A 121,896-nucleotide genomic window follows, 5' to 3' on the forward strand; every position below is an offset into this window, starting at 1 on the left:
TGATGGCCACAAGGGTGCAATGTTGTGTACTTTTGGGAGTATGGTGATTGTGGCAAATCCAGATACCCTCTGAGTCTGGGAGACCCCATAGGTGTGGAGTTTGTTGTAGTCTCCAGCCTTGACAAAGAGGGCATCTGTTACAAAGAATAAAGAACAATACAGCACAGGAACAGGCCCTTCGGCCCTCCAAGCCTGCGCTGCTCATGCGCCCAACTAGACCATTCGTTTGTATCCCTCTATTCCCAGTCTGTTCATGTGGCTATCTAGATAACTCTTAAGTGATCCCAGCATGTCCGCCTCAACCACCTTGCTTGGCAGTGCATTCCAGGCTCCCACCACCCTCTGTGTAAAATACGTCCACCTGACATCTGTGTTGAACCTTGAACTTGTGTTGCAGAGTGAAGGAAGGTGTATGAGCATCAGGAGCCATTGCTGCAGAGACTACCCAGAATGGAGGATCTACCACCTGGACTCTCAGGGTAGGATGTTACAACCTCGCTTGAGCAAGACCAGAAATTTCCACCTGCGGAAATTGTGACCCCTTGTGTTCGTCACCTCTGACCTGGGAAAAAGCTTCCCACTGTTCACCCTATCTATGCCCTTCATAATTTTATACACCTCTATCAGGTTGCCCCTCATCCTCCATCTTTCCAGGGAGAACAACCCCAGTTTACCCAATGTCTCCTCATAGCTAAGACCCTCTATACCAAGCAACATCCTGGTAAAGCTTTTCTGTACTCTCTCCAAAACCTCCACGTCCTTCTGGTAATGTGGCGACCAGGACTGGACACAGTATTCCAAATGTGGCCTAACCAATGTTCTATATAGCTGCAACATCATATGCTAACTTTTATACTCTATGTCCTGTCCAATAAAGGCAAGCATGCCATATGCCTTCTTCACCACCCTCTCCACCTGTGCTGCCATCTTTAAGGATCTGTGGACTTGCACAGCCAAGTCCCTCTGTGTGTCTATACTCCTGATGGTTCTGCCATTTATTGTATAGCTCCTCCCTGCATTAGATGTACCAAAATGCATCACTTCGCATTTATCTGGATTAAATTCCATCTGCCATTTCTCCGCTCAATTTTCCAGCCTATCTATATCCTGCTGTATTCTCTGACAACATTCATCACTGTCTGCAACTTCAGCAATCTTTGTGTCATCCGCAAACTTACTGATCACCCCAGCTACATCTTGTTCTAAATTATTTATATATATCACAAACAACAGCGGTCCCAGTACAGAGCCCTGCGGTTACCATCGTGATACAGCTGTACACAGCTGACTAAAATGCCACAGAGGTGTGTGGTTGAATCCTGAAATGTCCAAGTAGCGAAGAAATTCAGTTACCTTGGCTGACATGGCCTTGTTTTGAATGGAATGAGGTATGAACTCCTCATTAATTAGGGTGTAGTTACTGTGATTATATCCCAAGAGAGTTGCAGTCTTCTTTGACACCAACGCCAGAATTTTACCACCCCACCCACCACAGTTTCGGAGCGGCCGAGGGGCGGACAACGGAAATGTCCGTTGACTCAGGCAGAAATTTCTGGTCTTGCTCGAGCGAGGTTGTAACATCCTACCCTGATAGTCCAGGTAGTAGATCCTCCATTCTGGGTAGTCTCTGCAGCAATGGCTCCTGATGCTCATATACCTTCCTTCACTCTGCATGCTGCTGCCGCAGTGCATCAATGGCCTATATTTTTGATGACGCAAGTCCCAACACCAATGCACCTTTCCTGCTGTGTAGGTGATTTCGGAGCAGGCTAGTTCAATGCCTGGGCAATACCAGTTGTATTCACAGGGGGGGGCTCACCCCTCCCTCTCCACCCTCCTTTTGAACTCCTGCAATTTTTCATTATACTGTGAGACCTTTCTGCCATTTCAAACAATTCAAATAAAAGTTTACATGCTTTCCTCACCTGTTGACTCACTTTTGTTACTCTTCACGCCCCGCTTGGAGTGTGATTGCTGAGGGATCCCAATTCCTGCCCACCTCCCAGAAAATTGCAAGCTGGTGTTAGTTTCAAAAGCTTTAGTATGATGCTGTAGTGTGTCTAGCTTGGGCCCTTTATTGCAATCTCAACAGGTTTAATTGAAGCTTTGAGCACCAATCTGGTTTGTCCCCCATATCGTTTCGCACAGCATGCAAAATGGAGGACACCAGAAGCAGACAGGATTTCTGGCCATGCCTCTTGGCCATCCCACCTCCGTCCCATCCCAAATTGGAAAGGAAAATTCCAGCCTATGATCTATCTGCAACTGGCCTGGTTTTTCCCTACTGTGAACTTTCCCAATTTGCTGCCATAAACAAGCTATCTGAGTGGCCTTTTCTCCAAATGATCAATGTACAGCAAAACCAGCATTGGCTACAGAAATGATCCCTTGTAGCATCCAAAGCTACTGTGTCAACAGCTACTTTTGGCAATTCCACTGTTTCAAAATCAACTCTTTAATTACTTTCTCATTCTGTGTCTTTCGACCTTGTAAAATAATCTCTGCACTAAATGCTTCTCTAAAGTCTAGACATGGATGGCCTGATTTTAACTTAATATGTCTTGGGGAAGCTGTGTTGCATTTACTTTCCTCTTAGTGCTCAGATCTTACCTGCTGCCATATTTCCTGTAATCTTCCAAAGGACAGCCAAGAGTTCATTCATTTAATTCATTACAATTTGCTGATCAGAGCTATGTTTTAGAAAAGTGACCTAAGTAATTTCAAGGAACACCAGGATGGAGTACCATCCACCATGCACTTTGAGATACAATGAAGCGGAAAAGGCTTGAGCAGGTAGGCTGTTTATGCCGTCTCTCTGTCACTTCTGCCTAACAGATGGTAGGATATTAAGAGAACTCCCATGAAAATTGCTGACATTTTGAAAGATTCTCCCGTGCCCTTTACTTGATCAATCTCCCCCAAACGATTTGTTGAAATTGTCACCTAATTTCTTTGAAATTAACCTTATTGAATCGGAGATCAGTTAAATTTAATTATCCTACAGAGGCTATTTCCCAGGGACAGCACAAAATGTATTAAGCCATGAATGTATTCAACTTGCCAGCTGAGGCTGCATAGGAATTGATGCACCCAAGTTGCATTGGGTTGATTGAGGTTCCCATTGAATAACTTTACTGCTATCATGCAGCCTTCTTATCTCTTCAGAGAGTGAAGTATTTTCCTTCTCGTGATAACCTAATGGTCTTTAGCATACCCTAGTGTTAGCTTAACTTATTTCATGATGCAACTATTTCCTCAGAATAGTTCTTTGTGTATTTTTCTACACCCCACAGAACAACTCTTCTTTTAACCTCCAAAATGATTGCATGATCTCATTTTCTATCCACCTTTTCTGAACGTAATATTCTCCTGAATATTAAGTTAATTACACATTCTCTGGCGTGAACTTTTCATATTCCTTTTTTATTCATTCATGGGACATGGGGCGTTGCTGGCTGGCCAGCATTTATTGATGTGGAGATGCTGGCATTGGACTGGGGTAAACACAGTAAGGAGTCTCACAACACCAGGTTGAAGTCCAACAGGTTTATTTGGTTGCAAACCCACTAGCTTTCAGAGCACTGCTCCTTCGTCAGGTGAGTGGGGAGTTCTCCCCACTGGTGTTGAGACTTCTTACGGCATTTATTGCCCAACCCGAGTTGCCTTTATTCAGAGGGAAATTGAGAGTCAACCACATCATGGTGACTCTGGAGTCACATGTAGGCCAGACTGGGTAAGGATGGCAGATTTCCTTCTGTAAAGGACATTAGTGAATCAGATGGGTTTTTCCCACAATCGACAATGGTTTCATCAGTTGATTCTTAATTCCAGATTCTTTAAATTGAATTTAAAGTCACCATCTGCCATGTCAGAATTTGAACCCAGATCCCCAGAACATTTTCCGAGTTTCTGGATTAATAATCGAGCCACTGGCCATCATTCCCCTATTGCATCATAGATCCCTACTACATAGCCTTCTTATCAATTGGCTTTCTTTCCTGATGTAGAGTGTCTACCATTTCTTGGTGTCTCTCTCACCTGCTGACCACCCTACATCTGAATCTTACTTGGCCCATTCCTGTTCTCCCCTCTGATTTAAATGATTCTCAATTTCATCCTGAATCTTACTCTTAATTCCCTTTATCTCTACTTAGTTTAGGTACAACTCATTTACCTTGTACTTAACCTAATTCATTATGTTTTGAAAATGTTTTCCCCAAAAGAGTGCTTCATTCTTACGTCTTGTTTTAAAATGGATGGTTACATGATTGATCTTGCAGTAGATACAAGAGTGAAATATTGGTGGAATTTTCCCATCCCATCTGCCATAGGAATCATAACAGGTGGGACATGGACATGCAAAGGCCCATTGACCTCGAGCGGAATCTTCCAACATTGGGCGAGTGCAGCCAGAAAATCCCGCCCATATTGTTTACATGATTTTGCTTTTGGCCTCCCAAAGTTATATGTCACATCAAATGTAGCCATATGGAAATCTCTGTCCTCAGCAAAGTGTCTTAACTTCAGAAGAACCTCCAAGATTTTTTTTTGCTTCATACCTTTTCCGAACTTACAGCTTCACTGGAGTGAACTTGCCAGTTTGTTCTACTTGAGTACTGTTATCCACGTTACCTGGATCTGGGTCGAGACCCAAATGCTTTCATAGCGTCCAACAGCTATAGAGAAAGGAGACTTGGTCCCAGAGGTGATTCTGTATTACACAGTTTATTTACTTTAGAAAGTTGTAACAAAATTAGGTTTTATAATAATGTTAATAAAAAGGGTTATTGCGCTTTCAACTAGTCCTTTTTCTTTCACTGTTCCTAGGCACGGTTTTTGGGGAATGCAGATATTGTGTACACGGGTAGGCATATCTGGACCTTCTCTATTCCTGTTAAAACAATCACGATGGTTATGCATAAATCCATGAATCTGATTTTTTTTTGGCTAATGGAAGCCACATGTTGACAAACACCCTTTGAGGAGTGATAAAGAGTGACATTTCTTACTCACACCTAAGTTTTCTTAAAAGTTTAAAAAAAAGGTAATTTAAAATTGAGTAAATGAAAGCATAGAACACGTAGCATCATTTGAATTGAGCAGGAAATGGTGGAATTCAAGAATTACATTTTTTTAGTTGATTCCTTTAAAAATGCAAATTTGTTTGAAGACAGTTAATTTTACTTTGGAATCTGGTGTACTGTTTTCTGATCACAAGTGTATAAACCTATACTGTTGATCAGCTGCTGTTCAATTATGTGATTAATTTCTTAATTAATTTTTATGGTTGTTCAAAAGCTTAATTTTCAATACACTGGAGATGACAGATTTCATTCTACTGACAACTGTTAGCAGTGACTAGGTAAAGAACATTAACATTTATCCTGACGCTACAGATGTGCAAGATTGTTGTTGTGCATCAACCTGGAAGTACCATTACTGACAACCTGTCATCATCTAGTGATGAATCAGTGACATGAAACACTTGACAAGATGTTCATGTAGCCACTTGTTGTTTCTGAATGACATGGCAATATCTATAAATTGCTTATTGCTAAAAATATTGGAAAAATAGGTAATCTAATGTAAATTTTGTTATTTGATGTGCTGTTTTTAATGATGTGAATTTGGAGCATCTTTGACTTATTTCAAAGCATTGCAACTTTTAACTTAATGATGTGCGAAATAATTTCTCCTAAATTTTGGCTACCCCTCTGTAAAATGTTTCTTTGGGTTCCGAGCTGGCTTTGAGCAACTATTTCTATAGTAGTGTGGCCACAATAAGTGAACTGAATAATTTCTGCTTACCTCATTTGTGACATGTAACCTGATACATACTACACGGAGCAGCATAGTGGTTAGCACTGATGCCTCATAACGCCAAGGACCCAGGTTTGATTCCCGGCTTGGATCATTGTCTGTGTGGAGTTTGTCCATTCTCCCCATGTCTGCATGGGTTTCGTCTGGGTGTTCTGGTTTCCTCCCACAGTCTGAAAGACATGCTGGTTAGGTTCATTGATGACTAGGGGAATTTCACAGTAACTTCATTGCAGTGTTAACGTAAGTCTTATTTGTGACTAATAAATAAGCTTTAACTTTGAAGAACTTCATTTCATAGATAATAAGTGAACATATAAACCAGTGGTAAATCAATTTTCATTTAATCTAACTGCTTCCCTCAAAAAAAAATGAAAAAAGAAGTAATAAATCACACCCTTGTCCTTTTTGTGGGTTCATTTAATTGATTTTGGTTAGTCCTTTTTCTCCAGCCATTTTCCATCATAAGACCTAAAGGCCGACTTTATTAGCTTCCAGCTCCAGGCCAAGAGTTGCCTCTCATCATTTTTTTGTTCAAAATCTGATTGGCTCCCTTAAGTGTTTTTCTTTTTTCTCTTCACTCTGACCCCTCAAAGCAGAGGGTCAATATCTCTGACACATTTCCATGCAGAGATTTTCTGCAGCCCTGTAAATGAAACTGATTACCACCTCTCACAGGAGTTACGTTCTCTACAGGCATCACATGTCGTGAACAGAATAATCTTTGCCTCACTGGCTGTGAATACTGGTTGACTACTTGCAACAAGATGATGAACCACTTAATGTCTCTGCCATCCTTGGATGAGATAATAGGTCGTGTTGTATCGGTTGAAATATGCTGTGAGTTGTGACATTCCTGAAATAGGCTCCAATATACACTTATCAATGCCTGCAGCATGAGACCCTGGCTTGCTAAATCTGTGCAAATTCACATTGATTTTAAAAAATAACACATTTCTAAAGTTGTTTCCAGGAGAAAAAATAAGCAGAAATTTTGAAGTGTAACGGGGAGGTTTCACAGTATTGAAGAATGGTTTATTGCAAGGCAAGGAGACTCACAACAGTGGACCCATGTTGCCACAGGCCCCTTCCAAACCATCTGTCCTCCACCGCTTTCCTATCCAAGAGCTTATCTTTCCCCAATCGTTCCCTTTTAAACTCTCAGATGTTCCCACTGCCAGCTAATTTTATGTACCTACCTTACAATGTGTCCTCCTTAATATTAATGAACTACTTGTGGGAGGAATGAAATTTCTTGATCTGTGCACCAGTGTACACTAGTAGCATTGATGTGAAAATGTTAGTGAGCTCTTAGTGAGTTTGCTGATGAATATTGGATGTTTTGGATACTTGCAAAATCTAGCTGAGCAACGAAGCGAGTGTTATTGAAGCCAGTTTCAGTCAGGCAGATTGTTACAGCACATAAGGGGGCCATTCAGCCCATCATGACTGCACTGGCCCTCCAAATGAGCATTATGACTTAATGCCATCCTCCTGCCTTTTCAATTCAAATATTCATCAAATGCCACCTTGAAAGCCTCAATTGAATTTGCCGCCACTACATCTCCAACCAGTGCATTCCAGAACTACTCACGGCATGATAAAACCTTTTCTCACATCACTTTTACTTCTTTTGCAAATCATTTTAAATCTGTATCCTCTCATTCTTTACCCTTTGGTGAACAGAGCAGTTTCTCTCCGTCTACTCTGTCCAACCCACTCATGATTTTGAACATCTCTATCAAATCTCCTCTTAGCTGCCTCTTCTCCAAGGACAACAGTTCCAACCTCTTCAACCTATCCTCATAACTGAAGTTCTTCATCCCTGGAACCATTCTTGTAAATCTCTTCGGCACTTTCTCCAACGTGTTCACATCCTTCATATAGGTACCCAGAACTGTACACAATATCTTGTATAAGCATAACCTCCTTTCTCTTCTACTCTATGCCCCTATTAATGAAGTCCAGGATGCTATATGCTTTATTAACTACTTTCTCCATTTTCCTGCCCCCTTCAATGACTTATGTACGTACATGCCCAGATCCCTCTGCCCCCCCCTTAAGAATTTTAACCTTCAGTTTTTATTGTCTCTCCATGTTCTTCCTATAAATCTGCAAGTGACAGATTTTGAAGGGCCTCCATCACCACCTTAAAGAGGAATAAAGAAGGAAAGGTTTGTATTTAATTAGCATCTTTTATCACCTCAGGACATTCAAAGCTCTTCACAGCTGAGCAAGTACTTTTGCAGTGTGCTCACTGTTAAGAAAATGCAGCAACAAATTTGTTCACAGAAGAATGCCACACGGAACAATGTGATAGTGACCAGACACTGTTGTTAGACTGGTTGATTGACAGATAAGTAATGCCCAAGATAATGAAGAAAATTTCCCTGTATTTAAAATTGTGCCGTGGCATCTTTTATATCAAACTGAGAGCAGAGGGGAGTGATTGAAAGGGGAAGGAGGGACAATGGTCTAGTGGTATTATCCCTTGCTTATTAATCCAGAAACTCAGCCAATGTCCTGGGGACCCGGGTTTGAATCCCGCCATGACAGATGGTGAAATGTGAATTCAATGAAAAATATCTGGAATTAAGGATCTACTGATGGCCACGAAACCATTGTCACTTGTCAGAAAAACCCATCTGCTTCACTAATGTCCTTTAGGGATGGAAATCTGCTATTCTTACCCAATCTGACCTACATGTGATTCCAGAGCCACAGCAATATGGTTGACTCCCACCCGCCCTCCAAAGGCAATTAGGGATGGGCAATAAATACTGGCTGGCCAGCGATGCCCATATCCCATGAATGAATAAAAAATCCCCCTTCCCATGCCACATGATTAAAAAGTTTCAATTCCCCTTCCCATGCCACATGGAGCTTACTTGCTGCCACCTCACTGGGCCTCACCACCCGACCTCCCATAAAATTCCTCATTTCCCCAGTACCACTTTCCTCACAATTTATCCCTGCTCTTATGCAACACCCATACATGCCAGGCATTATCGTCATCTGACCCAACCAGCAGCCTGTTACCGTCATCCCTATTTGATCCCTTGGATAAACCCCCTCACGCCTGCCATGAATGAGCAAATATGGTTACGTGACAGAGCTACAGATCCTTTGAAGACAAAGCCCTCAAGCTCATAAAGGAGGAACAGGTGAGGAGCCTCCACGTTTGCATCCAGCTGCCTAAACTCATTTAGGTTCTGTGTGTCTCAGTGTTTGGCCTTTGCCATGCATGTATGCCATGTCCTTTTCCTTACAGGAAAGTCACTCAAGCAGCCCATAACAAGCCATGATACCAGTTCCAAAGAGATGTTGGAAGGTGACACAGATGATGTGTTATGGCTGTCACATCACAGTGCAGAGATACACATGTCAGTGGATGTTCTTCGCAGGCAAGTGTCTGGGTTCCTACCTGGTGAGCACCACACTGCTGCTGATCCACATTTGCCAGGAACAAGGAATATCCCAGGGATCGAGAAGTCGGAGGTTTGCTGGATCCAGGGCACAACTCTGACTCAGCCAGCTGCTGTGCCTCTGGCATCATTAGTCCGTCAGCTGCTGAAGATGTAAAGGCAGAGCCAGAAATACCAGGAAGGGGTGTCATGAACAGACCTGTGACTGCAAGGCTGATTGGAGGAGTCCCAAAGCCCTTTCTCGCAGGAAATTCTACTAGCAATGTGAGACATTCAGGCCAACACTGCAAGGGCAGTAACAGAAGAGTTAACAATGAATCAACATAAATACACCTATTTACATGACTAAAAATGCACAATTTATTATTACTGATCATTTTCATGATGATTAATAATAGCACAAGTGGAACATGGTACTCCAGTTTTTAGTTATTGGTATTTAAAAGTGCTTAACACTCTTTATAGTCAAGAACACTAAACTTTGCCAAATCTTGACATGAGTAATTACATGTTTTCAAAATTTTGAATTAAATTTTTGTTGTTGTTTTAGAAATTGTGCATATTTTGGGAATTACCAAAAAAAAATTATTTTTCCTTCCATAGTGAGCCATATCTGGCTCATGAGCCAGGGGTCGCTGACTCTGGATAGGTTGGTGGGAGGGGAAAGGCAATAGCTTCTCCGGTCATTTTAAACTCGCTGGAGATGTCTGCAGATGGAACCATCCAAATTTCTAACTAAAGAGCCAAGTGCAGATGGGTTGAATTAAAGTGAATGGAGAAGTAACGACAATTACGATTTGAAGTGGGAACCTTTGCATCCAGGTTGTAAATAACCTTGCCATTTAGGATTTCAAGGCATACTTGTTAAGGGCAATCATAATTCACTTGTCCCTGTGGCATTCATAACATATGGGTCTTTCACTTTTGTTAAGAATTTGCCATAATTCATTGTTCCTGGTGAGAGCTGTGGACCTAAACTAACAATGCATCGTGGTCATTTTTCATCTGGAAAAGACACCACTACATTGAAATATTAAAGCTCATTTCTGTTATTTGTAAAAAAAAGTGCAGAAATATAATAAATAGAACACTTAGAGGCTGGGCAATGATCTGGATAGTTTAGTTGAAACCAAAGGATAAATTATCATCCGACCTAATGTTATCCCCCTCAGTTTGCTGAAGTTGCATTTCAAGCAATGCACCATAGCCATTCATCATTTTTATGGACAGTTTAGAAAATGTTGCAATTACAGCAGGTTCCACTCTCATAAAACACCACGGCATCACTTTACAACCTTCCAGACTTTAAAATTGTACTCAAAAATTTCCTATCACAACTGCTTTCCTTTTTTGTACCACATTAAGTGCTGATAATGATTCTACTGTTGCCATTTGCAGTTCCTCTAGACCCCTTTTTGTTTCTTTATTTGTCCTATTAGTAAGCTCGCTATTCCTGCCCCCCCCCGCCAACCCAACTAACCCCTGCCTTTTGTCCATCACCCATTTTGCCACTTAACCCCCATGAAGTGGGAAAATAAATTAGTGAGACTTTTTTAAATCAATACACGTTAAAGCACCGACAGAACAAGCAGAATGCAGTTAAGTGACTTTAAAATAAGATAACAAAAGCAATTTACACATTTGAGATGCAGTGACTGATTCAAATAAGTGATTATGATTGTAAAACATAAATGCTGATATTTTAAATGTATTATTGATTTTAAGTAATATTGTTCACGTTGGTGTAAAGTGTTTTATCGCAAGGCATTTTGGCAGTGGTCGTTAGGGCAAAGTCATATTTCAAGAGAATTTTTGGACTTTGAAAATAGGCAAGATTTATCAGCTAAAGTTTCAGATGGGAGAACAGGTAGAACATCTTATCGTGCATTGTGAATAGGGCAATTCATAATCCAGATGAGATGGGCTGGTGCCCAGATGTGGTGTCACAAATTTGTCTGGTTGGACAGTAAACTCTGAGGGAACCTGTGAGAATGAGAATTTGAACTCAGGGCTGAGTGTCTTAGGTTTCTAGGCAACCAGGGTGTGCGGGTCAGCCGAATTCAGGAGTCAGCTTCTGGATTTCACGGACTAACAAAATACCATTGTGTTGAGGAGTAGAATGCAACTGGATAGAGTATTTGTCTTATTATTGTTGATTTATGACTCTTGAAGATGATTGATTTGAAGTTATTGTAAGGTGGGAATGATTGATAAGAAAAACCTACAATTGATCTGTTTTTCGATTGTGTTGTCACATTTGTCAGAGAGGTTTTGTTGCTCTATGCCAAAGCTGCTTAACCCTTTGATGATTTCCTGGCGGCTGCTGGTTTAATGAAGTTTTGTCTTTTATACAGAGACACTGACTTTGTTAGTTTTGTATTGTCTGAGATTTCTTGACAATAATGATAACCTCGATTACCCCACAACACCCTATCGTGCTACAAACACTGCCTTGTGTTCTTTTTTTCCTCCACACCATTCTGTAGTTGCTTAAAATCTGTTGCAACTCTAACTTTTTCCATCTGTGAAAAGTCATCAACCACAAACACTATCTCTGAACAGGGTGTTCCATGCCTTCTGTGGAGATGGCCCTACATTGGCTGGCCCTTTTCTATGCATTCACCCGTTGTCAGGATATGCATGGTGAGGTTCGCTGTCCGCAAGACTGGAACATCCCACCAGCAAGAAAGGCCAGAAAATTTCAACCTCAGTTCCCCTTTCTATAGATACTGCCTGATTTGCTGAGGATTTACAGCATTTTCTGTTTTTAATCCTTGTTTCTCCAGAATTCTGCACAATTCTGCTATTTGTAGCCTTATACACTTTATTGATGAACATACTTTAAGTCACGTAAAGTGCTGAAATTCAATCTCTGTCCCTCTACTTTTTCTCCTCCTCTAAGATTCTAGGTGGATCTTCCTACTTTGGACAGGTTTTTAGCCAACTAACTTTGTTACTCACTGTCAAATTTTGTTTGACAGTTCCTCCTGTGAAGGGCCTTGAGATGTGTTCCTACATTGAAGGTCATATAGAAATTACATATGACTGCGAGATCCACATACTAAAAGAGAGCTGATTTAGCTTTGTGTATTCCAATGTAATTCCCCTGTCTTTACAGGTTGGAGTGAATTTATATAGAATCAGGCTGAGACTACAACCTGTGAGATGATGGTGCAAGATTTGATTGCACAGTGCCAATATTTTGGTTGGTAGATGGGTGTCCTTCTGAGTCCAAAATGGCATTCACCTTGTGAACACATTTCTGGTCTGACAGCACCAGATAACATGATGGTAAAAGGAGTAATGCAGGTGCAGGGATGATGTACTGGAAGAATATAGAGTTGATAGTCAGTTAGCATAAAACACAAATTTGATATCAGCCTCTGCATCTTCAACCAGAACATTTCATGTCTTACCTCGCATAGGTGAACATATATGTAAGAACTGAAAGATTCCTCCCACCAATATTATCTAAAGGGATAAAAGCAAAATACTGCGGAACATTAATGTTTCAGGTTCAATTCACTCTTCTCCAGATCCATTGCCAACCTCTCTGAAGGCACAGCGAGAATGTTGCTAAAGCAGATCAGCAGACTTCCTTCTGATGCACACCTTGCTTTGCAGGAATCACACATAAATTCTAATTGTACTACAATTGAAAGAGATTCCCCTCCTCAAATAACCAGCTGGGTTGTGACCAAATACAATGCTTCATGCAGGTCAGTGCCCTCTATCCTGGCAACATTATCCTGATTGATTCACTGCAGCAAAATAGAAAATGACTTCTGTAAGATAAGGGCTATCTGTTGACCACATGGCTCATGACTGACTTTGATGTATCTGATAATCAGTAACAAAGGGAAAGTAAGAGGGTGAGCATGTTACTGTTGGGGAGTTTCTAGTTGCCAATCACAAACAGCTTTGCAGGAAATGTGACATGTTAGTTGTTGCCTCCCATCCTCCATTTTTCTCCACTGGTCACGAGGCTCTCACTCAGGATAGTGAGGTTATCCAGCATGCACTATGCCATAACACATCATGACGACCACTGTATAAAGTACAGGAGGGCAACATCACTGTGGTTCAGGCAGCATAAGTGATTTTTAAAGGTAAAGTTGCCATAGTCCCAGGTGACCATAGGCTGCTCTTCCTTTTGAATGGGAGAGCTGACTGACGGTGATTTAAACTGATGATCATCACACTTCAGGCGAGCGAGTTGAGAAGGTGGGCCTTAATGAATAACACCCCTGTGGTCTGCTAGATCAAATCGCATGTGGCAGCAAAGTTTTTATGATGTCTATTATGATGACCTGGCCACCATGTGGAAATAGCACAAAGTAAGCATTCTACAGCAACTTCATCAATCAAACAATTCAATGTTACATACAAAAGTCAACTAATCACCCTTGTCTTTTCCTTACCACTTCTGTTGCAAGTACCTTTACCTATCCAGTGCTTCAATATAGTGCCACCTTTGTGGTGACAGCATGGCTGGTAGAACATTGTTGACTTCCAGTGAGTGAGGTGAAGATAACCTTTGCAGGAAGTCCAGGAGCAACTCTGGCCCGAGAGGCCTGATTTCAGACTGCACCATCCTGGCATGTCAATGGCAGCCCAGCATGGCTGCTGATTGGCAACGTCAAGGATATTTACGAAATGACAATGCTGGTGATGTGAATGCTGTCAAGCTGCCATTGCCAGTCCCACAGGGTTTTACCTCAGCAATCCCAGCAATGTTTTGAAAGACAAATTCTGGACTGCTTAATCCCGAAAAGCTACTTTGCTAACTTGAATCTGCAGCCATGATAACAGCAGGTAGAACTTCAATGGCAACAAGCTGGACTTGATGACATCAGTCAGGCTTCCATGGCAGCAGCCAGACATTGATATATCAGCCCTCAAATGCTGCATCATGTTTGCGTCCATAAGCATTCTTCATAGAATTGGCCCCCATCTCCACGTTCAAAGCATGGGCTCAAAGCTCTACACAAAGCCCTGTGTCAAGTTGGTGCTGGTCTCCTCCATGCTCCTTCATTGTGACCACAGATATTTTGCCAATGTACAAATATTTCAGTGGGCATACCCATTAGCCTTCTTCTGTAGGTCATCCCACTGAATACTTTATATGAGTTCTCTAAGGCAGAACCCATGTGTAACTGATCCTCTGCTGATTTGAAACCTGTGCTATTCTTTCCCACTGCCCTGCCTGCATGGTGCTTCCAACCAATGTCTCACCATATGCTGATTTCACCTGTATGCTATCCTTTAAAATTTTGTGCTGTGTCAGTGTTGTATGATCATCACTGTCTTCCAAAACCTGCAACCTGTGAGTCTGGTGTACCTGAAAGGTGAAAGGCACACAAGTAGTGTAATGGTGAGAGGAAGAGAGGGAAAGGCAGAAATGCATGCTTAGACCATCTGTAACCTGTAAACTGAAAGCAATTGTGGGATGAGAAGGAAATTGGATGTGAGAAGGATTATGTAAGAGCATACCATCATCTTCAATGTTTTCAACCCCACTGCTGCTTATGTCCTCAGTCATGGTCTCTGCACTGATCGTGAGCACTGTCTCCTCTGTGGAGGTAAGGACATGCCTGTCACCTGCCAATTAAGTGTTGCTGTCTGTGGTTTTTTTAAAAATATAATTCAAGGGATGAGGGCTACGCCAGCTAGCTAAGCATTATTTGCCCATCCCTAATTGCCTTTCAGAAGGTGAACTGCTTTTCTTAAACCACTGCAGTCCATGTGGTTTAGGTACTCCACACTGCCTTAGGGAGGGAGTTCCAGAATTTTGGCCCATCAATAATGAAGGAACAGTGATATATTTCTAAGTCTGGATATTGAGTGACTTGGAAGATAACTTCCAGGTGGCGGTGTCCCGTGTGTCTGTTGTCCTTGTCCTTTGAGATGGTAGTGGTCATGGATTTGAAAGGTGCTGCCTAAGAAGCCTTAGTGAGTTCCTGCACTGTATCTTGTAGATGGTACACACAGCTGCTCCTGTGCAATGATAGTAAAGGGGGGAGGGGGTGAATGTTTGTGGATGGGGTGTTAATCAAACAGGCTACTTGCACCTGCAATGTGTCAAGTATTGTAGGAGGTACACTCACTCTGGCAAGTGAAGAGTATTCTATCACACTCCTGCCTGGTGGAACTGTAGGCTGACAGGTCTCTGGATTCAGATGGTCTTAGAAGAGGTGGCTAATAAAGTAGTAGATATATTGATGTTAATTTTCTAAAACTCTCTAGATTCTGGAATGGTTCCATCAAACTGGGAAGTAGCAAATGTAACTCCTCTATTCAAGAACTGAGGGAGGCAGAAAGCGGGAAACTGTAGGCTGGTTAGATTGACGTCAGTCATGAGGAAGGTACTAGAATTTATCATTAAGGCATCATTATAGCTGGGCACTTAGAAAAACTCAAGGTAATTGGTTTTGTGAAAGAAAATTTATTCAAGATCTTTGAAGGAGTAACATGCACTAAATAGTTGAATTTCCTGAAGACATTTGATAACATGTCACATCAAAGATGATTGCGAAAATAAAAGCTCATGATGTAAGGGATAACAAATTATCCTGGATAGAAGACTGGCTAGTAGCAAACAGACAGTATGCATAATTGGGTCTTCTTCTGATTGGCAGGATGTAAAGAGTGGAGTTCTGCAGAGTTCGTGCTGGGGTCTCAAATTTTTGCAATTTACATCAGTGACTTAGGTGAGAGTAGCAAAGGTCTGGTCACTGAATTTGCAGATGACATAGAGATAGATAGGAAAATGTATTGTGAAGAGGAGATAAAGAGGTTGCATAGGGATAGGGATAGGTTGTGAGTGGGCAAAATACTGACAGTTGGAGTATAATGAGTATAATGTGGGAAAATGTAAGGTTGTTCATTTTGGCTGGAAGAATAAAAATTTGATTTTGCTTTTTTTTTGGCTTGATTTGTTATTGTCACATGTATGAGTATACAGTGAAAAGTATAGTCTCTTGTGCACTGCCAGACAAAGCATGTCATTGATAGGACAGGAAACGAGAGAGTGCAGAATGTATTGTTACAGTCATAGCTAGGGTGTAGAGAAAGATCAACTTAACACAAGGTAAATCCATTCAAAAGTCTGATGGCAGCAGGGAAGAAATTGTTCTTGAGTTGGTTGGTATCTTTTTCTCGACGGAAGAAGGTGGAAGAAAAACGTCCGGGGTGCATGGGGTCATTAATTATGCTGGCTGCTTTGCCGAGGCAGCGGGAAGTGTAGACAGAATCAATGGATGGGAGGCTGGTTTGCCTGATGGATTGGGCTACATTCACGACCTTTTGTAACATCTTGCTGTCTTGGGCAGAGCAGGTATTACTTGAATGAATAAGGATTGAGAATTCCAAGATTTGCCTTTTGAACTACTATCATTGGAAATGTGCTAATGCATAAACATTCTCATAGCTATCTTTATTCTGGTAACTTGTCTGGGTACCCAAGCAAGAAAAATTTGCGTAAATCAGACCATCCATACGAAGGACTTGTAAAGTATTGCCAGCCTCCTTTTCGTTGAAATATTGACCAGACTGTAACATGAATTCCTTCTAGCATGCAGAAGAAAGCCAGCAATAACTGATTTCAGTGTGTTAACCAATCTTTGCGCACAACTGTTGTAATGAGGAATTTCAATCAATAAAATAATACAGATCAGATGCATTTTGTACAGTGACTCACTGATGTTTTATTTCCTGAAATAAATGACGACAAAACCCAATGGTTTTTAACTTCAGTATAATCATGACGATAACACCAGGAGCTAATTTATTTTCACCTCTCAATGGCTGAAACATGAGATTATACAAATCATTGCTTATTACAGTAGCGATTTCAAAAAATGCATTTGGCTTCATAAATCCATTTATATTTAAGAACATTTGAGTCAGTCTTTCTCTGATCTAATCAAAGTATCTCTCTGTAGAAATTCTGGATGCAGATATGGGCTTCCTTTGCATATGTATGGCTTCATTTTGTTGCAGCAGCCAGCAAGGATGCGAAAATTGAATTCTGATTTTGTACCAGCACAGCTGGCTTGTCAAATTCTACAGCCTGAAAAAGAATAACCGAATATTGTAATTATCTTATCAGCAATCTCACAAATACAGACTAATGAAAATCAGTAGGTAGTATAGTCATGCTGCCAATAATAATGTCACAGCCAGAGTTGTGCATTTTTAGCATTGTAGCAAAGACAGACTTTGACTATCCAATGGGGCAGGGAAAACACAACTACCATCACATCATATTGCTGTTCTTAGTTAGAAGTTAGTCTTTATACTTACTAATATTTTATACTCTTCATATAAGTAGCTCCATCAGTGTGTTCTAATGGTGATTCCATTTATATTGTGCCTTTTGCTATCTAAAGGAATAACGACTTTGATTTATACACACCATTGTGATGGAGATATAGGATGGAACAATTTTAAACTTTGCAAATGAGTTTTATCGAATTTAATGTCAAAATGGTCTCTGTTTAATGGTCTCTGTCTAATGGTCAAATGATTAAACACAATGATACATCAGCTTCAACTGTTCAGATGCTGGGTTGTGTGTTGGTACTGGCAGCAGAAACATACTGATAGTGTCCAAAAACATGTAGGGAATTTGTGCAATGTTCGGCAGGGCATTCGTTTACCTTTCCATTATCCATAACTAGAATTCTGTCACATTCCAGAACTGTGTTTATTCGATGTGCAATTGTCAGCATTGTGCAGTGTTTAAACACTTCCCTGATGGTCTGTTGGATTAATGAATCAGTTTCTGAATCAATGGATGCTGTAGCTTCATCTAAAACGATAATCTAATGGAGAAATTAATCACAGAGAATTTCTTCAGAGAAAATAATTGCATTTGTATAATACTTCTTCAATTACTCGAGAATTAACAAAAAATATTATGATACCACTGGACAGGAAGGTCCCAAAATAGAACATGACTCAAAAGACTGTAACTTTTAATTTTTATTAGAAAGTGTGGGTGAACAGGATTGCTAACAACAAAAGAAAATGATTAAACATGAAAAGTGTGACTACAATTCCATCACTCCCACTTATCTTCACAAATTACATAGACTTCAAGGAGAAGACTTTTTTGTTTCGGTCTTCACGGAGGAGGACGTGAATAATTTGCTGGGTGTTAGCGATGGAAAGATGGTAGGAGTGGAGGGCCTGAATGACATTATTGTTACTAGTGAGGCGGTGCTCGACAGACTGGAGGGACTGATTGTGGACAAGTCCCCAGGACTGGATGGAATGCATCCTAGGGTTCTGAAAGAAATGGCGGAGGTGATAGTGGATGCCTTGGTGATTATTTTCCAAACGTCACTGGATTCCGGGGAAGTGCTGGAAGATTGGAAAACGGCTAACGTTACGCCGTTGTTTAAGAAGGGTGGCAGGCAAAAGGCGGGGAATTATAGGCCAGTTAGTTTAACGTCTGTTGTGGGAAAAATGTTAGAATCCGTGATCAAGGAGAAAATAGTGAGGCATCTTGAGGAGAATTATTTGGTAGAGCAGACGCAGCACGGTTTCGTTAAGGGGAAGTCGCGTCTGACGAATTTATTGTAGTTCTATGAGGATGTGTCTAGGGCGGTGGATAGAGGAGAGCCAGTGGATGTGGTGTTTCTTGATTTCCAGAAGGCGTTTGACAAGGTGCCTCACAAGAGGTTATTACAGAAGGTCAGGGGGCATGGAGTTGGGGGTAGGGTGTTAGCGTGGATAGAGGATTGGCTGTCAAATAGGAGGCAGAGAGTGGGGGTCAATGGGTGCTATTCGAATTGGCGGTTGGTGACTAGTGGAGTGCCCCAGGGGTTGGTGCTGGGGCCTCACCTATTTACCATTTATATAGATGATCTGGAGGAGGGAACCGAGTGTATGGTGTCGAAATTTGCTGATGACACCAAGATTGGTGGAACGGCAAATTGTGCGGAGGGTGTGGAGAGTCTGCAGAAGGATCTAGATAGGCTGGGCGAATGGGCCAGGAACTGGCAAATGTGAGGTTGTCCACTTTGGTAGGAATAATGGTAGGAAGGACTATTACTTACATGGCAAAAAACTGCAGCATGCGACGGTGCAGAGGGACCTCGGGGTCCTTGTGCATGAGTCGCAAAAACCCAGCCTGCAGGTGCAGCAGGTGGTCAGGAAGGCAAATGGGATGCTGGCCTTCATAGCGAGGGGGATTGAATATAAAAGTAGGGAGGTCTTGCTGCAGCTGTATAGGGCATTGGTGAGGCCGCAGCTGGAGTACTGTGTGCAGTTTTGGTCGCCGCACTTACGCAAGGATATTTTGGCCTTGGAGGGAGTGCAGAGGAGGTTTACTAGGCTGATTCCGGAGTTGAGGGGGTTGAACTATGAGGAGAGACTGAATAAACTAGGCTTGTACTTGTTAGAGTTTAGAAGAATGAGGGGAGATCTCATTGAGACATATAAGATGATGAATGGGATGGATAGGATAGAGGTGGAGAGGCTCTTCCCGCTCAGAAAGGACAGTAGGACTAGAGGGCACAGCCTCAAGATAAAGGGGGGGGGGGGCGGTTTAGAACGGAGTTGAGGAAGAACTTCTTCACTCAAAGGGTGGTGAATCTCTGGAATTCTCTGCCCGTTGAAGTGGTGGAGGCTGCCTCGCTCAATATTTTTAAGACGCGGGTTGATGGGTTTTTGATAAGAGAGGGGATTAAGGGTTATGGGGAGAGGGTGGGAATGTGGAACTGAGCCACGACAGATCAACCATGATCTTATTGAATGGCGGGGCAGGCTCGAGGGGCTAGATGGCCTACTCCTGCTCCTATTTCTTATATTCTTAAGACAGGTTATAAAGTATTTATTTTGCTATAATGGCCCATAACTTCTTGGCCCAATAATAAACCCCGAGAGTCTAGGAACTTCCCATGTAAAAGTTTACCTGGCAACTGCCTAGAAGTGCTAATTTCCCTTGAACAATTATGCTGGGCTGGGAGCCACCACTAATTCTGCCAGCTTTACCCTGATAGTTACTCTGAAAGAGTTAGAAAAAAATAACTTGCAACCCCAGAGCAATTATTTAAACAGACCCAGCCTCTCATGGGACATCCTTCACACATACACCGCCACCCGCCTCCCCCCCCCCCCCCCCCCCACAGCAGATTCCCCCTTACCACCCCCTTCTCAGCCCAGCCTGACCCAACTCAACACTTTGGCTGGACCAGACCACACCTCCTCCAGAGCACTCCCCTCCTTGATGCAACCACCCCCCTGATAAAAGCCCCACCCCACAGACCCAACTCAACCTACCTGACAACCACCCCCCCTCCTAGTTTGGCCCAACCTGATCCGACCAGCCCCTCCACTCACCTCCCAGTCTCTCTTCCTCCCCTCCCTCCCAGTCTCTCGCCCTCCTCTCCCTCCCATTTTCTTGCCCCACCTCCCTTTACCTTTAACTCCATAAACTCCCTAAGCACAATAGAAACATAGTTAAAATGAAACCAAAAATTCCCATATATGCAAACACCTTTGTTTAACATGAATCTAACCTGAGTTTTACCCTCAAACAGAAACATGAATTCACACTCACTTAAATCTATACCTTGGGGTAATTGTTCTGCTTCCATCACCATGAGAATTATCATGGGCAGGGTGAAAAATTTAATGGACCTTTTATAAATCCATTGATCTGGGGCGGGAATTCCCAGTCTCAGGGCAAGTGTGGTCTGAAAATTCCACCCCTCATTTCTATCATCCAACAAAGTGAGTCTGGAGCCTGACAAGAATGAGTTATTTTGATGTAGTAATATAGGCAAACAACGCAGTTAACTATCCAGGTTGTACATGGTGTGGAAGAAAAATTAAAGATCACAATGTTTATTGAAAATTGGAATGAGTATGATAACAAATATTCACATTTTATCTGTTCAATATACCTACCTGTCCACCGATTTTTGTAATATGTTACAAGAACTTGGTTTCAATACTTGAAAACACACAATTTGCTTAGTTTAATTTTACAAATTAGTTTATTTACATAATAACAGTGACCTTAGTTCAGTAAATACAGTAGAAAGGCCATTTAGATCCAAAATGGTAACTGTTTCGCTCCACAGATGCTGTCAGACCTGCTGAGTTTATCCAACATTTCCTGTTTACATTTCAACAAGTGCTTCATTTGACATGAGGAAGCAGTTCTGACATTCGTAATAAGATTTTCAGAGAGGAATATCCTTTTTCAGTTGTTTTTGTTTTATCTTTACAGGGTTCAAACCATCCGCGCTGCATATGTTGGTGCTTTATTTATTGTTCTGGATCAGATACCAATTACTTCAAATCAATGCCCTCAGAAAAATGCAATTTCTAGATTAAGGTCTGACAGCATCTGTGACAAGATATTAGAACTAACATTTTTAGTTTGGATGATAGGTTTGAAAGGTTGGCTGTCTTCTCTCTCAACGGATGCTGTCAGACCTGCTGAGATTTTCCAGCATTTTCTGTTTTTGTTTCAGATTCCAGATCTGCAGTAATTTGCTTTTATTCCAGATTAATGTAACTGGTTTCAGTAACTGTCCATTTTAAGATATTTTTGAGAACATCTGTTTAGTCCTTTAACACATTTCATCCTTTTGTTAAAATCTAACTTCAAGCTTCTTTTTCTTACCTTTGAATTTCTCAGAAGCACTCTTGCCATGCAAAGTAGCTGACGTTCTCCAACAGAAAAATTTTCCCCGTTTTCAATTACTTCTGACTCCAGTTTCTTTGGAAGCTTTGAAATCTTCAAAATAGAATCATTTTTTCACAATGAACAGATAACAATTGGTTTCCTTCTTCCATAAAAGTGCGAAAACAATCTTTACGCACTCTGTGCACATGAGAATGTAATCAATGCCTTTAGAGTCATAGAAACAGGCCCGTCGATCCAACTTGTCCATGCCGCCCTTTTTTTAAACCCTGAAGCTAGTCCCAATTGCCTGAATTTGGCCCATATCCTTCCATACCCATCTTACCCATGTAACTGTCTAAGTGCTTTTTAAAAAAACAACATTGTATCCTACCTCTGGCAACCTGTTCCAGACACTCACCACCCTCTGTGTGAAAAAATTGCCCCTCTGGATACTTTTGTATCTCTCCCTCTCACCTTAAACCTTTGTTCTCTAGTTTTAGACTCCCCTACCTTTGGGAAAAGATATTGACTATCTAGCTGATCTATGCTCTTCATTATTTTATAGACCTCTGTAAGATCATCCCTCAGTCTTCTACGGTCCAGAAAAAATCCAGTCTCTTCTTATAACTCAAACCATCAAGTTCCGGTGGCACCTAGTAAATCTTTTCTGCACTCTTTCATGTTTAATGATATCCTTTCTATAATAGGGTGGCCAGAACTGTACACAGTATTTCTAAGTGCGGCCTTACCAATGTCTTGCACAACTTCAACAAGACATCCCAACTCCTGTTTTCAATGTTCTGACCAATGAAACCAAGCATGCTGAATGCCTTCTTTCACCACTTTATCCACCTGTGACTCCACTTTCAAGGAGCTATGAACTTGTATCCTGAGGCCTCTTTGTTCTGTAACTCTCCCCAGCGCCCTACCATTAACTGAGTAAGTCCTGCCCTTGTTCAATCTACCAAAATGCATCACCTCACATTTATCTAAATTAAACTCCATCTGCCATTTGTCAGCCCACCGACCCAATTGATCAAGATCCCATAGCAACCAAGATAACCTTCTTCATTGTCCATGATGCCACCAATCTTGGTGACTTCTGCAAACTTACTAACCATGCTTCCTATATTCTCATCCAGATCATTAATATAAATGACAAATAACAATGGACCCAGCACTGATCCCTGAGGGACACCACTGGCCACAGGCCTCCAGTTTGAAAAACAACCCTCTACAACCACCTTCTGGGCTTCTGTCAACAAACCAATTTTGTTTCCATTTAGCTACCTTACCCTGGATCCTATGAGATTTAACCTTCTGCAACAACCTGCCATGCGGTACCTTGTCAACTGTTGATTATTAGAATTTTGGTGATTTAGATGGTAGAATAAAAGTTTTATAATCTTAGGGCTGAATTTTCACAGCACTTTTTTTATTGATTAGTGTCACAAGTAAGCTTACATTAACACTACAATCAAGTTACTGGGAAAATCCCCTAATCGCCACACTCCAGCACCTGTTTGGCTACAGTGAGGGAGAATTTAGCATGGCCAATGCACCTAACCAGCACGTCTTTTGGACTGTGGGAAGAAACCAGAGTACCTGGAGGAAACCCATGCAGACATGGCGAGGATGTGCAGACTCCCCACAGTCAGTGACCCAAGCTAGGAATCGAACCTGGTGTTATGCCACTGTGCTGCCCATCTTTGGGATTGGGCTGGGAGGTAAGAGAGCCAACTGTATGGCAGAGGAAATTGTCAGAAGCGAGTGCTGCCATGGCATTGTGGGGGGTGGGCAGTGGGAGGGGGGCAATTTTGACATGCCCTGCCCATCAGGTATTAATCCACCTAAGTGGTCAATTGAGGGTCATTTCTGTCCTCATACAATCATTTTTCCCAAGCCAGGAAGGCTCACCACTACTTGGGAAGACCATTGAGTAAACTCTGCAAACTTCCACTGAGTTCTGGAGGGTGGAAAATAGATTGCCCTCCTTCATGGGCAATCCACAAATCATGATTGGCTTCCCTATTGCCCTCCCCCATGGCAGCAGTGCTTTTGTGCACAGCCCTGAGGAGGTGTCTTAATTGACTGACAGCAGCAAAATGCTGGTCTTCAAAAAGCAATTCAGCCCTTTGTGTTATATATTTATATATTTCATAATTGTTATTTATAAAGTGGGGCTCAACACATATATAGTTTGACAGCAATGCAACTTGCACGCTGTTAATGTTTTGTTGACTTGACCTTATTGGTAATCTTTCTGTAACATGGATAATGGCACACTCCTGGAGTTGTGTTGACCAAAGCTAATTGATTTTAGCCTGAGTGCTGGTAGTCACTTGCAGTTTTGGGACATCTATTGAGTTCTCTTGCAGTTTGGTCTAAAATCAATACGTTCCTTCGAAGGAGGTATTATTCTTTCAAGGCTCATTCTTTCTGAAGGATGAAGCATTTATTTTGGTACAAAGAAAGCAAAGTAAAGGGATAGGAAAGTGAGTATTTCATCACAAAGTGAATTAAAAGCATAATCCTGTGCAAATTGCTCTGATTGTCACCAGATTATAAAATAACATCTGACAAACTATTTGAACTGAAGTTAATACTGGAGGAAATATTGGCTAAGACCCAAAAGTGAGCTCTGGGAATGTGAAATTTATGCTGCCTGCTCATTGCAGTGTGTAGCTAGCATTAAGTGGCCTGTAGAATGACTGTTTTCTGACCAGGCAATGCCAAATCCTGAGAGACTCAGAAGAGTTGAAGCTAACCTGAACTTCTTAAAGGAAACGTGCAGCTTTTCAAGGAGAGGTGCATTTTGGCTCAAGGACGTGATTCATTGCATAAATAGAATCATAGAATCCCTACAGTGCAAAAGGAGGCCATTCAGCCCATCTACCCTGCATCGACAACAATCTCTACCTAGGTCTTGTCCCTGTAACCCCACATATTTACCTTACTAATCTCCCTGACATTAAGGGGCAATTTAGCATGGCCAATCCATCTAACTTACACATCTTTGGACTGTGGGAGGAAACTGGAGCACCTGGAAGAAACTCACACAGACACAGGGAGAACATGCAAACTCCACACAGACAGTGACCCAAGACCAGAATTGAACCCGGGTCCCTGATGCTGTGAGGCAGCAGTGCTAACCAAAATGGCTTTGACCTATAAAGCGACAAAAGTAGCGCAACATAGTAGACATCAACCTTCTCCAGTACAGTACTGGTGGCCTTGGTGCAGGAGATCAACATAAGGAGAGATACTCTGCCCACAGATATCCAGAGACTCTCTGGACAAACCCAGATCACTCAAACATACAGATCACTGTTTGGGCAGTGCAGCCCTAAGGACATGGGTAATATACCAAAAAAAGTTCAACGATTTCATAAGGTATCAAGGTCAGTTATTGTATCTTCAACATTTCAACATAAACTTCACCCACTGCTTATGGCGCCACATCCTCATCTCTCACTCAACAATTTCCATCAGTCACATCTCATAGCTAACATTCATAACTTCCTCTCTCCACACACACATACCACTGCAGCCCACTTGAATGGCAGTCCATCCACCATCAATACACTGCAGAACTTTACCAAGGCTCCTTTGACAGCATGTTCCAAACCCACCTTGAAGGATAGGCATGGGAGCCCCACCATCTGGAAGTTCCCCTCCAAGCCACTCATCATCCTGGCTTGAAACTATACTGTCTATGCTATATTTGGAACTTCAGTGTTACATGGTCAAAATCCTGGAAATCCCTTCCCAGCAGCATGGTGGGTATATTGACACAATATGGACTGCAGCAATTCAAACAGATGGTTCACCACCATCTTCTTAAGGGTAATTAGGGATGGGAAATAAATACTGGCTGAGCCAGTGATGCCCATATCCTATGTAAGAATTAACAAAGAAAGACCTCGCATCTCTATCTCCCCAGTTGCAGATACTGTTCAATCATGACAGGCAAATCAACTGAATGGGCTGTAGACTGACACTTTCCTCTCTCCTGCAGTACAGCCAAAAGCAGCATCTGCTAACTAACCAGGATAGGCATAGCTGTGTGTCCTCATCTCAATAGAAGAGTTAGTGTTAGCCATTACTAGGCAGCATGGCTGAATCTCTGGTCAAAGATAGGCCAAAAGTATCAAAGAAGATGGTATGCTCTTACTTAATCCTCCCTCTCACATTCCATTTCCCTCCCAGCAGACAACCTCTTCTGTGTTCCAAGTTGCAAATGGTCTAAGCTTGTATCTCATGCTGTCCCCCTTCCTCTTTCCACAAGCCCACATTGTGCCTTTCTCCTTTCAGTGGCTTGGGAAGGTGAATTGCAAGAGGAAGAATAGAGTGTACTGAGCTGTAATGTTCTATGTTCTATAATGAGACACCATCATTTCAGGCCATCAGCTCTATACTAAAATTGTGTCGACTTTAAAGGGTAACTTAGAGGTGAAATAGTGAGTCATTGAATTCAAGTATTCGGCAGCCAAGGAAAACAACTGCACAGGTATCAGCTCACCAGAGAGTGAGATTGCACACACATTCTGCTGCAGGTGCTCTGATGAAGACCTTGATGTAGTGGAGTATAGGAAAATGCGGGTGGGTTTGCACACCACAAATGCTTGGAGCATTGACATGACTGCCAGAAAGTCACTGTCAAAGAACATGGAAGAGGCTGGCACCAACTTGGCACTGGGCTTTGTGTAGAACTTGGAGCCCATTCTTTCCAGTATAAAAGTACATATTCAATTGTGTGAAGTTGAGAGTGGATAGTTACTGGGGCATTCAGACTGATAAAGTCACCACAAGGATTAAATTGGTATTACACATCACCACCTCCCTAGTTTGTAGATTTCTGCCACATTGAAATCCTTAATGAAATGTTGCCTGATATGGCCCACAGTAGAAGTGTCCTTGTACAGTGCGAACCCCATTTTACACCCAAAGCACACAATCAAGCTGAATTATTTGACCAGTGTACTGGATCTGCTAGCTAAAACATGGCTGAGCACATCTGGAATTCTTGATGAAATAATCTACAAAGCAACAACTGCTGTGATTATGGAAAACAGTTTTTGTGCTGCTAAACATTACAACATTAGACTGTTGTTAAAAGCGTAAAGCAAGTAATTATCTATTGTCAACAAAAGACCACAGGAGTTTCATCACTTGATTTATTAATATTAATGAGCATAGTGTTTTTGTCTTTGAATTGTTTTAAGCATACCATATCTTTCATTCGGGTCCTTTCGAGAGCCTCCCAAATTGCATCCTCTTTGTAATTCCCAAAAGGGTCTAAGTTGTACCTTTGGAAGAGTACAGAATTCAATCCATTGGAGATAAATTCAAGTCAATATTTGTATAAAAGAGTATGGAATTGAAGTAAGGTGCTATTATTTTAAAGAAGGCAGTTGCTAGGATATCAGCATGTTAAAGACTCCAGAATTGAAAACAAAATAGTGCAAGATTTAAAGTAAAATATTCATACAAAACAATTTGACAGAATATGGGTCATGCTATTGATTACTCATCCTGTCACTTCAGCCAATGAAATACACTATCTAGCTCTGTGAGGAGACACTATTAGGTTTCATATAAAGCCAGTAGATAATATTGTTGAAATACCTGCAATTTTTTTCAAATTTATTCCGTGTTCTCTGATTATAATAAATTCCTATTTATGAATTTGAATCGTGACAATAACGTATGAATATTATAACATTTCTAGTTGTGTTACTAAAAGGGAAGGAGATGAATGACACAGCATTCTGAAGCTAGTTGTTTAACTCTTCCACTTGGGGTTATGTGGTGCTTACTACTTGGATACTGAAACCTTCCTCTGATTAATAAAATCCTGATGCCCTATAATGATGCAAATGTGTCACATATAACTTCATGCGAATTGTCCACTGGAAAAGTAATAAGTTTCATTATTAGTAATTACTTTTGTTGATTAGATTATGGCTGCATGACAACCGCTTTTTTGACGAATGATACTTTTTGACTTTCCCTGTTATTTCTACTTTCTTGTTCTTAAATTGTACTGTGTGCACCGCAATGGTAGGTACATTGGTAACAGCTCACGTGAAGGTACCAAATGTAAGTTATAAATTTTCCTACAAGATGGGACAAGAACAAAAATCCTGCACTCCAATTGCTTGTGCTCTTCAGGGTGGCCGGTTCTAAGTGGCATGGCTAGAAACTTGGGAATGTATGTCTGCACATTCCAGGGAAATGCAGTGCATAGGAAAGGCTCCAAAAGACGAAATGTGGAGCAAATTGAAAATAAAACAATACTGTAACATGTGATTAAAATCTGCTAATTGTGAAATGTATGAAGAGTTCTTACCTCACTGTACCAACAAACAGAACTGGGTCCTGTGGAATGACTGAGAGTTTACTCCGCAGATCTTCCAAAGCAATAGTGCAAACATCGACGTTGTCAATCAGGATGGTCCCTGTGACCGGTTCAACTAGTCTGAACAATGCAACACCCAGTGATGACTTGCCTGCAACAGGAAACTGCCAATATTTCAGAAGTTTGTTTATATGTTATTGAGGTGATACAAATGTAGGCTCCATTTTTTCATCCACACATACCCCTTAGTGATATCATTTGAAAATGCAACATTACTTTCTACAAGCTCCCTTATCCATACCACTCTGATGTCTGTACTTTTCTATGCCACCACCTATCTGCCTGCTCATATTCTACCCTCTGTAAACTTGTGGTCATCCAAATCTTTACTGTTTATATTATAGCACTTCAAATCACCCGCCGACCTGCGCTCACCAATCTACATTGCCTCATGGTCAAGCAGATCTCAATTTTAAATCCTTGCTTTCATAACCACATGATTTCATCCCTCTCTACTTCTGGAATCTCCATCTGAGATATTTGCGCTCATTTCATTCTGGCCTCTTATGCATCCCTGATTTTAATTATTCCACCATTTGATAGCTGTGCCCTCAGCTGCCTAAGCTTGGATATCTCTCCTTAAACTTTTCAGCCACTCTTCCTCTCTTTCCTTCTTTATGACATTCCTTCAAACCCCTCTATTTTGTCAGTGGTTCTAATATCTCCTCTACGGCTCTGTGTCAATCTTTGCTTGCTAACGGTCTTGTGAAATAGCTCGGGATATTTTACTACATTAAAGAAAGATGCTATCAAAATGCTAGTTTTTGTTACTGTAACCAGGATTTCAGAAATACCGTAATAGGAAGAAAGAAAGAACTCAGATTTATGTAGTGCCCTTCACAACCCCATAGCATCTCAATTGCTTTACTGCTAATTAAGTACTTCCGGAGTGCAGTCACTGTTATAATATCGGAAGTGTAGCAATCAGTATGCTCACAAAAAGATTTCATACACAGTAATGCGATAATGACCAGATGTTTCCTTTCAGAGACATAAGGGATAAATATTGACCAGACATTGGGATAACTTTCCTGAGCCTCTATGAAATAAAGCTACGGAATCTTTAACATCCATTTGAGAAAGCAAATTTTTAGCATATTGTAAACTGTACCTTTCTGAATTGGAACTGACAGTGATTAGTTCATCTGAACTTTTATTCTAGGAATCTTCTTTAATCTCATGCTTCTGTTGTAGAGCTTATGATGGATATGGGTGATAGACTTGGAACAATCTATGCTTGCTGTAAATATACTCCAAGCTGAAAGCATGGGACCACAAAATTATACCTTCAGTTAATTAACACAGATATATGGGATGCCCAAGGCAGCTTTGGGCAGCAAACCCCTGTACCAAGTTTCTCTTTATCAATAAATATCTTTTGTTCTTAACAAAGTCTGAAGTCTCTTGAAGATGCCCAGAGAGTGCCACGACATAACACATCCACCAAGTAGACAAAACCAAGTCATATTAATTATCTAGAAAGCCCTGAAAATAATCAGAGTTTGCAAATTTTAGGATTCACATCAGTGATTGGGCACTCTTTCCTTTTAAAAAACTGTTTTGGATTTGTAAGAATGAGAGTTTTGGCAAGCTAGAGACACGGTCGCTAGGAGCTAGATATCTCTGCTCTGAAAATATTCAGGCAGATTCAACTCGGAAAAGGGGACGGGTAGGATTGTTACATTCCATTACAGCATGAAAACATAAGAATAATGGAAGGAATGCTGTAAATCTCTTTGAGTACAGCTAAGCAATAGGAACTGAAATTTGAATATATTACAGAGTCTTGAACAGTGTAAAGAAAAATGGGACACAAATGTGACAATAAATGAGAGAAAAAACTGCAGGCATATCAGGATAATAATAGAAAATTTTAACTAAAATCTAACTTTCAATAATTAGCATAATGATAAGGAGTGGGGCTTTTACAACATGTTCAAAGCTGTATTAAGGATCAAGATAGACAAGCAATGAAGTCATGCTGGATCTTTTTCCAGTAAAAAAAAGTGGGCCATTTAAGCAAAGTAAGTTTTTGTAAACACCCATTGGAAACAGTGACGATAAAATAATTATTCACTACTGTTTCCCACATAAACTCTGACTAGACAATGCCGGTATTCTGTTATCTCATTTTTGATATATTCTATTGTCGTAACCAAAAGTAGTTTTTTAAATGTCTTACCAGAGCCAGTTCTTCCGACAATTCCAATTTTCTCCTGACCTTGAATATTTAAATGTAGTCCTTTGAGGACTATTGGAGTGTTTTCTCTGTATTTCATATGATAATTCTCAAATGTTATTGCACCATGAGCAGGCCATTCCTTGGAAACAGTTGAATTTTTAACATGAAATGGGGCTTCTGAAGCAGACATCTGATGGAAATATATAATTGTAAATAAAGGTGAAACAAAAGTACTTCAGTCAATTGCGGCTCAGAACGTATGTGTGTCTTTTGCTGCTCACCAGAATATATTCCATTATCCGTTCTACAGACGTGAATCTGGCTTCTGCTTCAGTTCCCATTCTTATGCACATTTGTAATAGTCCTGCCAGCTATAAGCAATGAACATTTTAAATTTAATACTGTGTGTATATTAAAATGGCTTATAACAGTAAGCGACAGCTAACGAAGAATAATCAAGGAACAAAGGCACTTTACAGCCTCCTGGACTCAGCACTGTGCTCACTAATTTCAGACCACATTCTCTGCATAATTTATGTTTACGTTTTCGTTGCAAGTTTCAGTTTTACTCTTGACTTTTCTCTTGTTTTTGTTGTACGTTATTCTGCCATTCCCACCTCCTCTAGACAGATCTTTTTGTTCAAAAATAGAAAATGCTGGAAAATCTCAGCAGATCTGACAGTATCTGTGCAGAGAGAATAGAGCCAACGTTTTGAGTCAGGATGACCCTTCGACAGAGTTCATTTGCTTATCACACTGCCACTCCTATTGGTCTTGTACCAACAATCCTTTTGTCATCTATTCAATCCTGTCTTCTATCCTATCACTAAAAAGGGAAATTAGGAGAGCCAGAAGGGGTCATGAGAAGGCCTTGGCGGGTAAGATTAAGGAGAAGGGATAGAACCTATAAAAGGTGAAGGGGGAAAGGTCTGTGTGGAACCAGAAGAAATGGCAGAGGTGCTTAATGAGTACTTTGCCTCAGTATTCACGATGGAAACTGATCTGGGAGATTTTGCTACAGGTTTGCAGCAGATGGAAAAGGTTGAGTATGTGGATATTAAGGAGGAGGATGTGTTAGAACTTTTGAATTCTATCAAGATAGACAAGTCGCCGGGACCAGATGGGATGTACCCCAGGTTACTGCGGGAGGTGAGGGAGGTGATTGCAGAGCCCCTGGCGATGATCTTTGCGTTGTTGATGGAGACGGGAGAGGTTCCGGAGGATTGGAGGATTGCGGATGTAGTTCCTATTTTCAAGAAAGGGAACAGGGATAGCCTGGGAAATTACCGACCGGTGAGTCTGACCTCAGTGGTTGGAAAGCTGATGGAGAGGCTTCTGAGGGACAGGATTTATGAGCATTTGGAGAGGTTTAGCATGATCAGAAATAGTCAGCATGGTTTTGTCAAAGGCAGGTCGTGCCTTATGAGCCGAGTTGAGTTCTTCAGAAATGTGACTGAACACATTGATGAAGGAAGAGCAGTGGACATGGTGTACATGGACTTCAGCAAGGCGTTTGATAAGGTCCCCCATGCAAGACTTCTTGAGAAGGTGAGAGGGCATGGGATCCAAGGGGCTTTGGCCTTGTGGATCCAGAACTGGCTTGCCTGCAGAAGGCAGAGAGTGGTTGTGGGTGGGTCTTTTTCTGCATGGAGGTCGGTCACCAGTGGAGTGCCCCAGGGATCTGTTCTAGGACCCTTGCTGTTTGTCATTTTCACAAATGACCTAGATGAGGAAGTGGAGGGATGGGTTAGTAAGTTTGCTGATGACACAAAGGTTTGTGGTATTGTGGATAGTCTGGAAGGATGTCAGAAGTTGCAGCAGGACATAAATAGGTTGCAAGACTAGGCGGAGAAGTGGCAGATGGACTTCAACGCGGATAAATGTGTAGTGGTCCATTTTGGAAGGACCAATGGGATGAATGAGTACACTATCAAGGGCAGGAGTCTTAGTAGTGTTGAAGAGCAGAAGGATCTTGGGGTCCGGGTCCACAGGACTCTTAAATCGGCCTCGCAGGTGGACGATGTGGTTAAGAAGGCGTATGATGTACTGGCCTTCATTAATCGAGGGATTGAGTTTAGGAGTCGGGAGGTAATGCTGCAACTTTATAAGTCCCTTGTTAGGCCCCACTTGGAGTACTGTGCGCAGTTCTGGTCGCCTCACTATAGGAAGGACGTAGAAGCTATTGAAAGGGTGCAAAGGAGATTTACAAGGATGTTGCCTGGATTGGGAGGCATGCCTTATGAAGATAGGTTGAGGGAGCTGGGACTCTTCTCCCTGGAGAGGTGTAGGTTGAGAGGCAACCTGATAGAGGTTTATAAAATGTTGAGAGGAATAGATAGGGTGGATTCTCAGAGGCTATTTCCCCGGGTTGAAATGGTCACTACGAGAGGACACAGGTTTAAGGTGCAGGGAAGCAAGTACAGAGGTGATGTTAGGGGTAAGTTTTTCACTCAGAGGGTGGTGAGTGAATGGAATCGGCTGCCGTCAGTGGTGGTGGAGGCGAACTCGCGGGGGTCTTTTAAAAGACTTCTGGATGAGTATATGGGATTTAATGGGATTGGGGGTTATAGATAGGTCTATGGATTGGTAGGTATTGATGTGATCAGCGCAACTTGTGGGCCGAAGGGCCTGTTTGTGCTGTAGTGTTCTATGTTCTATGTTCTATCACAGACCTTTTCTTTTGTTCTCATTCCACTCTCCTCCGTTTCACTTGTTTGAAACCTGTCACATTTTCCCAATGAAAAATCATTGACCTGAAATGTTGGCTGGGATTTTCATTTGCTTGTAGGACATGATTTGAAAATTGCGTTGCTGGGGTGAGACATAGCATATTACGATTTCCGGAAAGCAATGCAGTTTTCAAAGGGGCTGAGAGGGTTGGGAATGGGGAACCAGTTCACCTTCAATTAATATCCACTGAATACCTTGGGGAATCTGTTAACAAATCAGAAAGGGCAAGAAAGGAGTTTTACAAGGTAGAAATCGCCAACCTCAAATTGTCTGTTGTACCTTAATAAACAGCTGCCAGAAGTTATGGTGAATAATTTTGGAAGCTGGGGTAGTCTTCTTACAGAACATGTGCTTTACCATCCTTTTTTTAATTCATTCATGGGAAATGGGCATCGCTATCTGGCCAGCACTTATTGCCTATCTCTAATTGCCCTTGGAGGACAGTTGAGATTCAGCCACATTGCTGTGCCTCTGGAGTGACACGTTGGCCAGACCAGGTAAGGACATTAGAAAACCAGATTGGTTTTTCTGGTGAATTGACAATGGTTTCATAGTCATTAATAGATTCTTAATTCCAGATATTTTTTACTGAATTCAAATTCCACTATTTGCTGTGGTGAGATTTGAACCCAGGTCCCCAGAACATTAGTTGAGTTTCTGGATTAATATTCTCATAATCCTCTTCTTATGATTTTATGTCATTATTTTGCCCTTATTCAGAATTTTAAGTATTATTAGAGGTCAAATGTAGTACCAACATGGAATCCGAGACCGGGATCTGGGAATTTTGGCTAGCCTGCCAGACCGCTGTGCCAGATCCTACCACAGCCTGAACCTCCAAAATTGAATGCAAAACATTTGGCAGATTGGCACTCTTTTCCAAGGACAAGCAGGCTTCGGAACTTCTCGCAGTCAAGAGGAGGCAGGTACTGAACAGAAAGATTACCAGCTTATTTCTTTTGAACGGTATAAGGGCCAGAACAGAAGGCAATCTATTTGGAGAATGCATCTTTATCATCATGTTCGCCATGGCATACAGTATTTTAAATATGAGGCCTTTACAGTGCAATTTACATTACACAATAATGCACAGATTGCACTACCTAGTATGATTTGTTAAATTTAGCACCTATGTGATCAAAATATTCATCCTGTTTGTGTCCACATTTAGGAATAGTATGAATGTTTTTAATGCAAAACTCACATTGATTTTGACACACAGAAGCATTTTTAACCAAATTGAGAAACTAAAATGACGTTGCTATTTTGCTGTTTTCCTGGAAATCTGGCGAAGGAAAAATAGTTTTATTATTGCTGACTCTCACAAGTTCATTGTTTAAGTTGCAAACAGAACTTAGACATTGCGCTCAAAACCTTTTGAGAACAATGGGATAGTTGTGCAAAAGGTGCACTATTTAATTGCAGGAAATATGTCTGTTTTGGAGGAAATATATCAGTTTTGGTAAAATTAGTTTAGTTTCTTAAATCTAGACAAAGATAACTTGAATTTACATGGTACCTTTCATAAGCTTGGCATGTTTCCTACATTACAACTATTAAGAGCACCTTACAGCTGTGTCGAGAAATTAAGCAACCCAGTCCAGTCTCTAGACCCCTTGTAACCTTTGGGGCCAATCATTTTTCAAGATCTTCAGCTAGTATCATTTACCACTGACTGCAAAATGCAGTCCAATGTTATGTTACAATAACATCCATTCAATAAGATAAATATAGAATATGAAAAGCATATCCAATTCTGTTGATCAATCAAGTGAAACAATTTAACTCCATTGAAGACTCCCAGAGTCACAGGATTATCTTTTTTTTTATTCATTCGTGTGACAGGGATGTTGCTGGCCAGCCAGCACTTATTGCCCCTCCCTAGTTACCCAAGGGCAGTTAAGAGTCAACCACATTGCGGTGGCTCTGGAGTCATTTGTTGGCCAGACCAGGTAAGGATGGCAGATTTCCCTCCCTAAAGGACATTAGTGAACCAGACGGGTTTTTCCAACAATCGACAATGGTTTTGTGGTCATCAGTAGATCCTTAACTCCAGATATTTTTCATTGAATTCAAATTCCACCATTTGCTGTGGTGGGATTCGAACCAAAGTCCCCAGAATATTTGCTGAGTTTCTGGATTAGTAGTCTAGTGATAATACCAGTAGACCATTGCCTCCTCCCTAATCTGATTAGAACCTCACCAGTCACTTTTCCTGCTCTTTCTATTCTGGGCATTCTTCCTTATTTGGCTGCATGCAACCAATTATAAATTTATAAATGTAGCAGTTATAAATTTAAGATTTTTACTGGTCTAGTCTTCCTCCCTTTTTTATGAATGGGGTATGATTTTTAGTAATTAGTTCTTCCAGAACAATATTTATCGTGGACTGTTAATAGTATGGCAAGGATTTAAAAAGAAAATCTCCTCCTATAATCCAGGTGGTATCTTTATCTTCAATCTTATCTTGTTGACAGAAATACCTTTTTCACTGATTAGCAAAAGCTCAAATGTATAGAAGTTGATTTTTAACGTAATTCTATTACATCCGTGTTATCTCCAAAACCCTTGTGCTCTACTTCAGGAGATCACTTAGGATAAACAAAAAGAGAAAAAAAATGGAATTAGTTTCCTCACCTGAACAACATATGACAAAGCAAGGCCCTTATTTGATGCAGAAATTGAGTCAGGACTCAGGATGACAAAGAGAGCCACAGTAAAAATCAAGAGAACTGAGAACAAATCAATTCTCACACTGAGCCACCGCATGGAACCGTTAAACAGTAGAAAATGGCCAGAATTTTTATCACTTAAGTCTTTAAATCTGTAAAAAGAATAAAGCACACTATCTCTGACAATTTAAGATTGGAAAACAGTGTTACGGCTGTAGAAAATTGATCATCTTCACAATGGTGAGCGTGATATCATTGAAATAAAAAGCTTCACTTACCGCTCAATAAATTCTCCTGTTTTATTATAGGCATGAATTGTGCCTATGCCTTGAACAGTTGAGGCAATATGAGAGAACCAGGGTGATCTGCTAATATTGTCTATTCTCTTCAGTTCTCGGATGCCTTTTTGAAAAAGTCTGCATTGAAATCAACATTTAGGATTTATTTTATTTATAGATTCTCTCCCTGGCTCTAAATGACTTTCATTTACTTCATTATTCCCCACAATAAGAACCAAAAGGACATATAGATCTGTTCTGTCAATGGAACCACATGGTAGACATTGGTCGGAATAATTCTGAGAGTGGAAATTTGTGCACTTTCAGAGCATGGCTTAAAAGATTACAACAGCGGGTGCTTAGCAATCTGATGATGTCACCCTGGTGGCAAGTGCATCTCATACATACGTTGGAGCCATCCTCATCCACAAACTGCCAGTTTTTAAGCACATTCTTGCTTTCCTCAAGCCATGTGTGTTGAATAAGCCAATAACCGTAAACAAAAATCGGAAAATCTTCCTCCTATTTAGAGACCTTTGATCAGGCATGCACGCAGGTACTGAAGCATATTTGGCTGCTGAATCATGTGTGTTGTTATTTGAAAGGGAACATGGAGTAGAAAACTCAAAGACTGGCACAATCTCAAACTAATCTCCAGTCGCCCATTTGGACTTAGTTTGGCTCACATCAAATTTCTAAATGGTGTGTCTTGGCTCAGCGCCTCATCATCAAGATTTCACTGAACTGTGGGGAAAGCTGCAGCCTAACACAGCATGAATGTCAACTAGTTTGCTGAGTTCTTGCAGTTAAAGTTTGTGGTCGATATAAAACTTGGCAAAGTGGTAGTGATGAGTATTGTTCAGGATGACAAAGGCAGGATGGTGAAATGGGCAGAAGCATAACCGATGAAATCCAATGAGAAATAGTTGGAAGTCATGCACTTTGTGAGCACTAATGTGGAAAGAAAGCATACCATATGCAACACAATTCCGAATAAGTCAGGAGACTTTGGTGCCCATATGTACAACCGTAAATATTGCAGGGCAAGTTGATAAAGTGATTATAATAACACATAGGTTACTTGGGTTTATAAGTAAAGGAATTGAATAGGAAATCTTAGGGATCGTGACAGACATTTTTAAATTATTGTTTAGCCTTCAGTATGTGAGTCTGCAGAAGGATCTAGATAGGCTGGGCGAATGGGCCAGGAAATGGCAAATGGAATTTAATGTTGGCAAGTGTGAGGTGGTCCACTTTGGTAGGAAGAATGGTAGGAAGGACTATTACTTACGGGGCGAAAAACTGCAGCAGGCGACAGTGCAGAGGGACCTCGGGGTCCTTGTGCATGAGTCGCAAAAACCCAGCCTGCAGGTGCAGCAGGTGGTCAGGAAGGCGAATGGGATGCTGGCCTTCATAGCGAGGGGGATTGAATATAAAAGTAGGGAGGTCTTGCTGCAGCTGTATAGGGCATTGGTGAGGCCGCAGCTGGAGTACTGTGTGCAGTTTTGGGCGCCGCACCTGCGCAAGGATATTTTGGCCTTGGAGGGAGTGCAGAGGAGGTTTACTAGGCTGATACCGGAGTTGAGGGAGTTGAGCTATGAGGAGAGGCTGAATAAACTAGGCTTGTACTCGTTAGAGTTTAGAAGAATGAGGGGAGATCTCATTGAGACGTATAAGATGATGAATGGGATGGATAGGATAGAGGTGGAAAGACTCTTCCCGCTCAAAAAAGACAGTAGGACTAGGGGGCACAGCCTCAAGATAAAGGGGGGGCAGTTCAGAACGGAGTTGAGGAGGAACTTCTTCACTCAAAGGGTGGTGAATCTCTGGAATTCTCTGCCCGTTGAAGTGGTGGAGGCTGCCTCGCTAAATATTTTTAAGAAGCGGGTTGATGGGTTTTTGATAAGAGAGGGGATTAAGGGTTATGGGGAGAGGGCGGGAAAGTGGAACTGAGCCACGACAGATCAGCCATGATCTTATTGAATGGCGGGGCAGGCTCGAAGGGCCAGATGGCCTACTCCTGCTCCTATTTCTTATGTTCTTATGTTCTTATGTGGCCAATTCTGGGCACCATACTTCAGGAAATACGTAAAGGCCTTAAAAGGGTTTACAGAGGAGATTTAGGATGAGTTGGGACTGTCCTCTTTGTGACAGAGAAGGCTAGGGGGAAACACAATAGAGATTTTCAAGGTTTTGAGAGGTTTTGGTAGAGTAGTTGAGAAAAAGTTATTTTGCCTGGTGAGTCAGTCAATAACTAGAGGCCACAAATTGAAATTCATTGGTTAAAGATAGAGACCAGAAACATGGAGAAATGCTTTCACTTAGTCTTTGGGATATGGAATTTTTAGCCTGAAGAGGTGATGGCAGCTGATTCCATGAATAATTTTAAAAGAGTCTTTGACAGTTAGGATGAGGAATGTGCAGGATTGTGGATACAAAGTAGGGATGTCAGGCCAAGCACAACCCCGCTGGAGTGAAGAGGAGGCAATTGAGGCCCTTCAGAGGTGTGGACACCATAGGATGTTCCCTGGGCATTTCCACCTTGGCCATTGGGCATTGGACAGTGTCAAGCAGAGGGGGGGTGGGCCTAATGGAGTTGGATCCTCTGAGGGTGATTGGCAGGGGTGAGGTTCCCCTCAAAGAGTCGGCATAGGCAAAATCCATTAAGTGGCCTCATTCTGTGCTGTCAGCTTCTAAGATTCTATCTTCATTTTATTTTAAAATTATGTCAAAAAAACACAGGGGTGATTTTCCCATCCCGTTGTGTTGCTTTTGTAGTGCAGAGGGCTGGGAGACTCAAGTAGAGGCTATTTCATGGACTTCATGCTGGCTGCCACAGCTTCTGCAGTTCTCTGAGATCTGGATTTCCAGTGCCATCAGCTCTGCAGTAGAGATTGACGTGGAGCTGTATAATTTAAATAAATACTATTTTGAATGCAATTCAAAGGTTATTAGCGGGCCCAGGACTGATATCTCTGGGCCAACTAGCCTCTCTCCCCCTCCCTGCCAGGAGTGTTTCACTCTAGCGAGGTTTAGAATGACTCCCCATTCTAAATGGGGAGTTGGCGACCCGACCCCACTGGAGTGAAAGGCGGGGGTGGGGGGGGGGGGGCAGTGCAATTGAGGCCCCCCAGAGGTTCGGACATGAGGAGATGTTCTCTGGGCACCTTGGGCATCAGGCAGTGCCAAGAGGGGGGTGGGCCTAATGGGAGCAGGGCCTGATGGAGTTGGTCCAGGTCAGGGCTGCAGGTGGGGGGTTGCAGATGGGGGGGAGCGGAGTGGAGCTGTGGAGGGTGTGGATGGGAGATTGAGGTGGGACGGTGGGCGTGAAGGGGTCGAGACTGGCCTGGACATGTTCGGGGAGGGGGTATGTGGGGGAGTTGCACAGCCAGGGATGTGGGGGTCATGAGGCTGGCCAGCGATCAAGTGATCTCAGTGTTGACACATGCGCAGTAGCCTGCTCAGTACCATGCTGCCAGCCTCTCCAGAGGGAATAGGCCCCACTCCTGATTTTTATAGTGATACACACTAATTCACTCTGCCGTGCACTGAGTGTGGGAGATTCATTTTGAAACTCCTGCTGAAAAAAACAGCGTGATTTACTCTAGTTCTTCCTTGAATTTGACACTTAGAATTATATCGGGAGAATCCCACCCATGTATTTAGTCTTCTTGTATAATTTAGGAAAAGGGGGACAGAACATTTCAAGAAGACCTACAATTTGACAAATCATTAAAGAACACCATACTGGGCTGTTTGTTGTAAATCAACATTCCCCGAATCTGATTACAATATCCAGTTACAATTTGTTTCTGTTGATCATTAAAAGCACGGTCCAAAGAAAGTCCCACCTTATCAATTTGCACTTAGAAAATTAGGAAAACTTACAAGATAACCTTGCACTGCAGACCTATCAGTACAGTTTTTAGTGCATTGATTTATTTTAATGCACTAATGACTTAAAAAAAACCTAAAGGAATTTGATGTAAATATATTAATCAGAGCGTTAAAAATATCCCACAAAAGAATTTCAATATCTTCATATCTCCAAGTCTGAATGTTAAAAATTAAAGTATTAACAGGGCTAGGGATTTTTGGAAGCATATAAGTGGGTGACTGAGGGCCAAAAGCATCGTGATAGACTTCCATTAACAGTTAAACCACTGATCAAATTAAAATATTCTGATTGTAATGTGTGCATGTTTATCAAGAGCTTGAATTCTTCATTTAGTTGATGTTTAGATTTAGTTAGAAGGCATATCTCAAAAATACAGCAGTTATTTCCTTGAAATCCTACACTGAGGATGCAGGTTTGAATTATTTTAACAGATATTAGGCCTGTTTCTCAGCTGACTTGCTAAGAATTGCACCTTAGGCTGTGCTTTATGTGCAGAGAGTATCATTCAATCATTTTGTGCATGGTTGTCATTAAGGTGTCAAGGCTTACTTAAATAGGAGGAAATGGCGCTTCTTGGATTTTTGCTTAGTTGAGAATGTGCCAGTGTTCCTAAGAGTTTATCTTAAATGTCGTCTGGAGAAAAGGAGTAGTCCCACTATTTTGGTAACCATTAACAGTTACACATACAGAAGGCAGTTTTCCGACAGTCATCAATTTATTATATACTATATAGAGTAAGGACAAAGAAAGCTGAATGAACTCAGAAGATCTGCCAGCTTCTGTGGAGTGAGAAACGGTTACGTTTCAATACAGTATGACTCTTCTTCAGAACTAAAGAGGGTTAGGAATGTGACAGATCATATAGTTGGAGAGAGGGGAGGAAGAGGTGCAGCAGAATAGAAGATTAGGCATAGGTCAGAGCTAAGGAGTAATTCAGTTCTGTAGAAGAGTCACGTGGACCCAAAATGTTAATGCTGTTCCTCTCTCCGTAGATGCTGCCTGACCTGATGTGTTTATTCAGCATTTTCTGCTTTAATTTCAGATTTCCAAAATGGCCTTTTTTTTTGCTTTTATTTGAGTGAATCAATTTATTATCTTAATTTTCATTGGCCGTATTTTCCAGTTGTTCATGCTGGTGGGATCTTCTAGTTTCCACTGACAGTGCACCCCTGCTACAGGTTTCCTGATGGCATGTGGTAGGGTCGATGAGAAACCCTATTGAGGCGGGACCCGGCGATCCTGCCGCTGGCCAACAGCACGCCACCTCCATGATGCCATGGGGAAGCCAGAGAATCCAGCCCAACGTGCGAACTTTTAATTTAGGTTTTTTAAAAACATTTTTTGTAGTTTTTTCGGGACTAATCGTGCTGAGTCAGGGATCAGCGCTTTGATGGCTGGCCGGCCCTCATGCTGTATAACGCATCCTAAATGGCTTGTGTTGAGTAATTGGCTGGGATGAATGCAGCATCGCTCTGAGAGGCAGCTTCGTCTTTTGCGGAACTGCTTCCATTCCCTCTCTGTTGGTGCTCCCTCAGCTGATCAAGTGATTTATGTGAGAGAAGACTGCTGGGCAGCAAGGAGATCAATCAAGTGCTCTATTATGGCTACATCTATTCTAATTTCAGCAAAGTGTCAATCTAGACAAAACCGACTACTGTACACTGAAGATCAGAATGCTGTCATGAGATCTTTTATGTTCACCTGGAAGTGCAGATTGATCTTAGTTTAACACTTCATCCAAAGGAGTGCACTGAAGACAATGCAGCACCCCTTCAATACTGTGTTAAAATGCCAAACCAGATTATGTGCTCCATTCTTTGGACTTCATTTGACTCAGGTGAGTGCATGTGATTACTGAACCAAGGCTAATGCTGGGTTATAAAGTCATCATAATGAGCTGGCATTACAAATATCACAAACAATTTTCCCTGATCAAAAATGCATACAATTAAATATAGTTTCTCTAGCACGTTCACAGGACCAAATAATTCATGGTTTAATAGAGATGCTCAGATACTTCCAGCAGAAAGTGACATAAAAACAGAAAAATCCTAGAAATATACAGCAGACAAGGTGCCAGTTCCTGAAAGAAGAAAAAAGTGAGTTAAAATTTCAAATGTAGGATCTTTATCCAAGTATTTAAAAGGGACGATTTTCCAAGCAAGGACTCAAGATGCTGACCTTTCTTTTCAAATTTTGATGAGCCAACAGTGTATTTCCAGCATTTGCAGCTTTTATTTTAATCTTTTAAGTCTCGATAAACATTAGCCATGTGTAGCCTCAATTTGTCATTTAAATCTTCCAAATGTGATCTTGAATTTTAAATTTGCCATCTGGAATTTTTTACATGTTGATCCCAGTGGGGAATATTTCATGATTTTATGATCTTAGCACAGAGCTTCACTTCTGGAGACTGTATGCTGGGAATTCTAACATAAAACTGAATTCAATCTCCAATACATTAGCAAAAATCCCCAAATCCTTTGAACTAGAAATAGCATTGAACTCATGCAAAATGGCAAATAAACAGCCCTATGCTTTTGCTCCCAAAATGTGTTCATAAAGGCATTAAAGAAAAACGTAACAAACATAACACTAACCTGAAAATGAGAGCTAAAATTATCATTAAAATAGCCACCGGAACGAGAAGATACGGAAACACTGCAATCACGGTCGCTAATATGAATAGTACTATCAATATCTGCTGAAGAAAGTTCTCAGCATGAAAAGGTAGCCTCACGTCTATTTCATCCATGTCTTTGGAAAAACGGTTAATTATCCTTCCAATTGGGGTGACGTCAAAGAACTTCATTGGACAGTGTATAATCTTTTTTAAAAGAAGAAGAAAACAAATTAAATGTAATTTCCAAATTAAATGGTTATGACTCAAGTGATTATAAAAATGAGGGTTATGTTGGTTTTTTTTAACAACTCTTGCAAGATTATTGGTTGTGCGATATAAATAGGTTTTGACTGTCCATTCACCAGGACTACTCATGTAAGTGATTGATGTACATGTAAGAACCAAGCATTTCTCAGATATCCTTGCTGCCTAGTTAAAACCAGGCAGAAAATGAAAGCATGGGCTGGGTTGTTGTTTCACCCAACGGCTCATGAATTTCAAGGTGCCAGTATTTGGCAGTTGACATCCAACGCAACCTTTGACACCCAGGCCAGTTATAGCCAGGGTGTGTGCTTGTTGTCCCTTGGAGGATAGCTGGTGGGCACCCAAGGTTGGAGTGCTGATAGCAAGGCTTCCAACACTGACATTGGCAGTCCTGCTACGGGAAGTGGATTCTCTCTATGCAGGTGGGAAAGAGAGAGAGATGAAAGTGCTCTGGGACCATTTCTGGGACATCAATCACATTCCCATCCACATGGAGAATCCATGTCTGCAACAGCAGGGTGCTGATGACGGGCTCTACTGATCTCTTCCTATTTTTCCTTGTGAGTGCAGTGGAGGGTAACTCGTGGAGGGACCCAGGTGCCTTCTTTATGAGATGTGTCAGAAACCTGTGTGCTGGAGAAGTGAAGCCGCTTCTGAGGAGTAAGGGGCTGTCACACAGCACCTCAGGTCTCAAGGAGGTTGGGGCTTGCGAGTTTAAAAGTCCAATCCATACAGATATTGCCAGACTGAGCAGCTATGGGACTCAGTCAGAACAGTGAGATCCTTAATGGGACCTTGAGTGATTGAACAAAGAATTCCCCTATATGACACGGGCTGACTGGAAAAACACTGATTCAATTGATACTGGTTGATGTGTTCGTTCACTTTACTCTTCTTGGCTGGCGACCCTCTTTCATCAAATCTGCAGCTGTGACTGAGAGGCATGAGAGGAATTATGCTTGGGCCACTTTCAGTCTTGAAAGAGCAAAATCCCAACTGAGACTGATAACCCTAATGAGTAGGAGAAGTTCATAGAGGTTTGCCAACAGTTGTGGGTCATTGACTGAACCATGGGTAACCTGAGGTCAGCCCCTTGCCATGGGCATGAACACCCCTACCCCCAGATGCTTTGCAAGAACCCCTGTACACCTCGGTACAACTTCATAGCGGTGACTTACCACCTTGTTCCCCTTCGACGTTCCTGCGTGACTTCTGTTTGAAGGGACAGGAGCATCCTGTGAGGCTATTGACTTGGCCTCCAAGTCTGTGAATAAGATGCTAATGAGGCTATTTGAACATTTATGGGTTTCTGCCTACTCTGATTGGGACCCAACTGGGGCCGTGTAGTGGACTGGGAGCATCAGAACGTGTTTGGCGACTGGTGCAAAACCCATTTTTCAGCTGACGTTCAACTCTCTGGCCCATCCTGAATTTCACCATGAGCTAACTGGCCCAGAGATCTCTGCACCACCCCACATTTAAAACATTAGCATCCAATTCATGGTCCTCACAACAGAGGCAAACAAGATCCAAGCTGACAAGACAAGATATTGGCTGAAAATCTCCTGTTTTGCCCGCCATGGGATTCAAGCAGGCGAGACAGGAAATTTGGTGGACCCAGTCAAAGGTCCGTTAAGCTTGGGTTGGAATTTCTGGTCTTGGGACGTGCACGGCTGAGAATCCCACGCAATCTTGGGCTTGACCCTGAGCATGACAAGGTTCAGATTTGCTTTAAATTTTCATATTTGCTTGTTAGGTGTCAAGCCTCCAGGTGAGAAACATATTCAACAGCTCAAATGAATTATAAATCTGAGTTCAAGTGAGACATTAAAAATAATTTATACGTTGTCAGTTACAAAATTATAGTAGGAACAACATGCACCAAAGAATTAAAAACACAAAATGTTAAACAATGAAATGCAATAACTTGCTGCCCTTGTAGATAACTTCTCTGATTGTGAGAATAAAGCTGTTATTTGAATTATTTTTGCCTTTGTTCCAAATAATTAGTAAAAGATGATCTACAACTTGTTTTAATGTGTTTCTTGAGATAATGATCTTCAAGAGGTTGAGTTAATATGGATACTCATTAATCAACATATTGTATAATGGACAATACAATAAACAAATTATCGCATTTATCATCTGTTTATTAATATTCAAATTGTCCCAGGCACTTGGCCAGTAGAATGGAGAAATTCATTTAGAAGAGAAAAGAATTTCCAAAAAAAAAATCCTGAGAGATGACATGTAATATTTTCTAATTCTGTAGCCTTGTGATAAATGAAATAAGATCTTAAAAATGCTCTGACACAGTGATAGATCCCAAGCTAAGAGCAACAGAGCCTTGACCATTCTCTTCTCACTGTCTGTCATTGCAGACTTCCAACATATAGTGGATTAGTTTATCTAGAATAGTGACTTTTAACACTAGAGCACTACCCTCAGCACATCCATCTGCAAACCCAAGTGGCAAGACATGTAGACAGGTTTGCTGTGATATTTCTACCCTCCAATACAGTAGAGAGTGACATGAACTCATCCTGCAAAAGGAAGAGAAATTAAGTGGGCTCTATGAATATATTTGTAGCTTCATTTTGCACACCTGCAGATGAGGAGTGACTGATTCTTCCCTGAATCCATTCATTATTGAAGAAGTTGCTGACAATTTGCCCCATTACATCCTGCATTGCTGCCTGTGTTCAGGCTTGTTAATATTTATATCTTGGATGTAATGTGATTAACTTAGTGCTTCTGTGGGAAGAGAGAATGTAGCGATGCTAAAGGAAGTAATGGAATAATGCAGAAAGCTAACTCTGGAAAAGAAACAGTGATTATATCGCAGACCCTGATGGCATGAACCCTAGTTGAAGAACTAGGTCACTTAACTAGCTTGGGTGATCATTAAACTTCTAACAAGTTTGATAAGATAATTGAAGATAGTCATTTTTGATCTCTTGATTGAATAATATCTGACAGTCTGGGTAACTTCAGCAATATCACTAATTAGGCTTATTAAGAAACTATATTAGCTGAAATAAGAGCTTTCAAATACATTGTGCCTTAAATGTGGTGAAATGTCCCATAGTACTTGGCAGGTGCATTATCTAAAAGAATTTGATTTGTGGAAATATTAGGATAAATAACCAAAAGCTTTGTCAAAGAGATATGGTTTCAGAAGCAACTTAAAGGATGAGAGGGGGGTGGAAAGGTTCAGAAAGGGAATTCCAGGGCTAAGGACCTAGGCAACAGAAGGCTCCAATGGCGGACCGATTAAAATCCGAGATGCACAAAAGGCCAACATTATAGCGGTTGGAGGAAGTTACAGTGATAAGCGTGAGACTAAACAGGTATCTGGAAAAAAATCAACAAGCATTTTAAAATGAATGCCTTGCTGGCCTGGGAGTCAATGTAGGTTAGCAAGCACAGGGATGACGGGAATTGGTGAATGTTAGGATACAGGCAGCAGACATTCAGATGTGCTCAAGTAGATGTAGAATGGAAGTTGGGAGGGCTATCCAAAAGAGTGTTGGAATAATAAAGTCTCAAAACAATGCCTAATTGCAAAGATTTGGAATTAATAAAAATAATATAAACTCTATTTGGAAATAATAAAAATATTCTGAAGGTCTGATTACTGTCTGCAGTATTATACTTGTACTCTGGCATACGTATGTGATATAAAGTATCTATGTCACATTGACTATTGATGGAGTCCTTTGCTTGTCTGTGTACTGCCCTGGCCTAACATGAACAGCACGTAACAGCTGGACTACCAAAAGCTCACCTCTCATAACCACGGAATGATAGTTTCCGGCTATAGAGTAACTATAGAATATAGATCAATCAAAAATTATTTCAAATGTTCCAGTGAGGACTTTTGCACACAGACACAAGGGAAAAATAGAGCCTTGTATAGTATGCTACACCATAAGGAATTCCATTCATATTAGCGTGAGGCCAGACCAGTGTGAATTATGGCTAGTCTCCCATGGGATACACCTGGGAACCAGTCCTCCTCGAGGAGCTCTGATGGCTGCATTGTTCAGTGGTGGGGGGAGAAGGTTGGATGGGGACCTACACCTGGCGCTGCCCCTGACAGTACCTGGGCAGATTGCGGTGAGTGGGGGGGGGGGGGGGGGTGGGGGGGGGGGGTTCAGTTTGTGTGACCCTTTTGAACTTTTGTGCACTGGGGCGGCCTTTAAAAATGCTGCCTTGATCTGTAAAAAAAAGTTGTTGTTGGGGTAAGTTCTGCCAGCATGATGTCATGGGACCCATTAGGCGAAGGAACAGAAGTAGGCCACTTGGCCCATCAAGTCTGCTCCACCATTCAATTAAGTCATGACTGATCCAATTATAATTCTCAACTCCATTTTTGCACCTTATTCCCATAATCCTTGATTCCTTAATTGATTAAAAATCTGTCTAACTTAGCATTGAACATACCTAATAACCCACTCTCTACAGCCCTCTGTGGTAAAGAATTCCACGGCTTCACTACCTCCAAGAGAAGAAATTCCTCTTCAGCTCTATCATAGATGGGTGACCTTGAAGTTTTGTTTCCTGTGTTCCCAATGGTAGGCCAGAGAAAGCCACCATTGGTGCCTATGGCTTCAACACTGCTTTCCTTGCTCGCTATCACACTCTGCCAAATACAGGAAAATTCCATTCATAGTTTTGTAAGAAACCGCCTGCTGTCATGATCATGAAATATGGACTCATGCATTAGTTCAAACTGAACATTTTACCTTAAAACAAAATGGAGAAAGGACACTATTTTTGAAACAAAATGGATTTGAGAGGTCAGGTGAGCTTTCCTTTCTTGTTGATACATATTGAACTACACAAGACCCTGGAAGATAGCCGACATGTCTGGACAAGACACTAAAATGCAAATGACCTTCTGGGTCATTTTCTTGAGAAGGCATTGACAGGCAACAAATTTTTCCTGTGGATTAGTGGCTGCCATTATTCAAACTGTTACAAGAACTTGTTCAAAATGGACTTACAGAATTTTTGGCTTTGCTGTGGAATTGTGAAGAGCGGGTGTGAGAAGTAATCCATTCTATCACAAGGCTATGGAAATGGGTGAAGCTTAAACACCATTTTATGTCAACAGCTATTTGTCAGGACGATGAAAAGCAAATATTATGGTTACCTGACAGGTTCCTGATAAAGAACATTGAATCAGGCATATTTTTCAAGTGGCATGCAGAAAGAAAGAGAGTAGAAGAATTCCAGATCTGCAAAGGAGTAGGATCCAGCCTTAAATCCATCAGGAGGCAGAGAATTTGGACCAGTTTTTATCTACCAGTTTTATCTACCATTTATCTACCATTTTTATCTACCAAACTTTAGGAGCCAAAGCAGGTTTTCACACAGGGATTTGACTGCATCACAAACGGAGTGAATTCTGAGAAACTGCTTGGTAATCAGTAAGCTGTTGTGACTTTATCTTCATATACCTCCAACCTCTATTTCTTCAGTGAACCAAAGAAGACCTAAGTATGCTACCTGTTTTGGATATTTTCTGTTTTTAACTTCTTAAAAGATTTTGTTCATGGGGTGTGGGCATCACAGCCTTTGTTTGAGAATCAATCAGATTGCTGTGGGTATGGTATCACATGTAGGCCAGACCAGTTAAGGACAGCAGATTTCTTTCTTTCAACAATATTAGTGAACCAGTTGGGTTTTACGACAATCAGCAATGGTTTCATGGTCATCAATAGACGTGTGTGTGTGTGTGTGTGTGTGTGTGTGTGTGTGTGTGTGTGTCACTATTGTGAATAGGTTTTGTAGGCTGAGTAGTGAATATTTATTCTTTTATAAAATTATAAGGAAACCTGTCATTTGTCTATTTTTGTGAATTAAACAATTTGGGAGTGGGGAGAGGTGGCGTTAAACCACTTTTCTTTTAAAACACATATCTTTGGTCAGTTGACAGTGGGACACTGCTGCATACAAGGGTCCACCAGCATTGTAATATTAGGTCTTGATAAATGAACACCTTACAATACTAATGAATGTAACAGCAAGCAATTGTGCAAGGTGACAAGTTACTAGTCTGCCAGATTTAATTGACATGCAAGTTTATGCAATTAGGTAACTGGAATAGGTTTGTTAAAACAGAGTATGTCAGTAATTAAAATATTAGTATATGAAAGACAGCCTCACTAGAAATTTGCTGATGAGTCTACTGATCAGTTGCAGTCACCTTGGCAGAAGATCAATGAAAACTCCATTTCAATAATGTAACCAGGGATTCTCACCACTTCTCCATCTCACTATCCCCATCCAGGTACTGTGGCTGAAGAGGAGAATTCCCAAAAAATTCCAAGTTTGTTTTGCAAATATGATAAAATGCAGGAAAGTAAATTACCAGCAAAATAGTCTTCTTTTGCCACACTCAATTCAAGACATTGAGGTATGTCATATCTCTTAAAGTTTACCACCAACTTTATAACTGTAATTTTAACATCATCAAAATTATTGTCCTTTATTTCCTGAGATAAAGGATTGTGGGCTTAATCTTGTGGGAGTGAAAGAGTCTTTGGCTGCCTGGGGTCGAATCATTTTGGGAAGACCAAAGGCATGTTGTGCCACTCCGTTACGTGACAGGCCAGCAGCAAACGTTCCCTCAGTAGAAGTGCCCCATGGGCAGAAGTCCTTCCACCAAGAGCTGCCAGCCAATCAGAGGACAACAGCTCTTCTGTACTCACATTAGCACTGGGAAATTGGGGATTGCTGCCCACCCGAGCATCAGATCAAGGATGGACCAGGCACTAGTGAGTAATGACAGTAAGAGAGCCACATTTTGGTCATTGGGAGGTAGGGGGCTGGCAGCAAGGACGGGGAGCTGGCATTCAGTGTACCCGAACAAACGCCAGAGTGTGGTGACTAGGGGATTTTACAGTAACTTCATTGCAATGTTAATGTAAGATTACTTGTGACACTAATAAATAAACTTTAAAACTACCACCAAACTCATTACAGAGGAGGGCATAATATTCTGGCCTTGTATTTCAATGTATTAATTTAAAGTTTCTTGTTATCTACTATTGAAAATAGCCCTTACAATTGAAATCTATAAAATTCAGTATCAAACATGCATCTTACCTTGGAGAATACGTTGTCATGTAGTGTGGAAGAAGCCTTCAGGGTAAACTTAGTGAAAACATATCCCTTAACGACACTCAGAACAATTATTAAAACGATAGACATTCCATAAATTAGCTGGTAGGTTCCTAGCTGGGGGTTATCAGTGATGCTGCTACAATCCACTGTCGTGGTGTTGTTCCTTTGTGCAAGACAGTCAGCCTTCGTTTAATTAAGTACAATCAATTAGTGTCAAAAGCTTAGTTCCTGTGACACAAGACATACAATAGACTAGAAATTGCATTCTTGAAGCTAAGCTATGAGAAGTATGTGGGGATGTCTAGGCATAAATATTTGTGAATTTTCCTTCAATGCTGCTTTCTTGCTGGTCTTTTCATATCCAAGTGGTCATTTAGTTTTTCCTGGAATAATTGCTGTTTGAACACTAAACTGTAGTGCTCATGCATGACTCACTAGAATAAGCATACATAGCTGTTACCATACAGGAGGTGGAATTGGTGGATTTTCAGGAGCACCTAGCATCCTATGAGTCCTTTCTCAAGAGTAAGATTGAGGTTGGAATATGATGCTGACATTCATGGATGGAAGAAGTACTTCCTCTTCAGAATTTGCCTTAACAGCCAGAAAAGAGTGGATTTTACCCCAATTCCAACCCCTCCAGCCCCAGTGCAGCAACATTCTATCCTGCAATAGGGCAAAATTTCAAACTAAATTATATGTGAATTGGGCACCATTAATGTTGTGCCAAGGGGGGATTTTTTATTTTGTTAAACTATAAAATTTAGTCTTTCATCTTGACCCATAAACGTCATGGCTGCAGAAGGTGCATCTTATTGCTCTGTCTCAATCCAACAAAGCTATACACAAGATATCAAGAAGTCCTTGCACACCACTTTACCATATCTGTAAAATTATCTCTCAGTTTTGTTATGTAGAATTTTGGCTTTTGAATTTACAGAATACTGATCATGTGCTGTTGAGCAGGACTTTTGGTTCCTTATATTTCACCATGGGAAGCCTCGGGGCTATCCCCTTGGCATAAATTCTCCTGACTTTGTTCTGTACTCTGTGAGTTTAGTGAAGCATCTATAATTACTGCAGTTGCCTCAGGCTGCATGCTGTTGTTTACTGTATAATTTGTATTTGTTGTGCTATTTGCATTGCTGGCAACAATTGCATACCTTAGATGAAAATATTCCTGGTATTAATATCTAAAAGTACCTTTTGCTGTCAAAATACATGAAGTATTGTTTGTGTTTGTAACATAGTTATAGAGTACATTTCTTTATTTATATATCTGTCTACTTATTCTCAGAAACATTCAGCTGTCCTATCCAACATCCATTTGGCCTTGCGCCCATGTGCCAGCTCATTTGTAGAAATATCAGATTATTTCTACACCCCATAGTCTTTCCCTATATTCCTGTAATTGCTATCTCTTCATGCATTATCCAATTTCCATTTGAAAGTTAGCATTGAATTTGCTTCCATCAGCCTTTCAGGCAATATATCTTAGAACACAAGGACTTGCTACATAAGTGCCATGCCAAATTCTTTTACCCATTGCATAGAATCTGTCTTTCCTGGTTACTGGCCGTTCTATCACAGAAAACTATTTCCCCTTATTTACTCTATCAAAAAAAATTAATGATTTTGAGCACCTCTATCCTTTTTGCTCTAAGGAGAACATTCCCCTCTCTGGTCTCTCCATGTAACTGAAGATTCTCAATCCTGGTACCATTCTGGTAAATTCCTTTTACATCCTCTCTATGATGTTGCCTTCCCAAAGTGTGGTACCCAGAGTTGAATGTAAATATTCCAAGCCGAGTCTTATCCATTGTTTTATAAAGGTTTTGCAAAGTTCTTTCCTTTGTACTCTATGTTGCTATTAAAAATGCCATGGATTCTGGTTAATCTTTTAACAGACTTCTCATCATGTCCCTCACAAACAATTAAAATAGTTTCTCTCTATCTACCCTATCTGTTCCCCTTAATATCTTGAAAACTTCAATCAATTTAGCCCTTAACCTTTGAAATTACAGGGAATGCAATCCTGATTTTTTGAAATGACGCCATATAATTTAACTCTTGGAGTCCTGGTGTTATGCTAGCCCAAAATAAAAATCTAATCCATGGGGTGGAATTTTACCATCCAGCCTACCACAGGAATCGCAGCGGGCGGGACATGGACCAGGCACAGGTCCATTGACCTCAGGCAGGATTTTCCGGTCTTGAGCAAGCGCAACTGGAAAATTCCCCCCATGATGTTTAAGCACAAAGAGAAAATCCTCTTACCCATGTGATGTGTGAATCACAGAGGGAAGGATTTCAGTATTATATTCAGGAATTTTTTTTTTAATATTCTAATGACATTAGGACTGTCCTTTTCAAATGTCACATAAATGGTGGCATTGGTTTGGTTCTTTAATCGTCCAGTTTTCGAAATGAAATATTTTTTGTACAATATTTGCAAGAACAATTCTTGTGACATGACAAATAAGATTGGACAAATGGACTGAAGCAAAGAATATTCCTTAAATTGTGATAGACTTTAAATATGTTAAGATAAGGTGATCTTGTTCAATTGTATATATTGCCACTCAAATATCACTTCAGACTTCAAAGAAGTTATGTTTTCACAAAAGTGATTTGCACCGAAGGTTTAATTTAACTTAATCTTTCATCTTGACCCATAAAGATGGCTGCAGAAGGTGCATCTTATCGCTCTGTATCAATCCAATAAAGCAACACAAAAGATCAAGGAGTCTTTGCACACCACTTTACCTTTCTGTAAGATTTTCCCTCAGTTTAATTGTGTACAACTTTGGCTTTAGAATTGAGAAATTCACAGAATATTGATCATCTGCTGTTCCATATATTTCAGCATGGGAAGCCTTTGGGCTATTCCTTGATATAAATTCTCCTGACTTTGTTCTGAATGAGTTTAGTGAAGCATCTATCATTATTATAGTTGCCTCTGGCTGTATGCTGTTGTTCACTGCAAAATTTGTATATGTATAAATGAAATAGTTTGTCCGTGTATTCAAATATTATGAATTAAAAACTGCTCTTTTACTTGTTATATTTTTCAAATTGTGTTTTCTAATATTTAACATGGGAAACTATTAAATGTTTGATGTAATGAATGCTTAATACAGTAATTAAGCATTTGTGCTCCTTCAATTAATAGGATCATAGGAATCCTCTTTCTCTTTCACTTTCCATTTTTGGAGAGACAATGTACAGACTAATTTATTCTAAAAAGCTACAAAACATGAAAATAATTTTAAAGATTCAACATTTCATAAATGTACAGGTGACAGTACTTGCATTAGTTGTATGAGGAGAACGTACCCCAGCTCCTTGTTGTATCCAATAACTTAACCACCATCCACTAAAGCTTGTACAGCTGATTATAAGGATGAACAGAAAGAGAACAAATACAAAGAACACATACCCTGGAAAATAAATCAGAATAAACAATTCAATAAATTTTATACATTGAAATATTTTTTTCTGAAGTACACATCAGAAAGCGTACTGAAACTAAATGAATATGAAAGGTAACCAAGTGGTATATCATTCCTGCAAATCAGTCCAGAGCTGACATGGCACAATGTTCAGAAAGGAACATTAAAAGTCTAAAGTGAGCGATATTAACCAATTACTACTGGTTGCAAGAATTCAAAGAGTAAAAATGTAGAGAATTCATAAGGGACATTAGTAGAAATGCACAAAAACAAACTGCCAGACAATTGCAGAAAAAACAAAAGATTGCTGATGCTGGAAATCTGGGGAAAAAAAAACTGAGGCTGCAGGGTGAACATAGCAGGTCAGAAAGCGTTTATGGAAAATACAGATAAAATAGCTTTGGATGCAGCTCTTTCTTGAGAACACTAATTCTATGTGACTATTTTAGTCTGACATTTGCTGGAAAAATGGATGCATCCAAAATTCTCTGAGAGAAATAAGTTAAAGCTAAGTATTAGCTCTAGACTAAGTACTGGCAATTTTAAATACATGTTGTCAAACACAATGGTAAATCTCTCACACTGGTTACATTGCTGAAAATAAAAGCCCCACTGGTAAACTGGGTGTTATAAATTGATGTGACAATATGATAATATAAAAATCTGGTTCAACATTATTCAGCTCAGATTCAAATCACCACGATAGATCATGGTGTAATTTTAAAATGACATAAATAATATTAACTAATGTGTTATTATTAGGCCCTATAATGTGTATGTCTTGTGTCTGGTTGAATTTGAATAGATTGCTATATTATTGATGTAGTCTACATGGCCTTCAGTAAGGCTTTTTGACAAGTCCCATGTGGAAGACTGGTCAAGAAGATAAGAGCCCATGAGTTCCAGGGCATTTGGCAAATTGGATCCAAAATTAGCTTAGCGGCAGGAGTTAGATGGTAATTGTCAAAGGTTGTTCTTGTGACTGAAAACCTGTGTTCAGTCATTTTCCGCAGGGATTGGTGCTGGCTCCCTGGTTGTTTGTAGTGTACATTAGTGAGTTAGATGTGAATGTGGAAGTATCGTAATTAAGTTTGCAGATGACACGAAAATTATAAGTGGTGAGGAGGAAAGTCTGAAAGGATGATATAAATGTGCTGGTCAGGTGAAAAGTGTGAGGTGATTCATTTTGGGAGAGACTAACAAGGCAAGGGAATACACAATGAACCAAAGAATGCTAGAAAGTACAGAGGACCAGAGGGTCCTTAGAGTGCATGTCCAAAGATCTTGAAGGCAGCAGGACAGGTAGATAAAATGGTTAAAAGGCATATGGGATACTTGCCTTTATTAGCTGAGGCATAGAATGTGAGAAGAGAGGAATGATGGAGCTGCGAAAAAGAAACTCATTGGGCCACAGCTAGCGAGTACAGTTCTCATCACTAGAAAATAAGAAAAAGATGTGATTGCACCAGAAAGGGTGCAGAGGAGATTCATCAGGATGTTGCCTGGGCTGGGGGTGTTTCAGCTATGAAGAGAGGCTGGTTAGGTTGGAGCTGTTTTCCTTAGCTCAGAGAAGGCTGAAGGGTACTTAATTAATTGAGTTGTACAAAATTTTGAGGGATGTAGGTAGGGTAAGTTATGAGGGAGGTTTTTCCCTTAGTTGAGGGATAAATAACTAGGGTGCATAGATTTAAAGTGAGGGGCAGGAGATTTAGAGGGGATTTGAAGAAAATTTTTTTCACGCAGAGGGTGTTGGGAATCTGAAACTTACTGCCCGAAAGGGTGGTAGAGATGGGAATCTTTACAACAGTTATGAAGCATTTAGATGGGCATCTGAAATGTGATAGCATACAAGACTACAGGCCAAGTGCTGGAAAATGGGATTAGAATGAACATAAGAACATAAAAACATAAGAAATAGGAGCAGGAGTAGGCCATCTAGCCCCTCGAGCCTGCCCCACCATTCAATAAGATCATGGCTGATCTGTCGTGTCTCAGTTCCACATTCCTGCCCACTCCCCATAACCCTTAATCCCCTCTCTTATCAAAAACCTATCAACCCGCGTCTTAAATATATTTAGCGAGGCAGCCTCCACCACTTCAACGGGCAGAGAATTCCAGAGATTCACCACCCTTTGAGTGAAGAAGTTCCTCCTCAACTCTGTTCTAAACCGCCCCCCACTTTATCTTGAGGCTGTGCCCTCTAGTCCTACTGTCCTTTCTGAGCGGGAAGAGCCTCTCCACCTCTATCCTATCCATCCCATTCATCATCTTATATGTCTCAATGAGATCTCCCCTCATTCTTCTAAACTCTAACGAGTACAAGCCTAGTTTATTCCGCCTCTCCTCATAGTTCAACCCCCTCAACTCTGGTATCAGCCTAGTAAACTTCCTCTGCACTCCCTCCAAGGCCAAAATATCCTTGCGTAAGTGCGGCGACCAAAACTGCACACAGTACTCCAGCTGCGGCTTCACCAGTGCCCTATACAGCTGCAGCAAGACCTCCCTACTTTTATATTCAATCCCCCTCGCTATGAAGGCCAGCATCCCATTTGCCTTCCTGACCACCTGCTGCACCTGCAGGCTGGGTTTTTGCGACTCATGCACAAGGACCCCGAGGTCCCTCTGCACCATCGCACGCTGCAGTTTTTCTCCATGTAAGTAAGTCTTTCCTACCATTATTCCTACCAAAGTGGACAACCTCACATTTGCCAACATTAAATTCCATTTGCCAGTTCCTGGCCCATTCGCCCAGCCTATCTAGATCCTTCTGCAGACTCTCCACACCCTCCGCACAATTTGCCGTTCCACCAATCTTGGTGTCATCAGCAAATTTCGACACCATACACTCGGTTCCCTCCTCCAGATCATCTATATAAATGGTAAATAGCTGAGGCCCCAGCACTGACCCCTGGGGCACTCCACTAGTCACCAACTGCCAATCCGAATAGTACCCATTGACCCCCATCTCTGCCTCCTATTTGACAGCCAATCCTCTATCCACGCTAACACCCTACCCCCAACTCCATTCACCCTGACCTTCTGTAATAACCTCTTGTGAGGCACCTTATCAAACACCTTCTGAAAATCAAGAAACACCACATCCACCGGCTCTCCTCTATCCACCGCCCTAGACACATCCTCATAGAACTCCAGTAAATTTGTCAGACACGACTTCCCCTTAACGAAACCGTGCTGCGTCTGCTCTATCAAACAATTCTCCTCAAGATGCCTCGCTATTTTCTCCTTGATCACGGATTCTAACATTTTACCTACAACAGACGTTAGACTAACCGGCCTATAATTCCCTGCCTTTTGTCTGCCACCCTTCTTAAACAATGGCGTAATATTAGCCGTTTTCCAATCTTCCGGCACTTCCCCGGAATCCAGCGACATTTAGAAAATAACCACCAAGGCATCCACTATCACCTCCGCCATTTCTTTCAGAACTCTTGGATGCATTCCATCCGGTCCTGGGGACTTGTCCACAATCAGTCCCTCCAGTCTGTCGAGCACTGCCTCTCTAGTAACAATAATGTCATTCAGGCCCTCCACTCCTACCATCTTTCCATCACTAACGCCCGGCAAATTATTCACATCCTCCTCTGTGAAGACCGAAACAAAAAAGTTATTCAAGACCTCAGCCATATCCCCATCCCCTACCACTAAGTCCCCCCTCTCATCCTCTAAGGGTCCAACGTTCACCCTAGCCAGCCTCTTCCTTTTTATATATTTATAAAAACTCTTGCTATCCTTTTTTATATTAAGCGCTAGCCCAGCTTCATAGTTTATCCTACCCTTCTTTATCAACTTCTTTGTCAATCTTTGTTGACATTTAAACCTCTCCCAATCCTCTTCTCGCCCACTACTCTTAGCTACTCTAAACGCATCCGCTTTTAATTTAACACTTTCCTTTACCTCCTTCGTTATCCATGGCTGATTATCTTTCCTCCTACTTTTTAACCATAGGAATAAATTTCTGCTGAGCACCAAGAAAGATCTCCTTAAAGATCCTCCACTGTTCCTTAGCAGACCTACCTTCCAACGCGCTCCCCCAATCAACATTTGCCAATTCCTCTCTCATCCTACCGTACTCCCCTCTGTTCAAACAAAGGACACATGTCTGGGAACCCACTTTCTCCTCCTCCATCTGCATCAGAAACTCCACCATACAATGATCACTCTTCCCAAGAGGATCCTTCACCACAAGGTCCCTAATTCTACCTGCCTCATTACATAACACCAGATCCAAGATAGCTCGCTCCCTCGTCGGCTCCAACACACACTGTTCAAGGAAATTATCCCGGCAGCATTCCAAGAACTCTTCCTCAAGCCCACCGCGTCCAACATGGGTCGGCCAATCAATATGTAGATTGAAATCCCCCATAATTATCGCCGTTCCATTCCTGCACGCCTCATTTATTTGCGTGTTAACAGCCCGCCCCACCTCCAGATCATTATTCGGGGGCCTATAGACGACACCCACCAGCGTCTTCCTCCCTTTGCTGTTCCTAATCTCCACCCACAACGATTCCACTTTCGGCTCTTTGGTTCCTATATCATCCCTTACTACCACCCTGATGCTCTCCTTAATCAGCAGAGCTACGCACCCCCCCCCCCCCCCTTTTTCCTCCTGCCTATCCTTCCTAAACACTTGATACCCCTGGACATTCAGCTCCCAGTCCCTGTCACCCTGCAGCCACGTCTCTGTAATGGCCACCAGATCATATCCATTTGTGCTGATCTGCACCACCAGCTCATTCACTTTATTCCGAATGCTTCGTGCATTCAGATAAAGTGCCTTCATCCCAGCCTTCACCTGTACCCTATTTGCCAGAATGCCACCAACCATACTCACGCCCCCTACTCCTTTTATTATTGGGACATCCTTGGCCTCTTCCCTCACCTGTACTCTCTCCTTTTCTTTAGACCCCGTAATTTCACCTACCCTCGCGCACCCCCCCCTCCACCTAATTAGTTTAAAGCCCTATCTACAGTCCTATCTACATGATTCGCCAGGACTCTGGTCCCAGCATGGTTCAGACCAACCCCATCCCGCCCGAACAGGTCCCACCTACCCCAATACTGGTGCCAATGCCCCATAAATTCAAACCCATTCCTCCCACACCAATCCCTGAGCCACCCATTCACTTCCTTAATCTTATCAACCCTACGCCTGTCTGCACTCGGTTCAGGCAGTAGTCCAGAGATAACCACCTTGTCGGTTCTACTTTTTAATTCCATTCCCAGCTTTTCATACACCCTCTCCAGAATGGTTATGTTCTTGATGGGTGCCGCAGACATGATGGACTGAAGGCCCTCTTTTCCTGTGTAAAACTCTATTACTCTATCAGACAATTGGCTTCCAAAACTGCAGCAACATCTAAGATGTTTAGCAGGCTCATAGTAGCCAGGTAGCGGTGTCTGTGGGGAGAATAGCAGCAACCACATGCTTTAAATGATGGTGAAATTCTCCAGGACAGTGGTAGTTGACTTGAACAAAATTGCTGCCATTCTTGTTAACAGCTCAACTCGAGTAGAAGACAGACCTGTGGAGAGAGTATAATTTAAAGGGATATGAATGTTTCTTACCTCCTCCTGCCATAACATACTGATGATATGTTTGTCCTAATATTGAGCCTGGTTTGTTCTCTTCGGCTTTTGTAAGCTGCTCATTTGGTACTGTAAAAGTAAACTCATAATTCAACTGCTATTCTTAATTATTATACTCATTTATGTTTCTCAGTATAGATTATAAAGGTGTCCATTAATCTATGTTATAAAATACATTTGACTTTGAAGTTCAATATGGCCATTGTGTAATAAAATAGATTTATTTTAATAATACCCAAGTCTACTCTTCCAAATTATAGCCAAATGTTAGTTCTTATTTGGTAACCTGCAATGGGGAGTATCAAATATTTTGACAAGTCCCTCGCAAATCAGTAATTTTCAGAGATTGGGCAGCACTGTGGGCAAGTGTGATATTTTCCCAGTGTGACTTTGGTTTGATTCTAACTGAGACATAAGAACATAAGAACTAGGAGGAGGAGTAGGCAGTTTATCCTCTCAAGCCTGTTCCACCGTTTAATACGAACATAGCTGATCTCGCCTTGGTCTCAACTCCACTTTATTGTCCATTTACCACAGCCCTTTAAACCTTAACTGATGGGATCAACCCCATGATTCTTCTAGCAATAAGGGTTAAACATGAAATTAACTTCGGGGAAGGTGGAGGGATTTTCCCAGACCGCTGCACTGCTTTGGTTACAGAGGAAGGAGCGATCGGGGTTAGGGAGTGTGGTCGGGACTGTGGAGTGGGGGGAATCGGGGCTGCTGGTGGGGGAGGTGGGGTGGGATTCGGGACTGCGGCGGGGAGGAGGGAGAAAGATCAGGACTGCTGGGGAAGGGTGGGGAAAGATCAAGGTGGGCCGGGGTCAGTGGGGATGGTGGGGGTGTGGATTGCGAGGCTGATCTGAACACGTCAAGAGGACCACCAACTGGGGCGCAGTGGGCGTTGCAGGATCGTAGGGCTGGCCAGTGATCAAGCTGGCCAGCGGTTGGGAGATAGGCAGTGTGGGGGCCACTGCGCATACAGCAATCGGTGCACGCACAGTGGCCCACTCAGCGTTATGCTACTGGCCTCTCCAGTGGGAATAGACCTCACCCACTGATTTTTAATGAGATTCACACCAGTGCACTCTGTAGTGCACAGAATGTGGGAGATTCATTTTTAAAATCCTGCTGAAAAAAACAAGCAGGGTTTACTCCAGTTTTTACACAAATTTGATACTTTCAAATTTCTTTGGGAGAATCACCTCCCAGGAATGTTAACCAGTCCCGAGCAGTCAGCTACTGTCTGCATAACACCGCCCAGAGTTTGTTATTAAACCATTAAATTCACAATAGAGGCCAGAAGGGAAAGAGGCTGGTGTGAAAAGTGGCAGAATCATTCAGGCATTGTAGGAAGTTCTTTTAACAGGTTGAGCTTATGCTACCATCACAAATTTCATATGTCTAGTTTATGTGATCCTGCATCTTCCCCGAGGGTCTCTGCCTTCATCCTCAGTCACAGAGCTTGTGCTGTGGTGATTTCACTAACTTCCCTGACCTTATCTCAGCTCTTGGAGGATGTATTGGATTCAAGTTTTCCATGGTCTCCCTTGAACTCAATAGTATGTGAATTATCAGAGACTATCAGGTCAATGTTCCGGTCATCTTCCTGATCTTCTGGATAACTAGTCCATGAGTTCTCCTTTTAGATGTGGGGAAGGGTGGGGAAAGATCAAGGTGGGCAGGGGACAGTGGGGGTGGTGGGGGTGTGGACGGTGAGGCTGGCCTGGACACGTCAAGAGGACCACTAGTTTTTTTTAATCTCACTAGTCCATTTTCAGTCTCTATGAGATAAGATTTTGGATGTTGTGTGTTTTCCAAAACCTGGCCTTCACAGTTTTGGTCACGAATCCATATTGATCCGCTTGCCTGGAGTTTGGGTAAGTTAAGTACTCTATGGAGTTGACTGTAGTTTCTGGTTTGCTTTGCATGATATTCACAATGCTTTTACCTTAATCTCTATTGATCTGTTGCTGTGAGGCAGGGAATAAACATATGCAGAAGAACAGGAAGTTGAGTCCACAGTCGGTTCACGCAGGTTTTCTCATTTGCTCCAGCAAGCATTCTGTGCAATTTTGGGAAATCCTGCCCTTAGCCTTTGACGCCTTTTAATCTTCCTTTGACTATTGAAAATTTGATAAAGTCTCCTCAAAGTCTTTTACAACAGTGCAATTCCGAATGAATTTGTTTTCAGGGCTCTGTATTTGTAATTCTCCTTTAGGTGATATAAATTGTTAATGAAGGCATCTATGTTCGTGCCTGAGCTTTGGATACGTCTATTGAACTTCATCTTTTCTGACTGAAATTTATGTCAAAAGCTTTGTATGTTGCTGTTTCTTTATTTATGTCTCATTTGACCACCTGAACAACTGACATGGCATAGATAAGGGTATTGACCTGTTCCTTACTAGGCTTCTCTGCTGGTTCCGAAGCACTTCTATACCTGAAAAACCCATGACACCAGCTCTGCTACATGACCCAGGCCTGCAACATGATTGAAGTGCTCTGGTAAGGGTAGATTTTCTCCATGGCTTTCCTTTACTTGAGCCTTCCCTTGAGCTCTGTTGGTCTTTGTTCCTACTGTCCCCTTTCCTTGCAATGATTTTACTTGTTGCTTTTTCAGTCACTGGACCATTTACTTGGTGCTTATTCCACTGCCTTTACACTATCACCATCTTTTACCATATGGTGGTACAGCAGTTAGCACTGCTGCTTCACAGTGCCAGGGACCCAGGTTCGATTCCTGGCTTGGGTCACTGTCTGTGTGGAGTCTGTACATTCTCCCCATGTCTGCGTGGGTTTCCTCCAGGTTCTCGGGTTTCCTCCCACAGTCCAAAGATGTGTGGGCTAGGTGCATTGACCATGTTACATATCCTCTTACTGTCAGGGAGCCAAGCTAGAATAAATGCAAGGGGTTGTGGGATTGTGGTCGGTGGAGATGTGATGGGCTGAATGACCTCCTTCTGCACTGTAGGATTCTATGATCTTAGCTGAGGTTGCTCAGGGTTGGGATTGATAGTGACTGCTGGAGACAAGGCTGTTGGTAAATTTTAAATTTAACTTTAACTCTTATTAGATCTCAGCATTTTCTGTTGTCATGTGATCTTACATCACTGATGATTTAGACTGTCTATTTACATTAATCATTTACACAACAAAAATAATTTCTTTTAGTATCCCATTTTGAGCAATTTGGATGTTAAAATATAATACTACACCACCTACTGGTGTAACAGCTAAATGTTAGAATTTCCATTCCTATTACAGCAAATTTCAAAACAGCACAAAGCCAGTGTAAAAACTTTAATATTATTCTCATGGCTTTACCTTTTTTATGGTTTCCATCCTGCTGCACTCGTTTTTTGCTCTCAGTATTTTCTTCCGTTGGATCATTTGTCTCATCAGTCATATAAAATGCTAAAAATTACAAGAGTTTTGACAAACTTTGTATTTAAAACTGCACTGAGTAAGTATTTTCAAACTTATGAGACACTAGGAGCTGATGATGAATGAGATGATTTAGGTATCTACGTACACAAATCACTAAAAGCTAGTGTTGGATTGTCATACTTTTTGTGGACAAGACATATCTGGTCAATTTTCCTTACTGCCAGATAACTGCCAGTATTGCAGCTGTACGGGAATTGTGGGGGGTGGAGTGCGGGGTGGAATTGTTTGGCTAGCAGGGGTGGGGTAGAAAGATGTGGGGGTGTGTGCATCTGGAGCACATGGCTTCAGTACTGCTATCAGGATGTTGCCAGGGATGATAGTCTTACTACAGTCCCTTCAGCCATTTCTTGATATCACACAGAATGAATTGAATTGGCTGAAGTATCACATCTGTGATGCTGGGGGCTTCAGGAAGAGACTGAGTTCAATCATCCAACTCAGCACCTCTGACTGAAGATGGTAGCAGATTCTTTGGCTTTATCTCATGAACTGACATGCTGTGCTCCTCCCAACCTTACCCCTCCACCCCACTCATTAAGGATGGGGATACTTGTGGAACCTTTTTCTCCAGTTCTTTAATTACCCACCGTCATTCACAACAGGGTGTGACAGGACTGCAGAGCTTAGATCTGATCCATTAGTTGAGTGATTGCTGCTTCTGCTATTTGGCATGCAAATAGTCCTGTGTAATAGCTTCACCAGGTTGACTCCTGAATTTGCCTGATGGTACTTTTGGCATACCCTCCTCCACTCTTCATTGACCCAGGACCAATCCTCCAGCTTGGTGGTAATCAGAGAGTGTGGGAAATGGTGAGCCATTGGGCTACAGATTGTGGTTGAATACAGTTCTACTGCTGCTGATGGTGCAGACTGTCTCATGGATGTCAAGGTTTAAGTTGCAAGATCGGTTCTAAATTGTTCCCATTTAGCAGAGTGTTAGCGCCACACAACCTGATGGAGAGTATTTGCAATGTGAAAATGGGACTTTGTCTCCACAAGCACTGTGCTGTTGTCTTTCCTACCAGTACTGTCATAGACAGATGCCTCTGTGATAGATAGATTGATGAGGAAAATGTCAAGTAAATTTTTCCCTCGTGTTGGTTTCCTCACCGCCTGCCACAGGCCCACTCTAGTAGCTATGTCCTTAGGAGTCTACCAACTCAGTCAGAAATCAACCACACTTGTCACTCTAGGTGCTTTTTCCAATTGGAATTCAATATGAAGGAATACCGGTGAATCTGCTAAGTGGGAACAGTAGGTGGTAATCAACAAGAGGTTTTCTTGTCCATATTTAGGTAGTGCATTAGAAAGTTTTAGATTGGCTAGGAGGGAGTTGAAGAGGGAGTTAAGAAGGGCTAAAAGAGGACATGAGATGACTTTGGCTGATAGGATTAAGGAGAACCCTAAGGCGTTTTACAGGTATGTCAAGAACAGAAGGTTGGTTAGGGCAAGATTAGGGCCAGTTACAGACAGTAGAGGGAAGTTGTGTGTGGAACTGGAGGAGATTGGAGAGGCGTTGAACCAATATTTCTCTTCGGTGTTCACGCAAGGGGACATGAATGTAGCTGAGGAGGACACTGGGGTGCAGGGGTGTAAAATAGATAGTATTGCAGTTGATACGGAGGATGTGCTGGATATTCTAGAGGGTTTGAAAATAGATAAGTCCCCTGGTCCGGATGGGATTTACCCTAGGATTCTCTGGGAGGCAAGAGAGGTGATTGCGGAGCCTCTGGCTCTGATCTTCAGGTCGTCGTTGGTCTCTGGTATAGTACCGGAAGATTGGAGGACAGCAAATGTTGTCCCATTGTTTAAGAAGGGGAGCAGAGACTTCCCTGGGAATTATAGACCGGTGAGTCTTACTTCTGTGGTGGGTAAGGTTTTGGAAAGGATTATTAGAGACAGGATTTATAGTTATTTGGAGAGTAATGAATTGATTAGAGGCAGTCAGCATGGTTTTGTAGCGGGTAGGTCGTGCCTTACTAACCTTATCGAGTTCTTTGAGAAAGTGACCAAAGAGGTGGATAGGGGTAAGGCAGTTGACAAAGAACAAAGAACAAAGAACAACACAGCACGGGAAACAGGCCCTTCGGCCCAACGAGCCCGCGCCGCCGTCCCACTGTCTCAGTGACCTATTCATGATTTTAGTCTACGCCTAATGTGCGAGGATCAGGGAGGTCCAATATAGGGACAATTTAGTACCCAATCAATCAGCCTAAAAGCACATCTTTGGGATGTGGGAGGAAACCGGAGTACCCGGAGGAAACCCACGCAACCACGGGGAGAACGTGCAAACTCCCACAGACACAGGCCCAAATCCATGTGTCCGCATAGCAACAGAGATAGTCTCTGAGCTGTCATGTTGCCCTCGAGATGGTCCAGTTTAAGCACACTAACGACATGAAGCAATAGGCAACTCCCGAAGCAACGTCCAAGAGCAGCCCACTACAACCTGCCGCATGCATGCCCCTTGCTGGACTTAAATGCCTGTGGAGACAAAAAAATTCATTATTAAACAGGCAAAGACTGTAACATCCCTGAGGCAAAAACGTAATCCCAAGCCTACAATGTTTAGTAAGGCCTGCTATATCCCCCTATATGTAGCCCGCTCATGTGGCTGTCTAAGTGACTCTTAAACAACCCTAGCGTGCCTGCTTCCACCACCTTACTCGGCAGTGCATTCCACACCCCCACTACCCTTTGCGTGAAAAACTGCCCTCTAATATTTGTCTTATACCTAGCCCCCCTCACCCTAAGCCCGTGACCCCTCGTTCTATCCATTTCTAATAGCGGAAAAAGCTTACCACCATTTACTCTATCTATCCCCTTCATAATCTTATAAACCTCTATTAGATCCCCCCTCAGCCGACGTCTCTCAAGGGAAAACAGCCCAAGTTCGTTCAATCTTTCAATCTTGACGTAGTGTATATGGATTTTAGTAAGGCGTTTGATAAGGTTCACCATGGTAGGCTTCTGCAGAAAATGCAGATGTATGGGATTGGGGGTGATCTAGGTAATTGGATCAGGAATTGGCTAGCAGATAGGAGACAGAGGGTGGTGGTTGATGGTAAATATTCGTCATGGAGTTCGGTTACGAGTGGTGTGCCTCAGGGATCTGTTTTGGGGCCACTGCTGTTTGTAATTTTTATTAATGATCTGGATGAGGGTATAGTTGGGTGGATTAGTAAGTTTGCTGATGACACCAAAGTCGGAGGTGTGGTAGATTGTGAGGAAGGGTGTCATAGTTTGCAGGGTGACTTAGAAAGGTTGCAGAGCTGGGCCGCGAGGTGGCGGATGGAGTTTAATGTGGAGAAGTGTGAGGTAATTCATTTCGGTAGGAATAACAGATGTGTTGAGTATAGGGCTAACGGGAGGACTTTGAATAGTGTGGAGGAGCAGAGGGATCTAGGTGTATGTGTACATAGATCCCTGAAAGTTGGGAATCAAGTAGATAAGGTTGTTAAGAAGGCATACGGTGTCTTGGCGTTTATTGGTAGGGGGATTGAATTTAGGAGTCGCAGCGTCATGATGCAACTGTACACAACTCTGGTGCGGCCGCACTTGGAGTACTGTGTGCAGTTCTGGTCCCCACATTACAGGAAGGATGTAGAGGCTTTGGAGAGGGTGCAGAGGAGGTTTACCAGGATGTTGCCTGGTATGGAGGGGAGATCCTATGAGGAGAGACTGAGAGATTTGGGGTTGTTTTCGCTGGAAAGAAGGCGGCTAAGAGGGGACCTTATTGAAACATATAAGATGATTAGAGGTTTAGACAGGGTGGATAGTGATAGCCTTTTTCCTAGGATGGAGAAAGCTAGCACGAGGGGGCACGGCTTTAAATTAAGGGGGGGTAGTTATAGGACTGATGTCAGGGGTAGGTTCTTTACCCAGAGGGTGGTGAGGGACTGGAATGCCCTGCCAGCTGCAGTTGTAAATGCGCCTAGTTTGGGGGCGTTTAAGAGATCTGTGGATAGGTTTATGGACGAAATGGGATTGGTTTAGATTAGTGGGTTAGTGTTTTTTTTTAAAAAGCTGGTCGGCGCAACATCGTGGGCCGAAGGGCCTGTTCTGCGCTGTAATGTTCTATGTTCTATGTTCTATATTTGACCAGATGCCATGAGACCTCAATGGGTCCAGTCTATCCTGATGGTAGGGCAGGACACAGCACAACATAGCAATGGTGTGTCTGATACATTGTTTGCAATGTGTGATTTGGTGAACATGATTATGCCTCACTATTACTTTTTTAAATTTGTGAACAGCTCTCCCAATTTTGACACAAGCCCCAGATGTTAGTCAAGAAGACTCTGCAGATTCGACAGGGCTGGATATGCCATTGTCATTTCAGGTACCTAGGTTGATGCTGGATTGTTTATCCAGTTTCATTCCTTGTTTTGATTTTGGTCTAGTAATTCAGTACAACTGAGCGGCTTATTTATTTTTAATTCATTCATAGAACATGGGCCTCACTGGCTGGCCAGAATTTATTGCCCATCCCCAGTTGCCCTTGGAGGACAGTTGAGAGTCAACCACATTGTTTAAGGCTCTGGAATCACATGTAGGCCAGACCAGGTAAGGACAGCAGATTTCCTTCCCTAAAGGACATTGTGAGGCCATTTCAGCAGAGATTTAAGAGTCAATCACACTGCTGTGGATCTGGGGTCACATCTAGACCAGAGCAGGTAAGGATGGTAGATTTCTTTCTGTACAGGATAATAGTGATATTGAGATTTAAAGGATTGCATTAGTAGGGCAGGATGCCTAAACTTAGTTTGTATTCCCCCAAGTTTAGATGGTTGAGGAGTGATTTTTTTTAATGAAAAATTCGAAAAAGGTACGCAGAAAGAAAGGATTCCTTCTTCTTGGTAGGCATATCTAGAACAGAATTAAACAAAGACCATTAGGAATGAAATCAAGAAATATTTGTTATCATGAATGGTAGTGATAAACTCACTTTCAAAACGCTCTGGATATTCAGCTAATTGAAATTTTCAAGACTAAGATCACTATGTTTCTTTTGGCAAGGCTACAAATTATATGGACCAGAAGTGGGTAAAAGATTTAGTTGAATGGCAAAACATACTTGAACAGTTCAACAGTCTACCTCTGTTCACAATACAGTTTTATGTAAAATGAACTTCTTAAAGATGGCATACTTACCTGCATTGTCCAAGCCTCTTAACCCTGTGCTTGAAGGAGAATCTTCATCCAGCTTTCCTATATCAGAGTTAAGTGGTATCATGTTGTCCTCTTCCGAACTCTGAATGCAGAATGGAAGAAACTCTGAACTATAAATCAACACTGCATTTTTAGCCTAACTGTTCAAGTCTCTGTGGGTTAGTCCAGTTGGCTAGGTAGCTAGAGTATGGTGCACAATTATGCCAATGGCATGTGTTCAATCCCTGTACCACCCGTGGTAGTTCCCTTGCCTTACCTTGTGCTTGGTACTGATTAGTGCCCCTCAAGTTTTCGAAGCATTTAGAACTCTCTTTCTCTCTAACAGAGTGAGATGCTATGATCTCTTGTGGCTATGACTAATTATTCTTAGCCTTTCTAGTATGTATCTCAGGCTGACCTCAGCTGCAGGAATTTGATCATTTCTAGACTTGCAGGGGAGATTTTGGATCCAACTCAGTCTGGTGACCAGGATTGACCAAATTCCTGCTATTGCTGCACCATAAGATTCATTGTCTTTGTTATTTTTAATTTGTTTCTTATCTGTTGTAAGTGAAGAGAAGGGTTTGCGGAAGTTATATATTTCCTTGGGAAGAGTCCCATGATCATGTCACTGAGAATCGTGCATTACTTTTCCTTGTTTTTATGATGAATCAAGATCGCATGTAACTAAGAGTTTTCTCACTTTTGAAAGTAGGGAAGAAAATTAACTTGGGCGGCACGGTAGCACAGTGGTTAGCATTGCTGTTTCACAGCGCCTGGGACCTAGGTTTCATTCTGGCCTTGGGAGATTGTCTGTCTAGAGTTTGCATGTTCTCCCCGTGTCTGCATGGATTTCCTTCGGATGCTCCAGTTACCTCCCACAGTCTAAAGATGTGCGGATTAGGTTGATTGAGCATGCTAAATTGCTCCTTAGTGGCAGGGAAATTAGCAGGGTAAATACGTGAAAGTTACGGGAACAGGGTCTGGGAGGGTTTGTTGTCAGTGCAGACTTGATGGGCTAAATGGCCTCTCCTTGCACTGTAGGGATTCTTCGATTCTCCTGTGGAAGCTTACTTTCGCAATCCATATTTAAATTAAATCGGAGGAAATAACTTATGAGTTGGGAATGAGAAAAGCTGTAGCTTTTTAAGCCATATTTAGAAAAAAAACGCCAAAGTTTTGTTTTCTGTACATACTTAATGACTGGATACAAAGATATAATAAGGGGAAAAGTAAAGCATTGATCCATTTGCACTAGTCTGGCATTGGCACCTCTATCCCTTGACTGACACACTGGATGACTTGATCTGGAGATATTCTCTGCCAGCTCTCATGCTCTGTGACTTGGCACTATTACATATTGTTTGCTCGGAGGTAAACACCCTGCAGTGAATACTGAACAGGTGCCACCCTAAATATCCTGGTATTGCAACTTCTGGATTATTGAACACCTTCAACCTTCCTGATAGCGAAAGCAGTGCCTGACTTGACTATACAACACTGCTCGAAAAGCCAGACACCCATTAGCTCATTATTTTCAATTTGCTGGCTGCTTAATATGTACATAAACACAAACTTTCTGCTGGCAATGAAGGTCATATTTTTAATTTGAAATAATAAGCATGGTGGGGCATTGAATAAAGATTTTGATATCTGGTGAAATTCTCAGCCCATTCAGTCTTATCACACAAAGGTAATCTTTCTCAGCTATGCTACACAGAAGTGTAATTTCATTTGCAAAGTGATTACTTCTGCAATACACTGAAAATATTATTAACACTGCAGGGCATTGCGACAGAAAGTGCAACAGCAAACAGTGAGTGACTTCAGAGTAGAAACAAATAATGAACATTGAAGATTTGCAAATAACAATTGCATTAAACTAAGAGTCAACACTAGAAAAAGGGCTGATTTCTTGACTGGGCGCTCTCAGCAGCATTATTGAGAGCTCTGAGTAAGAAACCATCAGATGGAGCCCCTGGCTTTCTGGTTGTTCATTTGAATGGATGGAAATCAAGGTTTGTGGATTGCTAATTTCCTGATCAGTGCTGTCAGTGGGATTTCACAATGGGAGAAACCAATCCACAAATCTGCTTTGTAGTCAGAAAAGGCTTAAAATACTGAGAAGAAAAATGAAAATAGGACTGAAGAGAGGGTCTTCTGAGGAAGTAGAAGCATTGATGAGCTTTCTTATCTATAGTGTTGGCATGGGGGGACCAGGACAGGTTTTTGGTGAACTGGACACTTAAAAACTTGAAGCTCTCGACACTTTCTACTTCATCCCCATTGATGTAGACAGGGCATGTTCTCCACTAGGCTTCCTGAAGTCAATGACAATCTCCTTTGTTTTGCTGCCATTGAGGGAAAGATTGTCACTGCAGCAGTTCACCAGATTCTCTCTCTCATTCTTGTACTCTGTCTCGTCATTGTTTGGGATCTGACCCACTATGTTGGTGTCGCCAGCAAACTTGAAAATTGAGTTGGAGGGAAATTTGGCCACATAATCATAGATGTATAAGGAGTATAGTAGGGGACTGAGAACACAGCCTTGTGGGATATTGATCGTGGAGGAAGTGTTGTTGCCTATCCTTGCTGATTATGGTCTTTGGGTTCGGAAGTTCAGGATCCAGTTGCAGATGGAGGAACTGAGGCCCAGGCAACAGAGTTTGGAGATGAGTTTCATAGGAGTGATGGTGTTAAAGGCTGAGCTGTCAATGAATAAGAGTCTGACATAGGTGTCTTTGTTATCTAGGTGAAAATGTTGACCGACCTTCTGAGTAATTCCAACATTTTCTGCTCTTATTTCAGATTTGCAATATTTCCAGCAATTTTGCTTTTGCTAATTTAACCCCATGAGTTAAAAAGGGAGGTAGAAAGAAAACAAGAAATTATAGACCAGTCAGCCTGGTATCAATAGTGTGGAAAATTCTAGAGTCCATTATCAAAGATTTTATAGCAGGGAACAGTGGTAAAACTGGACAGAGGCAGCATGGATTTATGAATGCTTGACAAATCTGCTGGGATTCTTTAAGGGTGTAACTAATAGAATTGATGACGGGGAGCCAGTGGATTTATGTGGACGATCAGAAGGCTTTCGACAAAGTCTCACATAAGTGACTATTGTGTAAAATTAAAGTGCATGGGATGGGGGGTAGTGTATTGAGGTGGATAGAAAACTGTTTGGCCAACAGGAAATAGAGAGTAGGAACAAACAGGTCACTTTCCGAATAACAGGCAGTGACTAGTGTGATACCACAGGGATTGGTGCTAAGATCCCAGCTATTTATCTGTATATTAATGATTTAGATGAGGGAACTAAATGTCTTATCTCCAAATTTGCAAATGACACAAAGCTGGGTGGGAGGGTGAGCTGTGAGGTGGATGCAGAGATCCTTCTGTGAGATTTGGACAAACTGAGTGGGAAAGTGCATACCAAATGCAATGTAATGTGAATAAATGTGAGATTATCTTCTTTGGTAGCAAAACTAGAAAGGCAAATTATTACTTGAATGGCTATAATGTAAGCGAGGGGAATGTGCAATGAGATCTGCGTGTCCATGTTCACCAGCCACAGAAGGTAAGCATGCAGGAGCAGCAAGCGATAAAGAAGGCAAATGGGATGTTGGTCTTCAAAGTGAGAGGATTTGAGTACAGGAATAAAATTGTCTTGCTGCAGTTATACAGGGAATTGGTGAGTTGTGTGCAGTTTTGGTCTCCTTATTGGAGGAAGGATGTCCTTGCCTTGGAGGTAGTACGGAGAAGGTTTACTGGACTGATTCCTGGGATGGTGAGACTGACATATGAGGAGATATTGAGTTGGTTAGGATTATATTCACGGGAGTTTGGAAGAATTTGTGGGGAATCTCATAGAAACCTTTACAATTCTAACAGGGCCAGACAGGGTAGATAGAGGAAGGATATTACTGTTAATGGAGGTGTCCAGAACCAAGGGTTACAGTGTGAGGATACGGGGTAAGCCTTTTAGGACTCAGAGAGTGGTAAGCTTGTGGAATTTGCCACCACAAAAGCAGTTGAGGCCAAAACATTGTATGTTTTCAAGAAGGAATTAGATATAGCTCTTAGGGTGAAGGGGACCAAAGGGTATGGGGGGAAGGTGGGATCAGGTTACTGAATTGATGATCAACTATGATCATAATGAATGGTGGAGCAGCCCCAAAGGACTGAATCATCTACTCCTGCTCTTATTTTCTATGTTTTTATAAAGTAAAGGTCAGGACTTTACAGCTCTGCAATGGTATGTTTCTCCTCACCACTTCCTGGTGGATGTGGCGGACCATTTAAATTGCCATTGAGGGTAATATCCCACTGGGTGGGAGGGGTGGTAAAATCCTGCCATTAGAATGCAACACGTGGCCCAATAAATCTACTTTTTCTACAGGTAGCTGCCTTTTTATGGATTCTGCCACATCCATTTCATCAACAAGCACAAGTACTACAAAATCCCTCCTTGCTGTTGAAAATGCTTTAGGAAAACTCTACAATGTGTTCCTATGCTTATATTTCCTCCAATCAAATCCAACCAGATACATTTTACAGATGATATTACCCAATATCCCATCACCGAGGAGCTAACTGCATTTCATGGCATATTTAATCATCTTTGTCTGTGGTATTGCTATATCATTCAATCACCCTTAACCAGAGCTTTAGTTTTTAGATATTCACATTTTTGAAAATGTCACATTAATGCCAGAATGATAACCTTGTTAGCTGAATTAGCTCAACACAAGCGTTGCTTGCCTTATCAAGATAAAATTCTGCTTAAAATTAGGTTGTCAGATTAATAAGAGTTGGATTAATGAGACATGACTGTAACATAACTCTTTAACAGCAAAGGCCTAATTATCCCACTTCCAGTTAGCTGACTAATTAAAGCATTGCAAGCTCAAGGATTTCTCTAGTGACCTAAATATTAATATAACAGCATAAAATTCACGCAGCAGCTGATGTTTTTCCTCCCTGACTTTAAAATTGCTGATCTCGCTTGTATTTTATTTTGTTTGGATTAAATGCTATTAAATATTCTCTTAATGAATACTTCCAATGCACATATGTAAATTGGCCCTTATTATACGCTTAAATGGAATGCTTGTGAGTGATAAATGCAATGTGTATCGCGTGAAAGAAAAAATAGTCTTGCATTTGTATGGTGCATTCGCAACCACCCCAGACATCTCAAAATGCTTTACAACTGATAAATTACATTTTTCCAAGGGTAGTCATGATTGCAATGTGGGAAACACAGCAGCCACTTTGCCTACCGTGAATTTCCACAAACAATGTGGTAATGACCAGATAATCTGATCTTGCGATGTTGACCGAGGGATAAATACTGTCCAGGGCTAACTCCCCTGCTCTCCTTTGAAATAATGGCATGGCATCTTTTGCATCCACCCAAGTGGGAAGATGGTTCCTCAGCTTAACGTCTCATCTAAAAAGATACTACGGTACTGTGAGGTCAGCCTTGATTCTTGTACTCAAGCTCTGGAACGGCACTCACACGAGAACCATGTATCTTAGTTGAAACAGCACTACCAATTGAGCCATGGCTGACATCAGCTCTTGCTAAGTACTTTGACATTGAGTTCAGCCAGTACAAGGCTAGTCAGAGAAGCATAATACATTTTAAATAAACATTCTGTTGTTTTCTTACACTTGGTTGGTTCATTTGGTAATTGTCCATCAGATTGGCATAGTGTCCGTTTTTGTTCATTAGTAACTCATGTTTTCCTTTTTCTTTAATTTTCCCATCTTCCAATAAAATGATTTCATCGCACTCTTCCAAATACTAAAGATAAATTTTGAAAAATGAAAATGCATTACTTGTACAATTCTATCAATCACAATATTTTTGCATAGCATCATGTGGTCTTAAAAAGGGAAGTCTGTATCCCTCCTATGAAAGCTACCCTCATATTAAAGTAAAATTTGTTTATTAGTCACAAGTAGGCATACATTCACAAGGCTCTGTGATAATCCCCTAGTCACCACATTCCAGCGCCTGTTTGGGTGCATTGAGGGAGAATTTAGCATAGTCAATTCACCTAACAGCACGTCTTTGGGAGGAAACCAGAGCACGAGGAAAAAACCCACGCAGACATAGGGAGAACATGCAAACTCCACACAGACAATGATCCAAACCAGGAATTGAACCTGGATCCCTGGCTCTATGAGACAACAGTGCTAACCAGTCTGACACCTTGCTGCTCCAGTTATTACAGTGGGGTATTACAGTGGGGTAAGTCACAACATATTCTGACAGGCAGTGTCAACTTTTCAGAAATGAGTACCAAAATAGAATTCAATGTTAGTGCAACAAATGTTGAAGTATAGTAACCATGTTAAAGTAATTTGTTTCAATGCAATTTCATTTTGACCGAATTTTATGTTCCCGGATAAACACATCTTTCTACAGAGAAAATTAGGAGTTTCAAAGCAGATATATTTATCCAGAATTCAATATTTAAATAATTGTAGGCTAAAAGGGGGCCCACCACTACCAGGACACAAAGATTAGATACCACAGATGCACAACACACGAGCTGACTTGACATATTCCAACTCCTTTGCAGAGAAATTCATGGCAATTTTCGAAGGAACATGCACATCCATAACCTGGTGCATGCAAATTTCAGTTCAAATTGCCAACTTAATGAACTGGAGATCCCGATGTTGGACTGGGGTGGGACAGTCATCTAAGAAAGGGGCAGTGCTCCAAAAGCTTGTGATCCCAAATAAATCTGTTGGACTTTAACCTGGTGCTGTGAGACTTCTTACTAGGCCAACTTCATAAGATTCAGAGACTAACGCAGGAATTCCACCGCCCACCTGCCATGGAATTGGAGTGGGCAAGGGGCAGACAATGGAAACATCCGTTGGCCTCGGGCACGATTTTCCGGTCTCGGGTCAAGCGAGGCCGTAAAGTTCCTAATTCTCAGGTGAAGGGTAAATAGCATGATTGTTTTCCTAGGACATACTCATGTAACTCTGCTGGGTCTGCGGAACCACCTTCTTGTGTAAAGTTGTTTGGGTTTGTATCCATCTCATCCATTAACTGGCAAGAAGAATTCCCAAAGGAACATCCATCCAATTGGCTTTTGTCAGACACAGATCAATAATAAAGCAGTGAATGAAACAAGTGCATAATAATCTCCAAAAACGGCATCAAACTAAATTCAATGAAAGGTTGCATAAAAGCTTAAAAATATAGTTCACATTCATTGCTAATAATTAATTGATTTGATTTCTGTTTTGATGGACATGAAAGCCACGGGGGAATCACCAATAGATCTCCCAGTAATCATTGTGGAGTCTGAACTACCTTATTGAGCGACTGGAGGCTTGTTCGGTGGTAAGTGGTCAGAAGGAGGATTTTTAAACCTATTACTGTTGTTGTGGGCTCCGAGGTAGAAACTACCTGACTGTAAGCTGTAGCATGGTCCTTTCCAATAGTGCACAATAAAGAGTGTTGGTGATGGGAAGCTGGCATTTGCCTGAATTACTACAGTTTCCATCAGAACACAATACCAAGGAGGTGTTGGTTATGCTTGGTGTAGACCTATTTTTTTCCCTACCAGACTATTGGGCAATTGGGCAAAGTTTTTCCTGTTTATCTTGTTACCTACCTAGCCCCTACCCCTCCATCTATTTCTACACTGTCTGTTTCTTGCAAATAACCTACTGTATCTATGTTTTCTCTCATGATGCCTCCTATTGTCTCATTTTCAAATTACTCTTGTCTTTTAAACTTCATCTGTTAGCCTCAAGCACCTTACAGATTATACCATGTATTTGTGTGTTTTCCCTTCTTTCTGCCCCTTGTTCCATTTGCTGTTAAATGGCATTCAAGAATAACATCTCCCAGTTCTAGCCTGTATCCATACTCAAGTGTTCCTGTCCTGACCTGCGTTTTCTGTGCTTTCTCTTTTTGTATTTTGCTTTATCTATGGTGATGATGCCACATTTCTGGTGTTGGCTAAGGAAACGTGACCCGAATTATCACAAGTTTTACACACTTAACGGAGTATTTAATGTTAAATCCTTGTCTCACAATGCTCTCACCCCTTGACAGTGTAAAATTTTCAGTACACTACCTGGAGCTGGTGAGTGACAAGAATCACTGTTTTGTCCCGGAGTGCTTTTTTGACACACTGCTCAAAGATGTGTTTCCCAATATGTGCATCCACAGCTGATAAGGGATCATCCAACAGATAAATGTCCTGGTCTGCGTACACAGCTCGAGCAATGCTAATTCGTTGCTTCTGCCCACCTGACAGATTGATTCCTCTTTCTCCTATCTTTGATTTAATTTAAAAATCCATTAGCATTGTAATTTAACATGGACTATCTGGTTAAATATCTCTGAAATTAGTCTTCTGATTCTTAACTAAAATGTCTTACTTCAGTTAAATCTCCAAAGGGGAGCATGGTCAGGTCCTGTTCTAGGCTGCAGACTTCAATCACTTTCTTATACCTGTAGGTTATAAACAAATTAAACATGATTGGAACATGTTTTATAGTTGGATCATTCTTAATTTTTTTCCAATGTAAGCAATTGCAGGGTTGGCACAATCACATGGAGCAAAATCACCCCCCACTCAGTGCAACACATTCCCCAGTCACACAATGTAACACATCCCCCAGTCATACAGTGTAACACATTCCCCTGTCACACAGTGTAACACATTCCCCTGTCACACAGCGTAACACATTCCCCAGTGACACGATGTAATACATTCCCCAGTCACACAGTGTAACACATCCCCCAGCCATACAGTGTAAGACATTCCCGAATCACACAGTGTAACACATCTCCCGGTCAAACAGTGTAACATATTTGCCTGCCACACAGTGTAACATGTCCCGAGTCACACAGACTAACACCACGCCAATGATAACCAGTTACATCTTTGGCATCCAGATATCCATTGACGCAAGAAATTCTCGGGTCATGTGTGATTGGATCAAAAAGGCAACAGGTCCATCAGCAAAGAAAACTGCTCCATTGAAAAGAAAGATCTGGAGGCCATCACCTACAGCAATAACATAAGAACATAAGAAATAGGAGCAGGAGTCGGCCATCTAGCCCTTCGAGCCTGCCCTGCCATTCAATAAGATCATGGCTGATCTGAAGTGGATGCGTTCCACTTTACCGCTTTCTCCCCATAACCCTTAATTCCCTTGTCTGTCAAAAACCTATCTACCCATGACTTAAATATATTTAGCAAGGTAGCCTCCACCACTTCAACGGGCAGAGAATTCCAGAGATTCACTGCCCTTTGAGTGAAGAAGTTCCTCCTCAACTCTGTTCTAAACTGCACCCCCCTTATCTTGAGGCTGTGCCCTCTAGTCCTGCTGTCCTTTCTCAGCGGGAAGAATCTCTCTACCTCTACCCTGTCCATCCCTTTCATTATCTTATACGTCTCTATAAGGTCCCCCCTCATCCTTCTAAACTCCAACGAGTACAGACCCAGTCTATTTAGTGTTTCTTCATAGTCTAACTCCCTCATTTCCGGTATCAGCCTAGTGAACCTCCTCTGCACTCCTTCCAAGGCCAAAATATCCTTGCGCAAGTGCAGCGACCAAAACTGCACACAGTACCCCAGCTGCGGCCTCACCAGTGCCCTATACAGCCGCAGCAAGACCTCCCTGCTTTTATATTCTATCCCCCTTGCTATAAAGGCTAGCATCCCATTCACCTTCTTGATCAGCTGCTGCACCTGCAGACTGGGTTTTTGCGACTCATGCACAAGGACCCCCAGGTCCCTCTGCACCATAGCATGCTGCAGCTTTTCGCCCTTTAAATAGTAATCCCTCCTACTATTATTTCTGCCAAAGTGGATAACCTCACACTTGCTAACATTATACTCCATCTGCCAGGTCTTCGCCTACCCGCTCAGCCTATCCAGATCCCTCTGCAGACTTTCCACACCCTCCACACAATTTGCTTTTCCACACATCTTTGTGTCATCAGCAAATTTCATTACCCTACACTCAGCCCCCTCCTCCAGATCATCTACGTAAATGGTAAATAGCTGAGGCCCCAGCACCGATCCCTGCGGCACTCCACTAGTCACCAACTGCCAATCAGAATAGCACCCATTGATACCAACTCTCTGCCTCCTATTAGACAACCAATCCTCTATCCACGCTAACACCTTACCCCCAACTCCATGCCCCCTAACCTTCTGAAGCAACCTTTTGTGCGGAACCTTATCAAACGCCTTTTGAAAATTGAGAAACACCACATCCATTGGTTCCCCTCTGTCTACCGCACTAGTCACATCCTTATAGAAATCCAATAAATTTGTCAAACACGAATAGTTGGGAAAATGGGTGGAACGCTCCCTTGAATTGTACTCCAGGAAGAATCTGGTCACGGAGAATGTTCTAGACATAACAGAGAACCTGCCTATTAGTACAGAGCTGGGTACTGAACCCACAGTGGGGGAGATGAGCAAAGTGATTGATATATTTGCTTTCAGTAAACTCCAGATGCTGATGCTATACCACCTGAACTTATCAGGCACCAGAAATCAGCATGCTTGTAGTATCTGCATGAAATTCTCTGTCTCTGCTGGAGAAAAGATGCAGTGCCCCAGGATGTGTGTGATGCAAAGATTGTGACCCTGTACAAGAAAAAGGTTAACTGCAGCAAATGCAATAACTATTAAGGCATGCTGTATTGTGCATCGTGGGGAAGGTATTTGGCTGTGTTTTCCTTGCACACTGCGGATCCTAGCCGAACCCATGTATCCCATATCCTAGTGTGGTTTCAGAATGGAAATACACACAATTGATATGATCTTTTCAGTGCAAGAACCACAAGAAAATGCCATATACAAAGGAGACCACCAAGTTTTGCCTTCATCTATCTTTGCAATCCATTCGGTACCCCTCACTCAATAAGGTAGCCCATACTCCACAATGATTACCGAGAGATCTATTAATGATTCCCCTGTGGCTTTCATGTCCATCAAAACAGAAATCAAATCATTTAATTATTAGCAATGAATGTGAACTATATTTTTAAGCGTTTATGCAACCTTTCATTGAATTTAGTTTGATGCCTTTTTTGGAGATTATTATGCACTTAAAAAACAAAGAACAAAGAACAACCCAGCACGGGAAACAGGCCCTTCAGCCCAACGAGCCTGTGCCGCCACCTCAACAAAGCATTTTCCTACACCTACCCTGCCCCGTGTGTATGTGAATGGTACCCCTAATGTAGCCAGATTCAGGGGAGAATAGTGTAGGGTCAATTTGGTACACCAATCAGCCTAAGAGCACTTGTTTCACTCACTGCTTTATTGTTGATGTGTGTCTGACAAAAGCCAATTAGATGGACGTCCCTTTGGGAATTCTCCTTGCCTCAGCCAGTTAATGGGTGAGATGGATACAAACCCAACCAACTTTACCCAAGAAGGTGATTCTGCAGACCCAGCAGAAGCAGTTGATTTAAGGTGCTGGAGAAAATTGTCTGCCCACTGAAGTTGATCTCCTTTTACTGATGACGATGTGATGTGTAAAATCAGCCAAGACAGGATGACATCCAAACCCTTTGAGTTTTGCAATGAGTTCTAACAGTTCTGTTCTGGCACCAACACTCTTTGGCATATTCTTCCTTTCACTGCTGTCATACGCATTTCGCTCATTGATAGAGGATGTCTTCTCTTATATGAGAACTGGCGGAAAACTGTCCACCTTGCCCAACTGAGATTCAAAACCGAAGCACAGCGAGTCCTCAACAGAGAGTTGCTCTGCACTGACAATGAGGTACACCTTCAGCAGAATATGAACAGACACTCTCATACCAAGAGTTTGGTTTGACCATCAGCGTCAGGTAGACAAATGTCATGGTCCAAGACTTTGCCACATTGCATTTTCAACATTGACAATGTGACACTGGAGGTTGTTGACTGCTTCAACTCTTGGCCTCTACAATCATCAGCACTCTGTTATTTAATGCTGAAATCAATACACAGGTTGCAATAGCTGCAGCTTTATGTTCTAACTGGGCAACCATGTGGAGCAACAACAATCTGACTGAGGACACCAAACTGTGAGTTAGTGAAACCTTTATCCTTAGCTTACTCCTCTGCAGTAATGAGACCTGGGCATTTTGTCAGACAGGAGATAAAGCTAAATATTTTCTACCATCGCTGTCTCAGACATATATTTCTTGACATCTCTCGCAAGAGAAGGTCACAGAGGTTTTGCAACATACTAGTTCCATCAGTATATACTCATTGCTAAGCCAATGGCAACTGTGCTGGCTTAGCCATGTTCATTAGATGAATGACAGTCGCATATCCACGGACCTGGACTGTGAACTGGCCACTGGATCACGACCTTCTGGCTGTCCATAGCTGAACTACGAGAATCCAGATACTGAAATGGTGGATATTGACACTGACAATAGGGACATCGCTGGCAATGGTCATGACCCCTGGAGGTTAACTGTTTGGTTAACAGAAACAGAAAGCTCACTTGGCTCCAACTTCCCTGGGGGGGCTCCCCGAAGCAGAAGTGGTTTCTATTTCAGAACATCGGACCAGAAGTAGGCCATTCAGCCCACTGAGCCTGCTCCATCATTCAGTATGATCATGGATAAACAGGCACTTCAATGCCTTTTACATACACTATCCCCATAATCCTTTACGTTACTGTTAAAGATGAATCTATCAATCTCTACCTTAAACATACTCAATGACTGAGCTTCCACAGTGTGGTGGAATAAAAAACTTCCAAAGATTCACAACTCTCTGTGGAACAAAATTTCTCCTCATCTCACTCCTTAGTGGCATCTCTTTATTTTGAAATTTTACCCTGGTTCTGGACTCTGCAGCCAAGGGAAACATCTTCCCTGCATCTATCCTGCTTCTCCCTTTAAGTATTTTGTAGATTTCAATGAGATGACCTTTCATTCTTCAAAACTCTCGAGAATACATACAGTCATAGAGGTTTACAGCATAGAAACAGGTCCTTCGGCCCAACCTGTCCATGCCGCCTTTTTTTTAAAACTCCTAAGCTAACTCCAAGTGGCCTATATCCCTTTATACCCATCGTACCCATGTAACTATCTAAATGCTTTTTAAAAGACAAAATTGTACTTGCCTCTACTACTACCTCTGGCAGCTTGTTCCAGCCACTCACCACCCACTGTGTGAAAAAATTGCCCCTCTCGACACTTTTGTATCTCTCCCCTCTCACCTTAAACCAATGCCTCCTAGTTTTAGATTCCCCTATCTTTGGGAAAAGGTGCTGACTATCTAGCTGATCTGTGCCGCTCATTTTATAGACTCTATAAGATCATCCCACAACCTCCTACACTCCAGAGAAAGAAGTCCCAGTCTATCCAGCCTCTCCTTATAAGTCAATCCATCAAATCCTGGTAGCATTCTAGTAAATCTTTTCTGCACTGTTTCTAGTTTAATAATATCCTTTCTATAATTGGGTGACCAGAACTGCACAGAGTATTCCAAGTGTGGCCTTACCAATGTCTTGTACAACTTCAACATGCCCATTATATCCACCTCTCTTTATAAGACAGTCCCCCCATCCCCAGAACAAGTCTGATGAACTTTCATTGCATTCCCACTGTGGCAATAATATCCATTCTGAGGTAAGGGTACCAAAACTGCACACAGTACTTGAGGTGCGACCCGACCAAGTTTCCATGCAATTAAAACACGACCTCATTATCCCTGTACTCAAATCTTCTGGCAATAAACTCTAACATTCCATTAGCCTTCCTATTAGTTTGCTACATCTGCATGTTGGCCTTCAGTATTATTTGTTTTAAAAAAATATTTTACAGACATGGTTGCTGCTGGGGAAGGCTCAATCAAAGCCTGCCCTGCCAGTGTGACATTAGTCATGATGTGGAGATGCTGGCGTTGGACTGGGGTAAACACAGTAAGAAGTCTGACAACACCAGGTTTAAGTCCAACCGATTTATTTGATGGTAAACTCACAAACTTTCGAGGTTTCCCTCTTCGTCAGGCGAATGGAGAGTTCTGGCCTCAGACAGAGCATATGCTCAGAGTTATATGCTCTGTCTGAGGCCAGTACTCTCCATTCACCTGATGAAGAGGGAAACCTCGAAAGCTTGTGAGTTTACTATCAAATAAATTGGTTGGACTTAAACCTGGTGTTGTCAGACTTCTTACAGTGTGACATTAGAACATAGAACATAGAAAAACTACAGCACAAACAGGCCCTTTGGCCCACAAGTTGCACCAAACATGTCCCTACCTAGTAGGCTTACCTATAACCCTTTATCTTACTAAGTCCCATGTACTTATCTAAAAGTCTCTTAAAAGACCCTATCGAATCTGCCTCCACTACCACTGCCAGCAGCCGATTCCACGCACCCACCACCCTCTGAGTGAAAAACTTCCCCCTGACATCTCCATGGGACCCCATAACGTTTTATCTATGCCCCTAACAATATGGTGGAAGGATGCGCCCTTGGAGCTGACAGCTTCCACACCACCTATTTTTGCCACCTGCTGTGCCACTCTGCAAGAAAATGAGAAAATTCCACCCATAGATTGCAGTATATTTCCTGCAGTCACACACTGTAGAATTTCCTGGAGCCGCATAGTGCAGTACCTCTTCTAGTCGCACAATGCGGTACCTCCCCATATTATATAGCGCAGTACTTTTCTCAAATGTATAGCACGGTTTTCTTCTAAATATTGCAGTACTTCCACAATGAAATGCACTTGACGTGCATTGATGTGCTTATATATTTAATCACAAACTTCACCAAAATATCCGTAACTGTGATTAATTCTGGAGGTACTTGTTTATAATGGAGGTTTTAATAATGAGCCTCATAGAATTTTTGAGTATCTTTTATGAGCTCCCTGAATGAGAAATGTTCTAACTGTACAGTATTAACGGCTGCTGGGAGATGAATGCTGTGCTCTGGGTCCAATTGCTGTTCTTTTGCAATCCACTGATGAACACATTCTTGGCTCCTTTGTCACCTCCGTGAAGGAATATGTAGTATAAAATTATGACCTTTCAGTATTCAAAACATGTACAAACACAAGCTTTGTTGAGATAGTCCTGGTAGGTTCTCCATTCATCTAAAGTGTCAGTTTTTTTCTATTTCAATTCATGATATTCTCCTTTGTCTGAGTATTAATTTTGGAATGATTTTGTTTCTCTTTCTTCAATCCAAATCCTCCCCATGGTTTCTCAGCTCTGTGCGAAATCTGGAAACCAGTACGCAAGTCTGTGGATAATTACTTATTGCTGAAAGTATGAGAAATGGGTATTCTCTTTCTTTGAGCTCTTAGAAACTGTGCAAAGGTATCTGAACTGTGGCACATGGTTGTGACAGGGAGACCCGACACTTAAATGTCTGACTTAATTGAAAAACTAATTTTACAGGTCTAAGCTTAGAGATCATTCCTTCCTAACCCATATTCCTCAAGCATTTAGCCTTCTCATAAATGCATATTTTATCTCTTATTTAAATTTTTGGAGAAACTGGTGTGTTTTAATTATTTGCTTTTATATAATAACTAAATGCAAGCACATGACAGTGAAATTCAACTACAGTGGACTTAAGTGTAATGGAATTATTTGTATTGATCTCAGCTAATTTACTTTGGAACTGAATCAAGTGACAATACTGAAATGAAGAAATTACAATCTGTCAGCGATGGAAATACGAAGGCTTGGGACCTTCAGGCCATTGAGTGTCCAGGAGGGTTTAACCTTAATTAGGCCTCATTCGGAATATTGTGTCCAATTCTGGTCACCATTCTATCAAAAGGATGTGGATGCTTTGGAGATGATACAGAAGAGGTTTACCAGGATATTGCCTGGCCTGGAGGGTATTAGCTATGAGGAGAGGTTGGGTAAACTCAGTTTGTTCCCACTGGAATGACAGAGGTTGAGAGACGACCTAACAGAGGTTTACACGATTATGAGTGGCATGGACAGAGTGGATAGTCAGATGCTCTTTCCTAAGGTAGAAAAGTACTAGGGGACATAGGTTTTAAGGTGCATGGGGAAATGTTTAGAGGTGATGTGTGAGGCATGTTTTTTACGCAGGGAATGGCGAATACCTGGAACGCACTGTAGGGGAGATGACGGGAGCAGGTACGAAAGCAGCATTTAAGGGGCATTTAGACGAATACATGAATAGGATGGGAATGGAAGGATTTAGTATTAGTCGAGGCAAGCATCAAGATTGTTGAAGGCTTGGAGGGCCAAAGGGCCTGTTCCAGTGCTGCACTGTTCTTTGATCTTCTTTGATCAGTGGAAACAGATCCTAGCCATCATAAAACATTTATTCTCAGAACATTGACAAACCCACAATTATACATTATATTCCAATTTGCCATAGGGCACAGCTTCAAGATTGCAACCAGTTTGTGTGCAGTCGCTTTAGAACAGGAAGCAGGGTGTTTTCTGGCTTAGCAACTTTTTGAATTACTAAAGCAATGTTTGAAAAGACAGCAGTTTTGAGTGGAACTGACGGCGCGTTCAACATGAATTTATCTTGTTTCTGTCTGTATATCATCAAACTACCAATCACTAAAATATGACAGGATTGTCCAAGCAGAGGCAAAACACAGCTCTTGACATATGAATAGGTGTCTGATCATTTGGGCTGGTTGCACTGGGAAAGTTGGCTGATGAGACAGTAGAAGTGTTTTGTATCTAACTCCTTCCACTTACAATTTTTATCTAACTGTATTTTGGATGCTCTGCATAATTAATCATATCTTCTGTCATGCCCTTGAATACAGATAAAAAGATAGAAAGTACTTGCATCACTAATTTTTACAGGAATTTTTCTTATTATCTGCCGTAACTTCAGCAGAATATCCATGAAAACAGTTTATATGAAGAATCAATGTATATACTTACTGTTTACGAAACTATGTTTCACGGTCTCTGTGGCTCTTTTGCCAGGGGATGCTTGGGGACATCTCTCCAGAGATTCAGAAAATCATAGAATGCTACAGTGCAGAAGCGGGTCCTTCGGCCCATCGATTCTGCACACGACATTTGAAATGCCTTGACCTGCCCACCTAACCCCACTTGAACGTTATGGCCTGCCAAGTACTCAACACTCAGATGAATTTACCTTTTTTTATTGGCTGATTATCTGGTCCAATCACCTTGCAATAGGACAAGACCCAATTGTAAGCAATGTTCTTAGCATTTAAAAGGCTCAAACTAATTTTCCCCTCACAAGAAAAGGTCGCAAACCGAACAGCACCATAAATAATGATAATGAGCTGACCTCAGAATATAAACTGAAATAAAAACATAGAAAATAGAAGCAGGAGTAGGCCAGTTGGCCCTTCGAACCTGCTCCATCATTCAATATGATCACGACCGATCCTCTAAAACAATGCCACTCCTGTGCTTTCCCCATAATCCTTGGTGCCTTCAGAGTCTAGAAATCTATTTATTTCCTTCTTAAATATATTCAGTGACTTAGCCTCCACATCCTTCTGTTGCAGAGAATGCCACAAGTTCCACCACCCTTTGTTTGAAGAAGTTTCTCCTCATCTCAGTCCTCAATGGCCTACCCTATATTCTGAAACTGTAACCCCTTGCTCTAGACCCCCAGTCTAAGTAAACAACATTCTTGCATCCAGTCTGTCCAGCCCTGTCAATTTCCAACTTGGTCACTGCCTGTGTGAAGTCTGCACATTCTCCTCGTGTCTGCATGGGTTTCCTCTGGGTGCTCCGGTTTCCTCCCACACTTCAAAAAGACGTGCTGGTTAGGTGCATTGTCCATGCTAAATTCTCCTTCAGTGTACCTGAACAGGTGCCGGAGTGTGGTGACTGGGGATTTTCAAAGTAACTTCATTGCCGTGTTAATGTAAGCCTTCTTGAAGCATTAATAAATAAACTTTTGAAAAAGCTCAGAGTCAAGGGTCATCCATTTAGGACAGAGAGAGGATGAATTTTGTCTCTAATGGGTTGTGAATTGTGGATTCCTCCACCACTGAGAGCAGTAAAGGCTAGATTGTGAAGTTCAAAGCAAAGGTAGATTTTTAATCAGTAAGGGAATCAAAGGTCATGGGTTAAGGCAGGAGAGTGGAGTTGAAGATTCTATCAGATCAGTCATGATCTCCTTGAATGGTGGAGCAGACTCAATGAGTCGACTGGCCTATTTTTGCTCCTCTGTCTAATGGTCTAAGATTACTAGTCCAGTGACAATACCACTGCATCCCTTAATTATAGTCTCCTCCATTTTGCAAACAGTTCACTTTCAGTGATCCAATCCCATTAGTTTTCACACCAGGACCAGAAAATCCGGATTACAAAGACATATAAAGATTATTTATATTGAGACTGGTTTAGGTCCTTCTATTTGCTAAATTATGTTTTTGATGCCTTTGGTAATCCTATAATGTAATGAATTTTATTCTGTATCATTGAAAGTTCATGTTACTACAGTTACAGAGACTAAGGAGAGAGGGGAGAGATGCAAAAGGGTCCAGAGAGATAATTTGTTCACACAAAGGGTAGTGACTGTCTGGATCGATCTGCCAGAGGTAGTAGTAGAGGTGGTCTGTTGGGTGGGGATGCCTCTCGAAGGGTCAATGGGGGTGGGGATCTGCCAGGGTGAGGGGATCGCCAGTGCTGGGGGGTTGGGCCTGGACATTGAGGTGCTCTGGGACGGGGGGAGGGGGTCAGGGCGGGCCTGGGAATTGCTGTGGGATCCGTGATCAGGCCAGGGAGATAGGGAAGCACTGTGGTGGTCCCAGGCTGGCCAGTGATTGAGCTGGCCAGCAAACGGGAGGTTGACAGTTCGGGGCCACTGCACATGCGCAGAGTTTCAGAACTGTCAAACTCTGGCGTGAATAGGCTCCCCCACCACCCCCTTGCCGGGTTTTTAATGAGATTCACGACTGGGACCTCTGCAGTGCACAGAGTGGGGAGATTCAGGTGAGAAGCTGAACTGACAGAACAGGCGGGATTTAGAACAGTTTCCCCGCCAATTCAGTACTTTGGGAGAATCGCCCCCATAATTTCCCTCCTTAAAGTGAAAGGCTTTGATCAGTTGCTGTGATATTTTTGATTTCACTCTCAAACCAATCAGACTACTCAGAGAGCACTGATTAGCTTTTCCAGTATACGATATAAACTGAAGTGGATGAATAGCGTAGTGACATGCTAACAAAGGGGTACATTTGAAATATTGCTGATTACTTTCTGAAGGGTGATACCCTCCCAACAAAAGTTTGCTTCCTCAGTATGTCAGCCCAATGCAGCAGATTACATCAGTTCAACAAATATACCTTTCCTCTTCATACTCCTTTCCAAATAATATATTTTCTCTGACGTTCCCATGAAATATCCAAGCTTGCTGAGATACAAAAGCAATTGATCCACTGATGGCTACCTCTCCATTGTGTAAATTCATCTGCACAAGGAGAAAAAATTCAAGTCAGAATTGATCATCCAGAGCTCTGGTCATACTTTGCTATTTTTCAAAATAGTGTGTCAAATATAATTTAAAATGTTCCTTGAATTCATTTCTTTTGGCAACTTGGGATGAAATTGCTATCATTGGATTTTTTTCCCCTGACCTTTCAACTTCAATTGCTCATTGCACATTGCTGGAAATGTCAATTGAAAATGACATTGTGATCGGGGGAGGGCATCTGGAACTTTGGTGAATGACTACACTAATAGTCTATCTCCTTAAACAATTAAATTTAAGGATAGCAGGCAAAACAAAGAGCTTAGTGAAAAAGGAAATAAGGTGAATTAAAGTCAGATTAGATACTGAAAGAGTGAGGGAAAGGAAGATTGAATTAACTAGAAACATAGAAACTAGAAGCAGGAATAGGCCATTCGGCCCCTTGAACCTACTTCACTATTCATTTTGATCATGGCTGATCATTGAATTCAATATCCTGATCCCCCCTTTCCCCCTCATAGCCATTATTAGCTATAACTAATTTCTTCTTGAAATCAGACAACATTCTGGCCTCAACTGCTTTCCGTGGTAGTGAATTTCACAGGTGCAGAAATTTCTCCTCACCTCAGTTCTAAAAGGTTTACTCCTTATCCTTAAACTATGACCGCTAGTTTTGGACACCCCACCATTGGGAACATTTGGAGAAATGAAACAATGGGAAAGTAAGAAAGTAAGAAAAATAGTAGACGAGTGAAAAGGCAGAGCAAAACGCAAAGAGAAAATGATGAAATCACACAATATGGTTCTGAACATTGTGTGTTAATTCCAGTTGTGCTGCTGGACGTCCAGGGATAGGAGGCTTCTCCAGGTGCTTCTGTAATGGCATGCATGAAATTAGAGTGGGTCTTTGCAAACCCATCAAAAAAACAGGGGATACGTCCCAGTGCTGCTCCTGGAATTCAGGGGGTTGACTGTCAGTTGTTTGTATTCTGGTGGAGCCCCCTGACAACCCAGACTGACAGGTGGGGAGAATTTTGTTGGCCCACACATTACAGGATCATAACAGGAGAGGCAGTAAAACCAGTAGTGGGGGACAGAGCCCCGCTAGATTGGTTCCCTCAGCAGTGAACAAAGTTCACTGTTAACAAATTGTCCCTAAATTAGACCTCCCTTAATCTGGCACACATACAATTCTCTAAATTTGCACACCTTTATTGTGGAGTCCAAGAGGCGTAGGCAAAAGTCATAGGTAGAAGAAGGATTGGAATGTGGCACTCACTGACTGTTAAAATGGCGGCGCGGACTTGTTGGGCCAAAGGGCCTGTTTCCTGTGCTGTGTTGTTCTTTGTTCTTTGAGTTCTCTGGTAAGAATATTTCTTTCCCAATGCTGCTCCCGGAATTCAGGGGGTTGACTTTCAGTTGTTTGTATTCTGGTGGAGCCCCCTGACAACCCAGACTGACAGGTGGGGAGAATTTTGTTGGCCCACACATTACAGGATCATAACATAATAACATTATAACAGGATTATAACAGGATTATAACAGGAGAGGCAGTAAAACCAGTAGTGGGGGACAGAGCCCCGGTAGATTGGTTCCCTCAGCAGTGAACAAAGTTCACTGTTGGGAACTTTACCAACAGTGGGGCTGGCTTTGGACAGGTCCCCTGCTGCAAGAAGGGAAATTAGGGTCCTATTAGGAGTCATTTTACCAGGCCACTGACATTTTCCAAATGTTAGATTGATCCCTGCTGAATGCAGATAGCCTTTTGGTGACATGTCAGGGTGAGGAGAAGTTGTTTTTATTCATGGAGATATGGGATAGTGGCGCAAAGGAGAAAGACAACTATTCCCCCAGCAATTATCTCAAGAGGGATTGTCCCTCACCAGTATAATTTTTATATTTCTTTATATTTTATTCAGTCTACTTGATGTAGGCTGCAGGGCCCCTAACTTCCTTGACAATGGCCACCATTCCTCATGGCACAGCTAAGACAGGTAAGGCTTCTGAGCTGCTGGCCTTCTGGTTGGGCAGACGGTTCTAGGGGCAGGTGACCATGCCGTATAGGACAGCAACCCCAATAGCTGTTGATTCTTGGGCGTATGTCCGTAAGACTAAGGAGGAAGACCTTGTGACCAGCCAAGCATATTAGTGACACACATTTCCAGCTGCTGTTGGGACTTTGAGCTTTTTAGGAAAATTCTACCTTACTTTCTATGTCTCTGCAAAATTCTAGCATAGGTTGGGTGGTACCAGCTTTACTATAACTTTAGTATAGATAAGTTTTGACATTAATGAATTTATATTGTAGATGAAATAAAACATGTAGAACTGATCACATATCTTAAACAATCTGTCCAAAAGAAATTAGAAAAGTTTAACTTTATTTTGTACTTTGTTAATATACATTGAAACCAAACAATCTTGACCTAAGTACATACACATTAATATTTTAAACATATGGGGCGTTAGTAATCTTCATTTTTGTTACTAAATAATCCAGAGTGTGCTTACCTGTCCCAGTAAAGCAGATACTAAAGAACTTTTTCCACTGCCTATATTTCCACAAACTCCTAAAAGCAAGCCCTGAAAAAAAAATGTTATTTAATAGGCTGTTTGGATATTTGTTCAAAAATAAGATGTGCTATTTTAACAGGCGTAATATTGTGAACATGTACCTTATCCAAAGAGAAGCTAACATTCTGAAGAGTCATTGATGCTTTAGGTGTCATTTCTGGCACTTGACCAGAAGAACTGGACTCATTCATTTCATTTGCATTAGAAACATCTTTTCCTTTTGAAATCTTGTCAGCAGGATTTAATTGTCCATTGCCATTTGCATTGCCCCATGAAAATGAAGCATTTTCCATCACCACCGCATACGGAGAGTCTTGCAGATTTTTTACATATGCAACAGGATCTTTCATGATCAGAATTTTCTATTAATGCAAAATCAATGTACAAATCTGAATGAGAATATTGAAGTTGTTTAACTATACTTCTAAAGCAACTTGCATATATATATTTAAAGCAATAAATGTGAAATTATTAGTGAAGATATTGATTTACCTTTAGCCTTTGTAAAGAAACTTGAGCCTCTGCAAATGCTTTAACTGAAAATGGCAGAGTGCTCAATGTGAATTTCATTACATTGAAAATGGCGATCAAGCTAAATGCCTAGAGTGATGAAATAAATTAATTGTTAAGTGTGAAAGAAGGAATTTGCAAACAGTTGGGATTAACTTTCACTTGGTGCATAATCAACATTCTCTCCATTTATTCTTACCGTTGATGGTGTCAACTCGTATCCCAGCAATGTGTGCACAACAAATGTAAGGACAGTGGCCAATGTTGGTACGATAGGGGTAACTGAATTATTTACACTCTGAACATATCCTGCTTTTTCTAATATCTTTTGTTCATCTTTTCGCACATCTGTTTTAGAAAATGATCAACAGAAATTGTCCATATCAAAACTGGGTAAGGTCTGTAGAGCTTATATATAATTTAAAATGTTCAATGCTTGAAAGACTTCTTCCTGGGTAATGATTTTTTTTCATGGTTTAAATTTTGAAGAAAATATAAAACTACTGTCATGTTTGCTTTAAATATGATTATATGCAAAGGAAATTGTTTGGCGCAACGTTCACTTTCGCACCGAAGAAATGTGGGCACTTTGATTATAACTTTTTATACGGAAGTGGTTTGTATTTACAGGATGTTGTATGTAAATTTAATATTAAATCAGGTAAAAACAGCATGTTTTTAATGAATGAATAACTCTTATTTCAATTAACTGAAAACTGTTTCATCTTACCCCTAATAGAATGTGCAAATGATTTTTCCCATGCATACATTTTTATCAGTTTTATATACGTCAAGACTTCATTCATTATTCGCACCCGAATGTCTGTGTGACCAATAGCTTTGCGTCGGAATGATGTGGTAAATTGTGCCATTTTCATCTGAAGCCGATAAAAGACCACAAGTAAATAATCTATTCCAATGTTCCTGCATGCCAATTTCTTAAAACAGTTTCTAAACTTCAAGCTAATTAATCAGGGAGAGTGCACACGAAAATACCCGTTGAGAACAAATGGAACACTTTTCAGGACATACTTCCAACTATGAGGATAAATATATAAATCATTGACAAGGATATGCAGATTAAACAACGGTGCCACTAAGTAAATTAATGTGGCAACAGTGAAATAAGATAGAAAGACATACTTAGCAGAAACTTTGGAGAGAATAAAAAAGAAAACACTGGGAAGAATACAGGAACATCTGAAAAGATGGAAAGACAATGGTGAGGGCAGTGTCTGGGTTTGGCCAGGGGACAATTTGCAGATAATGCTTGCCCAGGTAGTGCCAGGAGGCAATGCGGGGATTGTGCCCAGACACTGCTAGGAGGGTGAACTAGTTTGCTCTCTCTGCACTGGAATGGCCTTTAAAAATGACGCCTCAAATCTCGGCTGTCTAAGTTGCTGGTAAGGCAGGTGAATCACGGCAGTATGCCGTGGAACCCTTGACTTTACTAAATGCTGCACTATACAGCAGAGAAAGTCGCATTGCCATTAGCGGCTTCAATGCCACTTTTCCCACCCACCATCAGCTCGTGCCAACTTTCAGGAAAATCTCACCCCTTGTTGAAATTTTCTGACAAAATTCGGGAATTGTGGTGGGTGGGGGCACAAAATTTATCATACAAAAAGAACAAAGAACAACCCAGCACGGGAAACAGGCCCTTCGGCCCAACAAGCCCGTGCCGTCGCATCACCCTACACCTATTCTACCCTGCGTACCTACAAATAGAACCCCTGACTTAGCCAGATTCAGGGGAGAATAGTGTCAATTTGGTAAACCAATCAGCCTAAGAGCACATCTTTGGGGTGTGGGAGGAAACCGGAGCGCCCGGAGGAAACCCACGCAACCACAGGGAGAATGCACAAACTCCCACAGACACAGGCCCAAATCCATGTATCTGCACAGCTAGCAGTGCTAGTCACCGAGCTGTTGCGGCGCCCGTCTACCGGTCCAGGATCAAGCACACACACCGACACGAAGTACTAGGCCACTCCCGGAACCTCCAGGAGCAGCCCACGCACGACCCGCCGTGTGCATGCCCCTCGTTTGACAACGAGGTGGACCTCCACCTGCGGAGTGAAAAGACAAAAACGTTAATCACAAGCCTGCCTTTCCGGTGTCTCCCGAGGTTCTAACCCTTGTTCAATAACCCCTACCATAACCCTCCATCCTCGTTTCACTCATGTGCCTATCTAACTGAACCTTAAACAAGTCCAACGTTCCCGCCTCCACCACCCCACTCGGTAGCGCATTCCATACCCCCACTACTCTCTGTGTAAAGAACCTTCCTCTCATATCCAAATTATACCTCTCCCCCCTCACCCTTAAATCATGTCCTCTTGTATTCATAACCAATCTAGGGAGCAGTCTCTCACTATTGACCCTGTCTATTCCCTTCAGTATCTTATATACCTCTATCATGTCACCCCTCAATCTCCGTCTTTCCAAAGAGAACAGTCCCAGTTTCTCCAACCTTTCCTCGTAACCCAACCCCTCCATGCCAGGCAACATCCTGGTAAACCTCCTCTGCACCCTTTCCAGAGCCTCCACGTCCTTCCGGTAGTAAGGTGACCAGAACTGGACGCAGTACTCCAAATGCGGTCTAACCAACGTTCTATACAACTGAAGCATTAGACGGCAGCTTTTAAACTCTATACCTCTTCCTATAAAGGCTAGCATTCCATAAGCCTTCCTGACAACATTCTCCACTTGTGTCACAACCTTCATGGATTTGTGAACCTGCACTCCCAGGTCCCTCTGTGTTTCTATACTCCTAATTTGTCTACCTTTAATCACATAGCTCCTCTCTACATTATTCCTTCCAAAATGCATCACCTCGCATTTGTCAGGATTAAATTCCATCTGCCATCTATCTGCCCAATGCACCAACCTATCTATATCCTGTTGTATCACCTGACAATCCACTTCAGTACCCGCCAACCCTGCCATCTTGGTGTCATCAGCAAACTTGCTGATCACACCACCTACGTTCTCTTCCAAGTCATTTATGTATACTACAAAGAGGAGAGGTCCCAGTACCGAGCCCTGCGGCACACCACTGGTCACTGGCCTCCAGCTGGACAAAGTCCCCTCCACAACTACCCTCTGTCTCCTATTGCCCAGCCAGTTCTCAATCCACCTAGCTACCTGACCCCGTATCCCATGTGCCTTAACCTTTTCTACCAGCCTACCATGAGGGACTTTGTCAAACGCCTTACTGAAATCCATATAGATGACATCAACGGCTTGCCCATCGTCAGCCGTTTTTGTCACCTCCTCAAAGAATTCCACCAGATTCGTAAGGCAAGACCTCCCACTAACAAAGCCATGTTGCGTATCCCCAATCAGACCGCAACGCTCCAAATGCTCATAAATCCCCTAAGTACTTTTTCCATTAATTTCCCTATCATGATTGAAAAACATCAGCTTCCTGCTGGTGGGAATTTTGTTTGGAATTTTGTTCTTTCCAACTTTGTGACAGGTTAAAGGCAGCTTAGTTTTCCCACTTATTTATGTTGGGAACCACATTGGCATCTCATGAATGCTCATTCAAAGGCCAACTCAATGGAATTATGTTCCTTCTTTAAGGTAAGGGCCCTACACTGGATCATTAGAATAGTCTGTTTCTCAACTGTATATAAACAGAGTGCATATAGCAAGCTTCATTCATCATGACTGAGAGGTCAGTAGATGTTGCTTTCACCTATCTTTAAGAGCGTTCCTGCAAGATTTCGGGTGCCTGTATCACAAATTGCACCAAGGTTGAGCGCAAGTGACAACATCTCTGGGGAGGGGAAGAAGGAGGCAGGACTTGGGGGTAAGGAAAATGAGAGTGGAGAGGGGAGACAAAGGCAGGATGGGATGACAGGAGGGGAGTGAGGGGAGGGACGTGGAGAGAAAAGCAGGACTACGGAATGCTCAAGGAAGTGGGTGGAGTAATCAAGATCTGTCCTGGGGCAGAAGCCACGCTGAAGATACTGTCCCACAGCTGCGTAGGCCATGTTAAAGGGCTTTGCCAGTCATGCCTGTTTTGTTCTTGGTCTTAGGTTGGGCAAGGTTTCTCTGGGCTGTGACGGTTGCAAGGTGTGCTCAGTCACCTGAGGTACTTTATTTTGTGGATTGCAGTCATAGTACTGTGAGACACATTGTATAGTCACAGCCAAGGGAGGCATCTGAATCATGTGCATTGCTGAAAAGTTGTACAAGATGTAGAATTGTGTGTGTGTGTGTGTGTGCGCGCGCGTGCATGTGCGGGGGGTGGGGTGAGGGGGGGGGGCGGCTATGGGGGTGGGAGGGGGGTGGTTCCTGAAAAGTCTAGTGTGCATTTGGCCTTGAGATAGAAGGGGTCAGGTCGACAAAGGACACGGGGACATCAACGTTAAAGAATTGGGTGAGAACAGGCATATCCACTTGGATAATAAGGAGTTTAAAGGAAAGGGGGGGTGTTGCTGGGTAGTGATAGGATGAAGATGAATATGGAGGCAACAAGTATTAAGGAGGATGGGATGAACTTGGTGGGTGATAGAGGAAATTTGGAAACTGAAAGTCAGCAGCACCATTTTTGAGCTCATCTTACAATGATGCAATTCGGAAAACAAATAAGAACATAAGAACATAAGAAATAGGAGCAGGAGTAGACCATCTAGCCCCTCAAACCTGCCCCGCCATTCAATAAGATCATGGCTGATCTGTCGTGGCTCAGTTCCACTTTCCCGCCCTCTCCCCATAACCCTTAATCCCCTCTTTTATCAAAAACCCATCAACCCGCGTCTTAAAAATATTTAGCGAGGCAGCCTCCACCACTTCAACGGGCAGAGAATTCCAGAGATTCACCACCCTTTGAGTGAAGAAGTTCCTCCTCAACTCCGTTCTAAACTGCGCCCCCTTTATCTTGAGGCTGTGCCCCCTAGTCCTACTGTCCTTTCTGAGCGGGAAGAGTCTCTCCACCTCTATCCTATCCATCCCATTCATAATCTTATACGTCTCAATGAGATCTCCCCTCATTCTTCTAAACTCTAACGAGTACAAGCCTAGTTTATTCAGCCTCTCCTCATAGCTCAACCCCCTCAACTCCGGCATCAGCCTAGTAAACCTCCTCTGCACTCCCTCCAAGGCCAAAACATCCTTGCGTAAGTGTGGCGACCAAAACTGCACACAGTACTCCAGCTGCGGCCTCACCAATGCCCTATACAGCTGCAGCAAGACCTCCCTACTTTTATATTCAATCCCCCTCGCTATGAAGGCCAGCATCCCATTAGCCTTCCTGACCACCTGCTGCACCTGCAAGCTGGGTTTTTGCGACTCATGCACAAGGACCCCGAGGTCCCTCTGCACCGTCGCCTGCTGCAGTTTTTCTCCATGTAAGTAATAGTCCTTCCTACCATTATCCCTGCCAAAGTGGACCACCTCACACTTGCCAAATAGAATAATATTGATCAGCGAGAAGTTTCTGGTCATGTGGGAGGAGTTCAGCACAGCAATTGATTGAAGGGACATCCAATAGCTGTGCTGCTCAAACCATGGAGGTCATGGCTCAGCTGAGTGCTGGACTTGAGGTTCAAATATACAATAAGCTTGGTTCATTTACTGATGCTGTGCATTAAGGCTTGAATCCATTAAGTATAGGTGCTGTGGTGCACATCATTATAATTGGATCCTGATCCTTACAAAGGCATGCACGAGTGAATATAAGCCCAAAAAAGTCAATGGCTATGTCTGCTGCAAAGAAACAGCATGAACCCTAGAAGTCTTCGTGCTCCAGTGCACTGCTTATGATGTTCAAGACTGGGTACCAATAATTATTGTAGTTCCTAGAGCTTTGGGTCTTTTGACCTAATTATGACCCTCATTGTAAATGTGCAGTCAATCTGAGGGGAGAGCTCAGCCACCTGTCATTATCCAGGTTGATATTAAGGTGCGGCCTTGATATGTGAAGTGCAGACTGAGGGAATGTCAAGGGCTGGAGACCGTGTTCCTGCCTTGTATATAATGGAAGACAATTCAATAGGAACTATTATGTTCAATTGTATCTATTCATAGACATAAGCAGGAGTGGAGAATGCAGGCTGCAGGCAACATTGCCCTCTTCATACCTTTGATTAGAATGAAGAGAGAAAGGGCCCATTATTGATTGGCACAGCTCAGGGAAGAACATTGTCCTGAGAAACGAGAGCTAGCGGGGCTCCAGGAAGATCCAGATGCTGATAGGGAGGGGCTAAATCTACAAAGATTTTTGGTGCCACAGACACCATTGCTTTTCTAGAGACATGGTAGCTTATATTTGCCACATTCTCCATGAGGAACTCACATTGCAGGGACTTGGAGGGCATCCAGTGTCAGTTGGCTAAAGGCTACCATTGCACAGAAGCCAAGGGTATTTGAGGGAGTTCAATGCTCAGAGGGTTGGTTCTTCAGTGATGAGGTTTACTCCATGAAGACATGACTAATGATACCCATTCATCATCCACATGGTACATCTAAGGAGAGTTACAATACTGCACATTCAGCCACAAGATCCTTAGTAGATCAGACTATCAGTCTCCTAAAGATGCATTCCAGATGTTTGGATTGCTCAAGTGGGGCTCTCCAATATTCACTGCAGAGAGTGTTTTACATCATTACTATTTGCTGCGCCCTGCACAACCTAGCAAAAGGGGAGTGTGTTGCCATAGGGAGATATAGAGGAATTAGACATCTCCTCAGATGAGGAGAACTTTGAAGGGGATAAAATGATAAAGAGGGCAAGGATTCAGACATGCCACATGAGGAGGCCATTTCATGGGCACAAAATGGCAGATGTGTTCATGGTGACCTCATAGCTACAAGATTCCAGGAAGAATAATATTCTCTTCATGCTTTGATGCAGGGGACACAACAACACCTTCATTGTCATCTGCAATGTATCACGAAAGGTCACCAATCTGACAGTGGTCATTGAGGCCATCCTTGGAAAGTGCTGTAGGGACCATATGACTGCTATGGCATATGGTCCCTACATATGCCATATGACATGCTTAACATTGCGCTAAGTGCACATCCTCAAACAACTATACATAGTGCAGTCCTTTCTATCATGATGGCAACAAGTCAGTTGCCATGGCATCCTTCAAGAGGCCAAAATGTTATTGCACAAATGGATGCACTCATGTCAGTGTAACACAGCTTGGCAAGGTGGCTCTGGAGCAAAAATCATTGATCTTTGCTTAACATCGGATCATTTCAAGACAGAGCTACACTCAGCCAGTAACATCTCCCCAAAAATCAGCTTTCATGCATGAACAATGTAGAGGCCATCACTTAGATCTGTTACATGACAGCAAGCACCCAGAACTTTGAGTTATGTTAACATTGTCCTCACAGAGACAGGTTCTACAGGAATATTGTTTGATTATTGACAAATACGCATTAATTGGAAGCTGGCCACATTTACATCCTGCATTACCTTGGCATTTGGGAGAGATGTGGCCTAGTTAGGTTAGACATTACGGTTAACGATAGCTTATTCACTCCAGTGATACTCCTGAGCATTCAGGAAATGTGCCGGGCGTTGCTTTCATACCATTACAGTCCTCGACTTTGTTCATCTCACAAAGGCCAATCATTTCCATAAACCCTAAGTCATGAGTGCACGGTCAAGCAATGAATTACACATCAATATGGAGTCTTTAATTTCAAGGACAGATTCTATGGAACACCACTAGACAACTGTCCAGGTGCAAACTATGATCCTCACAGGTAAGTAGACAGGTTCATCAGGAGGAGCACACAACTCTTACAGTGTATCTTCATTCCCATCTAGCAGACATTTCAAATGTTAGAAAAAGGCTGAATAAGTTCCACCTCTGCTGTCTGACATGCCTTCAGCATCTCCTGGCAGAATAAAATCCCTAGAATGAAGTCCATCAGTACTTGAAGAGTTGCCAACTTTCAGTTCCAATAAATTTGCCCTTTCCCTGATGTTCCCTGTAATTAAGTTCCTCATCCACTTTTACCATCTGGCTCACCATTATATTTGGAATGTTAAAGATCTTCTACAACGAAGACAAACATAAAGGCTGGAATGTTACCATCCTACCCGCCATGGGAATCAGAGCAGGTGAAGAGCAGATCATGGAAAGGTCCGTTGACCTCGGGCAGGATTTTATAGTTTCAGTATGAGTGAAGCTGTAAAATCCCATCCATAGACTGGGATTCTCCTGAAGGAAAATGCCCAACCTGTGGAAAAACAGGAGTATTCCCCATCCATTTTTGGGGGTACTTACCAGAATGAATCTCCGATACTCTGAGCAACACAGAGTGCCTCTGCTAAGTGGTGGGCAGGCTTATTCCTGCCCAAGAGACTGGCAGCAAAGTCTTGAGTGGGTCCACGTGCTAATCTGTCAGTGAGGAGAGTGACGCATGCGCAGTGACCTCCCCATTGTCAGCCTCCTGATCACTGGCCTTCCTGATTGCCGACGAGTCCCACAAGCCCCTGATTGTTGGTCTTCTGCCTCTCGTATTTGTGGAATTAAATGCTTTTCCATTCAATTTGACACAATTTTTAACTTAGCCACTTGGTCTTTCTTTTTCACTGGAATTTATAATTTTTGAGTATTCCAAAATATCCCCTTAAATGTCTGCCACTGCATTTTATTGGTCTATCCCTTAACCTAATTTCCCCGTTCATTTTAACTAGATTGGTCTTCTTGCCATCATAATTGCCCTTATTTACATTTAAAACACTGGTCTTGGATCAATTCCGCTCTCCCTCAAACTGATTGTCAAATTTAATCACATTATGATCATTGCTTTCCTTAGGGTGTTTTCATTATGAGATCATTAATGAATGTATCTACCATTAAATCCTATGAACTGGAATGGCTTCTTGCACCAAGATCAGTCTGCTCATCCATCCTGCAAGCACCATTTTCATCTAAATGGACTGCAAGAACCTGAACAGGTTGGGCAATTGCAAAGGCCGAGGCTCCTCCACCTCTACCTTCAAGATCCCCTTACATGTCTCACTCACAATCACACCTTCCGGTCCTTGACCACTGGCCAAGTCAGGAGACCCTGTCCTAAGTGATGTGATTGCTTTCCAGTACAAAATGTCCGGGTAACTTTCCTTCTCCCTGATGCATTGAAGCTCGACCTCCAGCTCATTGATTCTGATCTGAAACTCCTCAAACCATAGACATTTACTGCAGGCATGTTTGAATTCAGCATTCATAACCCATCACCAGTCTGCCATTTTTATTAAATATTAAATAATTTATTCTTAATTGTGCTTTTATTTTTATTCAATTATGGGATGTAGGTGTCATTGGCAAAGACAATATTTATTGCACATGCCTAGTTGTTCTTCAGAAGGTGGTGATAAGCTGCCTTCTTGAACCGCTGCAGTCTCTGAAGTGTAGATACTTACACAGTTCTATTAGGGAGTGAATCCCTGGATTTTGACCCAGTGCTGGTGAAGAAACGGTCATGTATTTCCAAGTCAGGATGGTGCGTGACTTGGAGGGGAATCTCTAGGTTGTGGTGCTCCCAGGTATCTGCTGCCCTTGTCCTTCTAGATAGTAGTGGTCATGGGTTTGGAAGGTAATGCTTAAGGAATCTTAGTGAATTGCTGCAGTGCACATGGTACACGTGGTCAAAGAAAAGGACAGTGGGGTGGGGGGGGAGGAGGCCAAGGGTTGACGTGAGCTGGCACTAAATTGGGACCATAAAGGATGAGTGTGGGGACATGGGGTATGAGGTGTCATAGGAGGGTTGGTAGAGAGACATAGGTGGTATTGTGGTTATGAGGGACCATAGTGGGTACATACAGGGGTATGGGTCAGCATGGTGCTATGAGGGGCATAGGGGTATGAGGGTGGTAGAGAGACATAGGTGGTATTGTGGTTATGAGGGACCATAGTGGGTACATACAGGGGTATGGGTCAGCATGGTGCTATGAGGGGCATAGGGGTATGAGGGTGGTGGATAAAGTGGCATATGGATGAGGGGCCTTTGGGGGTGGTTAGAGTGGCATGAGATAACATAGGATGAAGGGACCATGGGGATCGAGGGGGTGAGGTGTCATGGTTTGGCATGGATGGCACACGGGGCAGCCCATAGACTGCTTGGGGAATGAGAGCAGTGATGGCTATGATGGTGGAGGATTGTATCTTATTTTCATAATTTTTAAAATATCCTCAACAAAATGCCTGAGCACAGAGGCAGACCCTCTGTCCAGCCTGCCTCTGCACTCGTTGCAGAATGGCACATCTGACTTCCAATCCAGCCCACCACTGTCCTCCCCACCACCTGGAATGGAAATCCAACCTACGCGCCTCTTCTCATTGCATCAGGTTTGGTGAAGCCGGTAAACGTCCCATCTAAATCTGGGCCCTGATAGACGTGCTTACGCAAATGTAAAAGAGCGAATGCCGCTATTTAAATAGTACAGATTCTTTTATTTATTCAACTGATTTTGTGAGAGCTTGCAAAAATTAGCTGCCAAATCTGCCTGCAAAATAACAGTGATTGCGCATTGCAAATAATCCATTGCTTGTAATGCACTTTCGCATGTCCTAACTAAGAGAAGATGCTAGATAAATGCAAGTTCTTCCTTTTCATTGAGGTTATAAATTCAAACTCATAATTTGAAGCTTGAACAACTGATTAAATGAGAGCGCTCAATGTTAACTGACACATATGAAATGTTAATGTATTAAAATTTGTAATCGTGTGTTTTGATGGACGTTTCATTGTAATGTCATACCTGAATAGGGAAAAACAAAATATAAGCAACGACTCCCAATAAGGATGTTGGTCCAATGATAATGTAGCAATATATTGTGCAACTGATCAGCAATACAGGAGTACCAAATATGAAAGGGCAAAATATCGCAGCTTCAAATAGCCGATGTCCATCATTCGATAGCAGGTTCATAACCTGTATAAACAAAATAAAATGAATAAATTAATTCCAAGCTGTTTTTTTCATTCTTTGAGCTTGATTTAAATTTGATCTGTATCTAACGCTTAAAGATTGCAAGCTTCTCTTTGTTTTCATGCTTTGAACAATGTTGTTTCCATTATAAACCTTGACAAATTTTTCTTCTATTTTGCAATACAAACTTAAATCTGATGCCCCAAGTGCGCTTAAAAATTTTTGAGCAGAGATTTTTAGTCCCTAAATTTCAAAGGAGCAGCTACCACTTTCATCATTTAAGGTTTTGCAGAAAGGTGATGAGATGATTATGCTCTTGTCCTATATAAAGTAGCTTCATAACATACAAGATACATTTAGAAACAAAACCCAAAAGACATGCACCTTTTTCATTTATAGTATGTTGCATATTTAGCAGAGATGGTGGCATGGTGACACAGGACTAGTAGTATTGGAATTATATTGCATTGTTTCTGTGATACTTAAGGCTGCTTGGAGTCCATCTGAGATCTCAGTGTTGACCGCACAGTGATGGGCTCTGGAGGGATGACCAGTAGTGGAGTGGACCTCAGGGAACAAGGAGGTTTCCCAGGGATCTGCCAATAGATAGGGCATCTCAGAACCTACGTAAATTAAGAGGTGGTGTTTGGAAGCACAAGACATGCTTTTGGAGTCTGGTGTCCATGTATGTGCCTGCATGTTTTCACTTGAGACTCCCTGATTCTGGAAGCAGTGAAAAAAGTCTTGGGATCTCAATGTGCTTAGGTTGGGGTGGTAGATCAAACAGGATTTGCCCCAATCTGTCTCCTGCCTTTCTTAAAAAATAAAAGAAGTCTTTCCATTTACATTGCACCTTCTATGAATCCAGGATATCCCAAAGTACCTCATGACCAATGTAATACAGTGAAGTGTTGTCATTGTTGTAATGTGGGTGTCAAAATCCTCCCTGACCTAAAATCACATGGTATTTGCAAACTTTAAATACAGCCACAGGCCTGCCAGAATAAAGTTGGGTCAAGGCATATCTGTCCTCAGCTGGTTTAATATGGTATGACCAATGAGGAAAAATAACAAAGGGCAACTATAATAATTTTACATTACAGCTAAATGCCTACCTCTCCAATGGAAATGTTGTTTAAACTTTTAAGCTGAACCAACTTAACAAATGCCAATGTAGAAATGGCACCTTTTAGCCGGATGCCAGTCTCATAGTTGATAGCGCATGAGGCTGAGAAGAAAAATATTTTACACAATTCCACAATAAATAAGGCAAAGCAAAGACCAACACCATGAACAAGGTTTTCTGACTTTTTCTCAACATGCTGGAGTATGGCATGAATAAGTACTGCCTGCAAAATAAGAAACAGAAGTAGCAGTTAAGCAGTCATAATACCATGATATTTTTGTGCTTAATATAATGCTGAGTATTTTGGTTTCTACAAGAATAACAATTGCAACATGTATCTATGTGGTATCTGTAATGTGAAAGAACGATCCAAAGGCAAGTGAATGTAAAGAAAATGGATATGAGGGCAAGAAAGAGGAGATTGAAAGAATGAGCAAAACTTGGCTTGAGATGATTTCCAAGACGTTAAAAGGGCAAGGGAGCAGAGATAGAAAGGTAGAGGAAGGGAGTTCCAGACCTTAAAACCCCAATGGCTGACATTTTACCATTACTGGTGGAGCAAGCAGCAGCGGCAGGACAAAAGGCTAGAGTCAGTGGAATGGAATGTTCAAGGCAGGAAGAATATCAGGCTGAAGGACATTAAGAGATATAGGCTGGAGTCAGGACATTGAATGGCAAGGATTTTATGCTTAAGGCATGGAGGATAGAGTGCCAATGTAAATCAGTAAAAATCAGCCTTGATTTGTTAACAGGTTTTATCGTGGGGCAGGTTACTTTGATAGACAATGCAAGGTGGGGATTGGGGGGGGTGGGGCAGCAAAGAGATCCTACAAAGGGGAAACGGGCAGCATGCTGAGAAGGCAATACATTGACAATGGGGAAGTGTACCTCTCAAAAGGGTGCATTAAAGACCTTCTTCCCCTTCCCCAAAGGTCTTCAACATCCCTAGCCTGGTGGATCCTGAAGCAACGGATATCAAAAAAATAGGTGGTCCACTGAACCTCACACCTTCACCATAATTTACATTTCCCTAGCTCCAGCAGTCAATGCGGAGATGGGATGGGGGTGGTAAAATTAAAGTTGGAGCAAGAACATTGTGGAAGGTGTCACAATCCCATTTTCTCACTGTATCTGCTACTACTCTGCCCAGTATGGAAGAAAATTATGGTCTACAAATCAATCCAAAATTAGAGTTTGGAACAATATTAGCCTATCCATGCTAGGTTTACCATAGCTGTGTAGAACAAACCTCTCAATACATTGTCTTGGCAGCGTATTTTTACTCATAATTCTGAAGATTAATATCTGCTCCACTAGTGCGAAGCTTTTCTTTTTTCATATTGATTGTATTTGTGACTGACATTGCCAGGTTAGTAAAACAATGGCAGTTTTACCCTGTGTTTGTGTGATTTCCTGGAATTGTTTTGACATTCATTTTATGAATGATCTTTAAAGCTAAGCTTTATTGTAAAAGTTGTTTAATTAAGAAAATTTTTCACATCCTTTCATAAAACTGGAGAGACATAAATAACATGCATTTATGTTTGAGATCATGTTCTTTCATATGAAGGGATTGCTCGAAGAAATGGTAGTTTATTAGTCATACATCAGTGGTTTATCTAAACTCCATGTTATTACAAGTTTATTGAAACATAGCAAATAAAGTATTGAGGGTCGGTATAGTAGTTAGCACTGCTGCCTCACAATGCCGGGGACCCGGGTTCAATTCCGGTCTTGAGTGACCGTGTGAAATTTGCACATTCTCCCCATGTTTGCATGGGTTACCTTCGGGTGCTCCGTTTCCTCTCACAGTCCAAAGATGTGCAGATTGAAAGAGTAACAGGATTACAGAATATAGGGCTAATGGAAGGACTCTTGGTAGTGTTGACGAGCAGAGAGATCTCGGTGTACATGTGCATAGATCCCTGAAAGATGGCACCCAGGTTGATAAGGTTGTTAAGAAGGCGTACGGTGTGTTATCTTTTATTGGTAGAGGGATTGAATTTCGGAGCCGTGAGATCATGCTGCAACTGTACAAAACTCTGGTGCAGATGCACTTGGAGTATTGCGTACAGTTCTGGTCGCCGCATTGTAAGAAAGATGTGGAAGCATTGGAAAGGGTGCAGAGGAGGTTTACCAGGACGTTGGCTGGTATGGTGGGAAGGTCTTATGAGGAAAGGCTGAGGGACTTGAGGTTGTTTTCATTAGAGAGAAGAAGGTTAAGACGTGACCTAATTGAGGCATACGAGATGATCAAAGGATTAGATAGAGTGGACAGTGAGAGCCTTTTTCCTTGGGTGGTGATGGCTAACACGAGGGGACATAGCTTTAAATTGAGGGGTGATAATTATAGGACGGATGTCAGAGATAGGTTCTTTACTCAGAGGGTAGTAAGGGCGTGGAATGCCCTGCCTGCAGCAGTTGTGGACTTGCCAACTTTAAGGGCGTTCAAATGGTCAGTGGGTAGGCATATGGATAACATTGGAATAGTTTAGGTTAGAGGGTCAGTAGATTCGTTTCACTGGTCGGCGCAACATTGAGGGCCAAAGGGCCTGTACTGCGCTGTAATGTTCTATGTTCTAGGTTATGTGGATGTTAAACTGCCCCTTAGTTTCCCAAATTGTGTAGGTTAGGTGGATTAGCCATAGTAAATGCGTGAGATTACGGAGATAGAACAGGGTGGTGGGCCTGGGAAAGATACACCGTCAGACAGTCAGTGCAGACCCGATGGACTGAATGGCCTCCTACTGCACTGTAGGGATTTTATCATGCAGTAAATAAACAGTTCATTGAAACTCATAGACATATGTGACTACTTACCGATCCCAAAAAAATAGAAATCATACAAGTAACCAGGCAAATTGTACTCATAATAAGCCTTGTTTGCTGAAACTGCAGAGTCACTTTCCCCAAGGAAGCTTTCTCACTGCCCATCCTTTCCACTTCCTTCTTCCAAAGATGCAAGAATCTGTAAATGTTTTCAGCAAAATGTCAAAACAATTTTGACTGTTTTTATGCATAGTTTTATACATTCTGATATCTTTTCATATTGACGCACCTTCTGGCATTTACATCTGAACAATTGAACTGGGACAGGGGAGGCAAGGTGTCTTGATTCAGTTCCTTCTTGTACACTTTTACCATCACTGGTGTCAGCCATGAGAAAAAGACGAATGAAAATAAGCCAGCATCATCCACTGGAGCTGGAGATGGATTTCTGCAAAACGCGCATGGCAAAGGACGGTTAATTCTGAAAATCATGAAAGGCTTTGCATTGCAGAGCAGATTTTTCTCCCCACTTACTTTGGCTTTGGACGAAAAGGGATCATTGTTTTGAAACTCTGGAAGTACTTGTGGCCTTTCTTCTGTGCCTCCTGAGGATCTTCATCATGGAAACCTGGAAATTCCATTCCACTGACTTCTGGGAATGTATTATAATTTTTGGAGGATTGCTATTGAAGTTAAAGAGTCACCGGTTACATATTGATATCTTTTATCATAGCTTTTACACCAAATTGAGTGTTACAATAGAGATCTTGGTATGTGACTTTTCTGTTAAACAAATTAAATAATGATGTTGTATTTTTAATTGAACACAAAGCCACAGGAATCCTGGATTCAGAAGGTGGTTCTGCACTTTTGTGATAGCAGGTAGACCAGTAAAAACTTTTTCACTTCAGGTAAACAGTGGATGTAACGAAAGAAATCTGAACCCCCAAATGAAAGATGCCCATAAGAACTGAGGAAGTTCATGGTTCAGAGTAAAACCAATGGCAATAACCATGGCCTTGAAAACATTCTCCATGATAATTTAACCCTTATTTCCTTGGCAAGTTCAGAAATTTTGTTAGTCCATATAAACTGGTCATTCAGCTTTTCCAACCAATGAGCCTGGGTTTTTCAGCCCCTACGTTGTTAATTGAGGGTGGATGAGAGATGTTCTGTTGGTTCCCCAACTCTTGCCCATTTCTTAGTGCTCGCAATAGACTGTGGGCCCCCTGGAGGTGGGTGGGGGGGGGGCTGCGGTGGGGGAGCCGCCTGCTTTAGGCCATGGAGGCAAGCTGAGAGCAGCAGGGGCTGGGTGACAGGTCTGTCTACTCTCAGAGCAGAGGGACCTGCGCATGGGCCATTGCGCCCTCTGCTATTCTCAGCCAGTGTTAGGATAATTTAAGACCTGCCCCCTTCTCCTACAGCAACGAAACAGTTTTTGAGGGGGGTTTGCTCTAAATGCATTAGATAGCAGATTTGGACTCAGCCAAAAAACAGATCAAAAACTCTCTCATTTTTCCATTCATCCTGGAATTTGGAATTTTATTTTTGCAAGATTGCTGCCTACGGGCCCAATTTTACCATTCTGATTCTAAGTGCTGAATCTGGGAGTGATCCAGATCCGATTTGTAAACCTGTTGTCTGGTGCCCCCATATGCACTCTGCCTGAGAGAAAAGCAGTGATTCTGAATTGTGCTGCAGAAGCCTGTGAGTGGGGTTTATCACGTCCATAATGCTGCTGCTCTGACCGGAACCTTCAACTGCACATGCATAGTAAAAAAAATGTGAAAAACATTCCCCTGTCACATCACTACCGGATCTCATAAAACGGATAAAGTGACCCGGGAGCAATGGCCCTCACAGATATTGCCCCACCCTCACAACATAACTGTCTCCCTTATCCGCCCAACCCCCTGCTACCTGGACCAATTGCGGCCCCCAGCCCCACCTCCCCCCAGTGATCACAAGCAGAGTGGCAGCGGACTCCCCTTCATCCTTCCCCCTCACCAGGGAATGATCTGGCCTGCACCCCTCCCCCCCCTCCATACCACCAGAGATTTATCTGACCCGCCTCCTTCCTCCTTCCTCCTGCCCCACCACCAGAGAATGATCTGACCCTCCCCACCAGAGAACGATCTGGACTGCCTCCCTTCTCCTCCCCCCGCAACAGAGAATGATCTGGCCCATCTCCCTCCTCCACCCCACCCCCCTCCCCTCCACCACCAGAGATCCAACTGGCCCACCTCCCTCCTATTCCCCTCCACTAGAGAATGATCTGACTCCCCTCCCTGCCCCCCCACCAGAGAACGATCTGACCCACCTCCCTGCACCCCTCCCCGAATCAGAGAACGATCTGACCCACCTCCCTGCACCCGCCCCCCCAATCCCGCCCCCCCCCCCCCCCCCACCCCCCCCCCCCCCCGAATCAGAGAATGATCTGACTCACCTGCTGCCTGAACCTGATTGCCTACTACATCACCAACTGACTGAACTGCTGCGATCTGCTCTGTTCAGATATTTCCACTACAACAAAAGCAGATGTCTGTCGTAAACTAGTGAGGGAACTCTGAGAATTAGGTTGAACACTCTTGGCAGACATTACCTGAGAATCAGGTATGAGAACATATGGCCATGCATCCAGGGCTCACAGAAGTAAGCAACCACAGCTGAAGCTTAGCATGCCAGCTGGTGTACCATGGGATGAATATCTGTACTGTGCCAGGAGAATGGCAATTTATTCACATAGTTTATTGATTAATTGTACTGCACACTGTTCTGCCCATGAGGAATTCCTGCTATCTACTGACATTGGCAGGTGGCCCAATTCATTTTTGTGATCAAACATCATTTGAACATGAATGGCAATGTGCCTATGCTAATCATGCTGCTTAAAGGCAACCCATTGTTTGACACTTGGGGAATTCCAATAGATTCGCTGCTGCTTAAAACCAGACTTCAAAACGAAGAATAGTTAGATAGAATCATAGAAACCCTACAGTGCAGAAGGAGGCCATTCGGTCCATTAAGTCTGCACTGACCACAATCCCACTCATAGCCCCATGTGTTTATCCTAGCTAATCCCCCTGACGCTAAGGGGAAATTTAGCATGGCCAATCCACCTAACCCGCACATCTCTGCAGCATGGGAGGAAACCCATGCAGACATGGGGAGAACATGTAATCTTCACACAGACAGTGACCCAAGCCGAGAATCAAACCCAGGTCCCTGGCGCTGTAAGACAGCAGTGCTAACCACTGTGCCACCGTGCCATCTACAAGGGGGCAGATTGCTGGTCTGTTAATGGCATGTTTGTGGACCAACAGAAACAAAGCCAATGGCCAGAGCATCCTAGTTTTCTAATACTGTGATGGAGGTGCGAGTGAAAAGTCAGGACGAGGAAATAGGTTTTCTTTCCTGATGGGTGTCACAACAGAAAAAAAGATACGATAGACAAAATAGGCTAAACGGCCTCCTTCTGCACCATAACCTTTCTGTTGTTCTATGATTCTACTGTTCAATTACAATGAAAACAGTATGTTTATGTGAGTCTGTGCTGCTTTCACTGCTTAAAAAAAACCCATACGCTACAAATCATAAAGGCCAGGAAAAGTTGACATACAAGGAGAGAGGAGAGGCATAGATTAGCGCCACCAGCATCATTTGTTGAACCTGGTAGCTGTGCCTAAAACTATTTGATGACTTTAATCAGTACTGAGAAGGTATACTCCACTTCATATCATTCTTACTGTGAATGCAATATGGCAACATCACACTTTTCCCTGAAATTGGACGTTTTTGCAATTCACAAAGGCAGAGAGGCCATTTGCAAGAGCTTTTACAAGTAAAATAGCCTATTTTGTCTGTCGTATCTTTTTTTCTGATTGGCCATCAGTGACTAGTGGGGTTCTGCAGGGATCTGAGCTCAGGCTCCAACTGGTCACATTATATATTAATGATTTGGAAGAGGGAACTGAAAGTGTTACCTCCAAATTTGTAGAAGATACAAAATTGGGTGGGAGAGTGAGCTGGGAGCAGGATGCAGAGATGCTTCAGTGTGATTTGGATAGGCTGAGTGTGTGGGCATCTGCATGGCTGATGCAGTATAATGTGGATAAATGTGAGGTTATCCACTTTGGTAGCAATAATTATTAATAGATTATTACTCAAATGGGTATAAATTGAGAGAGGTGGATACTCAACGAGATGTTGGAGTCCTTGTGCATCAGTCGCTGAAAGTAAACGAGCAGGCAATAAAGAAGGCAAGAGGATATGAGTATAGGGATAGGGATGTTTTGCTACAATTGTATAGGGCATTGGTGAGGCCACATCCGCAGTATTGCGTACAGTTTTAGTGTCCTCATCAGTGGAAGGATGTCCTTGCTATAGAGAGAGTACAGTGAAGGTTTATCAGGCTGATTCCTGGGATGGAAGGCTGTCATTTGAGAACAAATTAAGTTGGTTAGGATTATATTCATTAGAGTTTAGAAGAGAGAGAGTGGATCTCATAGAAACTTATAAAATTCTAACAGGGTTATACAGGGTAACTTCAGAGAGACTGTTCTTAATGCTGGAGGAGCCCAGAACTAGGGCTCATAGTTTGAGGATAAGGGAACTGAGGTGAAGAGAAATTTCTTCACCCAGAGAATGGTGAATGTGTAGAATTTACTTCCACAAAATGTAGCTGAAGCCAAAATGTTACCTTATTTCAAGAAGAAATTAGATATAGCTCTTGGGGCTAAAGGGATCAAGGGATATGGGAGGAAGGGGGATCAGGATATTAAATTGGATGATCAGCCATGATCAAAATGAATGGTGGAGCCAGCTTGAAGGGTCAAATGGCCTATTCCTGCTTCTAATTTCTATGTTTCTACATTTCTATGTGTCTGTGCTGGCCAAAAAATAACTAACCGCTCATTTATAATCCCATTTTCCAGCATCAAGTCTGTAGCCTTACAGGTTCCACACTTCAGATACAGATCCAGAGACGTTTTAAACGAGTTGAATGTTTCAGTCTCAGCCATCAACACTGGATTCCAGATGTCCACTATCCTTTAGATGAAAAGGGTTTTTCCTCATGTCCCCTCTAATTTTTCGACCAATCACCTTAAATCTATAATTCCCCTCAGGAATTGACCCCTCAGCAAATGGAAACAAGTCTTTCTTGTCTAACCTGTCTATGCCCCTCAAAATATGGTACACTTCAATTAGGTCACCTCTTAGTCTCCTCTGTTGTAAGGAAAACCATTCAGCCTATTTCTCCTCACACTGCAATTTTCAATTCTTGCCAACATTCTTGTAAACATCCTCTGCATTCTCTCCAGAACAATTATGTCCTTCCTGTAATGTGAAGACCAGTGTACACAATATTCTAGCTGTGGCATAACCAGCATCTGATCCAGTTCCATCATTATATCCCTGCATTTGTATTCACTACTTTTCCCAATAAAGAAAAGTATTCCATATGCTTTCTTGACCACCTTCCCCATCTGTTTGGTCATCTTCAAGGACCTGTAGACATGCACTCCAAGTGTCTCACTTCCGCAACCAATTTTAACATCTTCCCAATTATTGAGTATTCCCTTGCTTTATTTGCCCTTGCCAAATGCATTGCCTCACACTGACCCAGATTGAATTCCATTTACAACTTCTCTGCCCACTCAACCAAACCATCGATTTCATTCTGGAGTTGACAGCTGCACTCTTCACTATCAACTACATTGAACCGCTGGACTTCAATTTAATCATATTTATTGGGCTCCTGCCCAATCCTGGTGAAAGAAACTGACTGCCTAAGTCAAGGTCTGCTTGAAAATTGGGACATCTAGTCAGGCATCTTTGATTTGAATTGATTTGATTTGATTTGATTTATCATTGTCACATGTATTAACATACAGGGAAAAGTATTGTTGTGCGCTATACAGTTCATAGAGACGGAAAAGAGACAGTGCAGAATATAGTGTTATGGTCATAACCAGGGTGTAGAGAAAGATCAGCTTGATGTAAGGTAAGTCCATTCAAAAGTCTGATAGCAGCAGGGAAGAAGCTGTTCTTGAGTCGGTTGGTACGTGATTTCAGACTTTTGTATCTTTTTCCCGAAGGAAGAAGGTGAAAGAGAGAACAAGGAACAAAATCAGCCCGGGAAACAGGCCCTTCAGCCCAGCGAGCCCGCGCCGCCATCTCAACACCACCAGTCCCCCTCTCCACCCACGACCCCTGTCTAATGTTTTATGGTCATCCAGATTGAGGGAATCTGATTTAGGGACAATTTATTCCTGCAAATCAGCCTAACAGCACATCTTTGGGGTGTGGGAGGAAACCGGAGCACCCGGAGAAAACCCACGCAAGCACGGGGAGAATGCGCAAACTCCCACAGACACCGGCCCAAATCCATGTGTCTGCACAGCAATCAGTGATAGTCACTGAGCTGTCATCTTGCCCAGTATCTGGTCCAGGTTAAGCACACACTAACGACATGAAGCACTAGGCCAATCTCAAACAACAAAGAGCAGCCCCAGTACGACCCATCGCGTGTATGCCCCTCGTTGGACACGAGGCGGACCGACTTAAAACCTGTGAATGAAAAGAGAAAAAACATTATTATCATACCATATCCATTTACGTTACCAGGAATGCCCCAATGCAATGACCCTTATTTGAAACAATCTCCTATATCCACCCATCTCCAACTCAGTCTAAGTTACTCTTAAATGACTCTAATGTGTTTGCCTCCACCACCTTACTTGGCAGAGCATTCCATACCCCCACTACCCTCTGTGTGAAAAACCTCCCTCTAATATCTGTGTTGTACCTCTCCCCCCTCACCTTAAGTCCATGTCCCCTTGTCCTACATGTCTCTATCATAGGAAATAGCTTACCTCTGTTTACTCTATCTATACCCTTCATAATCTTATATACCTCTATTAGATCCCCCCTCAGTTGGCATCTTTCAAGGGAAAAGAGCTCCAATTTCTTCAATTTTTCCTCATAACCCAGTCCTTCCATACCAGGCAACATCCTGGTAAACCTCCTCTGCACTCTCTCCAGAGTCTCCACGTCCTTCCGGTTGTGAGGCGACCAGAACTGGACGCAGTACTCTAAATGCGGCCTAACCAACGTTCTGTACAACTGCAACATTAGAATCGAGCTCTTATATTCTATACCCCTTCTTATAAAGGCTAACGTACCATAGACTTTCTTCACCACACTCTCCACTTACACTGCCACCTTCAAAGACTTGTGCACTTGCACCCCCAGGTCTCGCTGCGATTCTATCCTTCTTACAGGCTTACCCTTTACCATATAACTCCCCCCTACATTATTCCAGCCAGAATGCATCACCTCACATTTATCCGGATTAAACTCCATTTGCTACGTATCTGCCCAATCAACCAGCCTATCAATATTCCGCTGTATTGCCAGACACTGCTCCTCACTGCCTGCCAATCCAGCCATCTTGGTGTCATCAGCAAATTTGCTGATCACACCACCTACTCCCTCTTCCAAATCATTTATATACACTACAAAGAGAAGAGGTTCCAGTACCGAGCCCTGCGGCACACCACTAGTGACAGACCTCCAGCTAGAAAAGGACCCCTCCACTACTACTCTCTGACTCCTCTTTGCATGCCAGTTCTCTACCCATCTAGGTACCTGACCACATATCCCATGAGCTTTAATCTTCTGTACCAACCTACCATGAGGGACTTTGTCAAACGCCTTACTGAAATCCATAAAGACGACATCAACAGCTCGTCCTTCGTCGACCGTTTTTGTCACCTCCTCAAAGAATTCTACCAGATTCATAAGGCAAGACTTCCCCTTTACAAAGCCATGCTGCGTATCCTTAATCAGATCGCAACGCTCTAAGTGCGCATACATCCTATCCCTAAGAATCCTCTCCATCAACTTACCTACCACTGACGTTAAGCTCACCGGCCTATAGTTACCTGGGTTATCCCTCCTACCCTTTTTAAACAACGGTACCACGTTCGCTATCCTCCAGTCCTCTGGGACCTCACCTGCGTCCAAAGGGACAAAGATTCGCGTCAGAGGCCCAGCAATCTCATCCCTCGCCTCCCTAAGCAGCCTAGGATAAATGCAATCGGGCCCCGGAGATTTATTGGTTTTAATGCCAGCTAAAAGCCCTAACACTTCTTCCCTCATAATCGATAGATCTTTCAATTGGTCCACTGCTCCCTCAATGACCGTACCAGACATCAAGCCCCTCTCCTTCGTGAATACCGACGCAAAGCATTCATTCAGGATCTCCCCCATTCCCTCTGCCTCTAAGCATGGTGTCCTTAATTATGCTGGCTGCTTTGTGGGAAGTGTAGACAGAGTCAATGGATGGAGGCTGGTTTGCGTGATGGATTGGGCTACATTCACGACCTTTTGTAGTTCCTTGCGGTCTTGGGCGGAACAAGAGCCATACTAAGCTGTGATACAACCAGAAGGAATGCTTTCTATGGTGCATCTGTAAAAGTGGGTGAGAATCATAGCTGACGTGCCAAATTTCCTTAGTCTTCTGAGAAAGTAGAGATGTTGGTGGGCTTTCTTAACTGTAGTGTCAGCATGTGGGGGGGGGGGGGGGGGGGGGGGGAGGTGCGGGGTGACCAGGACTGGTAGTTGGTGATCTGGACACCTAAAAAACTTGAAGCTATCAACCCTTTCTATTTCATCCCCATTGATAAAGACAGGGGCATGTTCTCCTTTACACTTCCTGAAGTCGATAACAATTTCCTTTGTTTTGTTGGCATTGAGGGAGAGATTATTGTTGCCACACCAGTTCACCAGATTCTCTACCTCATTCCTGTAATCTGTCTGGTCAGTGACTATCATCTATCAGTGACTTAGTGATTTTTGTTTTCAGTCTTAATCCCACTGCTCGCTTGTTTGCACTAAAAGGTGAGATGCGTTCATCGAGTTTGCAGTGATAACATTGCATCATAAGGTTCAGAGAATTGAATGGCAATCCCTTAAGCAATGATTTAGGATTTAACAAATTGGTTGATAGTTAATGTACTTACAAAACTAAAACCTCAATATTGTTATTATCAGTAGACACACTCTCCAAAGGTAATTTTATTTATTATTTCTTTTGAAATGTTATTATTAAATTCAATGTTATATGATTGAAATTTATTATTTCTTTTTTCTGAAATGTTGTACATAGTGATTCGCAACAAGGCATTTTGAGGCTGAATACAAGCATATTGTTTCATAAGAAATAGGACGTAAGAACATAAGAAATAGGAGCAGGAGTAGGCCATCTGGCCCTTCGAGCCTGCCCCATAGTAAAAATGACAGTGGTACATACTCAATAATCAGACTCACGGTTTAGGCTTGACTTGCTTTCTGCAGGTTTGTGCTGTATTCTAATCCTGGTATTACACTTAAATCACAGTCAAAATCATTAGTGTTCCCGTTGCTTCAGCAATTCCCTTTTAAGTTGGAATCTGGTTGAATCACACTTTTGTTGAAAGCCTCATTTTCATACTGCTCATTTCAAAGGTCAGTTTGGGCAAGAATTAGTCTGTACAAAGGTAGACAGCATGACTTTTCTCAGATGTTAAAGGAGACAATGTGCCCTGTCATTCAAAGTAAGTAGTTCAAAATAAGCATGAAATCATTGACCTTTACTGTGCTTTTCTTCTTTAAAAACCATTTCATGGGGTGCGAGTGTCACTGGCTAGACCTGCATTTATTCCCCATCCCTAATTGTCTTCGAGAAGGTGATGGTAAGTCATCTTCTTGAATCACTGCAGGCCAAGGAACGTAGGTACGTCAGCTGTTAGGGAGGGAATTTCCAGATTCTGGTGTTAATATTTTCTAAATGCTGATTGTGACATTTTTCTGTGATATTTCTTTGATGTGTCAACCCGTGATTTGGTTGAGTCGTAAACCATAATCATTGCAACACAGAAGGAGACTGTTTGGCCCATTGAGTCCAAACTGGCTCTTTGTCGAGTACAGTCCAAACAATCCAATTTCCCTGCTTCAGCCCCATAAACTGATAATTTTATTTTGGTCATAATCATCCAATCTCATTTAAAATTGTTCACCATTTTTCATTTCACTGTCCCTGTTGGCAGTGAGTTCCAGAAGATTACCATGAGTTGCATTGAAATGTTCTTCCTTAGAAGCCAGGGTGGTGGGGGTGCTACACTATGGCCAGTATTTTAAGACCTTGCTTGGGCGAGGCTGGCAAAATCCCACCCGAGGACAACGGAGAATTCTGTTCTGCGAACCTCGCCCACCCCAATTCTGAGGCAGGCATATCGGTAAAATTCCAGCCTATATCTCTTGCTGAAAAGTTTAAATTTGTGTTCCCTGGTCCTTGCACTATCAGCTAATGTGAACAACTTTTCTTTGTCTACTTTATCTAAATCTGTCATAATCTTATACTTCTCTATTAATTTTTAAATTTATTCTTTCTAGGGGTATGGATATCACTGGCCAGGCCAGTATTTATTGCCCATCCCTAATTGCCCAAAATTGCCATTCTGCTAAGCCATTTTCTTGAATTGCTGCTGGTCATGTAGTATAGGTAGAATCACAGCGCTGTTAGGAAAGGAGTCTCAGGATTTTGCTCCAGGGATAGTGGAGGAACAGAAATATATATTAAAGTGAAAATCTTATATGGCTTGGGACTAATGGTTTTCCCATGCAATTGCTCCATCATTTTGCTTCCCTCAATATCTTTTGCTCTAAGAAAAACAACTTTGGTTTCTCCAACTTAACCTTGTAGCAAAAATCCACCATCCCTGGTCATTCTGGTAAATCTCTTCAACCTTCTCAAGAGTCCCCACATCCTTTCTAAAGAGTGGTGTCTAGAACTGGACGCAATATTTTTACTGTGGTCCAAATAAAACTTTATGTAGGTCCAGCATAATGCCACTATTATTGTACTCAGTGTCTTGATTTATGAAGTCCAAGATCCCAGAAGCTTAGCTGACTACTCTGAAGATTTCTGCCACCTTTAAAGATTTAGCACATGAATTCTCAGGTTCTTCTGCCTCAGAACATGTTTTAGAACTGTGCCATTAGGTCTATATTGTCGTTTGCTATTCCTTCTGCCAGATGCATTACTTGACACTTTTCTGTATTAGATTCCATCTGTCACTTGTCCGTCCATTCTGCTAATTAATCTATGTCGATGCAGTCATAAAAACATTACAGTGCAGAAGGAGGCCATTTGGCCCATCGAGTCTGCAGTGACAACAATCTCACCCCAGGCTCTTTCCCCACAACTCCACACATTTACCCCACTGTTCCCTCTAACCTACACATCCTGGAACACTATGGGCGATTTAGGATGACCAATCAACCTAACTAGCACATCTTTGAACTGTAGCAGGAAACCGGAGCACTCGGAGGAAAGCCACGCAGGCATGGGGAAAATGTGCAAACTCCACAGTGACCCAAGCTGAGAATCGACCTCCGGTCACTGGAGCTGTGAGGCAGCAGTGCTAACCACTGCGCCACCGTGCTGCCTCTGCAGTCAATTAGTGTTGTTCTTACTGCCAGAAATACCTCCAAATTTTGAATCATGGACAAATTTTACAATTTTGCTTTGTAAACTAATATCCAAGTAATATATATATATATAATAGCCCTAGCACTAACCCTTAGGAAACATGAGGACAAGGCAGCCCAGCGATCAACTTAAACATTTGCTCCTTCCATCACCATCACATAATGGTAGCAATGCATACCACAGACAAGATGCTTTGCAGAAACTCACTGAGGTGTCTTCAAAAGCACCTGGGACCTCTACCACCTAGAAAGACAAGGCCAGCAGATGCATGGGAACACCACTACATGCAAGTTCCCCTCCCAGTCACACACTATCTGTCTTGGACTACACTGTTGTTCCTTCACTGGAATCCAGGCAGACAGAACTGTGGTGTACCTGCAACAGATGGACTGCAGCAGTTTGAGATGCGGCTTCTCACCACCTTCTCAAGGTCAATCAGGCACGGGCAACAAATATTGGCTTGCCAGTGATGCCCACATCTCTGGGCAGAATAAAAGAAACACTCTCAATTATCCTTCAGTCTGAAAATCAACCATTTGCCACAACTTGCTGTAGTTACATTTGCATAATGTTCTGGTACAGACCCTTGTCATCTACCTGGCACTTTTTAGTGAATGGTTTCCATGTTTAATCCCTGTCATGACCTCAGGGCTTCCCCAAGCACTTTCCAATAAATGAAGTACTTCTCTGGTGTAATCACTATTGCAATGTAGGAAGCATGATAGTTAACTTGTAAATAGCAAGAGCCAATAAAGAGCAAAACCAGATAATCTTTTCAGTGATACTGATTGAGGGATAAATGTTGGCCAAGACACAGGAAGAATTGCCTTTTTCTTCAAATTTGTGCCATGGGATTGTTTAGGTCTATGTGAGGAGGTGAATGAAGCTTTAATTTAATGTCTCATCCAAAAGCCAGCTCCTCTGATAGTGCAGCATTTTCAATACTGCATGGTGTGTCAACCTAGATTTTTACACCCAAGAGTGGGATTTGAATCCACTTCTTGCTGACTCAGACATGTGCACTACCAATTGATAGCTGAGATTGAGCAGCTATTGACAGGGTAGCATAATCTGCTACAAGAAGATGTATTATCTCTTTTAGATAGTTTTTGAGGTAACTCTACTCAGATGGCATAAATAAGGATAAAATCCTACATTTTGCAGTGGTATGAATGTAATTTATTCCTGAAAGGCGAGATCTGATTGCCAAGTTCAGTGGAGTGTACCACTTTCAAACAAGTTTTGGTGCTCATCTGTGGAAGCCCTAACACTTTGACCCATGTGGGAAATGCCCAGGAAGTTCTAATGTCCAATAGGCAATCCCTCCACTCTCCATGATCTTTTGCAAATGTCTCCAACGCTAACTCAGAATTGAAGACTTGGTACAGTTCTGATGACTTCCCTGAATAGTTACCCAGGAAATGTTACACAGATTAAATCATAGCCTAACTCCTGGGTAAATCCAGAATCAACTCTCCCAATCACTCACCTCACACTGAAGCCCACCACTCCCCTGCCCCCTCCATCACCGACAACTCCCTCTCTCCCTCTGATCCACTGAAAAACCCTCCCAACTGCCTCCACAGCCTGACTTGACCTGACTGAAACCCCTGAGGCTCTTGTCTACCTAATTCCCTCCCTCATAGACCCGACCAGATCTGAAGTGACTTTACCTGGACCACCCGATTACTTCTCCTACCAGACTTGATAGGCTCCTGAACTGACTACCTCTCCCAACCCAGTCTGGCTATACCCTGACCCATCTACCTATCTCCCCATTTACCCACTTGCTGCACCCACCCTACCCACTTGCCCATCTCATCTACCTACCTAACCACCCAATTCACTCACTCATTCATCCACTCGCTGATTCAATCATCCGATCATTAACACTCAAAGATTGGACATTTAAGCTTACTGTACAGCAGCAAAAACCATAAAAAGAAGTGCCCTGTCTACCCCCAATCCTGTTTCATTTCAAATGAGTTTCCCAATGGATGTGCTCTCCACATTTCTGGAAAAGCTGGGCTTGGAGCTCTTGGAAGGAGAATAGTGTTGAATAGGGGAAATTTTCAAGTGGAGTGGTAGTCTGATTATGATTGCTGTTCCTCAGAAGCCAGAGTTCCTCAGAGTTTCATTAATGCCACTGATCAGCTCATGTACAGAGACAAAGCTCAACACTATTGGTATGACAGGGATTGCACTGACATAAAGTTGTATCTCAGGATATCATACATTGATGTCTTCTTCCTCCCTGATTGCACCCTGATACCTGTACATGCAGCAAAAGGGTTCATAGCCGTGCTGCCCATTATATAACAGACCTCTGCTCCATTTTTCACTTTGTTGCATTATTGACTGAAAATCGTGTGTCAACAAAAGGAAACTCCAAACTTATGTCAATAGAAGTGACCCTGGTTCATTAAGTAATATAAATAAACTTATTAACTGCATGAACAAAACAAAGTTTATTTTGTAACTCTCTAAGAATGGAAAGTACTTTGATGTACTATCAAAGTCATGTGCTGGCAGCAAAGACCCTTGTCCATCACATGTTGGAAAATCATAAGAACATAAGAACATAAGAAATAGGAGCAGGAGTAGGCCATCTAGCCCTTCGAGCCTGCCCCGCTATTCAATAAGATCATGGCTGATCTGTCGCTGCTCAGTTCCACTTTCCCGCCCTCTCCCCATAACCCTTAATCCCCTCTCTTATCAAAAACCCATCAACCCGCGTCTTAAAAATATTTAGCGAGGCAGCCTCCACCACTTCAACAGGCAGAGGATTCCAGAGATTCACCACCCTTTGAGTGAAGAAGTTCCTCCTCAACTCCGTTCTAAACCGCCCCCCTTTTATCTTGAGGCTGTGCCCCCTAGTCCTACTGTCTTTTTTGAGCGGGAAGAGTCTCTCCACCTCTATCCTATCCATCCCATTCATCATCTTATACGTCTCAATGAGATCTCCCCTCATTCTTCTAAACTCTAAGAAGTACAAGCCCAGTTTATTCAGCCTCTCCTCATAGCTCAACCCCCTCAACTCCGGTATCAGCCTAGTAAACCTCCTCTGCACTCCCTCCAAGGCCAAAATATCTTTGCGCAGGTGCGGCGCCCAAAACTGCACACAGTACTCCAGCTGCGGCCTCACCAATGCTGCAGCAAGACCTCCCTACTTTTATATTCAATCCCCCTCGCTATGAAGGCCAGCATCCCATTTGCCTTCCTGACCATCTGCTGCACCTGCAAGCTGGGTTTTTGCGACTCATGCACAAGGACCCCGAGGTCCCTCTGCACCGTCGCCTGCTGCAGTTTTTCGCCCCGTAAGTAATAGTCCTTCCTACCATTCTTCCTACCAAAGTGGACCACCTCACACTTGCCAACATTAAATTCCATTTGCCATTTCCTGGCCCATTCGCCCAGCCTATCTAGATCCTTCTGCAGACTCTCCACACCCTCCGCACAATTTGCCGTTTCCCCCAATCTTGGTGTCATCAGCAAATTTCGACACCCTACACTCGGTTCCCTCCTCCAGATCATCTATATAAATGGTAAAAAGCTGAGGCCCCAGCACCAACCCCTGGGGCACTCCACTAGTCACCATCCGCCAATCCGAATAGCACCCGTTGACCCCCACTCTCTGCCTCCTATTTGACAACCAATCCTCTATCCACGCTAACACCCTACCCCCAACTCCATGTCCCTCGACCTTCTGCAATAACCTCTTGTGAGGTACTTTGTCAAACGCCTTCTGAAAATCTAGAAAGACCACATCCACCGGCTCTCCTCTATCCACCGCCCTAGACACATCCTCATAGAACTCCAGTAAATTTGTCAGACACGACTTCCCTTTAATGAAACCGTGCTGCGTCTGCTCTATCAAGCAATTCCCTTCAAGATGCCTCACAATTTCCTCCTTAATGACAGATTCTAACATTTTACCTACCACAGACGTTAAACTAACCGGCCTATAATTCCCCGCCTTTTGCCTGGCACCCTTCTTAAACAACGGCGTAACATTAGCCGTTTTCCAATCATCCAGCACTTCCCCAGAATCCAGCGACGTCTGGAAAATAACCACCAAGGCATCCACTATCACCTCCGCCATTTCTTTCAGAACCCTCGGATGCATTCCATCCGGTCCTGGGGACTTGTCCACAATCAGCCCCTCCAGTCTGTCGAGCACCGCCTCTCTAGTAACAGTAATGTCATTAAGACCCTCCAGTCCTACCACCTTTCCATCGCTAACACCCGGCAAATTATTCAAGTCCTCCTCCGTGAAGACAGAAACAAAAAAGTTATTCAATACCTTAGCCATATCCCCATGCCCTACCACTAGGTCCCCTTTCTCATCCTCTAAAGCACCAACATACCATATTCTGTCCAAATCAATGGACAAAAAATGTATGCATTGGATATCCACAATTCTCTGGTATATATATTGTGACAGGTGAGGCTCCCTGTTTCCAGCATCTACTGGTAAAATCACCACAAGTGAATTATTTACTTTGAAATATGTACAAACTTGAACGAAGTTTAATGAACTTGCACAGCTCTTAACAAACACAGCAGGATTGGTGCTCACAAGCCTGCCAAGTCATTCTACTCACAGAATAAGGTATGCACAATACAGTAGAATTTCAATAGGTTTATCAGTTACAGAATTTGTGTTCAGTTAGGCCAAAGTTTACAACTTTGATTTGAACACATGGTGAATGGGGCTTAGATGTAAAGTGATTTGTCTAGATTGTACTGACATTATAAATTTACAGGCAAAATATCAAAGTCAAAATTGCTTTGTCATTCTTTGTTTTATTCATAGATTGAAATGACACAAGAGTGAATTAATTTGGAAGATTTTCAAATCCCAATGAAATCTCAAGATTGGATATTCAATTTGAAAATAGGATATTGCAGAATGTGATACTTAGTAATCTCCCCCTTGCAAATCCAGAAACATTTCCATCTAGAAGGACAAGGGCAGCAGATACATGGGAACACCACCACCTGTAATTTTCTCCTCAAGCCACTCACCACCCTGACCATCTTTTGCAATCGCTAGGTCAAAATCTTGGAATTCCCTCCCTAACAGCATTGTGGATCAACCCACAGCAGGTGGACTGCAGCAATTCAAGAAGGCAGCTCACCACCACCTTCTCAAAGGCAACTGTGATGGGCAATAAATGCTGGCTTAGCCAGCAATGTCCCACGAATGGATTTTTAAAAATCATACAAAAGCCCCAGTTTAATGAGAGTCATATTACATGAAGTCGTGACATTGAGTGTG

At 42.3% G+C, this 121,896-nt stretch overlaps 1 protein-coding gene across 1 annotated transcript; it reads right to left on the reverse strand.

The window, feature by feature from the left end:
* Positions 1-17,115: 17,115 nt before the first annotated feature.
* Positions 17,116-106,995, reverse strand: abcc12 (ATP-binding cassette, sub-family C (CFTR/MRP), member 12). Its single transcript, XM_080187595.1, has 29 exons — positions 105,614-106,995; positions 105,369-105,527; positions 105,131-105,278; positions 102,300-102,533; positions 101,014-101,187; positions 91,003-91,150; positions 90,472-90,620; positions 90,255-90,362; positions 89,864-90,124; positions 89,700-89,771; positions 87,064-87,188; positions 76,175-76,247; positions 75,868-76,071; positions 73,428-73,562; positions 67,757-67,856; positions 62,480-62,569; positions 59,132-59,221; positions 53,427-53,530; positions 50,073-50,273; positions 42,670-42,896; positions 36,172-36,309; positions 35,859-36,045; positions 30,749-30,862; positions 30,492-30,681; positions 28,241-28,400; positions 27,119-27,197; positions 21,886-21,999; positions 17,903-18,067; positions 17,116-17,313 (listed from the first exon to the last, which is right to left on the reverse strand). Exons 1-29 carry the CDS (start codon positions 105,718-105,720, stop codon positions 17,230-17,232), a joined length of 4,140 nt encoding a protein of 1,379 aa, XP_080043721.1. The 5' UTR covers positions 105,721-106,995; the 3' UTR covers positions 17,116-17,229.
* Between the last annotated feature and the right edge of the window lie 14,901 nt (positions 106,996-121,896).

This window comes from Carcharhinus amblyrhynchos, chromosome 4 (genome assembly GCF_965287045.1).
Source record: "Carcharhinus amblyrhynchos chromosome 4, sCarAmb.v2.hapA, whole genome shotgun sequence".
NCBI classification, from domain to species: Eukaryota; Metazoa; Chordata; class Chondrichthyes; order Carcharhiniformes; family Carcharhinidae; genus Carcharhinus; species Carcharhinus amblyrhynchos.

Coding starts and splice junctions, on each gene's coding strand:
- abcc12 (XM_080187595.1), bottom strand. CDS start 105,720: ATGGAATTTCCAGGTTTCCATGATGAAGATCCTCAGGAGGCACAGAAG. Junction 90,125..90,254: donor TTTCTTTACAAAGGCTAAAG/GTAAATCAATAT, acceptor TTGCATTAATAG/AAAATTCTGATCATGAAAGA. Junction 53,531..59,131: donor GTATGTTATGGCAGGAGGAG/GTAAGAAACATT, acceptor TTTATTTTCCAG/GGTATGTGTTCTTTGTATTT.